The sequence below is a fragment of the Myxine glutinosa genome, chromosome 12, assembly GCF_964187855.1.
Source record: "Myxine glutinosa chromosome 12, kmMyxGlut1.1, whole genome shotgun sequence".
Lineage (NCBI taxonomy): Eukaryota > Metazoa > Chordata > Myxini > Myxiniformes > Myxinidae > Myxine > Myxine glutinosa.
This window is the reverse complement of record NC_136272.1, coordinates 58,991,794-59,135,972: the sequence shown is the minus strand read 5'-3', so window position 1 is coordinate 59,135,972 and position 144,179 is coordinate 58,991,794. Positions and strand designations below refer to the sequence as shown.

Sequence of the window (144,179 nt, the reverse complement as noted above, 5' to 3'; positions counted from 1 at the left end):
GCTACACCCCCACCATTGCCTACACTCGCTACACTCCCACCATCGCCTACACTCGCTACACCCTCACCATTGCCTACACTCGCTACACCCCCACCATCGCCTACACTCGCTACACCCTCACCATTGCCTACACTCGCTGCAATCTCACCATTGCATACACACGCTACACCCCCACCATCGCCTACACTCGCTACACTCTCACCATTGCATACACACACTGAACCCTCACCATTGCCTACACTCGCTACACCCTCACCATTGCCTACACTCGCTACACCCCCACCATCGCCTACACTCGCTACACCCTCACCATTGCCTACACTCGCTGCAATCTCACCATTGCCTACACTCGCTACACCCTCACCATTGCCTACACTCGCTACACCCCCACCATCGCCTACACTCGCTACACCCTCACCATTGCCTACACTCGCTACACCCTCACCATTGCCTACACTCGCTACACTCTCACCATCGCCTACACTCGCTACACCCCCACCATCGCCTACACTCGCTACACCCTCACCATTGCCTACACTCGCTACACTCTCACCATTGCATACACTCGCTACACCCCCACCATTGCCTACACTCGCTACACTCTCACCATTGCATACACACGCTACACCCCCACCATCGCCTACACTCTCTACACCCTCACCATTGCCTACACTCGCTGCAACCTCACCATTTCCTACACTTGCTACACCCCCACCATTGCCTACACTCGCTACACTCTCACCATTGCATACACACGCTACACCCTCACCATTGCCTACACTCGCTACACTCTCACCATTGCCTACACTCGCTACACCCTCACCATTGCCAACACTCGCTACACTCTCACCATTGCCTACATTCGCTACACCCTCACCATTGCCTACACGTGCTACACCCTCACCATTGCCTACACATGCTACACCCTCACCATTGCCTACACTTGCTACACCCTCACCATTGCCTACACTCGCTACACTCTCACCATTGCCTACACGTGCTACACCCTCACCATTGCCTACACTCGCTGCAATCTCACCATTTCCTACACTCGCTACACCCTCACCATTGCCTACACTCGCTGCAATCTCACCATTTCCTACACTCTCTACACCCTCACCATTGCCTACACTCGCTGCAATCTCACCATTTCCTACACTTGCTACACCCCCACCATTGCCTACACGTGCTACACCCCCACCATTGCCTACACTCGCTGCAATCTCACCATTGCCTACACTCGCTGCAATCTCACCATTTCCTACACTTGCTACACCCCCACCATTGCCTACATGTGCTACACCCCCACCATTGCCTACACTCGCTGCAATCTCACCATTTCCTACACTTGCTACACCCTCACCATTGCCTACACTCGCTACACCCCCACCATTGCCTACACTCGCTACACCCTCACCATTGCCTACACTCGCTGCAATCTCACCATTTCCTACACTTGGTACACCCCCACCATTGCCTACACTCGCTGCAATCTCACCATTTCCTACACTTGCTACACCCCCACCATTGCCTACACTCGCAACACTCTCACCATTTCCTACACTTGCTGCAATCGCACCATTTCCTACACTTGCTACATCCCCACCATTGCCTACACTCGCTGCAATCTCACCATTTCCTACACTTGCTATACCCCCGCCATTGCCTACACTCGCTGCACTCTCACCATTGCATACAGACGCTACACCCCCACCATCGCCTACACTCGCAACACCCTCACCATTGCCTACGCTCGCTGCAATCTCACCATTGCATACACACGCTACACCCCCACCATCGCCTACACTCGCAACACTCTCACCATTGCATACACACGCTACACCCCCACCATCGCCTACACTCGCTACACCCTCACCATTGCCTACACTCGCTACACCCCCACCATCGCCTACACTCGCTACACCCTCACCATTGCCTACACTCGCTGCAATCTCACCATTGCCGACACTTGCTACACCCCCACCATTGCCTACACTCGCTACACTCCCACCATCGCCTACACTCGCTACACCCTCACCATTGCCTACACTCGCTACACCCCCACCATCGCCTACACTCGCTACACCCTCACCATTGCCTACACTCGCTGCAATCTCACAATTGCATACACACGCTACACCCCCACCATCGCCTACACTCGCTACACTCTCACCATTGCATACACACGCTACACCCTCACCATTGCCTACACTCGCTACACCCTCACCATTGCCTACACTCGCTACACCCCCACCATCGCCTACACTCGCTGCAATCTCACCATTGCCTACACTCGCTACACCCTCACCATTGCCTACACTCGCTACACCCCCACCATCGCCTACACTCGCTACACCCTCACCATTGCCTACACCCGCTACACCCACACCATCGCCTACACTCGCTACACCCTCACCATTGCCTACACTCGCTACACTCTCACAATTGCATACACTCGCTACACCCCCACCATTGCCTACACTCGCTACACTCTCACCATTGCATACACACGCTACACCCCCACCATCGCCTACACTCGCTACACCCTCACCATTGCCGACAATCGCTGCAATCTCACCATTTCCTACACTTGCTACACCCCCACCATTGCCTACACTCGCTGCAATCTCACCATTTCCTACACTTGCTACACCCCCACCATTGCCTACACTCGCAACACTCTCACCATTGCATACACACGCTACACCCCCACCATCGCCTACACTCGCTACACCCTCACCATTGCCGACAATCGCTGCAATCTCACTATTTCCTACACTTGCTGCACCCCCACCATTGCCTACACTCGCTACACCCTCAGCATTGCATACACACGCTACACCCCCACCATCGCCTACACTTGCTACACCCCCACCATTGCCTACACTCGCTACACTCTCACCATTGCATACACACGCTACACCCCCACCATCGCCTACACTCGCTACACCCCCACCATTGCCTACACTCGCTGCAATCTCACCATTTCCTACACTCTCTACACCCTCACCATTGCCTACACTCGCTGCAATCTCACCATTTCCTACACTTGCTACACCCCCACCATTGCCTACACGTGCTACACCCCCACCATTGCCTACACTCGCTGCAATCTCACCATTGCCTACACTCGCTGCAATCTCACCATTTCCTACACTTGCTACACCCCCACCATTGCCTACATGTGCTACACCCCCACCATTGCCTACACTCGCTGCAATCTCACCATTTCCTACACTTGCTACACCCTCACCATTGCCTACACTCGCTACACCCCCACCATTGCCTACACTCGCTACACCCTCACCATTGCCTACACTCGCTGCAATCTCACCATTTCCTACACTTGGTACACCCCCACCATTGCCTACACTCGCTGCAATCTCACCATTTCCTACACTTGCTACACCCCCACCATTGCCTACACTCGCAACACTCTCACCATTTCCTACACTTGCTGCAATCGCACCATTTCCTACACTTGCTACATCCCCACCATTGCCTACACTCGCTGCAATCTCACCATTTCCTACACTTGCTATACCCCCGCCATTGCCTACACTCGCTGCACTCTCACCATTGCATACAGACGCTACACCCCCACCATCGCCTACACTCGCAACACCCTCACCATTGCCTACGCTCGCTGCAATCTCACCATTGCATACACACGCTACACCCCCACCATCGCCTACACTCGCAACACTCTCACCATTGCATACACACGCTACACCCCCACCATCGCCTACACTCGCTACACCCTCACCATTGCCTACACTCGCTACACCCCCACCATCGCCTACACTCGCTACACCCTCACCATTGCCTACACTCGCTGCAATCTCACCATTGCCGACACTTGCTACACCCCCACCATTGCCTACACTCGCTACACTCCCACCATCGCCTACACTCGCTACACCCTCACCATTGCCTACACTCGCTACACCCCCACCATCGCCTACACTCGCTACACCCTCACCATTGCCTACACTCGCTGCAATCTCACAATTGCATACACACGCTACACCCCCACCATCGCCTACACTCGCTACACTCTCACCATTGCATACACACGCTACACCCTCACCATTGCCTACACTCGCTACACCCTCACCATTGCCTACACTCGCTACACCCCCACCATCGCCTACACTCGCTGCAATCTCACCATTGCCTACACTCGCTACACCCTCACCATTGCCTACACTCGCTACACCCCCACCATCGCCTACACTCGCTACACCCTCACCATTGCCTACACCCGCTACACCCACACCATCGCCTACACTCGCTACACCCTCACCATTGCCTACACTCGCTACACTCTCACAATTGCATACACTCGCTACACCCCCACCATTGCCTACACTCGCTACACTCTCACCATTGCATACACACGCTACACCCCCACCATCGCCTACACTCGCTACACCCTCACCATTGCCGACAATCGCTGCAATCTCACCATTTCCTACACTTGCTACACCCCCACCATTGCCTACACTCGCTGCAATCTCACCATTTCCTACACTTGCTACACCCCCACCATTGCCTACACTCGCAACACTCTCACCATTGCATACACACGCTACACCCCCACCATCGCCTACACTCGCTACACCCTCACCATTGCCGACAATCGCTGCAATCTCACTATTTCCTACACTTGCTGCACCCCCACCATTGCCTACACTCGCTACACCCTCAGCATTGCATACACACGCTACACCCCCACCATCGCCTACACTTGCTACACCCCCACCATTGCCTACACTCGCTACACTCTCACCATTGCATACACACGCTACACCCCCACCATCGCCTACACTCGCTACACCCCCACCATTGCCTACACTCGCTGCAATCTCACCATTTCCTACACTTGCTACACCACCACCATTGCCTACACTCGCTACACTCTCACCATTGCATACACACGCTACACCCCCACCATCGCCTACACTCGCTACACCCCCACCATCGCCTACACTCGCTACACTCTCACCATTGCATAGACACGCTACACCCCCACCATCGCCTACACTCGCTACACTCTCACCATTGCCTACACTCGCTACACCCCCACCATCGCCTACACTCGCTACACCCTCACCATTGCCTACACTCGCTGCAATCTCACCATTGCCTACACTTGCTACACCCCCACCATTGCCTACACTCGCTACACTCCCACCATCGCCTACACTCGCTACACCCTCACCATTGCCTACACTCGCTACACCCCCACCATCGCCTACACTCGCTACACCCTCACCATTGCCTACACTCGCTGCAATCTCACCATTGCATACACACGCTACACCCCCACCATCGCCTACACTCGCTACACTCTCACCATTGCATACACACACTGAACCCTCACCATTGCCTACACTCGCTACACCCTCACCATTGCCTACACTCGCTACACCCCCACCATCGCCTACACTCGCTACACCCTCACCATTGCCTACACTCGCTGCAATCTCACCATTGCCTACACTCGCTACACCCTCACCATTGCCTACACTCGCTACACCCCCACCATCGCCTACACTCGCTACACCCTCACCATTGCCTACACTCGCTACACCCTCACCATTGCCTACACTCGCTACACTCTCACCATCGCCTACACTCGCTACACCCCCACCATCGCCTACACTCGCTACACCCTCACCATTGCCTACACTCGCTACACTCTCACCATTGCATACACTCGCTACACCCCCACCATTGCCTACACTCGCTACACTCTCACCATTGCATACACACGCTACACCCCCACCATCGCCTACACTCTCTACACCCTCACCATTGCCTACACTCGCTGCAACCTCACCATTTCCTACACTTGCTACACCCCCACCATTGCCTACACTCGCTACACTCTCACCATTGCATACACACGCTACACCCTCACCATTGCCTACACTCGCTACACTCTCACCATTGCCTACACTCGCTACACCCTCACCATTGCCTACACTCGCTACACTCTCACCATTGCCTACATTCGCTACACCCTCACCATTGCCTACACGTGCTACACCCTCACCATTGCCTACACATGCTACACCCTCACCATTGCCTACACTTGCTACACCCTCACCATTGCCTACACTCGCTACACTCTCACCATTGCCTACACGTGCTACACCCTCACCATTGCCTACACTCGCTGCAATCTCACCATTTCCTACACTCGCTACACCCTCACCATTGCCTACACTCGCTGCAATCTCACCATTTCCTACACTCTCTACACCCTCACCATTGCCTACACTCGCTGCAATCTCACCATTTCCTACACTTGCTACACCCCCACCATTGCCTACACGTGCTACACCCCCACCATTGCCTGCACTCGCTGCAATCTCACCATTGCCTACACTCGCTGCAATCTCACCATTTCCTACACTTGCTACACCCCCACCATTGCCTACATGTGCTACACCCCCACCATTGCCTACACTCGCTACAATCTCACCATTTCCTACACTTGCTACACCCTCACCATTGCCTACACTCGCTACACCCCCACCATTGCCTACACTCGCTACACCCTCACCATTGCCTACACTCGCTGCAATCTCACCATTTCCTACACTTGGTACACCCCCACCATTGCCTACACTCGCTGCAATCTCACCATTTCCTACACTTGCTACACCCCCACCATTGCCTACACTCGCAACACTCTCACCATTTCCTACACTTGCTGCAATCGCACCATTTCCTACACTTGCTACATCCCCACCATTGCCTACACTCGCTGCAATCTCACCATTTCCTACACTTGCTATACCCCCGCCATTGCCTACACTCGCTGCACTCTCACCATTGCATACAGACGCTACACCCGCACCATCGCCTACACTCGCAACACCCTCACCATTGCCTACACTCGCTGCAATCTCACCATTGCATACACACGCTACACCCCCACCATCGCCTACACTCGCTACACCCTCACCATTGCCTACACTCGCTACACCCCCACCATCGCCTACACTCGCTACACCCTCACCATTGCCTACACTCGCTGCAATCTCACCATTGCCGGCACTTGCTACACCCCCACCATTGCCTACACTCGCTACACTCCCACCATCGCCTACACTCGCTACACCCTCACCATTGCCTACACTCGCTACACCCCCACCATCGCCTACACTCGCTACACCCTCACCATTGCCTACACTCGCTGCAATCTCACAATTGCATACACACGCTACACCCCCACCATCGCCTACACTCGCTACACTCTCACCATTGCATACACACGCTACACCCTCACCATTGCCTACACTCGCTACACCCTCACCATTGCCTACACTCGCTACACCCCCACCATCGCCTACACTCGCTGCAATCTCACCATTGCCTACACTCGCTACACCCTCACCATTGCCTACACTCGCTACACCCCCACCATCGCCTACACTCGCTACACCCTCACCATTGCCTACACCCGCTACACCCCCACCATCGCCTACACTCGCTACACCCTCACCATTGCCTACACTCGCTACACTCTCACAATTGCATACACTCGCTACACCCCCACCATTGCCTACACTCGCTACACTCTCACCATTGCATACACACCCTACACCCCCACCATCGCCTACACTCGCTACACCCTCACCATTGCCTACACTCGCTACACTCTCACCATTGCATACACACGCTACACCCTCACCATTGCCTACACTCGCTACACTCTCACCATTGCCTACACTCGCTACACCCTCACCATTGCCTACACTCGCTACACTCTCACCATTGCCTACACTCGCTACACTCTCACCATTGCCTACACTCGCTACACTCTCACCATTGTATACACTCGCTACACCCCCACCATTGCCTACACTCGCTACACTCTCACCATTGCCTACACTCGCTTCACCCTCACCATTGCCTACACTCGCTGCAATGTCACCATTGCCTACACTCGCTACACCCTCACCATTGCCTACACTCGCTACACTCCCACCATCGCCTACACTCGCTACACCCTCACCATTGCCTACACTCGCTACACCCCCACCATTGCCTACACTCGCTACACCCCCACCATCGCCTACACTCGCTACACCCTCACCATTGCCTACACTCGATACACTCTCACCATTGCATACACTCGCTACACCCCCACCATTGCCCACACTCGATACACTCTCACCATTGCATACACTCGCTACACCCCCACCATTGCCTACACTCGCTACACTCTCACCATTGCCTACACTCGCTACACCCTCACCATTGCCTACACTCGCTACACCCCCACCATCGCCTACACTCGCAACACCCTCACCATTGCCTACACTCGCTACACCCCCACCATCGCCTACACTCGCTACACCCTCACCATTGCCTACACTCGATACACTCTCACCATTGCATACACTCGCTACACCTCCACCATTGCCTACACTCGCTACACTCTCACCATTGCATACACACGCTACACCCCCACAATCGCCTACACTCACTACACCCTCACCATTGCCTACACTCGCTGCAATCTCACCATTGCATACACTTGCTACACCCTCACCATTGCCTACACTCGCTACACTCTCACCATTCCCTACACTCGCTACACCCTCACCATTGCCTACACTCGCTACACCCTCACCATTGCCTACACTCGCTACACCCTCACCATTGCCTACACTTGCTACACCCTCACCATTGCCTACACTCGCTACACCCTCACCATTACCTACACTCGCTACACCCTCACCATTGCCTACACTTGCTACACCCTCACCATTGCCGACACTCGCTACAGTCTCACCATTGCCTACACTCGCTACACCCTCACCATTGCCTACACCCGCTACACTCTCACCATTGCCTACACTCACTACATTGCCTACACTCGCTACACTCTCACCATTGCCTACAGTCGCTACACCCTCACCATTGTCAATCTCCTCAGTGACCTCACTCCACAACTGTAACCAACTATTCTTTCCAAATTTCTCACATTCTTCCTCTTGCTGCAAATTATGTATCCGTTTCTTCAACCTAGTAATAATTATCCTCACAACAACAGGCTAGTTCATCACACTTCCTACAACAGTGAGTACCCTCTGCTTCCTTTATTCCTGATGTGGCCCACATTAAGCATTTTATGTACTCATCTTCCTTTCTTCTTAACTCTCTATTTTTACCCTTTTTCTCCAGCATATTCCCAAGTCCCCAACTGACAAACGCTAAACTTGAATGCGAGGCCACACCCTGCCTCTTCCATTATACTAATGCAAATACCCACTAAACTGCTACAAACACAACTGCAACCTTTATAGATACAAAACCCACAACCCCTGACACAACTGTTGGTCGACATCAATGATCTCTCCGACTCTCTGGAAAATCCTCTCTATCTCTTTGCTGATGACTCCACTCTCTGCCGCTCCATTCCTCATCCCTCAGATCGGCAGTCTGCAGCCTCCTCACTCTCTGCAGACCTGGACAAAATCACAGACTGGGCAAACAAGTGGAACATGTCTTTCAATCCTGACAAATCTCACACTCTTACTATGTCTCTCCGAAAAGACCGACTGGACAACCCTCCCATCTACTTTCTGAATAATCCTCTCCAAGAAGTTCTGTCACTCAAGCTTTTGGGTCTCACTATCTGCCATGATCTTTCCTGGGAAAACCACATTTCCAATCTGGCCTCCAAAGCCAGTCGCCGACTGGGCATCCACCGTCTAGTCAGGTTCACTATGTTAACAAATATAATTTCGTTCAAAATTTTGGTAGATTAGCAAAACTATACATTTTTGGAATCTTCAGAGCATGGAGAATCCGAAAATCAATGTTGGCATTTGCACAGACACCTGCATGGCCGCCATTTTGGATTTTGAAAATGGCCGCCATAAAATACATATTTTGCGCGATCTCGGCTTCTAGTCAACCTGAAGACTTAATTAAATATGCTAATCCTATGTTTTCTGGGTCAAGGAATCCAATAAAGGCCTCAAAATAGTGCTCAGGATTATAGAAAAGCAACAAACAAAGGTAATTGAAAACCATTGTCTTTATATTTGTGATATAACTGTATTACACAATACATGATATTGCAAGTCCTTTGAAGTTATAGGTTGTTATAGGAAGTTATAGGTAGTATCAGATTGAACTATAAGTCCTATACACAGGATCTACGAGGTCTATACCGTTCAGGAATATGCTTTTACACATCTTCATCACTGTCCTGAGTGTCATTTTCGCAAAGGTGTCTACGCAAATGTAAACATTAATTTTTGGATTCCTCATGCTCTGAATATTCCAAAAATGTATAGTTTTGCTAATCTACCAAAATTTTGAACGAAAAAACATAGTGAACCTGACTAGTCGTGCGAAGTCCTTCCTCGGCACACCTGAGCTCCTCACCACATACAACGTTTTCATCCGCAGCTCAATGGAGTAATGCTCTCCCCTCTGGGCTGGTGCTCCTGCCTCACACCGAGCTCGGCTTCACGCTGTTGGAACCAAAGCTTTCAGTATCATTGGAATCTCCCGCGATGAAGCTGATTGTGAGGGCCTTTCATTCACTCACCGCACAGGCAGGTTGGTGGTCTTTCTGTCTTCTACCGACTTCGATCCGGCCTTGCCCCCCCCCCCCCCCCAGCTCTCTCTGTGCTATGTCCCCCAAATATTCATACAGGTCGCATAAGATCTGCCTGCATCCCTCTTATGGTGAAATTGCCAAAATCAAGACTCGCTGCTCATCTTCACTCCTTTATTCCTCCCTTCTCCCGCCTCTGGAACAAACCCCCTCACTCTCTTCAATCCCACTCCACCCTCCAGGTTCTTATAAACAGCTGTTCACCACCATCTCTTATCTTCCCCCATCCAAAACCTTGATCTTTTCTACCCCCGTTAAATCACTCCAGATCCACTTCTTTGAAATACAAACTTATTTCATTTCCTGGAAGTCATTGTAGTGTTCATTTGCTTTATACCGTGTACCCCTTCCCTCCCTCTCCACCCCAACCTCCCCCCACCGACCCTCTCCCTTCCACAGATCTACCGACGTCCCTGTTCTCTGCTGTTGTTGTGCTTGTATGCTTTCCTCCCTCTCTCCCCCTGTTGTCTCCCGCTCCCTTTATTACCTCCGCCACCAAAGGTGGATGGAGGTTATGTTTTCACCTCTGTCTGTCTGTCCGTTTGTCCGCTTGTGAACAAGATTTCTCAATTAGTTGTGGACGGATTCGGACGAAATTTGGCAGAGAGGTAGCATATGTGACAAGAACGAAATTATTTAGATTTTGCTAAAGATCCGGATTCGGATCCGGCTACTATAATTTTTAAGTGATTCTTCACCATTGGGAGATTAGGACCAAAAACGATACATAGCAGGATATCTCAAAACGTTGTGGACGGATTTGGACGAAACTTGGTGGAGAGGTTGTGAGTGGGCCAAGGAAGAATCGATTCAATGTTGGTGAAGATGTGAATATGGATTCGGATATGAGGATTATTTAATTTTTTATGTAATTCTTCACCATTGAGCGAAAGGGCTAAAACCAACATATAACAGGATATCTCAAAACGTTGTGGACGGATTTGGACGAAACTTGTTGGAGAGGTTGTGTGTGTGAGAAGGAAGAATCGATTCAATGTTGGTGAAGATGTGAATATGGATTCGGATATGAGGATTATTTAATTTTTTATGTAATTCTTCACCATTGAGCGATAGGGCTAAAACCAACATATAACAGGATATCTCAAAACGTTGTGGACGGATTTGGACGAAACTTGTTGGAGAGGTTGTGTGTGTGAGAAGGAAGAATCGATTCAATGTTGGTGAAGATGTGAATATGGATTCGGATATGAGGATTATTTAATTTTTTATGTAATTCTTCACCATTGAGCGAAAGGGCTAAAACCAACATATAACAGGATATCTCAAAACGTTATGGACGGATTTGGACGAAACTTGTTGGAGAGGTTGTGTGTGTGAGAAGGAAGAATCGACTCAATTTTGGTGAAGATACGGATTCGGATCCGGCTCGTATAATTTTTAAGTGTTTCTTCACCATTGGGAGATTAGGACCAAAAACGATACATAGCAGGATATCTCAAAAAGTTGTGGACGGATTTGGACGAAACTTGGTGGACAGGTTGTGTGTGGGCCAAGGAAGAATCGATTCAATGTTGGTGAAGATGTGAATATGGATTCGGATATGAGGATTATTTAATTTTTTATGTAATTCTTCACCATTGAGCGATAGGGCTAAAACCAACATATAACAGGATATCTCAAAAAGTTATGGACGGATTTGGACGAAACTTGTTGGAGAGGTTGTGTGTGTGAGAAGGAAGAATCGATTCAATGTTGGTGAAGATGTGAATATGGATTCGGATATGAGGATTATTTAATTTTTTATGTAATTCTTCACCATTGAGCGAAAGGGCTAAAACCAACATATAACAGGATATCTCAAAACGTTATGGACGGATTTGGACGAAACTTGTTGGAGAGGTTGTGTGTGTGAGAAGGAAGAATCGATTCAATGTTGGTGAAGATGTGAATATGGATTCGGATATGAGGATTATTTAATTTTTTATGTAATTCTTCACCATTGAGCGAAAGGGCTAAAACCAACATATAACAGGATATCTCAAAACGTTATGGACGGATTTGGACGAAACTTGTTGGAGAGGTTGTGTGTGTGAGAAGGAAGAATCGACTCAATTTTGGTGAAGATACGGATTCGGATCCGGCTCGTATAATTTTTTCAGTGATTCTTCACCATTGGGAGATGGGGCCAAAACGATACAAAGCAGGATATCTCAAAAAGTTGTGGACACATGATTTTGATTAAATGTGATTCTAAATTGTGATTTTCTGGTCTACTCTAGGATACAAAACATAAACTGTTCACCTGGTGGAGGTATACTCTCTACTGAGTGCCGTTCTAGTTTACCTTGTGTTGTAAGCAATGCAGTGTTACCATGCGTTGTAAGCAAGGCATGTTTTTATTGCATGTTTTTAAGGATCCGTGCATGTTTTCGTGTGTAATCTGTTAGCTCTTACACGAGCCTTGACCCTGTATACAAAAAATATATACAACATACAATGTACACCTTACAATGTACACCATACAACGTACACTATACAACACACTGTGGCGGACACGAAAGCACTGACGTGGTGACATCACCCCGCACACCAAGTGGGGATGGGCCACGCCAGGGAGAGAGGCGTGGCCTCACGATATACACGGGGCGCGCAGCCCTGAGCAGCTTAGTGCTGCAGTTTGAGTACTTTCAATAAAGACTCTTTTATGAACCGCGTTGTCCGCTTGCTCTTTGCGTAAGCATTAGCGCGCGCAGCATCGCGCTTCAACACACCATAAAACGTACAACATACAACATAGACACTTCACAGCTTTTTAACTCAACTGGACTATGTCCAGCTGAGTTTTTGTCGACATCCAGTGTCCGTCGTCCGTCTGTCTGTCGTCTGTCTGTCTGTCTGTCTGTCGTCTGTAAACAATTCGATGTGTACGCTGTAAAAGTCACAAATATTGATCGAGTTTGATGAAACTTGTTATGCAGCATCTTTAAGACATAAACTAGTTTGGGATTGCATTTGGGCGTGGCACGCCCAAAAATGGGCGCGGCAGGGCGGCCATATTGAAAATCTATTTTTGTCATATATTTTTAGCACATATAAACGATATAGTTTGTGGTTGTATTATGCATATTCTAACCATATTGATATAGACCAGTTGAGTTCAGGTTCCCTGGAAGCTCTCTAGTTATTTTTACTGTACACAAATCCACACACAATGGTATTTTATGACAATACATACAATACAATAGTATTTTAATGACCGCACTGTAGTACAATATCCTGTATAGCTCTCCATTTCGTTTTGTTTTTGCTCACTTGTAGACGTTACCTTAACCTTTAGTTCTGATTTCGTCTCCCCATACATTTACACATCTCTTTATATCAAAAGATAAAACAAAAATCACGATAACGGTTGACAAACAGAGTCTGACTGTTTGCAGCAAAACAACCCATCAGTGAACTCGTGAAGACGGATCCTTCAGCTCGGATGACAATCACAGAATTCATGAATCACCCCTGGATAAACGTGAGCAGTACACGCAAGGAACTTTATCACAGGAGGAGTCCATTTGGCCTATCATACCTGTTCTACATCAACACCACAATCACACATCCATACCCAAGCTTCCGACCAGTCCTGTGTCCATGTACACCTCGTATACAAATGATGTTTCTGTACAACGTGCTCATAACTCATGCGTTCTGTCAGATATATTTATGATAAAACAATTATCAAAGATGTTATTTTTGTCAAAGCTTTTGTATTCTCAGTTTCTTTACATTTCTGGTAAAACGCCCATCAAAATGACGAGTTGGAACAGTTTATTTGACGGTGTATCCTTGTGAGCGTGCCAAAGGCTGAAGCCTCGGCCTAGTGGCAGGTGTGTTTATATCGTCGCTATTTTTGAGACACCACACGGATGTAAATGAACACTCGTTTTTACTCTGCAAGCTCTGCACATCATGTGCAGCAAATTTCCCCTCCCTGCTCCTTGTATTTATTGTTATTTTAAAAAACGCTTCTGTGCACCACCCTTGAGGCTCGGTTTACAAGCCACCGTCTACACTCCCAATAGAAGAGACATAATTTATCTTTTATGGAAAATGTTTTTCGAATTTGTTTTATCCTCAAAGATAGACCGTAGTTAACACACATTCATGTTAAAATATTGGCCTTTAAAACCTACACGTATGAAGGGAACAGACATCCGTACAAACACGCAAACTGACTGTGTTTTATATCTTGAGGATGGAGTTTGAGTAAATTCGCTCAATGGTTTAAGAAAATGATTCTTTAGTACGATGACGACATCCTGGTAAATGACATGTAACAAGCATGTAATGAGTGATGCCTTCGCAGCAATCGATGGTCATGCCGCAGACACCATTGTACACCAGCCGAGTACTTCAAGAGGACAAGGACCTCTGGGAAGAAGTGAAGGTAAATTATTTCTTAGGATTTATTTTTATTTCATTTGTCATTTCCTCTTCCCTCATCCATTCATGAATTGATAAATTATCCCACATCCTCCATTTTGCCCTCAGGATGAGATGACCTGTGCCTGAGCGTCACTCAGGGTCAACTACGACCAGGTGAAGATTAAAGATCTGGAAGACTCGAGCAATCCATTGCTAAACAAGCGTAGAAAGAAGCGTGAAGCATCTGCAAGTTGTGGCAGCAGTAACAGCAGCAGCAGCTAAGAGCGGTGCGTCCTGCATTGCAACCTGTTTTGACACGACATGTGGAAACGTGATTGCATGGCCTGGAATATACCGGCTGGATGGTTGCGACTTGAACTCTATCTTCAGGCACACAATTTAGTAATAATATGGAAAATGCACACAAAATATACCTTTGTAGATGTGGAGACTTCTTTCCTTCTTTTTTATTTGCCTCCAAAGTGTGGAAAGTGTTTTCTCTAGGAAAAACAGAGTGGCCTTTTCCATCAAGAGGGCATTCCACGATCCTCCATTTCAGTCTGCAATCGATAAGTGTGCAGAGCCTTGGTTGTTTTCCCTTCCTCACCTGGAAGTGGATGTGAAGACTTCATGAATTCAAAAGCCATTTCGTGCGGCTTGCAAAGCAGTTGCAAGTTGCAAGTCGTGTGGCTTGCAAAGTTGAGCGCAGTCTCGTCAGCCCTGATTTTGGGAGTGAAATTTGTGTGAAAGAGAGTTTTACGTGCCCGACCCAGATTTTACGTCTGCTCCATCCTCAAGGTGGTCCAGAGGTTTCTCTCGGGCATTCTCCCAGCGACATTGAGGCGAATCGTCTGGTGGTCCACATAGACCAATCGACTTGATATCAAGCCGGTTTTAGAGTTGCCCCCTTTGTGTTCCCATTCACAGGTTTAAGGGGCGAAACACAGTGAGACTGTATTTTGAAAACGCTGATGTTGTATTTAAATAATAAATCAGGTGAAACAATTGCGTCGTTGGCTCTCCAATGTGGATAAACTTTTTAGTAACGATGTATTAGTCACGACATACATGACATGAAATTTCAATGGATACTCGAATTGATTGTCATTCTTTTATTCGATGCCGTGAGTGTAATGGTGTGACGAAAAGCAAGGCTTCATTTTTAATGGAACAATGGTATTTATAATGATATAGGGGAGAGTGGGGTAAGTTGAGCCTAAGGGTAAGTTGAGCCACCCCATGTTTCTTAGAAAGTGAAATATTTGAAGGTGTGAGAGCGCCATCTATACTTTCATAGCAACAGTCTTTCTTCCTGAGTACACATGCAGAGGAATATGAAGCAGGGGTAAGTAAGATCTAATGAAATTTGTATTTTTTTTCCAGAATTTCCCAAACTTTGAGTTATGGTGTTTCGAGGGTGATAACAATAGAATTAATGGAAGCTTAATGAATTGTTTATGTAGTAATGTGAACATGAATGGTGTAGATTCTTTACCTGAGAGTATGAATTGTAAATTGAATCAATACGTGAAACGAGCATGTTTATATTCAAAACGGCGCCCGTGGGGTAAGATGATCAATTGGGTCGGGTCAAGTTGAGCCATGGCTCATCTTACCCCATGAACATGTGTGCAAGATAAAGTTACTGCTTTATACGCAAGTTGGAGTTGAAAACTGTAGTTCTTGTAACACCGATACTTGTGTATAGATCTAAAACCTATTCCTCAGAATGATTTATATAAATATTTTTGCATTAATCACAGGTAAATGGAAAAATGCCTTGGGACTATAAAAGGAAGACAGCACTGGTTGTTCTTCATAATTATTTGAAATACAAACCAGTTCATCAGCATATCTGACTGATAAATCTTGACGATTACATATGTATGAACATTCAGCCAAAGTTTACTGATAATTAATGTGTCTTACTAATAATCAGAACACAATACATGTATAATTATTTCAGTTCAAACTGTTAAATTTCATTAGATCAATTACATCATGTTACTTTGTAATAGACACGAGGTGCTTCTTACATGTGCGTAAATCTCACACAAGGGAAAGGAGCATTTATCAAGTTTCAATTATTGAACTGAAAAATCTGATCTGAAAAACGTGAACATTTACAGGAAACTACTTTGTCTTGTTTTGCATTGTTAAAGCTATAAGCAACAGCTTTTGCGTGATTGTTAAAAAAATGTGTATTCATTAATACTTCATGCATTCCCAGTTTCAATGGGTTTTCTCAGTGTTTTATCAATAATAAGCTTTTCCAGTGGATCTGGACTTAAACTTTTTGTCTCAAAACTTGTTTTATTGCTGTTCTGTCCTGTATTGAGCTGGTGAATTTGATAGGACACAAAATGTTTCATGCTGTTTTTTTTCTTGTGGCTCAACTTACCCACTGGCTCAAGTTACCCCGAACCCATGATCAACTTGCCCCATCATTGGGGCAAAATGAGCCATTAGACAACTTTTTTTTGAAGGCCTCTGCTAATTAATTACATGAAAATGAAATGGTAACATGTGTATGAGGGGAGAAGCAAGTATTTACACCATCATAATCACTATGGCTCTGATGCACAGCACTTTATATTTGATGTCCAGAAGGGCATTCCTGAAAAATGGCTCATCTTACCCCCACTCTCCCCTACAGAACAAGTATCTTCTGGAGAAGTCCATTTCACGCACCAACTGATGTGTGTGAAAGAGAGGAACAGAAATTAAAAACGAGATGTGCGTGTGTGTGTACTAATTCTGAGAAATAGAGGCACCAAAATACATTCCCACACCTAGACAGCAATTTCCAGAAAATCTCACTGAAAGTCCCATTGCCAGTTTAAATTTCTCATTTTTATTATTAGTCCAGTGGATTAGCTCAACATACCAAACGAATTGTTCATTTTTCGATAAAAGCACCAAAATTGGCACAAGCATAGAATATTATATACTAAACAATTTTGGATATGTAGGCACTTGAAATTTTACCTCTGTCGGGCAGGGCAGCCATTTTCCAAAATGGTGGCCATATGGCATTCGCAATATAGATATGCTGCTCTAGATGTCACTTTATGATTCTAAAAGTCGTTTTAAAGGTGTAAGTTGGTAATACTATTGCACCCGAATATAAAACAGAGGGTTACATAAAATATATATGGCCGCCATTTTTGAAAATGGCCACCATTTTACGAAAATGGTGGCGATTTATTGAAAATTTCCGTGCTAACTCAATCACATTACAAATGAATTTAATAGCGACCACAATCAACCTAATAATGTGTTACATGTCTTTGCAGAGTATGGTGGTGGTGGTGGATGGTGGATATTGTGATACAGAGGTGGCGGTTGCAGTAATAGGTGACCCGATAGCACATAATAGCGACTAAGACACTTAATTAATCATGTCAAAACGGTTCAAACTTGTGGACACATGTACATCGCCTGCATATCAACAGCCAGCTCATACAAACTGGGAACTTTGTGTTATATGCCAGGAGCAAACAATGGAGTCGCTTCGATGCCCGGCACTGTCGAAACGGTCAGACATTGGAAGAGGGTACAAGTCACTTGCTGATAACCTTGTCAAATTCATTGAACTAAGACAGTTACCAAGAACATTGCAGTTGGACAGAATAGATGGTGGTTCTGGTATTGGAGCTGCTATGGTTGCCAACGTGGCTAAGTGGCATCACACATGCATGCTCCGCTACAACAGTACAATGCTGCGAAGAGCAGAGAAAAGAACGATGCCAAGTGCAGCAGCTTCGTCGAGTGGAAGTGGTGATACTCCATGCAAACGGACTAGATCGTGGCCTGCTAGCACAGCAACAATTGCAAGCGAGCCTTCATGCTTCTTCTGTGGACATTTGGCTGGTAATGATGGCCTTCATGAGGCTTCAACATTTCAGATTGACCGCAATGTACGGGCAAGTGCAGCAGTTGTTGAGGATACTGAGCTATTGGCCAGGCACAGTATGGGTGACATGGTGGCATTGGAAGCCAAATATCATACAAAGTGTTTGCTGGCCCTATACAATCGCGCAAGAAAGGTCAAGACAGATGCACAGCAAGGGACAGATAGCGAACGTGTAATTTCCGGAATCGCCTTTGGTGAACTTGTGATGTACATTGAAGAAACTCGCCTGGAATCAGGAACTGCACCAGTCTTTACGCTTGCTGATCTGGCACATCTCGGCATGTCAAGAATGGAACAGTTGGGAGTTGCACACGACAAAAGAGTAAACACCACACGGCTGAAGCAAAGACTCTTGGCCCAGTTCCCAGACCTGCGTGCTCAGAGTAAGGGGAGAGATGTTGTGCTGGTATTTGATGAATATATCGGTGCTGCATTAGGCAAAGCCTGTGATGGGGACATTGATAGTGATGCTGTTCACCTTGCACGTGCTGCACACATTGTAGGTCAACACATGTTCGAAGTCTCAGTGCCTTTCAATGGGTCATTTGATGAAAGGTGCCAGGAGAACTCTGTGCCAAAACTTTTGCTTGCCTTAGTAAGCACGGTGCTGGAGGGCCCCAGCATCAAGGACCAAAGCCTGGTATCTTCGACACCAGCAACACTGGCTATTGCCCAGCTTCTGAAATATAACTGTGTCAAGCACAGGCGAACACGGAAAAAGGCAATAACACCTATTAGAGCCAAGGGTGTACTTACTTTTTCCACATGCGAAATTTGCATTTATGCTTATTTAAATTATACAATGGACTACAAAATGTAAATGTTTCATGATATTTGTTGTATTATATCAACTTTATCTATCAATATTGTTGAAATGAAGATCAAATAGCTTTATGTTGAAATATGTTGAAAAATCCAAAACTTTACATGGGGTGTACTTACTTTTTTACGTGACTGTAGATAGCTCGTCAGCAAGCTCAACCAATGCTTGAGTGGACTTGGCACGTCCGCCGCCTGAGGATCTCCCCCGAAGGTGGGTAGTTGCAGGAGCTTGGGCATCATCTCGATTCAGAACGATGTCAGGAGAAGATTTCGATTAAAAATGAGAGTATACAACAGTGTCTCCAATCTGAGTTGAATCGAAATCGATCTCAAACAGCATCTAAAAGGAAAACCAGCAATCGTGATGTTAGTAACACTACAGGTGCATACAGGTGATATCTATTCAAGCAAGCAAGCAGCACGCAATGCAGAACTCTTACCATGCAAATGAGGCATGGGGATGCCATAGGATTACATGTCACAAGACTGCCTTCTGCTCTGAACGGGCAGGCTCTTATAGGAGCCGCATAGTGGACAGTAGATATAATAACACCAGGGTTGTAACTTAGGTGACAATATCACCACATTCTTCTCCTTCACGACAGTTGGAGCACTAACCCTAACCCTAACAACTTGTGCTCGAGTTGAAAACAACTTTCCGCACTTGTGCTAGTGTTGCAAAACGACTTTCTGCCCTTGTGTTCGTGTTGCAAAACCACTTTTCTCACCAGTGTTAGTGTTGAAAACCACTTTCAGCTCTTGTGCTGGCATTGAAAACCACTTTCCGCACTTGTGCCAGTGTTGCAAAACCACTTTCCGCATATGTGCTAGTGTTGTAAAAACACTTTTCGCAATCATGCTCATATTGAAAACTACTTTTTGCACTTGTGTGAGTGTTGAAAACCACTTTTCGCACTTGTGTTTGTGTTGCAAACACACTTATCACACTCCTGCTTGTATTTAAAACCACTTTCCACACATGTGCTAGTGTTGAAAACCACTTTCAGCACTTGTGCTAGTGTTGTAAAAACACTTTCTGCACTCATGCTAGTGTTGCAAAATCACTTTCCGCACATGTGCTAGTGTTGTAAAAACACTTTCTGCACTCATGCTAGTGTTGAAAAACACTTTTCCCACTTGTGTTAGTGTTGCAAAATCACTTTCCGCACATGCACTAGTGTTGTAAAAACACTTTCTGCACTAATGCTAGTGTTTAAAAACACATTTTGCACATTTGTTAGTGTTGCAAAACCACTTTTCGCACTCGTGTTAGTGTTGAAAACAACTTTCCGAACTATTGCTGGCGTTGGAAAATCACTTTCCGCACTCATGCTGGTGTTGAAAAATCACTTTCCTCCCATGTGCTGGTGTTGTTAAAACACTTTCTGCACTCATGCTAGTGTTGAAAAACACTTTGCGCACATGTGTTAGCATTGAAAAACCAGTTTTCGAACTCGTGTTAGTGTTGAAAACAACTTGCCGCACTTGTGCTCGTGTTGAAAACCACTTTTAGCATTCATATTAGTGTGGAAAACCAATTTCCGCACCTGTGCTAGTGTTGGAAAACCTACCCTATGCACTTGTGCTGGAGTTGAAAACAACTTTCTGCACTTGTGCTAGTGTTGCAAAACCACTTTTCACACTCGACTTATTGTTGAAAACCACTTTCAGCTCTTGTGCTGGCGTTGAAAACCACTTTCTGCATTTGTGCCAGTGTTGCAAAACCACTTTCTGCACATGTGCTAGTGTTGTAAAAACATTTTTCGCAATCATGCTCATATTGAAAACTACTTTTTGCACTTGTGCGAGTGTTGAAAACTACTTTTCGCACATGTGCTAGTGTTGTAAAAACACTTTCTGCACTCATGCTAGTGTTGAAAAACACTTTTCCCACTTGTGTTAGTGTTGCAAAATCATTTTCCGCTCAGGTGCTAGTGTTGTAAAAACACTTTCTGCACTCATGCTCGTGTTGAAAACCACTTTTTGCACTTGTGCGAGTGATGAAAACCACTTTTTGCACTCATATTCGTATTAAAAACCACTTTTGGCACTCGTGCAAGTGTAGAAACACACTTTTCGCACTTGTGTTTGTGTTGCAAACACACTTATCACACTCCTGCTTGTGTTGAAAACCACTTTCCGCACATGTGCTAGTGTTGAAATCCACTTTCAGCACATGTGCTAGTGTTGAAAAAGACTTTCCTCACATGTGCTAGTGTTGTAAAAACACTTTCTGCACTCATGCTAGTGTTGAAAAACACTTTTCCCACTTGTGTTAGTGTTGCAAAATCATTTTCCGCTCAGGTGCTAGTGTTGTAAAAACACTTTCTGCACTCATGCTTGTGTTGAAAAACACTTTGTGCAGTGTGCCCATGTGTTAGTGTTGAAAAACCAGTTTTCGAACTCGTGTTAGTGTTGAAAACAAATTTCCGCACTTGTGCTAGTGTTGAAAACCACTTTTAGCACTCATATTAGTGTTGAAAACCACTTTCCGCACTTGTGCTAGTGTTGAAAACCACTTTTAGCACTCATATTAGTGTTGAAAACAACTTTCTGCACTTGTGCTCATGTTGCAAAACCACTTTCTGCCCTTGTGTTAGTGTTGCAAAACCACGTTGCCCACTTGTGCCAGCGTTGAAAACAACTTTCCGCACTTGTGCTGGTGTTGCAAGACCACTTTCTGCCCCTGTGTTAATGTTGGAAAACCACTGTGCGCACTTGTGCCAGCGTTGAAAACAACTTTCCGCACTTGTGCCAGTGTTACAAAAGCACTTTTCCCACCTGTGTTAGTGTTGAAAACCACTTTCAGCTCTTGTGCTGGCGTTGAAAACCACTTTCCGCACTTGTGCCAGTGTTGCAAAACCACCTTCCGCACATGTGCTCATGTTGTAAAAACAATTTCTGCACTCATGCTAGTGTTGGAAAATACTTTTCACACTTGTGTTAGTGTTGCAAAAACACTTTCCGCACATGTGCTGGTGTTGTAGAAAAACTTTCTGCACTCATCCTCATGTTGAAAATGGCTTTTTACACATGTGTTCGTGTTTCAAAACCACTTTTCTCACCCGTGTTAGTGTTGAAAACCACTTTCAGCTCTTGTGCTCGCGTTGAAAACCACTTTCCGCACTTGTGCCAGTGTTGCAAAACCACTTTCCGCATATGTGCTAGTGTTGTAAAACACTTTTTGCACTCGTGTTAGTGTTGAAAACAACTTGCCGCACTAATGCTGGCGTTGAAAACCACGTTTCGCACTCTTGCTGGTGTTGCAAAAACACTTTCTGCACTCATCCCCGTGTTGAAAAAGACTTTTTGCACATGTGTTCGTGTTGCAAAACCACTTTTCTCACCCGTGTTAGTATTGAAAACCACTTTCAGCTCTTGTGCTAGTGTTGCAAAACCACTTTCCGCACTTGTGCCAGTGTTGCAAAACCACTTTTCGCACATGTACTAGTGTTGTAAAAAGACTTTTCGCACTCATGCTCGTGTTGAAAACCACTTTTTGCACTTGTGCGAGTGATGAAAACCACTTTTTGCACTCATATTCGTATTAAAAACCACTTGGCACTCGTGCAAGTGTAGAAACACACTTTTCGCACTTGTGTTTGTGTTGCAAACACACTTATCACACTCCTGCTTGTGTTGAAAACCACTTTCCGCACATGTGCTAGTGTTGAAAACCACTTTCAGCACATGTGCTAGTGTTGAAAAAGACTTTCCTCACATGTGCTAGTGTTGTAAAACACTTTCTGCACTCAAGCTAGTGTTGAAAAACACTTTTATGCACATGTGTTAGTATTGAAAAACCAGTTTTCGAACTCGTGTTAGTGTTGAAAACAACTATCCGCACATGTGCTCGTGTTGAAAACCACTTTTAGCACTCATATTAGTGTTGAAAACCACTTTCCGCACTTGTGCTTGTGTTGAAAAATCCACCCTACGCACTTGTGCTGGAGTTGAAAACAATTTTCCGCATTTGTGCTGGTGTTGCAAAACCACTAAATGCCCTTGTGGTCATGTTGTAAAACCACGTTGCGCACTTGTGCCAGCGTTGAAAACAACTTTCCGCACTTGCGCCAGTGTTACAAAAGCACTTTTCCCACCTGTGTTAGTGTTGAAAACCACTTTCAGCTCTTGTGCTGGCGTTGAAAACCACTTTCCGCACTTGTGCCAGTGTTGCAAAACCACCTTCCGCACATGTGCTCATGTTGTAAAAACAATTTCTGCACTCATGCTAGTGTTGGAAAATACTTTTCGCACTTGTGTTAGTGTTGCAAAAACACTTTCCGCACATGTGCTGGTGTTGTAGAAAAACTTTCTGCACTCATCCTCATGTTGAAAATGGCTTTTTACACATGTGTTCGTGTTTCAAAACCACTTTTCTCACCCGTGTTAGTGTTGAAAACCACTTTCAGCTCTTGTGCTCGCGTTGAAAACCACTTTCCGCACTTGTGCCAGTGTTGCAAAACCACTTTCCGCATATGTGCTAGTGTTGTAAAACACTTTTTGCACTCGTGTTAGTGTTGAAAACAACTTGCCGCACTAATGCTGGCGTTGAAAACCACGTTTCGCACTCTTGCTGGTGTTGCAAAAACACTTTCTGCACTCATCCCCGTGTTGAAAAAGACTTTTTGCACATGTGTTCGTGTTGCAAAACCACTTTTCTCACCCGTGTTAGTATTGAAAACCACTTTCAGCTCTTGTGCTAGTGTTGCAAAACCACTTTCCGCACTTGTGCCAGTGTTGCAAAACCACTTTTCGCACATGTACTAGTGTTGTAAAAAGACTTTTCGCACTCATGCTCGTGTTGAAAACCACTTTTTGCACTTGTGCGAGTGATGAAAACCACTTTTTGCACTCATATTCGTATTAAAAACCACTTGGCACTCGTGCAAGTGTAGAAACACACTTTTCGCACTTGTGTTTGTGTTGCAAAACCACTTTTCTCACCCGTGTTAGTATTGAAAACCACTTTCAGCTCTTGTGCTAGTGTTGCAAAACCACTTTCTGCCCTTGTGTTAGTGTTGCAAAACCACGTTGCCCACTTGTGCCAGCGTTGAAAACAACTTTCCGCACTTGTGCTGGTGTTGCAAGACCACTTTCTGCCCCTGTGTTAATGTTGGAAAACCACTGTGCGCACTTGTGCCAGCGTTGAAAACAACTTTCCGCACTTGTGCCAGTGTTACAAAAGCACTTTTCCCACCTGTGTTAGTGTTGAAAACCACTTTCAGCTCTTGTGCTGGCGTTGAAAACCACTTTCCGCACTTGTGCCAGTGTTGCAAAACCACCTTCCGCACATGTGCTCATGTTGTAAAAACAATTTCTGCACTCATGCTAGTGTTGGAAAATACTTTTCACACTTGTGTTAGTGTTGCAAAAACACTTTCCGCACATGTGCTGGTGTTGTAGAAAAACTTTCTGCACTCATCCTCATGTTGAAAATGGCTTTTTACACATGTGTTCGTGTTTCAAAACCACTTTTCTCACCCGTGTTAGTGTTGAAAACCACTTTCAGCTCTTGTGCTCGCGTTGAAAACCACTTTCCGCACTTGTGCCAGTGTTGCAAAACCACTTTCCGCATATGTGCTAGTGTTGTAAAACACTTTTTGCACTCGTGTTAGTGTTGAAAACAACTTGCCGCACTAATGCTGGCGTTGAAAACCACGTTTCGCACTCTTGCTGGTGTTGCAAAAACACTTTCTGCACTCATCCCCGTGTTGAAAAAGACTTTTTGCACATGTGTTCGTGTTGCAAAACCACTTTTCTCACCCGTGTTAGTATTGAAAACCACTTTCAGCTCTTGTGCTAGTGTTGCAAAACCACTTTCCGCACTTGTGCCAGTGTTGCAAAACCACTTTTCGCACATGTACTAGTGTTGTAAAAAGACTTTTCGCACTCATGCTCGTGTTGAAAACCACTTTTTGCACTTGTGCGAGTGATGAAAACCACTTTTTGCACTCATATTCGTATTAAAAACCACTTGGCACTCGTGCAAGTGTAGAAACACACTTTTCGCACTTGTGTTTGTGTTGCAAACACACTTATCACACTCCTGCTTGTGTTGAAAACCACTTTCCGCACATGTGCTAGTGTTGAAAACCACTTTCAGCACATGTGCTAGTGTTGAAAAAGACTTTCCTCACATGTGCTAGTGTTGTAAAACACTTTCTGCACTCAAGCTAGTGTTGAAAAACACTTTTATGCACATGTGTTAGTATTGAAAAACCAGTTTTCGAACTCGTGTTAGTGTTGAAAACAACTATCCGCACATGTGCTCGTGTTGAAAACCACTTTTAGCACTCATATTAGTGTTGAAAACCACTTTCCGCACTTGTGCTTGTGTTGAAAAATCCACCCTACGCACTTGTGCTGGAGTTGAAAACAATTTTCCGCATTTGTGCTGGTGTTGCAAAACCACTAAATGCCCTTGTGGTCGTGTTGTAAAACCACGTTGCGCACTTGTGCCAGCGTTGAAAACAACTTTCCGCACTTGTGCCAGTGTTGCAAAACCACTTTTCTCACCTGTGTTAGTGTTGAAAACCACTTTCAGTTCTCGTGCTGGCGTTGGAAACCACTTTTCGCTGTCGTGCAAGTGTTGAAACACACTTTTTGCATTTGTGCTAGTATTGTAAAAACACTTTCTGCACTCATGCTGGTGTTGAAAAACACATTTCGCACATTTGTTAGTGTTGCAAAATCACTTTCCGCACTCATGCTCGTGTTTTAAAATCACTTTCCTCACATGTGATAGTGTTGTTAAAACACTTTCTGCACTCATGCTCGTGTTGAAAAACACTTTGTGCACATGTGTTAGTGTTGAAAAACCAGTTTTCGAACTTGTGTTAGTGTTGAAAACAACTTTCCGCACTTGTGCTCGAGTTGAAAACAACTTTCTGCCCTTGTGCCAGTGTTGCAAAACCACTTTCTGCACTTGTGCTAGTGTTACAAAACCACTTTTCTCACCTGTGTTAGTGTTGTAAACCACTTTCAGCTCTTGTGCTGGCGTTGAAAACAAATTTCCACACTTAATATTAACTGTGTTATATTAACATTAACTAACTAAGTATAATTAAAATTAATATTAACGAGCCATAATATTAACTGTGTTGTGACTCTTTATGTTCGAGTGAGGTTTCTCCTTTGAATTAAAAATTGACATTGTTCTTGAAGTGTGGACATTTCCACACTGGAGTTCGCTTCCACACTGGAACACAATAATAACATTTGTTGGACTCCAGATATATTGCACAGATCTCAAGTTAAAAAGATTGACACCTGTATGACTATAGATATTTGATCCAGTTGTTTCTTGATTACGTTTTGTTTTGAAAAGCGATCTCTTCAAATATTTTAACATATTATTTTTCTTTTACAGAGAATAACATTGATCGATTGACAGGAGAGTGTAACAGACAAATCAGATATTGCCCTGTTCATATTCTAATCAGATGGAGAAATGGCCAAAAATTGATCTTTTTGTGGATGTAATATGTATACGGCCCTAAATGGAGTTCTTCCATGAGCCTCAATTTCTTTATTCAGAAAAAAACAAAGTAGCACATATCCTTTTTGTAACTAGAATTGAGAAAGACACAACAACAACAACAACATGCATTTTAAGGCCATTTTCCCTGCTAGAGCGGGGGTTAACCTTGCGGTCCCCATGACAATCTTCTCCATTTTCCCCTATTTTCTGCATCTCTCCTTGTTAACCCCCTTGCCCGCAATTCTTCTTCGACCATCTTTAGCCAAGTCTTTCTCGGTCTTCCCCGTCCTCTACCTCCTTCTACATTCATTTCCATCACTCTTCTCAACCAGTCACTTTCATCCTCCCTCAACACATGACCAAACCATCTCAACCTGTTCCTCTTCACAGCATCAATCACAGGCAATATTCCCATCATCTTTCGCAATTCATCATTTGTCTTCCTCTCTCTCAACGATACTCCGCACATCCGTCGAACCATTCGCATTTCCACCCTTTCCAAATCGAACCAATTGAGAAAGACACTGACATGTAAAATCTGTATGTTCTTTAAATAGCCGATCATCTCTATGTGTAGCATGTCTGTGATGGAAACACCTGTACCTACGCATAGTTCAAGTTTTGAACAAACTACATCCAAAATTAAAATATTTTATCAGCCCAACGGAAAAAGTGCCGAAATTCACCTTCCAAACTCATTAACTGTAACATAATTGCTTTGTAAAATTAAAAGAAGATGTAACGACAAGTGTTGTGTAAAAATATCATATAACATTAATGCAGACAATACAACCGCACTCTTTAACTGGAGAAACTCACACAAAATAATGTAGAAGATATAATCTTACAATGAATATACAAATAGCAGATATGAAACATTTAAAGGGAAGGAAAATGATTTAATAGGTACTTGTAACAGTATTCATATTTGTATTGTTCCACCGATTAATTATTCATATATTGAAAAACATGTTATTACACATTTTGTACAATGTCATCAGCAACCATGAAAAACCATGACAAAGGAAAAAGAAAACATGTTTTAAAAAGTTTATAGGATGAAAAGTAACAATTTTTAGATGAAAATTAATGATTTTAGAAGTTTGACCTTGAGTTGACCTTTGACCTTAAAATAGTTGGTTTACCAATTCAGTGATGCACGGTGCAATTTCTGTTTAATTTTCAAATCAATCAGATGAAAATTGGTGATTTTAGAAGTTTGACCTTGAGTTGACCTTTGACCTTAAAATAGTTGGTTTACCAATTCAGTGATGCACGATGCAATTTCTGTTTAATTTTCAAATCAATCAGATGAAATTTGGTGATTTTAGAAGTTTGACCTTGAGTTGACCTTTGACCTTTGACTTCAAAAATAGTTGGTTTCCCAATTTAGTGACTCAATATGCAAATGCTGTTCAACCTTCAAGTCAATCGGTTGGTAATTGACAATTTAAGAAATTTGACTTCAAGATGACCGTTGACCTCAAATTCAATCGGCTTCTTCCTTATGACCAACTCTACAAATCGATGGACTTTCATGAATATCTGTTTAAAATTGTGACTGTCGGCGATTGACAGACAAACAGACAGAACAACGCACAATACCAACCAATACACTTGAAAAGTCTTTCATTTTCGCAAGTAACAAACACACACCGGTCCATGTGAATTATAGGAAGGATTCAATAACCCAACAATGGCCATTGAAGTCAAATAAAACGTGAGTAGCCTCATGCTTTCCTTCTTGGAATGCAGCCATCTATTTCCACCACCTCGGGCCACGTACCATATTTGTTGGTCTCGGATGTACTCGGCATGTGCTGAAACAGATTACCAGACAGAGTGGCAGAGACATTCCGTGCTTTATTATGATTACAAGTGTGCATGTATATGTATGTATATATATATACATATACACATATATATATATATCATACGACAATATGTAATTTGGTTTCCGTCTGTCTGTCTGTCTGCGATACATTCGGTCGTTACTTCTCCAATCTCAACCAAACTTGACAGGACTAGGGGTAACACGATGGAGGTTGTACCGACTTGATTTGCCCCCCCCCCTCCCCAAAGGGAAGGGGTCATCTACCTTGAATGAAATCCATGTTAAGGTGTATATCTGTGTAAAAATAGTTTATCGTGGCATTTCTCCAAGGCCACTTCTCATAACAAAAGTAATAACAACACAAATAATATCCCTCCCCCCCCCCCCCCCCGGTCCCCCTCCCCAATGTATTTTTCCTCCTTGAACAAACGGCGTGTTAACATTTATAAATAGCTTATCATGGCGTTTTGTGAGGCACTCCAAAAATATTATAATCCTCAAAAAAAAAAAAAGATTACCTTTTTGAACAGTCGCTGCTGCTGTTTAACACGAACCTGAAAGTGAGGAAACCCGGGGTATGTTCAGTTGCCAAGCAGCTATCTAGTGCTTGCCAAGCCAACCGTTCCTTATCAACAGTTTTGAATGGAGTGCTTGCTTGGATGATTAAACCATTTCGCGAGCTTTCAACAAGAAACTTGGAAACTGAACATACCCCTGATGTTCTTGAGGCCCGAGCCGAAGTCTACTTACTGTAATCGATATATCCCAGAGAGGATAATAGCATGACACTTCCTGCCACTCCCATACGGAGTGGGTGTACTTGGGGTCTCTTTTGGGTCCTCGTGGCCTTTTGGGTCTTCAGAGCTCTCAGGATTTTTCTGGTCCTCTGGGTCTTTTGGGTCTTCTGGGTATATCAGGATCTTTGGGGTACTTTGGGTCCTAATGGTCTTCAGGGTCTTAGAGATCTTCAGGGGTCTTGGTGGTCTTAATGGTATTGGAGGTCTTAAAGGGTCTTCAAAGATCTAAGGGGTCTCAGCAGTCTGAAGTGTGAAAAGGTACATTCCAATATAATGTAATTAATAGAGCGGCCATGACTCTTCATTCATGCAAGGATGAGGAAGCGATGATGATGAGGAAGGAGTAATGATGATCGTGAGGACGAGCTGACGAGGGGTTTTGCTGTACTGTTAAAAAAACATCACGAGAGAAGGAGTAGGAGCAGTCTTGGAGTAGGAGTAGGAAGGAGCAGTCTTGGACTTGCTGGGCCTTATGCCATCAGCACTGACAATACGATCGAGAAATTCCACTTCTTGTAACATAAATCTACATTTGTCACATTTCACACGAACACTGGCTTTAACAAGCCATTTGAGAACCGCCTCAAGGTCACACAAGTGTTCGAGCTCAGTGTGACCGGTGATGAAAACATCATCGAGAACTAGAGCAATTCTACTGCGTCGGAAATATGCCTCCGCACAGTCCCTGCTCATGACAATGTCGTCGAGCAGGAAGATAGGGTCCCCATGCACCTCGCTGATATATTTTTCTAACTTACATTTTTTGAATCCTCAAGGTGTCTAGTAAACAAATTTTCATGTTCCCAAGACGAAATATTGTCCCATGGGGTCCGTTGGCTGCCATCTTTGCGGCCATCTTGGATTTCCAATGAAAATCGATAATTGGTATAACTTTTGAACTCGACGTCATACAGAGACAAATGACACCATTTTCAGGCCAATCCTGGCCTGAGGAATCATTTGAGAGGGTTATTTTCAGGATTTAAACAAGTTTAATACAAACTCGAAAACAAAAACTCGAAACTCGTTTTAACAAAACTCAAAAAGTATGGAAAACTCCAATAGGATTTCCACACAGCATCTTGCATGGGGACCATATCTTCCTGCTAGACCTGTAAAGGTAAACACTCTACTCCAAGGCAGATTTTGGTAAATTTTAAAGCTTGTAACCCAACAACATTTGTGCTGTATGATCCAAATGCTTATTACCCTCGCCAGAGGAGAGGGTATTGCATTTGTTTGTTTTTGTTTGTTTGTACGCACAGAATAAATATGATTTTCTCTGCAACCGTTGGTCCTATTGACAGGAAATGTTCACCATAGATGCAACTCCACCTGTATAATTTTTTTAATGATAATTACGACGTCATAGGTCACGTGGTTCGGCCGCCATCTTGGAAAAATCGAAAAACTTTGCACCTGTATATCTCTGAAAGTGCTGAATAGAAAAAAATTGAGACGGCTCATTGTAAAGAACTCTCCATGGGGAATAAAATATGTTAATGATGATGTCATAGGTGCCTCCATCATGACGTCATAATTCGACAAGTACAAAACTTCATCCAATGTAGATGAAATGTTTTCAGCACCATGTCGGCATAAACTGGTGGAGAAAAAAAAAATAATGATGACGTCATCGGTCACGTGGTTTGGCCGCCATCTTGGAAAACCCGAAAAACATTGCACCTCTGTATCTCCGAAAGGGCTGAATATAAAAAATTGAGACATGGCTCATTGTAAAGAACTTCCATGGGGAATAAAATATGTTAATGATGATGTCATAGGTGCCTCGATTATGACGTCATAATTTGACAAGTACAAAACTTCATCCGATTAAGATGAAATTTCTTGAGCATAATCTATATAAATAAAACACAGTTTGTGTGTGTGTGTGTATGTGTGTGTGTGTGTGTGTGTGTGTGTGTGTGTGTTACCGATAGACTCCCAAACGGAGAGGCTCACATGTCTTGATATTTGGCATAGACATGGCCATTGAGCCTGGGAAGGACATGGCCTACCTAAAAATATTTGACGAGATCCATCTTTTTTATTCATATTTACCTCAGCGCATTTCAGCAAGGAACATGGAATCGCAGCCGGTGCCAGAGCAGCTCGCTGATTCACTCAGAGCAATCACGTGATGTTCCATCCTCGCTGCCAGACCACTGAACGGAAAATATATAGAATGACCATTGCCATTCACACCACATAGGTGGAGATGCAGCTACCGGGCGCCATCTTGGTTGGCACTCGATGCTGGGCGATGGTGATTTCCGTCACACGTTTGCACGTAATTCAGAGCGAAAAGCGATTGCGTTTTTTCACCTTTTGTGCGATCGTGTTTTGTGTCGATTTTTGTCGATTTTGTGCGATATGAATTAAACGTCTTTGAAACAGCTGTGAAACGTCTTTCCACAACCCTTCCTTAACCGATTGAAGCAGTTTATTGCCGCACAAAATGGCATTTTAACAGTTGTCTGGCTTTTAAAATCTGGGACACGTTCAAAACAAACGAGATCCGTGAAGCGAGTTGGTCGAGTCATGCTAACCAAGATGGCGACACGGCGGCTACACTTTTCATGGAGTATGAGCGTTCTATATATTTTCAATTCAGTGCGCCAGACTCGCTCACGTACTTGATTTGTGGCATAGACATGGCCATTGGGCCTTCACGGTGTAATTTGTGCGAGACTTTTGTCGGAGTGAGCTCGAGTCGAGAGGGTGAATGTACGGGTTGGGAATGTATGGGTTGGGAATGTACGGGTTGGGAATGTACGGGTCTCCCTTCCCCCGCCCGGCAACGCCGGTACTGGAGGGCGTCACAGGATCGGTGAGTCTCCAAAATCCGCTTCGTGCTGTTGTTGCGAAGATGCAGGACGATGTCGCGATTGTTGTGCTGCGCTCCTCCCATGAGAACTGCAACGTCATTGTTGACTGGCCCTCCCCTTCTTCCCCTTCCCCCTCTCCCTCCCCCTCCCCCCTCCGTCCTCCCCCCTACGCTTCCCCCTCCCCTTCCCCCTTCCCCCTCCCCCTCCCCTTCTGCCTCCCCACCACCTCCCTTTCCCCTCTCCCCTCCCCCCCGTTCCCCACCCCGGCCCTGCCCTCTCCCCTCCCCCGCCCGGCAATGCCGGGTACTTCTGCTAGTCTAGGAATAAATGAGTTTAGAAAAAAATAAGGATGACGTCATCGGTCACGTGGTTCGGCCGCCATATTTGTTTTTACACAAAAACCTTAAAAAACCACTGAAAATACATCCTGGCGAGGGTTTGCAATCTCTGATTGCTCTTTTTCTTGTTTATTAATGTAATCTCTTTTTTTCTTGTAGAGTGAAGGCCTTATTGTATAATTAGCCAGAACTGTGCCTAGGTGATGGTGATAATGAACTTAATAATCCTAGTGTAGTTATAGTGGGGTGGTGGATAATCATGCCAAAGTCACAGAAACGCAAGAGTGATAATGGTGGTGGGTCAGAAGAACTGCGGAAGCGTCTTCCTGTGAGCTGTATTTACATGTGAGTGCCATTCCACATCTAGATTTTACACCGCTGAGTCAAGTCAAGGGGTCTGCCACTGACAAGCTGGCTCAGCTACATGATATTTGTGACAGACGACTCATGGAACCTCTTGATTCACCATATCGCATGGAGGATGCCTGTAATCACATCCCAGAGAGTCTTCCTGGTGTGGATTTAGAAACAATTTGCTTTCATAGAGGCTGCTACCAAAACTTTACAAGAAACCAGGATCGCCTGAAGTGTAGTGCTATATCTACTGAAGCCGCAACATCACACTCCCATCATAAACTTCCATCATCCTCTGCCATGCAGCTGTTCCCTCCAGAATGTATCTTCTGTGGAAGGCTTCAACTGAAAGTGTCGGGAAAGACTGAGCGATGCATCAATTTCGCAGTATTCAAGGACAAGGACAGAGCCTTGAAGGAGTCTTCGTGGAAACAGATTGAGCCTCGAGCCCTAGAACTAAGGCTACATAGTCTACATGGCATGGTGCAAGGCGAGGACCTGTTTGCGAGAGAGGCCAATTTCCACAACTCCTGTCGCAAGTCCTCATCGCCTCATCGTCTTCTGTACATCCAATAATTGGAAAGAAATGGCTTCCCCAATCCAGAGTACAGAAGTGATAAGCTGAAGGCCCGACTTGAGAACCATGATATTCATGAGTTGATCGCCTTTGCCAAGGTCAATCCAGGTGACAGAGGCTGCATCACCTACAACCTGGTCTACAGTGCCAGCATCTCCGTCGCAGATGCGGTGACCTATGCATATAAGCTGGGGACCAAAGACAAGTATGAGGATGTGGCCCTGTTTCTTCGAGCTATGATCCAGCGGGCGTTCAACGAGTCGAAATCACTTCCTTGGCCTCCTACAGCTGATGATCTTCAGGTCAAGTCACCAGATGAACTCCTTCCATCGGACCTCGTGAAGTTCCTGAACTTCGTCATCTCTGGTGATGCAGACGTGGAGAAGTGTGAGAAGATGAGGTGCATCGTGGTCTCTATAGGCCAGGTATGCCATAACTCTCCGTGTTCACATATGTCTAGTTTTTTAAGCAATCGGTCTCAACTTTTTTAGTAATCGTTTTGTTTTATGCGAGTTGCTCTCATACTATAATGTGAACTATGGTGGTGGTTAATCATATTCAAAAAGGGTGTTATAACACACACAAACTTCCCAGGCCTTGTGACTAATTAATTAAGTACACAGGTATTTCTGACTTCATTTGTAGAACCCTCACTAAGCGGCGTGCACACTCCAGAAAGCTCTCCAACGAAATAGGTGATAAGGAATGGCTGGCTTGGCAAGCAATAGCAAGCTGATTGCTTATGGTTGAAAGGGCCGAGGAATTTTATAAACAGATCGCAGGTACAGTGGAGTGACACCCTATCCCATGGAAGTATGAATTAAGTTAAAGTATATTATTAATTTAAATAAAAAACTAACCCCAGAAGGAGAATAACAGCCTCACTTAAATAAATGAACTTATACACTTTTTAGTTATAAAAATCGCAAGATATGGTAAATTTTGACAGATTTCACTCCAGATTTGGACATTTATTTAGTCTACAGGATCCAATCCTCATATGCGAATCCAGATTTTGATGATATTGTCGCGTCACCTGGGATTAAGATCCCCGAGCTGATGGATAGCCGTAAAGAGCATAAATTCCGAGGCGTACTCCGAACCTTGCGGGATTGTGGCACATGCGGGAAGGCCCGAGCCTTATCTAATTGGGAAGACACACAGGGGTTAATCCGAACCCACAAACACAAAGACGGGACAGCAAAATCCACATTACAAGAAAAGTAAGATTCGACAAATAATGATTTTATGAAAATAAATGCAAATAACAATGAAAGGTGAAGTAAAAACTAAAATTCCTAATTGAGACGTCTCCACTACGACTCATATACAAACACGGGGAAAACAAAAGGAAAAGGAAAATAAATAATGCTTTGGTAACCGGCCGGCACTCAGCTTTGCGTCCCCAAATGGCTGGTAAGGTTTGCTGGTTGCTGGTCGCCTCCAAACCACTGCACGGGAAACGCAGAGTGTGCTCTTTGACGTCCAGAGGAAACACGACGTGGACCCAGTCCACCGCCGAAGGCCATCCTGTGTCTTGTAGTTCCGAATGTCCCGAACCGCTGTTTCTCACCAGCCCATTCCCACGAGCGCACACGAACCAAATACTACATGCCCGTGACCAAGCCAGAACAAGGAGGAAATGCGACTGCCGAATATCAAAGCCAGGACCAGAAGCGTGAGTAAGATGGTGCGACCGCATCTTTTTTTCCCCTTCACTCTCCAATGTTCCACGATGATGTCACACTCTGTCCAATCACCCAGCTCCACTCAATCTCACCATCTCACCTCCATCTCACCATCTCACCTCCACCAATCACAAAGGCCGGGCGTAGCCTCCTCGTTACTAGTCATCGGGGGTGAAGTCTGATCTCCGTTCGGGAGTGTTCAGATGGCGTCGAAGGCCATGAGGCAGGTTTTGACTGGCCGATCGGCAAATGTGCTGGGTGTTGGTTAGCCCTGGTGGGGTGTGAGCAAATGAGTCCATTTACAGTGCAATTGTTGTAGTTATTGTAATGGCGGCCCTTTTGATGCAATAACAACGAAGGGAAAAATCACAGGGCAATTACACACTGGGGTTTATCCTTAAGCCCTACCTAATTAGCATAGCTCCACCCCTCATATGGAGACACATAAACGCTCTTACCTGGACAGTCGGCATAACTTAATTTACATCGAGGTGGGTTCTTCTTCTTCGCGACACCCGGAGCATGCTAATTTATACGATTCTATCTCGGCCAAGGTATTTAATTCCCCCTACCGCTACAAATGTAACAATATGCTTCAATTATTTAATTATAATCGATCGTGTTTCCAAGGCAAGGCACATTTGAAGAGGCCGAAACAAAATGGCAGCTTAAGAACCCAACGAGTGGCAGTGGGCTGACCAAGATGGCAGGCCGCCATATTGGTAAGGCTTTTTAGGGTTTTTTCTTATGAGCACCTCGTTAATCATCTTCAAAAAGGGTGTTATAACACACCCAAACACCCAGTTTTTATCATTACACCCAGTTATAATACACCCAAACACCCAGTTTTTATCATTACACCCAGTTATAACAAACCCAAACACCCAGTTTTTATCATAACACCCAGTTATAACACACCAAAACATCCAGTTTTTATCATAACACCCAGTTATAACACACCCAAACACCCAGTTTTTATCATAACACCCAGTTATAACACACCAAAACAACGTTTTTATCATAAGACCCAGTTATAACACACCCAAACACCCAGTTTTTATCATAGCACCCAGTTATAACACACCCAAACACCCAGCTTTTATCATTACACCCAGTTATAATACACCCAAACACCCAGTTTTTATCATTACACCAAGTTATAACACACCCAAACACCCAGTTTTTATCATTACACCCAGTTATAACATACCCAAACACCCAGTTTTTATCATTACACACAGTTATAACACACCCAAACGCCCAGTTGGAAGTCCAGGTGTATGCATGCAAAGTTTGGGGCCGCAAGGATTCATGGTTTTGGAGTTATGGAGGACACAGACGGATGGACGGACACTGCCTTCTATTATTATAGAAGTTAAATGAAAGAATAGAAGTTCTAACAGAAATAAAACAGCGAAATATCAGATTTATCAAATATCATAAACAATCAAACCCTGAAATCATACATATAAACAATCAAACCCTGAATTCATACATATAAACAATCAAACCCTGAATTCATACATATAAACAATCAAACCCTTGAATTCATACATATAAACAATCAAACCCTGAATTCATACATATAAACAATCAAACCCCTGAATTCATACATATAAACAATCAAACCCTGAATTCATACATATAAACAATCAAACCCTTGAATTCATACATATAAACAATCAAACCCTTGAATTCATACATATAAACAATCAAACCCTGAATTCATACATATAAACAATCAAACCCTGAATTCATACATATAAACAATCAAACCCTTGAATTCATACATATAAACAATCAAACCCTGAATTCATACATATAAACAATCAAACCCTGAATTCATACATATAAACAATCAAACCTTGAATTCATACATATAAACAATCAAACCTTGAATTCATACATATAAACAATCAAACCTTGAATTCATACATATAAACAATCAAACCCTGAATTCATACATATAAACAATCAAACCCTTGAATTCATACATATAAACAATCAAACCCTGAATTCATACATATAAACAATCAAACCTTGAATTCATACATATAAACAATCAAACCCTGAATTCATACATATAAACAATCAAACCCTTGAATTCATACATATAAACAATCAAACCCTTGAATTCATACATAAAAACAATCAAACCTTGAATTCATACATATAAACAATCAAACCCTTGAATTCATACATATAAACAATCAAACGCTGAATTCATACATATAAACAATCAAACCCTGAATTCATACATATAAACAATCAAACCCTGAATTCATACATATAAACAATCAAACCTTGAATTCATACATATAAACAATCAAACCCTTGAATTCATACATATAAACAATCAAACGCTGAATTCATACATATAAACAATCAAACCCTGAATTCATACATATAAACAATCAAACCCTGAATTCATACATATAAACAATCAAACCCTGAATTCATACATATAAACAATCAAACCCTGAATTCATACATATAAACAATCAAACCCCTGAATTCATACATATAAACAATCAAACCCTGAATTCATACATATAAACAATCAAACCCTTGAATTCATACATATAAACAATCAAACCCTGAATTCATACATATAAACAATCAAACCCTTGAATTCATACATAAAAACAATCAAACCTTGAATTCATACATATAAACAATCAAACCCTTGAATTCATACATATAAACAATCAAACGCTGAATTCATACATATAAACAATCAAACCCTGAATTCATACATATAAACAATCAAACCCTGAATTCATACATATAAACAATCAAACCTTGAATTCATACATATAAACAATCAAACCCTGAATTCATACATATAAACAATCAAACCCTTGAATTCATACATATAAACAATCAAACCCTTGAATTCATACATAAAAACAATCAAACCTTGAATTCATACATATAAACAATCAAACCCTTGAATTCATACATATAAACAATCAAACCCTGAATTCATACATATAAACAATCAAACCCTGAATTCATACATATAAACAATCAAACCCTGAATTCATACATGTAAACAATCAAACCCCTGAATTCATACATATAAACAATCAAACCCTGAATTCATACATATAAACAATCAAACCCTGAATTCATACATATAAACAATCAAACCTTGAATTCATACATATAAACAATCAAACCCTGAATTCATACATATAAACAATCAAACCCCTCATACATATAAACAATCAAACCCTTGAATTCATACATATAAACAATCAAACCTTGAATTCATACATATAAACAATCAAACCCTTGAATTCATACATATAAACAATCAAACCCTTGAATTCATACATATAAACAATCAAACCCTGAATTCATACATGTAAACAATCAAACCTTGAATTCATACATATAAACAATCAAACCCTGAATTCATACATATTGTTGCGAATATGGAATTTGGCCTCCATATCCGCTTGTAAATATTCCCCTATTTTCTCCAATACTCCCCAACTTTCCCCGATCCCCCATTCCCTAGTCCCATTGCATGTAAATAACAATCAGTAGAGCCGACCTTCCCCTTATTCCCCCATTAAATGTCGTGCCCAGGTCCACCGCACCACACGTAGACAACTTTCGGACATCTTCCTAGTTATTCTTATTCTATGTCAGTTAAGGCCTCGTCTCCATTAATTATGACTCTTCGTTGCACCAGAATGTGATTATATGGCATCAGTAGTGAGTTTAGGACCTTTCCCATACCTCCTCCCATCTTCTTCCCCAAACAACAACAATAACAACAACTACAACAACAATTACAACTACAACTACAACTACAACAACAATTACAACTACAACTACGACTACAACAACAGAGGGGCGGGGAGTGTGCGTCCTCACACCGGCTCGGTTACCCGCCATGACCATACGCTCCACGGCGTTACCCCGAAGGGGCTGGCTGTCAGCTCCTCGTCAGGGGCGGAGCCAGTAACCCCCCCCCCGCACGCACCCAATGAGAAGCAACGTGCCGATTCCACGAGGCGGAGCTAACGAGCCGAGGGCGTGTCACTCCCCGCCGGATATACGCGGCCACGCGCCGGATGTGACGTGAGATGCGCCCCCAGCCTGGAGAGAGAAGTCGCCACCCCTCGAGCGCTGCAATACCTCCACCGCATCTCTTAAACTGGACCGTACGTGATCCTGCCCTGAGCCCAGGTGCACCTGGAGCGATCGCTACCCGCCTGTCCTGTCCATCAATCCCCGTGTGAGTGAGCCTTGTCCCGTTTATCTGTCGTCCGTTGGGGTTAATATAAGTGTGTTTAAGTGCCCACCTTCCTATGTTTCCCTCTTGTCCCTGTAATCTAAACCTTCCGCATTATTGTAATAACAACCTTTGAGAACCGTATCCCTGGTGTCGTGTCGTATTAATTCCAGCCGTGTGTCTTCTTTTTCCTTCATTGGTCTAGCATAGCGCGATTAGTCAACCCCGGGTGCAATCGGGGTAACTTGTACGGATACGGCGGCCATCCCGCTCGGCCCACCATACCATCAAAGTCGTATCTGTAACAATTGGTGTCGAGGAGTGGAATTCGAACCCGGGACTAAATTAGTTAGGCCCAAATTTTGGGAGGGAAAATCGATTCGGAGCGCGTTTCCCGCGCGAAATTATAACGGCGAAATTTGAATTTGTTTTACGAAAATAAAAAATAAAAACCGAATTTTGAAAGTCGCGCTATGGCGGATCAAGACAGCTGGGGTCCGGTAAAGGAGAGTGAGGTAGGGTCGATCCAGGACCAAAATGAGGGACAGGAGGAGAGCGAAGCAGTGAGGGCGGCAGGTTCGCAAAATAGCGCCGTCACGCACGAAGAAGCGGGCGCGCAAAATGGCGCCTCGCTGATCACCGCGCCAGCGACCGTGGCAGCGCCCCCGATGGATTGGGGCCTTTTTTTTATACAAATGAAGGCCCTTATGGCCCAGAATAGTGAGCGATTGGAGGGCCGGATGGATGCTCAGGGTGAGCGATTGGAGGGCCAAATGGGGGTAATGGGAAACCAAATGGGGGTAATGAGGGACGAAGCGAGGGGTACCAGTGAGAAGTTAGACAATAATTTTGAGGGGTTAGACAACGGGATAAAAGAAGTGAAAAATGGGTTAACGGGGGTAGAAAACAGAATGGCCGCTCAAGAGAATCAAATGGAAGGGATGCAAAAGGGGTTAGAGGGGGTAGAAAATAGAATGGCTGCCCAGGAGAATCAGATAGAGGGAGTGAAAAATGGGTTAGAGGGGTTAGAAAACAGTATGGAAGGCAAATTGAGGGACATGAGGGACCAAGCGGAAAGGGAAGTTAAACAAATGGAGCAGCAGATAGAGGGGGTCAGAATGGGGGTAGAAACCAAACTGGATGCTCACAGGGAGGAAATGGAGCAGATGAGGGTGGCATCTGGGCAGGAGATGCAAGTGATGGGAGAGGAGATCAGAAGAGGAGTGAGTGAGGAGGTCGGAGGAGTGCGCGAGGAGGTGAGGCACTGTAAGGAGCGCATGGAGAAAGAGGTGAGAAAGGGGACTGTAAAATTGCAAGGTGGTATAGAGGAGTTGACGCTGGGAGTAGAACAACTGACAGTGGGACAAAAGGAGTTGGGGGACCAGGTAAAGAAGAACACAGCGGTAATAGAGGGTTTAAAATCGACACAGAAGGAGATGAAAAAGGACGTAGGGGTAATTAAAAAAGAGTGCCAGACGGTACATGAGGACCTGACGAGGAAAATGGACAAGGTGGTAGAGGTAATGGAGGTTAAAGAGCGGGAGGTGCGGGAGCACATAGAAAAAAATAAAGTGGAGTTAGAGGAAGAACTTAAAGGGGCGCACGAAGAGATGAGGGAGATGAAGCAAAAATTAGAAGAAGTGGAAGAAGGGGTGAGCGAAATTAAGAAGCGACGGAGAGAGGATAAGAAAGAGATAAAGGAGGAAGTAAAAGAATTGGTCCAAAGTCTGTGTTCGGATCGTGATGATGTGCTCATTAACCGGATGAGGGATTCGCAGGTGATGGAGGAGAAGCGAAGAGAAAGAGGACCCGGTGTAAGTGGTGACCAATATGGTCGTGCGTATGATGCGCCAGGTGATTTAATAAGCTTGGGGGTCGAGATAGACCCGGATGTTCGTGAGAGGCCAAGCGTGAGGTGTATGGCTGGTCCGGAGGGTATGGAACGAGAGGTGCGAGGTGTGGGTGAGCAAGGTTGTGGTGGTATGGAATGGGTAGCGGGTTGCGGAGGTGTGACCCATGCATCGACACCAACAGGGGTAGTTGTTGGAGGGACCGGGGAGGCACGAGAGCCCCTTGGGGGTAATGTACTGTGGGGGCCCGGCCGGTTCGGCCCCGCGCTGACCCCGCAAGGGGCGACGCACGGGGTCCGGCCGGCGGGCAACGACTCGCATACGAGGTGGTCCCACAAGGTCCCACTCGCGCCGTATGACGGCAAGAGTGATCTACGCGCGTACCTGGCGCAGTTCGACTGTGTGTGTAAGGGTAACGGTTGGGGTGAGGACGAAGGTGGAGTACACCTGGTGGCCGCATTGCGCGGCGCGGCGGCGGAGGTGCTGACGGCATTACCAGCGGGTGCTCTCACCCTGCCAGCCCTCCGCGACGCCCTAATTAATCGATTTGGAATAGAACAGCAGAGCGAGCTTGTTAAAGCTCAGCTCGCGCTGCGAAAGCGCAAGCCCCAGGAAGCCATCGGGGAACTTGCCCACGACATTCGCCGCGCAGTGGGGATCGCACATGCTAGCATGGCAGCGGATTCCCGGGAAAGCCTGGCGCTGGACCATTTTATCCAGGCCCTCCCGGATATTGAGCTCCGGCAACAGCTCGCCATGTGGCGCCCGCAGACTCTGAGCCAGGCGGCTGACGCTGCGGCCCGTTGGGAAGCAGCGAGGCCCCTGGCCCGGGGGGGCGAGCGTCTCGCAATGGCGGTCCGCCAGATGGGACCCCCGATGGAGGGCGGACCCCTTAGGGGGCCCGCCCCCGACGTGGGTCCTGACCTGGCGGGCATGGTCCGGAGGCTGGTGGACCAGCGCCTGGCAGGACCTGGACCATGGCAGGCGGCCCCGGAGGTGGCCCGCGGTGGACCACGAGCGGGTAATCCAATTCGGACCTACAGGGGGGGGAATTTGGAATTCCGGAGGCAAGCACCTTACCAGGTGAGGTGCTATACCTGCAACCGCCTGGGTCACCTGGCGCGGCACTGTCGAAACGCGCGCCGGGATGATCCCCGGCAGTTGAGGTCCTCAACTCCGCCCAGGGGGGAGCGGGTTAGCCGACCCCAGACACCCCCCCGCCAGACCCCGGGAAACTAGAAGGTGTCGGGCACGTAGGGCGGTGTTCGGCAGCAGAGGATGGAGGAGAGCCCTCATTGACGCGACAGGTCATTTATTGTGGCCAAATTGGAACCGGTAGCCTGACAATTAGATGCAAAATTGCCGGCGTGGGGGTAGACGCCGTAGTGGACACAGGAGCTAGCGCCACGATCATCAGCCCTGTGGTCCTTGATTCGAGTGCAGGTGGCTGGGATAAGATCCAGCGCCTGCAAAATTATAGTTTGCAGCTTGCTACCGGGGTAACGGCCCCGATCATAGGGCGTGGTTCTGTGACCCTCAAGTTAGGGTCGGTAAGGAGGGAGATAGATGTTTGGGTGGCGGAGGTGTGCGACCCATGTTTAATAGGGTTGGACCTGTTGACTGCCAGCGGTTGTAAAATCGACTTGTGCCGGGGGATCCTGCAGGTGGGAGTAGAAGAGCTGCCGTTAGGGGGAGTGAGCACGGCCGAGAGAGCGGAGCTGGAGGCTTCCGAGGCCGTGACCATCCCCCCAAGGGCCGAGGCGATAGTGCCGGCCCGATGGGCAGCTCGCCCAACATGGCAGGAGTCCTGCGGCCTGGTCGAACCGGTGGCAGCGCAGTCCATACCGGGTTTAATCGTGGGCCGCACCCTTGTAAAAACGAACGGACCGGTAGTGGCCGTCCGAGTAATAAATATGAGTACAGAACCACGCACTATAGTAAGGGGCACGAGGGTAGCTGGCTGCACCCCCGTTGAGGAAGTCGCGACAGTGAGGGGCGAGAACGTCCAGCCGAGCCGACCCCGGGGGGAGCCTTCAATGACAAGTAGGAATTGGCCCGATCCCATTTGCGAGATGGTAAATCGTAGCAGCGTAGAGTTGGGAGGTACCCAGAGGGAGGCCTTACACAAACTGGTTGGGTCCCATTTGGACCTCTTCTCCTTGTCCACCGAGGATATTGGACGTACGGGCCTGGTGAAACATCAGATCCACACCGGTGAGGCCCGGCCTATTCGTCAGGCCGCCCGACGGCTCCCTTGGAGCAAGAGGGCGGAAGCTGACGAGCAGGTTGCAAAAATGCTCGACGCAGGTGTGATCGAGCCCTCGGGAAGTCCTTGGATGTCACCTGTTGTGCTGGTCAAAAAGAAGGATGGGACCACGCGGTTCTGCGTGGACTATCGCCAGCTAAACAACGTGACACTCAAGGACTCATATCCCCTGCCAAGGATTGATGACACCCTCGATGCCGTTGCGGGCTCAAATTGGTTCACAACTTTGGACCTCAAGAGTGGGTATTGGCAGGTGGAGATGGATAGGGCAGGGAAGGAGAAAACGGCATTTTCCACAGGTAAGGGACTGTATCAGTTTACTGTGATGCCGTTTGGTTTGTGTAACGCCCCCGCCACCTTTGAGAGATTGATGGAGCATGTACTAGGCGGCATGCCATGGCAATCATGCCTGGTGTACCTGGATGACGTCCTGGTACATGCCCAAACGTTCCCCCAGGCACTAGCTAATTTGGACCAGGTGTTCGGGTGCCTCAGACAGGCAGGGTTGAAGCTGAACCCGAGTAAGTGCACTTTGTTTGCAAGAGAGGTGGCCTATCTAGGTCACGTGATTGGCCGCGAGGGGGTAAAAACAGACCCAGACAAAATTAAAGCGGTAGAGGAGTGGCCCGCACCACGTACCATCAAAGAGGTGCGGGGATTTTTGGGACTCTGCTCCTACTACCGGCGCTTTGTGGCGAAATTTGCGGAGTTGGCCCGTCCCCTCCACCGGCTTACGGAGAAGGGGACGCGATTTAATTGGACACGGGAGTGCCACGAGGCCTTCCAAAAATTGAAGGGGTGTCTAACATCCGCACCCCTTCTAGCTTACCCCACTAGTGACGGGACATTTACCCTGGACACGGATGCGAGCCAGGAAGGATTGGGCGCAGTTTTGTCTCAGACACAGGAGGGCGTGGAGAGAGTGATTGGTTATTATAGTCGGGCCTTAAGTAGGCCCGAGAGAAATTATTGCGTCACTCGCAAAGAGTTATTGGCTATGCTGGCTGCCATGAACCATTTCCACCCGTACTTGTACGGGCGGAAATTTTTGGTTAGAACTGACCATTCCTCCTTGCAATGGCTCCTTCGGTTCAAGGAACCGGAGGGCCAAATTGCAAGGTGGTTGGAAAAGTTGCAGCAGTACGATTTTGATGTGGCCCATAGGGCCGGGAAGGCCCATGGTAATGCGGACGCACTCTCTCGGCGTCCTTGTCTGGGGGAAAACTGTAAATTTTGTGCGAGACACGAGGAGAGGGAGCAATTGGGCGATTCCGCCCCGATTCTCGTCGTCCGGGCAACCCGGGTGAGAGGGCCAATTTTGCCACTAACCGCGGACGAGGAATTTGGAGAGTTGGCTTGGAGCACGGCCCAGCAGGAGGATCCTGTTCTGGGGCCGGTGTTCCAATGGGTCAAATTGGGGCAAAGACCAAAGGGGGAAGAGGTCACCCCCCTCGGGGCACAAACAAAGGCATATTGGGCTCAGTGGCAGACCCTGGAATTGAAAGGCAACATCTTGTATCGCAAGTGGGTGGAGGTTCCCTCTGATCGAACTTCCTGGCTGGTGATAGTCCCTGACAAATTCAAGAACGTCATATTGCAACAGGTGCATGGTACCCGCTCCGGCGGCCATTTGGGCAGGACAAAGACAATATCTCGGGTCCGCCGGAGGTTCTATTGGGTGAATATGGGGCGCGACATACAGGACTGGTGTCGGAGATGCGACGCCTGTTCTGCCAAAAAGGGACCAGCACGGAGGATGAGGGCCCCCCTTCAATTACATCAGGTGGGGGCCCCCCTTGAGCGGGTGGCTATGGATATTCTAGGACCGCTGCCCCGCACCCGCCAAGGTAATAAGTATATCCTCGTTGTAATGGACTATTTCACCAAGTGGCCGGAGGCCTACGCCCTCCCCAACCAAGAAGCAGGGGTGGTAGCGCAGGCCTTCGTGGAAGGATTTGTGTGCCGGCATGGGATTCCACAGGAGTTGCACACCGACCAGGGACGAAATTTTGAGAGCAAATTGCTAAAAGATGTGTGCAGTCTCCTGTCAATTCGGAAAACCAGAACAACGCCTTTAAGACCTCAATCTGACGGGATGGTGGAAAGATTCAATCGAACTCTAATCCAACAACTGGCACTGTTCACCACCACCCGTCAGGATGACTGGGACGAACATCTCCCTTATTTGCTCATGGCCTACCGAACCAGCCAGCACGGGGCCACCGCATGCAGTCCAGCGTTGCTTATGTATGGGCGGGAGTTACGGGCTCCCGCCGACTTGCTATGCGGTCCCGTGCCAGACACAGTGGTTAACCCGCCGAGGGAGGGGTACGCACGTCACCTAGAGGAAGGCATGGAGCTAGTCCATGCCTTCGCCCGCCGCCAACTCCATCTGGCGGGGGAAAAGATGAAGCGCAGGTACGACGACCGGAGCCAGGGGAGTCAATACGCTCCGGGGATGAAGATTTGGTTCTTTAATCCCCGGAGGCGGAAGGGAAGGTGCCCAAAACTCACCTCCCCCTGGCAAGGCCCAGGAGTCGTCCTGTCGCAAATCTGTGACGTGGTCTTTAAGATCAAAATGGGGCCACGAGCCCTCCCTCGGATCGTCCACGCCGACCGGATAAGACCTTACACCGGCGAGCAGGCGCCCCCGTGGATTGCCTCGGCTTTAGATGCCGAGGCGGGACCCAGTACCTCTGAATAAGGGGGGGCTTATTAGTGCCAGAGGACTGGGGGATTGAGGAGCGATAGGCCCGGTGGGAGAGGGTGGCATCCCTGCCACCCTTCCCATGGTGGGGGGGGCAAAGGAGCTATAGTTTATGGGGTGTATGGCAGTGAAAACTAGCCCGGGTGGGTTAGGTTATATTGTAGGGATCTAGAAGAGATTGACATTAGGTAACGTTAAGTTTAGTTAGTGACTGATACCTGTAGTGGGGACGCAGGTAGATTAGTGTGGATTATAATGACGTGGGAGCGCAATAGTTTAAAGGGACGACTGGGAAGCGCAAGTTTCAGAGGGGAGAAGTTAGCTGAGATGATGCCGTGTGTGTGAGGATGGAACAGGTGTGATTGCACAGGTGTGCAACTGAACAGGTGTGATTGCACAGGTGTGCAACTGAACAGGTGTGATTGCACAGGTGTGCAACTGGACAGGTGTGAGGAACAGTGTGTGAGTAATGAGTGTTGTGGATCAGCGCGAATGCGCTTGGGGAGAGAAGGGTGCAGGTGGCACCAGGTGTGAGAGCACAGGTGTGCAAGTACAGGTGTGTGGAGAGAGTTGGAGTAAGTGGTATGGAGTGGTGTGCGTGGTGCGAAGGTGTGGATGGGGGAAGAGTGGACCCCTTTCACGAGTACCCGGGGCGGGTAGTGTAAGTGTTAGGTAGAGGGTGCAGGTAAATTGTGGTTGGATATTGGCATTTGTGGTGCGGTGGCAGAATGGTGTTGTGGATGGGTGCATTAGTGTTGTGGAAATGGCTGGGCGTGTAGCCTGTTAGTGTGTGTAGTTGGTTGGGCACTCCACCACTGTGAGGATGTCGGCCAGGTGAGGCCGCAGGTGGGCTCTGGGAGCCGGTAGTTGTGAGTGGGTGCCTGAGGATCCCGGGTGTGGATCGGGCAGCCCAGTGCCAGAGAGGGCACGGAGTGGGGAGAGCGCCAGAGGGCCTTCCCCAGGTAGATAGGTTAGGGTAAGGAGCAGGTAAGCTCGGAGGCAACTGCAGTGGTGGAGGGGTGCAGGTGGGTAGACCCACTGGGAGAGGTACACGCCACAGCCCAGAAATTGTACGAGGGCACCGGGAGATGAATCGGGGGAGTGAGACCCCAAATTGAAGAGCACCACAGTTTGGCCAATGGGAATTGGTTTTTAGAACCCATAGTGTAAGAGGGCCAATGGTTTGGCCGGAGGAAGACCCCGGGTGGTGTAAAGTTGTTAAAGTCATTTAGGAAATAGTTAGGATTGATGAACCTGTCGCACCATACGCAGCCACTTACCTGTGGTGATGATGATGACTCCACACCTGTGTTTTCTTTGTTTTGTTGCAGGAGATGAATCGCTGTGTGGATTTGTGAGACGCATCACGACGTGGATGAGACATTGGAGTGATTCCATCTCTCCCTCCCTAGGAGGGACTGATGATGAATTGGTGATGGCAAATTTTGATGTTCAGTTGGAGATGGCAAATTTTGATGAGAGTTGAAAATGGCAAATTTGATTGGTTAGGAGGGAGAGAAGACGAATTTGGTATATGGGAGGAACGGGGAAGACAGTAGGGATGTTTGTTGATTTGTAAAGTAGATGTTTATGAGTAGTGTTGTGTTGTGTGGATACAGTAAGGGGTAAGGGAGGGGCCATGTAGGTTACCTGGTGGGGGGGGGCGTACGATAGGAACGTACCTGTCTCACCTGGTTCCCATGTGCCCCCAGTGTGCATCACCTTACATTGCGTGCACTTTTGCGCCCTTACCACCTTACTCACTTGTCTGCTTCTTTTGTCTCCCACCTCCGAGGATCTGGCTTTGGGGTAGAGAGAGAGGAAAGAGAGGTGCTGGCTGCGCAGTTGTGGGCCTGCACTTTCGCTGTTTGCTGCCGGGATCGATACACCATATGGACCGCAATGTTTGTGGCCACCCACAATGGACCGCAGTTCGTTTGCGGCCAAGCACCACCCAGGGATGGACCTATGGGTCAACGTGGCACCTATGCCATACAGGTGAACCACTTTTAGTTGACACCAAGTGCACCACAAGAAGAGCAAGAGACACCTGCAGGGTTAGGGGTTGTCGCATTTATTTTTATTCCAATGAACAATGGTGACTGCACCGATTGGTGGTGGGGTGGTGCTTTTGATGCTCGGGAAGGGTGCTCTGCACGTTATTAAAGGCCGTCGGCCACAGAGCACTCGTGGGTTGGTGTATCGATGTTGGCAAGCGCGCTCTCTCTCTATGCATAACATCTGCATGTGTTCCTCCAAAAACAGGTCCTGGATCGTAGTGTAAATAGCAGCGTAGTCTTGTAAATAATGCTCCCTACCGGCTGTATGTTTAGTTTGAGGATTCTTTCCGGATTCGGTTATCCTGTGGGTGTGTTTCTGTGAGGAGAAGGGTGCAACGTCGCAGGGGGACATATTTACTCATTTGTGAATATCTGTAAAACTGTCGCACTCAGGGTAGAGTTAATAGTAGAGGGAACTACATTGCGTGCCACACTAAAGTAGGTAAAAATTTATCGGGTCGGGACGCCCCGAGGGTAGAGAAGGGTGCAATGTTGCGAATATGGAATTTGGCCTCCATATCCGCTTGTAAATATTCCCCTATTTTCTCCAATACTCCCCAACTTTCCCCGATCCCCCATTCCCTAGTCCCATTGCATGTAAATAACAATCAGTAGAGCCGACCTTCCCCTTATTCCCCCATTAAATGTCGTGCCCAGGTCCACCGCACCACACGTAGACAACTTTCGGACATCTTCCTAGTTATTCTTATTCTATGTCAGTTAAGGCCTCGTCTCCATTAATTATGACTCTTCGTTGCACCAGAATGTGATTATATGGCATCAGTAGTGAGTTTAGGACCTTTCCCATACCTCCTCCCATCTTCTTCCCCAAACAACAACAATAACAACAACTACAACAACAATTACAACTACAACTACAACTACAACAACAATTACAACTACAACTACGACTACAACAACAGAGGGGCGGGGAGTGTGCGTCCTCACACCGGCTCGGTTACCCGCCATGACCATACGCTCCACGGCGTTACCCCGAAGGGGCTGGCTGTCAGCTCCTCGTCAGGGGCGGAGCCAGTAACCCCCCCCGCACGCACCCAATGAGAAGCAACGTGCCGATTCCACGAGGCGGAGCTAACGAGCCGAGGGCGTGTCACTCCCCGCCGGATATACGCGGCCACGCGCCGGATGTGACGTGAGATGCGCCCCCAGCCTGGAGAGAGAAGTCGCCACCCCTCGAGCGCTGCAATACCTCCACCGCATCTCTTAAACTGGACCGTACGTGATCCTGCCCTGAGCCCAGGTGCACCTGGAGCGATCGCTACCCGCCTGTCCTGTCCATCAATCCCCGTGTGAGTGAGCCTTGTCCCGTTTATCTGTCGTCCGTTGGGGTTAATATAAGTGTGTTTAAGTGCCCACCTTCCTATGTTTCCCTCTTGTCCCTGTAATCTAAACCTTCCGCATTATTGTAATAACAACCTTTGAGAACCGTATCCCTGGTGTCGTGTCGTATTAATTCCAGCCGTGTGTCTTCTTTTTCCTTCATTGGTCTAGCATAGCGCGATTAGTCAACCCCGGGTGCAATCGGGGTAACTTGTACGGATACGGCGGCCATCCCGCTCGGCCCACCATACCATCAAAGTCGTATCTGTAACAATATAAACAATCAAACCCCTGAATTCATACATATAAACAATCAAACCCTTGAATTCATACATATAAACAATCAAACCCTTGAATTCATACATAAAAACAATCAAACCTTGAATTCATACATATAAACAATCAAACCCTGAATTCATACATATAAACAATCAAACCCTTGAATTCATACATATAAACAATCAAACCCTGAATTCATACATATAAACAATCAAACCCTTGAATTCATACATATAAACAATCAAACCCTTGAATTCATACATAAAAACAATCAAACCTTGAATTCATACATATAAACAATCAAACCCCTGAATTCATACATATAAACAATCAAACCCCTGAATTCATACATATAAACAATCAAACCCTGAATTCATACATATAAACAATCAAACCCCTGAATTCATACATATAAACAATCAAACCCCTGAATTCATACATATAAACAATCAAACCCCTGAATTCATACATATAAACAATCAAACCCTTGAATTCATACATATAAACAATCAAACCCCTGAATTCATACATATAAACAATCAAACCCCTGAATTCATACATATAAACAATCAAACCCTGAATTCATACATATAAACAATCAAACCCTGAATTCATACATATAAACAATCAAACCCTGAATTCATACATATAAACAATCAAACCTTGAATTCATACATATAAACAATCAAACCCCTGAATTCATACATATAAACAATCAAACCCCTGAATTCATACATAAAAACAATCAAACCCTGAATTCATACATATAAACAATCAAACCCCTGAATTCATACATATAAACAATCAAACCCTGAATTCATACATATAAACAATCAAACCTTGAATTCATACATATAAACAATCAAACCCCTGAATTCATACATATAAACAATCAAACCCTGAATTCATACATATAAACAATCAAACCCTGAATTCATACATATAAACAATCAAACCTTGAATTCATACATATAAACAATCAAACCCCTGAATTCATACATATAAACAATCAAACCCCTGAATTCATACATAAAAACAATCAAACCCTGAATTCATACATATAAACAATCAAACCCCTGAATTCATACATATAAACAATCAAACCCTGAATTCATACATATAAACAATCAAACCCTGAATTCATACATATAAACAATCAAACCTTGAATTCATACATATAAACAATCAAACCCCTGAATTCATACATATAAACAATCAAACCCCTGAATTCATACATAAAAACAATCAAACCCTGAATTCATACATATAAACAATCAAACCCCTGAATTCATACATATAAACAATCAAACCCTGAATTCATACATATAAACAATCAAACCTTGAATTCATACATATAAACAATCAAACCCTGAATTCATACATATAAACAATCAAACCCTGAATTCATACATATAAACAATCAAACCCTTGAATTCATACATAAAAACAATCAAACCTTGAATTCATACATATAAACAATCAAACCCTGAATTCATACATATAAACAATCAAACCCTGAATTCATACATATAAACAATCAAACCCTTGAATTCATACATAAAAACAATCAAACCTTGAATTCATACATAAAAACAATCAAACCTTGAATTCATACATAAAAACAATCAAACCCTGAATTCATACATATAAACAATCAAACCCTTGAATTCATACATATAAACAATCAAACCTTGAATTCATACATATAAACAATCAAACCCTTGAATTCATACATATAAACAATCAAACCCTTGAATTCATACATATAAACAATCAAACCCTTGAATTCATACATATAAACAATCAAACCTTGAATTCATACATATAAACAATCAAACCCTGAATTCATACATATAAACAATCAAACCCTTGAATTCATACATATGAACAATCAAACCCTGAATTCATACATATAAACAATCAAACCCTGAATTCATACATATAAACAATCAAACCCTGAATTCATACATATAAACAATCAAACCTTGAATTCATACATATAAACAATCAAACCCTGAATTCATACATATAAACAATCAAACCCTGAATTCATACATATAAACAATCAAACCCTTGAATTCATACATAAAAACAATCAAACCTTGAATTCATACATATGAACAATCAAACCCTGAATTCATACATAAAAACAATCAAACCTTGAATTCATACATATGAACAATCAAACCTTGAATTCATACATATAAACAATCAAACCCTTGAATTCATACATATAAACAATCAAACCCTTGAATTCATACATATAAACAATCAAACCTTGAATTCATACATATAAACAATCAAACCCTTGAATTCATACATATAAACAATCAAACCCTTGAATTCATACATATAAACAATCAAACCCTTGAATTCATACATATAAACAATCAAACCTTGAATTCATACATATAAACAATCAAACCCTGAATTCATACATATAAACAATCAAACCCTGAATTCATACATATAAACAATCAAACCCTTGAATTCATACATATGAACAATCAAACCCTGAATTCATACATATAAACAATCAAACCCTGAATTCATACATATAAACAATCAAACCCCTGAATTCATACATATAAACAATCAAACCCTGAATTCATACATATAAACAATCAAACCCTGAATTCATACATGTAAACAATCAAACCTTGAATTCATACATATAAACAATCAAACCCTGAATTCATACATATAAACAATCAAACCCCTGAATTCATACATATAAACAATCAAACCTTGAATTCATACATATAAACAATCAAACCCCTGAATTCATACATATAAACAATCAAACCCTTGAATTCATACATATGAACAATCAAACCCTGAATTCATACATATAAACAATCAAACCCTGAATTCATACATATAAACAATCAAACCCTTGAATTCATACATATAAACAATCAAACCCTGAATTCATACATATAAACAATCAAACCCTTGAATTCATACATATGAACAATCAAACCCTGAATTCATACATATAAACAATCAAACGCTGAATTCATACATATAAACAATCAAACCCTTGAATTCATACATATAAACAATCAAACCTTGAATTCATACATATAAACAATCAAACCTTGAATTCATACATATAAACAATCAAACCCCTGAATTCATACATATAAACAATCAAACGCTGAATTCATACATATAAACAATCAAACCCTTGAATTCATACATTTAAACAATCAAACCTTGAATTCATACATATAAACAATCAAACCCCTGAATTCATACATATAAACAATCAAACCCTGAATTCATACATATAAACAATCAAACCCTGAAATCATACATATAAACAATCAAACCCTGAATTCATACATATAAACAATCAAACCCTGAATTCATACATATAAACAATCAAACCCTGAATTCATACATATAAACAATCAAACCCTGAATTCATACATATAAACAATCAAACCCCTGAATTCATACATATAAACAATCAAACCTTGAATTCATACATAAAAACAATCAAACCCCTGAATTCATACATATAAACAATTAAACCCTGAATTCATACATATAAACAATCAAACCCCTGAATTCATACATATAAACAATCAAACCCCTGAATTCATACATATGAACAATCAAACCCTGAATTCATACATATAAACAATCAAACCCTGAATTCATACATATAAACAATCAAACCCTGAATTCATACATATAAACAATCAAACCCTGAATTCATACATATAAACAATCAAACCCTGAATTCATACATATAAACAATCAAACCTTGAATTCATACATATAAACAATCAAACCTTGAATTCATACATATTGTTGCGGATATGGGACTTGGCCTCAATATCCGCTTGTAAATACTCCCCTATTTCCCCAATACTCCCCAACTATCCCCAATCCCCCATTCCCTAGTCCCATTGCCTGTAAATAACACTCTGTAGAACCGACCTTCCCCTTTTTCCCCCATTAAATGTCGTGCCCAGGTCCACCGCATCTCACGTAGACAACTTTCGGACATCTTGCTAGTTATTCTTAGTCTATGTCAGTTAAGGACTCGTTTCCATTAATTCTGACTCTTCGTTGCACCAGAATGTGATTGTATGGCACCAGTAGTGAGTTTAGGACCTCCCCTTACCTCCTCCCATCTTCCCCATGAAACAACAACAACAACAACAACTACAACAACAGAGGAGAATGGGGGCGGCGCGGCGCGGGGGAGTGTGCGTCCTCACACCGGCTCGGTTAGCCGCCATTGACCATGCGCTCCGACGGGGTTACCACGAAGGGGCTCCCTGTCAGCTCCTCGTCAAGGGCGGAGCCCGGTGGCCCCCCCCGCACCCAATAAGAAGGGCGGACCGATTCCATCTGGGGCGGAGCTAACTAGCCGAGGGCGTGTCACTCCCCGCCGGATATACGCAGCCACTTACCGGACGTGACGTGAGATGCGCCCCGAGCTTGAAGAAGAGCCAGTCACCACCTTCTAGCGCTGAGAGAGACCTCCCGCATCTCTGGACCGGACCTTGTCGATTCTGTCCTTGAGCCAAGAGTGCACCTTGAGCCATCGACTGCCCGCTTTCTTTGCCATCAATCCCCGTGTGAGTCAGTTTTGTCCCGTTTATCTGTCGTCTGTCGGGGCTAGATAAGACTGTGTCTAAGTGCCTATCTTCCTATGCTGTCCCTCTTGTCGTTGTAATCTGACCTTCCGCCCTAATATAACCTCCTCCGGAGGTCTTGAGAACCGTATCCCTGGTGTCGTGTCATTTTAATCCCAGCCGTTGTGTCCTTTTCCTTCATTGATCTAGCGTAGCGCGACTCGGCCAAGGTTCGAGTATAATCGGGTAAACGTGCAGACGCGGTCATACCAAACCGCTCGGTAAACCAACATCCACAACCGCGTCTGTAACATTTGGTGTCAGGAGTGTCGGATTCGGACCTGGGACTAAATTTATTAGGCCCAAATTTTGGAACACCAATTGTACCACTAGGGTAACAATTGGTGTTGGGGAGGTAGAATTCGATCCGGAGCGCGTTTCCCGCGCTCGAAATTATAACGGCGAAATTTGATTTGTTTTACGGAAATAAAAACCCGAATTTTGAAAGTCGCGCTATGGCGGATCAAGACAGCTGGGGTCCGGTAGGGGAGAGTGAGGCAGGGTCGGTCCAGGACCAAATTGAGGGACGCGAGGAGAGCGAAGCAGCGAGGGTAGCAGACGCACAAAATAGCGTCGTTGCGCCCGACGTTGCGGGGGCGCAAAATGGCGCCTCGCTGGTCACCGCGCCCGCGACCGTGGCAGCGCCCCTGGTGGATCCGAACCTTTTTATGTTGCAAATGAGGGCCCTTATGGAACAAATGGGTGAGCAATTGGGAGACCAAATTAGAGGTCTGAAAAGCAGTATGGGACAAATGGGGAACCGGATGGAGGCTCAGAATGAGCAAATGAGGGTTGATAGTGAGCGATTAGAGGGCCAAATGGGGGTAATGAGGGACTAAGCGAGGGGTACCGGTGAGGGGTTAGACAATAATTTTAAGGGATTAGACAAGAAATTTGGGAAGTTGGACAATAATTTTGAGGAGTTAGACAAGAAAATTGGGAAGTTAGACAATAATTTTGAGGGGTTAGACAACGGGATAAAAGAGGTGAGAAATGGGTTAATGGGGGTAGAAAACAGAATGGCCGCTCAAGAGAATCAAATGGAAGGGATGCAAAATGGGTTAGAGGGGTTAGAAAACAGGATGGAAGGCAAATTGAGGGACATGAGGGACCAAGCGGAAAGGGAAGTTAACCAAATGGGGCAGAAGATAGAGGGGGTTAGAATGGGGGTAGAAACCAAACTGGATGCTCACAGGGAGGAAATGGAGCAGATGAGGGTGGCATCTGGGCAGGAGATGCAAGTGATGGGAGAGGAGATCAGAAGAGGAGTGAGTGAGGAGGTCGGAGGAGTGCGCGAGGAGGTGAGGCACTGTAAGGAGCACATGGAGAAGGAGGTGAGAAAGGGGACTGTAAAGTTACAAGGGGGCATAGAGGACCTGACGCAGGAGGTGGAACAGCTGACGGAGGGACAAAAAGGACTAACGGAGCAGGTTCAAAGGAACACTGCGGTATTAGGAGGTTTAAAAGCGACACAGAAAGAACTAAAAGACGACTTGATAGCGACGAAGAGGGAATGTCAGATGGTACGTGAGGGACTGACAACGAGGTTGGACGAGGTGATAGAGGTAATGGAGACGAAGGACCAGCAGGTGAGGACGCACCTGGAAACGGTCAAGGTAGCCTTGGAGGACGAGCTTGAGGAGACGTACCGGGGAATAAAAGAGGTGAAGCAGAAATTAGAAGAAGTGGAAGAAGGGGTGAGCGAAATTAAGAAGCGACGGAGAGGGGATAAGAAAGAGATAAAAGAGGAGATAAAAGAATTGGTCCAAAGTCTGTGTTTGGATCGTGATGATGTGCTCATTAACCGGATGAGGGATTCGCAGGTGATGGAGGAGAAGCGAAGAGGAAGAGGACCCGGTGTAAGTGGTGACCAATATGGTCGTGCGTATGATGCGCCAGGTGATTTAAGAAGCTTGGGGGTCGAGATGGACCCGGGTGTTCGTGAGAGGCCGTTGGTGAAGTGTGCGACAGGTCTGGTGTGCGAAAGAGGAGGTGTGGGAGAAAGTCAGACTCTGGGGTGTGTGAGGAAAAAGTGCGTGCCAAGGAGTGAGGGTGCTGGCGAGAGTGAGTCGGTCGTAGCGCGGGTGTGAGGGAGCACATGGAAGCGCGGTGTGGTGAGTGTTACAGAGGGTGTGACGGGAGAGTGTGCGCAGGAGTGTGCGCGAGAAAGGTGTGTGACGGACAGGTGCATGGGGAAAGAGTGCGCTGTCAAAGGCAAGGAAGAATGCACGCCTGTGGTGAGTGTTACAGAGGGTGTGACGGGAGAGTGTGCGTGAGAAAGGTGTGTAACGGACAGGTGCATGAGGAAAGAGTGCGCTGTCGGGAGTAAGGGTGAGAGCGCTGTCAAGAATGGAGGTGAGAGTAGTGAGAGTGACAAGGAGAGTGAGTTGGTTGTGACAGGTGAGCGAGGATGTACACCTGGGATGGAAGGATGCACACCTGGAATGGTAGAGCATGAGTGGGAATGCACGCTGGAGTTGGTGGTGAGGCACGTGGTTGGGTGTGCGAATGAGAGCACACCTGTGATTGTCACAGAGGAGGGGGCGCGAAGAGGTGTGTTGGTGAGGTGTGCGACCAACGAATGTGTGCCAAAGTGTTTGGTGGTCAGGTGTGTGACCAAGGCTGTGAGTGGAATGGGTGTACCTGGGTGTGTAAGGAAAGGTACGAGGAGCATGGGCACGGCTGGATGTGTGAGCAAGGAACGGGCTGCGGGGTGTAAGCGTCCAGGTGAGGCATCGACGGTAACCGGTTTAGAGGTTAGAGCGACGTTTAGCCGAATCGGGCCCTCGGTGCGTGCTGGGCCTCGCTTTGAACGGCTGCGTCCGTGCTCCACTAGGCGGAGCGGGCAGCCCGATAGAAAGGATCGTCATGGCGACCACTTTTTGTTGAGGCAGTCCGGCAGGTCGAGATCGGGACATTGGATGGCTCCACGCCGAGATGGTGCGTGGGATCTCGGCCCGGGTAAGCCCCCGTCCCTGCACCGAGTGCCGGACGCATCCAGCCGCTGGCACAGAACAACCCGCATTCATGGCTTGGCTTTACGAAGCCGGGCTTTGGACAGGAATTGGCGCACCGAGAGGCATTAGTGAGTAGACTGGGTGATGAGGTTAGTGTTTTGGACCCAAAATTAGAGAAAAACAAAATTTGATGATTGGCAAGGGATTGGCAGTAGTGATTGGCAGATGATGGGTAGTGATTGGCAAATTTTTGATTTGTGGAAATTTGATGTGCAAAATTGGTAGTGAGCGATGGGCCCGGTGGGTAAGGCTGGCATCCCTGCCGCCCTTCCCACAAGTGGGGCAAAGGAGCAATAGCTTATGGGGTGTATGGCAGTGAAAACTAGCCCGGGTGGGTTAGGTTATATTGTAGGGATCTAGCGAAGATGACATTAGGTGACGTTAAGTTTAGTTAGTGACTGATACCTGTAGTGGGGACGCAGGTAGATTAGTATGGATGATAATGACGAGGGAGCGCAATAGTTTAAAGGGACGACTGGGAAGCGCAAGTTTCAGAGGGGAGTAGTTAGCTGAGATGATGCTGTGTGTGTGAGAATTGAACAGGTGTGATTGCACAGGTGTGCAACTGGACAGGTGTGTGGAGTAGTGTGTGAGTAGTGAGTGTGTGGATCAGCGCGAATGCGCTTGGGGAGAGAAGGGTGCAGGCGGCACCAAGAATGAGAGCACAGGTGTGCAAGTACAGGTGTGTGGAGAGAGTTGGAGTAAGTGGTACGGAGTGGTGTGCCTGGTGCGAAGGTGTGAATGGGGGAAGAGTGGACCCCCATCACGGATACCCGGGGCGGGTAGTGTAAGTGTTAGGTAGAGGGTACAGGTAAATTGTGGTTGGATATTGGCATCTGTGGTGCGGGTGACAGAATGGTACTGTGGATGGGTGCATTAGTGTTGTGGAAATGGCTGGGCGTGTAGCCTGTTAGTGTGTGTAGTTGGTTGGGCACTCCACCACTGTGAGGATGTCGGCCAAGTGAGGCCGCAGGTGGGCTCTGGGAGCCGGTAGTTGTGAGTGGGTGCCTGAGGATCCCGGGTGTGGATCGGGCAGCCCAGTGCCAGAGAGGGCACCGAGTGGGGAGAGCGCCAGAGGGCCTTCCCCAGGTAGTTAGGTTAGGGTAAGGAGCAGGTAAGCTCGGAGGCAACTGCAGTGGTGGAGGTGTGCAGGTGGGTAGACCCGCTGGGAGAGGTACACGCCACAGCCCAGAAATTGTGCGAGGGCACCGGGAGATGAATCGGGGGAGTGAGACCCCAAAATGGAAAAGCACCACAGTTTGGCCAATGGGAATTGGTTTTTAGAACCCATAGTGTAAGAGGGCCAATGGTTTGGCCGGAGAAAGACCCCGGGTAGTGTAAAGTTGTTAAAGTCATTTAGGAAATAGTTAGGATTGATGAACCTGTCGCACCATACGCAGCCACTTACCTGTGGTGATGATGATGACTCCACACCTGTGTTTTCTTTGTTCTGTTGCAGGAAATGAGAATTGTGTGGATTTGTGAGACGCATCACGACGTGGATGAGACATTGGGGTGATTCCATCTCTCCCTCCCTAGGAGGGACTGATGATGAATTGGTGATAGCAAATTATGATGTTGAGTTGGAGATGGCAAATTTTGATGGGAGTTGAAAATGGCAAATTTGATTGGTTAGGAGGGAGAGAAGACGAATTTGGTATATGGGAGGAACGGGGAAGACAGTAGGGATGTTTGTTGATTTGTAAAGTAGATGTTTATGGGTAGTGTTGTGTTTTGTGGATACAGTAAGGGGTAAGGGAGGGGCCATGTAGGTTACCTGGTGGGGCGGGGCGTACGGTAGGAACGTACCTGTCTCACCTGGTTCCCATGTGCCCCCCAGTGTGCATCATCTTATATTGCGTGCACTTTTGCGCCCTTACCACCTTACTCACTTGTCTGCTTCTTTTGTCTCCCACCTCCGAGGATCTGGCTTTGGGGCAGAGAGAGAGGAGAGAGAGGTGCTGGCTACGCAGTTGTGGGCCTGCACTTTCGCTGCTTGCTGCCTGGATCGATACACCATATGGACCGCAATTTTGGTGGCCACCCACAATGGACCGCAGTTCTTTTGCGGCCAAGCACCACCCATTGATGGACCTATGGGTCAACGTGGCACCTATGCCATACAAGGTGAACCACTTATAGTTGGCCACCTGACGGCCACAATACAGAAATGGACGCGGTTGGCGCCTTTCTTTATTTTTTTGAAAGAGGCAAGAACACCAAGTGCACCACACGAAGGCAAGACCAGCGGCAGAACATCGGCCGGCTGCGACACCACCGGTGATTTATAAACACTTTATTGGTGCACCGGATGGTGCTGACTGTGTGATGGGGTGGTGCTTTTGGTGCTGGGAAGGGGTGCTCTGCACGTTATTAAAGGCCGTAAGGCCACAGAGCACTCGTGGGTTGGTGTATCGATGCTGGCATGCGTGCTCTCTCTATGCATAACATCTGCATGTGTTCCTCCAAAAACAGGTCCTGGATCGTAGTGTAAATATCAGCGTAGTCTTGTAAATAATGCTCCCTACCGGCTGTATGTTTAGTTTGAGAATTCTTTCCGCGATTCGGTTATCCTGTGGGTGTGTTTCTGTGAGGAGAAGGGTGCAACGTCGCAGGGGGACATATTTACTCGTTTGTGAATATCTGTAAAACTGTCGCACTCAGGGTAGAGTTAATAGTAGAGGGAACTACATCTGAGTGCCACACTAAAATAGGTAAAAATTTATCGGGTCGGGACGCCCCGAGGGTAGAGAAGGGTGCAATGTTGCGGATATGAGACTTGGCCTCAATATCCGCTTGTAAATACTCCCCTATTTCCCCAATACTCCCCAACTATCCCCAATCCTCCATTCCCTAGTCCCATTGCCTGTAAATAACACTCTGTAGAACCGACCTTCCCCTTTTTCCCCCATTAAATGTCGTGCCCAGGTCCACCGCATCTCACGTAGACAACTTTCGGACATCTTGCTAGTTATTCTTAGTCTATGTCAGTTAAGGACTCGTTTCCATTAATTCTGACTCTTCGTTGCACCAGAATGTGATTGTATGGCACCAGTAGTGAGTTTAGGACCTCCCCTTACCTCCTCCCATCTTCCCCATGAAACAACAACAACGACAACTACAACAACAGAGGAGAATGGGGGCGGTGCGGCGCGGGGGAGTGTGCGTCCTCACACCGGCTCGGTTAGCCGCCATTGACCATGCGCTCCGACGGGGTTACCACGAAGGGGCTCCCTGTCAGCTCCTCGTCAAAGGCGGAGCCCGGTGGCCCCCCCGCACCCAATAAGAAGGGCGGACCGATTCCATCTGGGGCGGAGCTAACTAGCCGAGGGCGTGTCACTCCCCGCCGGATATACGCAGCCACTTACCGGACGTGACGTGAGATGCGCCCCGAGCTTGAAGAAGAGCCAGTCACCACCTTCTAGCGCTGAGAGAGACCTCCCGCATCTCTGGACCAGACCTTGTCGATTCTGTCCTTGAGCCAAGAGTGCACCTTGAGCCATCGACTGCCCGCTTTCCTTGCCATCAATCCCCGTGTGAGTCAGTTTTGTCCCGTTTATCTGTCGTCTGTCGGGGCTAGATAAGACTGTGTCTAAGTGCCTATCTTCCTATGCTGTCCCTCTTGTCGTTGTAATCTGACCTTCCGCCCTAATATAACCTCCTCCGGAGGTCTTGAGAACCGTATCCCTGGTGTCGTGTCATTTTAATCCCAGCCGTTGTGTCCTTTTCCTTCATTGATCTAGCGTAGCGCGACTCGGCCAAGGTTCGAGTATAATCGGGTAAACGTGCAGACGCGGTCATACCAAACCGCTCGGTAAACCAACATCCACAACCGCGTCTGTAACAATATAAACAATCAAACCCTGAATTCATACATATAAACAATCAAACCCTGAATTCATACATATAAACAATCAAACCCTGAATTCATACAAAAACAAAACAATCAAATTGAAATTGAATCAAACAATCAAATATGCTGAATTCATACATATAAACAATCAAACCTTGAATTCATACATATAAACAATCAAACCTTGAATTCATACATATAAACAATCAAACCCTGAATTCATACATATAAACAATCAAACGCTGAATTCATACATATAAACAATCAAACCTTGAATTCATACATATGGACAATCAAACGCTGAATTCATAATTCATACATATAAACAATCAAACCCTTGAATTCATACATATAAACAATCAAACGCTGAATTCATACATATAAACAATCAAACCTTGAATTCATACATATGGACAATCAAACGCTGAATTCATACATATAAACAATCAAACCCCTGAATTCATACATATAAACAATCAAACACTGAATTCATACATATAAACAATCAAACCCTTGAATTCATACATATAAACAATCAAACGCTGAATTCATACATATAAACAATCAAACCTTGAATTCATACATATAAACAATCAAACGCTGAATTCATACATATAAACAATCAAACCTTGAATTCATACATATAAACAATCAAACGCTGAATTCATACATATAAACAATCAAACCCTTGAATTCATACATATAAACAATCAAACGCTGAATTCATACATATAAACAATCAAACGCTGAATTCATACATATAAACAATCAAACCTTGAATTCATACATATAAACAATCAAACGCTGAATTCATACATATAAACAATCAAACCTTGAATTCATACATATAAACAATCAAACGCTGAATTCATACATATAAACAATCAAACCCTTGAATTCATACATATAAACAATCAAACGCTGAATTCATACATATAAACAATCAAACGCTGAATTCATACATATAAACAATCAAACGCTGAATTCATACATATAAACAATCAAACCTTGAATTCATACATATAAACAATCAAACCTTGAATTCATACATATAAACAATCAAACCCTGAATTCATACATCTAAACAATCAAACCCTGAATTCATACATGTAGACAATCAAACCCTGAATTCATACATATAAACAATCAAACCCTTGAATTCATACATATAAACAATCAAACCCTTGAATTCATACATATAAACAATCAAACCCTGAATTCATACATATAAACAATCAAACCCTGAATTCATACATGTAGACAATCAAACCCTGAATTCATACATATAAACAATCAAACCCTTGAATTCATACATATAAACAATCAAACCATTGAATTCATACATATAAACAATCAAACCCTGAATTCATACATCTAAACAATCAAACCCTGAATTCATACATGTAGACAATCAAACCCTGAATTCATACATATAAACAATCAAACCCTTGAATTCATACATATAAACAATCAAACCCTGAATTCATACATGTAGACAATCAAACCCTGAATTCATACATATAAACAATCAAACCTTGAATTCATACATATAAACAATCAAACCTTGAATTCATACATATAAACAATCAAACCCTGAATTCATACATGTAAACAATCAAACCCTGAATTCATACATATAAACAATCAAACCTTGAATTCATACATATAAACAATCAAACCTTGAATTCATACATATAAACAATCAAACCCTGAATTCATACATGTAAACAATCAAACCCTGAATTCATACATGTAAACAATCAAACCTTGAATTCATACATATAAACAATCAAACCTTGAATTCATACATATAAACAATCAAACCCTGAATTCATACATATAAACAATCAAACCTTGAATTCATACATATAAACAATCAAACCTTGAATTCATACATGTAAACAATCAAACCTTGAATTCATACATATAAACAATCAAACCTTGAATTCATACATGTAAACAATCAAACCCTGAATTCATACATGTAAACAATCAAACCTTGAATTCATACATATAAACAATCAAACCTTGAATTCATACATATAAACAATCAAACCCTGAATTCATACATATAAACAATCAAACCCTGAATTCATACATGTAAACAATCAAACCTTGAATTCATACATATAAACAATCAAACCTTGAATTCATACATATAAACAATCAAACCCTGAATTCATACATGTAAACAATCAAACCTTGAATTCATACATATAAACAATCAAACCTTGAATTCATACATATAAACAATCAAACCCTGAATTCATACATGTAAACAATCAAACCCTGAATTCATACATATAAACAATCAAACCTTGAATTCATACATATAAACAATCAAACCCTGAATTCATACATATAAACAATCAAACCCTGAATTCATACATATAAACAATCAAACCCTGAATTCATACATATAAACAATCAAACCTTGAATTCATACATATAAACAATCAAACCTTGAATTCATACATATAAACAATCAAACCCTGAATTCATACATATAAACAATCAAACCTTGAATTCATACATATAAACAATCAAACCTTGAATTCATACATATAAACAATCAAACCTTGAATTCATACATATAAACAATCAAACCTTGAATTCATACATATAAACAATCAAACCCTGAATTCATACATATAAACAATCAAACCCTGAATTCATACATATAAACAATCAAACCTTGAATTCATACATATAAACAATCAAACCCTGAATTCATACATATAAACAATCAAACCCTTGAATTCATACATATAAACAATCAAACCTTGAATTCATACATATAAACAATCAAACCCTTGAATTCATACATATGGACAATCAAATGCTGAATTCATACATATAAACAATCAAACCTTGAATTCATACATATAAACAATCAAACCCTGAATTCATACATATAAACAATCAAACCTTGAATTCATACATATAAACAATCAAATGCTGAATTCATACATATAAACAATCAAACCTTGAATTCATACATATAAACAATCAAACCCTGAATTCATACATATAAACAATCAAATGCTGAATTCATACATATAAACAATCAAACCTTGAATTCATACATGTAAACAATCAAACCTTGAATTCATACATATAAACAATCAAACCCTGAATTCATACATGTAAACAATCAAACCTTGAATTCATACATATAAACAATCAAACCTTGAATTCATACATATAAACAATCAAACCTTGAATTCATACATATAAACAATCAAACGCTGAATTCATACATATAAACAATCAAACCCTGAATTCATACATATAAACAATCAAACCTTGAATTCATACATATAAACAATCAAACCCTGAATTCATACATGTAAACAATCAAACCTTGAATTCATACATATAAACAATCAAACCTTGAATTCATACATATAAACAATCAAATGCTGAATTCATACATATAAACAATCAAACCTTGAATTCATACATATAAACAATCAAACCCTGAATTCATACATATAAACAATCAAATGCTGAATTCATACATATAAACAATCAAACCTTGAATTCATACATATAAACAATCAAACCCTGAATTCATACATATAAACAATCAAACCTTGAATTCATACATATAAACAATCAAACCCTGAATTCATACATGTAGACAATCAAACCCTGAATTCATACATATAAACAATCAAACCTTGAATTCATACATATAAACAATCAAACCTTGAATTCATACATATAAACAATCAAACCCTGAATTCATACATATAAACAATCAAACCCTGAATTCATACATATAAACAATCAAACCCTGAATTCATACATATAAACAATCAAACCTTGAATTCATACATATAAACAATCAAACCCTGAATTCATACATGTAGACAATCAAACCCTGAATTCATACATATAAACAATCAAACCTTGAATTCATACATATAAACAATCAAACCCCTGAATTCATACATATAAACAATCAAACCCTGAATTCATACATGTAAACAATCAAACCCTGAATTCATACATGTAAACAATCAAACCCTGAATTCATACATATAAACAATCAAACCCTGAATTCATACATATAAACAATCAAACCCTGAATTCATACATATAAACAATCAAACCCCTGAATTCATACATATAAACAATCAAACCCTGAATTCATACATGTAAACAATCAAACCCTGAATTCATACATATAAACAATCAAACCCTGAATTCATACATGTAAACAATCAAACCTTGAATTCATACATATAAACAATCAAACCTTGAATTCATACATAAAAACAATCAAACCCTGAATTCATACATGTAAACAATCAAACCCTGAATTCATACATGTAAACAATCAAACCCTGAATTCATACATGTAAACAATCAAACCCTGAATTCATACATGTAAACAATCAAACCCTGAATTCATACATGTAAACAATCAAACCCTGAATTCATACATGTAAACAATCAAACCCTGAATTCATACATGTAAACAATCAAACCCTGAATTCATACATGTAAACAATCAAACCCTGAATTCATACATGTAAACAATCAAACCCTGAATTCATACATGTAAACAATCAAACCCTGAATTCATACATGTAAACAATCAAACCCTGAATTCATACATAAAAACAATCAAACCCTGAATTCATACATGTAAACAATCAAACCCTGAATTCATACATATAAACAATCAAACCCTGAATTCATACATGTAAACAATCAAACCCTGAATTCATACATGTAAACAATCAAACCCTGAATTCATACATATAAACAATCAAACCCTGAATTCATACATATAAACAATCAAACCCTGAATTCATACATATAAACAATCAAACCCCTGAATTCATACATATAAACAATCAAACCCTGAATTCATACATGTAAACAATCAAACCCTGAATTCATACATATAAACAATCAAACCCTGAATTCATACATATAAACAATCAAACCCTGAATTCATACATATAAACAATCAAACCCTGAATTCATACATATAAACAATCAAACCCTGAATTCATACATATAAACAATCAAACCTTGAATTCATACATATAAACAATCAAACCCCTGAATTCATACATATAAACAATGAAACCCTGAATTCATACATATAAACAATCAAACCCCTGAATTCATACATGTAAACAATCAAACCCTGAATTCATACATATAAACAATCAAACCCTGAATTCATACATATAAACAATCAAACCCCTGAATTCATACATGTAGACAATCAAACCCTGAATTCATACATATAAACAATCAAACCCTGAATTCATACATATAAACAATCAAACCCTGAATTCATACATATAAACAATCAAACCCTGAATTCATACATATAAACAATCAAACCCTGAATTCATACATATAAACAATCAAACCCTGAATTCATACATATAAACAATCAAACCCTGAATTCATACATGTAGACAATCAAACCCTGAATTCATACATATAAACAATCAAACCCTGAATTCATACATATAAACAATCAAACCCTGAATTCATACATGTAGACAATCAAACCTTGAATTCATACATATAAACAATCAAACCCTGAATTCATACATATAAACAATCAAACCCTGAATTCATACATATAAACAATCAAACCCTGAATTCATACATGTAAACAATCAAACCCTGAATTCATACATAAAAACAATCAAACCCTGAATTCATACATGTAAACAATCAAACCCTGAATTCATACATATAAACAATCAAACCCTGAATTCATACATGTAAACAATCAAACCCTGAATTCATACATGTAAACAATCAAACCCTGAATTCATACATATAAACAATCAAACCCTGAATTCATACATATAAACAATCAAACCCTGAATTCATACATATAAACAATCAAACCCCTGAATTCATACATATAAACAATCAAACCCTGAATTCATACATGTAAACAATCAAACCCTGAATTCATACATATAAACAATCAAACCCTGAATTCATACATATAAACAATCAAACCCTGAATTCATACATATAAACAATCAAACCCTGAATTCATACATATAAACAATCAAACCCTGAATTCATACATATAAACAATCAAACCTTGAATTCATACATATAAACAATCAAACCCCTGAATTCATACATATAAACAATGAAACCCTGAATTCATACATATAAACAATCAAACCCTGAATTCATACATATAAACAATCAAACCCTGAATTCATACATATAAACAATCAAACCTTGAATTCATACATATAAACAATCAAACCCTGAATTCATACATATAAACAATCAAACCCTGAATTCATACATATAAACAATCAAACCCTGAATTCATACATATAAACAATCAAACCCTGAATTCATACATATAAACAATCAAACCCTGAATTCATACATATAAACAATCAAACCCTGAATTCATACATATAAACAATCAAACCCTGAATTCATACATGTAGACAATCAAACCCTGAATTCATACATATAAACAATCAAACCCCTGAATTCATACATATAAACAATCAAACCCTGAATTCATACATATAAACAATCAAACCCCTGAATTCATACATATAAACAATCAAACCCCTGAATTCATACATATAAACAATCAAACCCTTGAATTCATACATATAAACAATCAAACCTTGAATTCATACATATAAACAATCAAACCCTGAATTCATACATATAAACAATCAAACCCTGAATTCATACATGTAGACAATCAAACCCTGAATTCATACATATAAACAATCAAACCCTGAATTCATACATATAAACAATCAAACCTTGAATTCATACATATAAACAATCAAACCCTTGAATTCATACATATAAACAATCAAACCCTTGAATTCATACATATAAACAATCAAACCCTGAATTCATACATATAAACAATCAAACCCTGAATTCATACATGTAAACAATCAAACCCTGAATTCATACATGTAGACAATCAAACCCTGAATTCATACATGTAAACAATCAAACCCTGAATTCATACATATAAACAATCAAACCCTGAATTCATACATGTAAACAATCAAACCCTGAATTCATACATGTAAACAATCAAACCCCTGAATTCATACATATAAACAATCAAACCCTGAATTCATACATGTAAACAATCAAACCCTGAATTCATACATGTAAACAATCAAACCCCTGAATTCATACATATAAACAATCAAACCCTGAATTCATACATGTAAACAATCAAACCCTGAATTCATACATGTAGACAATCAAACCCTGAATTCATACATGTAAACAATCAAACCCTGAATTCATACATATAAACAATCAAACCCTGAATTCATACATGTAAACAATCAAACCCTGAATTCATACATGTAAACAATCAAACCCTGAATTCATACATATAAACAATCAAACCCTGAATTCATACATGTAAACAATCAAACCCTGAATTCATACATGTAAACAATCAAACCCTGAATTCATACATGTAAACAATCAAACCCTGAATTCATACATGTAGACAATCAAACCTTGAATTCAGAGTGCATGGGATACCAATTGTTCGATGTTCGTACCTTTTCAAAATGACTCTTCATGGGCCCTAAAGTCCCAACAAAGACCCAGCTGTCTCGGAATTTCAGCGAATCAACGGCACTGCTTCCCAATTTCTTAAAATAATCCTTGATCTCTGTCGTCATCCTGAAATATGACAAAATGTAATCACAAGGAGGTAAAACCAAGTTGAGGGCATTAGAAAAATTACAAAATCGAAATTACAAAAATTACAAAATCCAAATTACAAAAACATTACACCAGGTTTGTTATCGTGTGTTATCATGTGCTTTTGAAGAGTTTGTTGAATCGAAATGTTTGTGAAAATATTAAATTGTTAAAATGGGTTAATGACACAGACCTGTAGTTTGAGGTTATCTCACTTATCCACATGGGTTAACGACACAGAGCTGGGGTTCGAGGTTATCTCACGGATCCTCATGGGTTAACGACACAGAGCTGTGGTTTGAGGTTATCTCACTTATCCACATGGGTTAACGACACAGAGCTGGGGTTCGAGGTTATCTCACGGATCCTCATGGGTTAACGACACAGAGCTGTGGTTTGAGGTTATCTCACTTATCCACATGGGTTAACGACACAGAGCGGGGGTTCGAGGTTATCTCACGGATCCTCATGGGTTAACGACACAGAGCTGGGGTTCGAGGTTATCTCACGGATCCTCATGGGTTAACGACACATAGCTGTGGTTTGAGGTTATCTCACTGATCCTCATGATACAAGGATTGACCAGAACATTTCACCTCCCATCAGACAGAAGAGTGTAAAGTGAATTCTGACACAAGAAAGGTTTAAACACTGATCCACTCCACTAAAGACAGGTGAACTTCTTAGCATTAAAGGTAAAGTGAGGTAATATTCAATTGTTGCAGAACTTTAATCATTTTTATGCCTCCGCCGACGACGAAGTTTCAGGTTGCCCATCCGTCCGTCCGTGATAGGTTTTCGCGATAACTTGAGAATGGCTAACGGGATCTTAATCAAACTTGGTGCAAGTATGTATAATGAGGTAAGGATTAAGTGATTAGATTTTGGGGCAACGAGGTCAAAGGCCAAAGGTCATGTTAGGTAAAAATACTGTTACCGCAACAACTTGTGAACCAGTCATGGGATTCTGACAAAATTTGGTAAAATTATGTAGAATGATGTAAAGATGAACTGTTTACATTTTGCGGTTAAGAGGTCAAAGATCAAAGGTCAAAGTCTGTAATAGGTCTACTTGAGAACGGCTGAAGTGATATAATTCAAACTTGGTACAGGTATGTATAATATTGTAAGGATTAAGTGATTAGATTTTGGGTCATAGGTCAAAGGTCAAAGTCTATAATATGTCTGTAACTTGAGAATGGCTGAAGTGATGCAATTCACTTAGTAAAGGTATGTATAATGATGTAAAGATTAACTTATTCGATTTTGGGGTCAAGGGTCTCTCCCACAAAGGTCAAAGGTCTACTCCCTCCTACAGATCTCTCGATGTCCCTGCTCTCAGATGTTGTGTTTGTGTTCCTCCACCTCTCGCCCCATCTTGTCTACCGCTCCCCATGTTATATGTTTTATGTGTCGGTTTGTCTTTCTGTGTGATTAATGTTAGCTCTTTCACGAGCCTCGATCTTGTATCAAAAAAAAAAAAAAAGGTCAAAGGTCAAATCTGTAATAGGTATATAACTTGAGAATGGCTGAAGTGATCTAATTCAAACTTGGTGCAGGTATGTATCATAATGTAAAGATTAAAGGATTATAATTTGGGGTCAAAGGTCAGAGGTCATGTCAGGTAAAAATGTGCTAAGTTGGGCACAGATGAATGGATTAAAATCAAACTTGATACAAGTGTTATAATGCCATAATATTGTGGGCGGAGGCATATCAGTCGACGTCGTGACGTTGAAGAGTGCCGTTCTAGTTATTACTAAATTGACTTCAGAAATAGGAAATATGTCAAACATCATCAGACTTCTTGGTATTTTTAAAGTCCGTTTCCTCTGAAATGAAAACTTTCATTGAGAATACAAGTCTTTCTTTCATTTAGAATACCGGTACAAGTCTTTCTTTCATTTAGAATACCGGTACAAGTCTTTCTTTCATTTAGAATACCGGTACAAGTCTTTCTTTCATTTAGAATACCGGTACAAGTCTTTCTTTCATTTAGAATACCGGTACAAGTCTTTCTTTCATTTAGAATACCGGTACAAGTCTTTCTGTCATTTAAAATACCGGTACAAGTCTTTCTTTCATTTAGAATACCGGTACAAGTCTTTCTTTCATTTAGAATACCGGTACAAGTCTTTCTTTCATTTAGAATACCAGTACAAGTCTTTCTTTCATTTAGAATACCGGTACAAGTCTTTCTTTCATTTAGAATACCGGTACAAGTCTTTCTTTCATTTAGAATACCGGTACAAGTCTTTCTGTCATTTAAAATACCGGTACAAGTTTTTCTTTCATTTAGAATACCGGTACAAGTCTTTCTTTCATTTAGAATACAAGTCTTTCTTTCATTTAGAATACTGGTACAACTCTTTCTTTCATTTAGAATACCGGTACAAGTCTTTCTTTCATTTAGAATACCAGTACAAGTCTTTCTTTCATTTAGAATACCGGTACAAGTCTTTCTTTCATTTAGAATACCGGTACAAGTCTTTCTTTCATTTAGAATACCAGTGCAAGTCTTTCTTTCATTTAGAATACCGGTGCAAGTCTTTCTTTCATTTAGAATACCGGTGCAAGTCTTTCTTTCATTTAGAATACCGGTACAAGTCTTTCTTTCATTTAGAATACCGGTGCAAGTCTTTCTTTCATTTAGAATACCGGTGCAAGTCTTTCTTTCATTTAGAATACCGGTACAAGTCTTTCATTTAGAATACAAGTCTTTCTTTCATTTAAAATACCAGTACAAGTCTTTCTTTCATTTAGAATACCGGTACAAGTCTTTCTTTCATTTAGAATACCGGTACAAGTCTTTCTTTCATTTAGAATACCGGTACAAGTCTTTCTTTCATTTAGAATACCGGTGCAAGTCTTTCTTTCATTTAGAATACCAGTACAAGTCTTTCTTTCATTTAGAATACCGGTACAAGTCTTTCTTTCATTTAGAATACCGGTGCAAGTCTTTCTTTCATTTAGAATACCGGTACAAGTCTTTCTTTCATTTAGAATACCGGTACAAGTCTTTCTTTCATTTAGAATACCGGTACAAGTCTTTCTTTCATTTAGAATACCGGTACAAGTCTTTCTTTCATTTAGAATACCGGTACAAGTCTTTCTTTCATTTAGAATACCGGTACAAGTCTTTCTTTCATTTAGAATACCGGTGCAAGTCTTTCTTTCATTTAGAATACCGGTGCAAGTCTTTCTTTCATTTAGAATACCGGTGCAAGTCTTTCTTTCATTTAGAATACCGGTGCAAGTCTTTCTTTCATTTAGAATACTGGTACAAGTCTTTCTTTCATTTAGAATACCGGTACAAGTCTTTCTTTCATTTAGAATACCGGTGCAAGTCTTTCTTTCATTTAGAATACCGGTACAAGTCTTTCATTTAGAATACAAGTCTTTCTTTCATTTAGAATACCAGTACAAGTCTTTCTTTCATTTAGAATACCGGTACAAGTCTTTCTTTCATTTAGAATACCGGTACAAGTCTTTCTTTCATTTAGAATACCGGTGCAAGTCTTTCTTTCATTTAGAATACCAGTACAAGTCTTTCTTTCATTTAGAATACCGGTACAAGTCTTTCTTTCATTTAGAATACCGGTGCAAGTCTTTCTTTCATTTAGAATACCGGTGCAAGTCTTTCTTTCATTTAGAATACCGGTGCAAGTCTTTCTTTCATTTAGAATACCGGTACAAGTCTTTCTTTCATTTAGAATACCGGTACAAGTCTTTCTTTCATTTAGAATACCGGTACAAGTCTTTCTTTCATTTAGAATACCGGTACAAGTCTTTCTTTCATTTAGAATACCGGTACAAGTCTTTCTTTCATTTAGAATACCGGTACAAGTCTTTCTTTCATTTAGAATACCGGTACAAGTCTTTCTTTCATTTAGAATACCGGTACAAGTCTTTCTTTCATTTACAATACCGGTACAACTCTTACTTCCATTTACAATCTTTAAGCAAACCATCTCTTCAGATAATCAGATAAGATCTTCATAAGATGTAGTCCGGGAGCCAAAGGCCTGAATTTTGGTGAACCGGGTTTTGTCGGATAATTTTTTTTTCTTTGCCGTTTCTTGTAGCCTGTGGGTATCTCATTAAGATTTAGGAGGGTGCCCGGTGAGATCCCTTGGGCAACTCAAGATATTAACCCCTTTATGTCCGATACACCCAAATCCTGACAAACGGGAGTTCCCTTCGTTTCTTCACAAAGTATGTTTATCAAAGGCTCTAACATGCTTGTTTTTATGATTATTCATGCAGTAGGGCATGTGCAAACCATTTTAAAATAACAGTTTAAGCAACAGTTTTGATCATTAACCCTTTTCTGATCGATTTATGGTAGGGCGCATGGGTGGTGTAAGGCGTACACAAACAAAACAATGAGAATTTGATGGTTTGCCATTGTCACTCAGGCTAATGAGATAATTCAGTTAGTTAGGAGTACAATAGGTGGCAGCCTAGCCTAGCCTAGTTAGGAGTACAATAGGTGGCAGCCTAGCTTAGCCACAATCCGAAAGATTATGCCTTACTACTTCGCAGCCGGCCATGTACACTATGCCAGATATGGACTCTACTGCCTTCGTTCCATGGAGAAGCTTCCCCCTCATGTCCAAAGGCTTTTTCTCCAGGGGCAACATGTGACACGACACATTCACGGAATATGGAACGGCTTGTGGAGCGACCAATTTATAGAATCAACATTCATGCGATACGGTCATAGCGCAGGGGGAATCATCGGAATAACCCTGAAGTCAGAAGCCTTGAAGATCTCGGCATTGAGCCGCCACATCTGCTGTAAGATTGATTCAGATATGAGGAAAATGGAAGAGGAGGAGACGAATACCACCACAGTTCAACTGTATCACAAGGAGGAGGCCAAGGCAAGGATAGAAGCAGACGCCAAGGACAGGGCTGGACTTCGAAAGAAACTCGACACATGCCTTCATCCATTGGATCCCAAAGCACATCCAGCGGGGAGTGCTGTCAACATTATCAGCGGGAAGCTAGCTCCACCATCTGCCAATGTCGACTATGCCGTGAACATTGGAGAGGCAATGTTCGAAGATTTTGAGAAGACCTGGCCTGAGGGATTTTACAATACCATCCCCAAGAAAGTGGTGACTATGGCAGCAACAAGCAAATCTGTCCAAAGTTGGTGACTCCAAAGTCTATGATCTGAATGCCATCTACTCAAGGGTCATCGCATTGTTATCTAGTGACCGCGATATTGACGTGAAGGATGTCCTTTCCTATGAGCTTGCACCTGTCCCAACCGCAATGTTCACGAAGGATGGAATGCGGATTTGTAAAGCCAAGTCCACACTCAAGAGGTTGCTCCAGGTTGAAGTCTCCAGGAGGAATGCCGGTGATGCACACGTCACTGTCATAGAAGGATCAGCCCTTAGTTGGACCATCCATTAGCCAGCAGATGGCACAGTAGCCAATTTCATTGCGAATGTCAAGAAGCGATAACTTCATACCTGACAGACAGTGACGTTTACCTCATCTTTGACAGGTACCATGAGTACAGCATAAAGTCCGTCACGAGGGATGGCAGGGAGACGGGGGTTAGCAGGAAACATCATCTGCTACGGACAATGAAGCTTCTAGCCCAGAAGGTTGTCTTGTCATCTGTTGAAAACAAGAAACAGCTTATCCGAATATTATGTGATGAACTGACTCAGGACAGGCTTTTCCATCTACGGAGCATGGAGAAACACAAGTTCGTTGTGACAGGGGAGGACCCTTGTCCCATCGAAATCAAGAAGGAAGAGAGAAGGAGCCGGTACGATCTAGAGACTCACCATGAAGAAGCCGATATCATCATTGTCCAACAAGTCTTTGAGTGTGCTGGAGAAGCCCATCAAGTCTCTGTGGTTTGTGATGACACGGATGTGTTCGTATTGCTACTTCATCATTACCAATTGGCAAGACTGGAAGTGCCACTGGCCATGGAATCCCCAAGCAAGGAAAGGGCAATAGTGGACATCAAGTCAACACTGGCCAAGCATCAAGGAATTGTAAAGAACCTTTTACCTGCCCATGCCATATCAGGATGTGACACTGTAGCATGTTACTTTGGCATTGGAAAAGGCTCTGTAATCAAAGCCCTGAAAGCTGGATATGAATTATCGGCCATAGGCAATGTGGACGCACCGCTCCAACAAGTCATTAATCAAGCCACTGGCTTCATCTCAGCCTGTTTCGGCATAGAAGACAGCAAGGACATGGCACACACAAGGCTGCTTGTATGGGGGAAAAAGAATGGAAAAGGTCATACGTCTGCACCAAACCTGGCTGCTCTTCTGCCAACGAGAGAAGCATTTATTGAAAATGTGAAGAGGGCCCACTTTCAGGCAATTTTGTGGTGAACCCTCAATGTAAATCCTCCACCAGATCTGAACCCAGAAGAATTTGGATGGAAGAAAGATACAATCAACAGGTAACTGAGCCCAACCAATCTACCAGAAAATGCCAAACTTGCCCCAGACTACATTTTGGAAATGATCAGATGCGGCTGCAAAAGTGAACCCCTTTGTAACTCCAAGAGATGCAGTTGTCAGGTTAAAGGCTTAGCTTGCACAATCTTTTGTGCATGTTTCAGGATAGGATGCTCAAGACCCAAGTAGCCTGAACTAGGCCATTATCAGAATGCCAGTGTTTCTAATTGTACCATGTATTGTAGGACATGAAACAGCACAATACAATCTGTCAGTAGGTTTCAGAACTTGTCCTTGCTCGTTTCAAATTTTGGACTGGGACACGTTTTGAGCCACCCTGTAGTACATAAACATGATTTGATACATGTTTATTGTGGGTTGGTAGATAAGGGTTAAGAAGGGTTCAAAATTCCTCGTATTCACTGTGACATTATTCTGTAGATTTCTCTCTTCATTTACTCTGGTCTACAAAATGTCGATTTCTAAAGCGTGTAATCAGAATTGTGGAAATTCACTGATTTGGAACAGCTAGAAAAGGGTGAATTGTTTCAAATTTGAATCATATTTGATTGTACATTAAGTACTGTGTGAATAAATATCAGAGATAGCAAATTTGATGCATTTGATGTGAGTATTCACCATGAAATTATGGGAAGTTCCCATTTTTGCATGATTTGGGCGCATAGGTCATGAAGGGGTTAATATCTTGAGTTGCCCAAGGGATCTCACCGGGCACCCTCCTGAATCTTATTGAGCTACCCCCAGGCTACAAGAAACACAACAACAACAACAAGAACATGCATTTTAAGGCCATTTTCCCTGCTAGAGCGGGGGTTAGCCTTGGGGTCCCCATGACAATCTTCAAGAATCTTCAGGCTACAAGAAACAGCAGAGAAAAAAACTTTATCCGACAAAACCAGGTTCGACCCCACCGGACTAATAAGATCAGATTAGATCTTCAGATAAGATAAGATAATTCAGATAAGATCTTCAGATAAGATAATCTTCAGTTTTGGACTCGAGAGGCAACATTGTCAATGTGGGTGATGTTCGATTAAACATTGTTGAATTTTATGCAAAACTTTTTGAAGAGCAGTCTGTTTGTAATGACAACAACAAACAACAACAACAACAGGCATTTTAAGGCCATTTTCCCTGCAAGAGCGGGGGTTAGCCTTGCGGTCCCCATGACAATGTTCTCCATTTTGCCCTATTTTCTGCATCTCCCCTTGTTAACCCCCTTGCCCGCATTTCTTCTTCGACCATCTTTAGCCAAGTCTTTCTCGGTCTTCCCCACCCTCTACTTCCTTCTACATTCATTTCCATCACTCTTCTCAACCAGTCACTTTCATCCTTCCTCAACACATGACCAAACCATCTCAACCTGTTTCTCTTCACAGCATCAATCACAGGCTCTATTCCCATCATCTTTTGCAATTCATCATTTGTCTTCCTCTCTCTCAACGATACTCCACACATCCACCGAACCATTCGCATTTCCACCCTTTCCAGCCTTCGTTGCTGCTCTACGTTCATTACCCATGTCTCACTCCCATAAATCATAACACTTCTCACACATACAGCAAACACCTTTCCCTTCAGATTCAACGACACTCCCCTCCTCGTCAGCACGCCACTCAGTTCCCGAAACTTCTTCCATGCACATCTCACTCGAGCAAACGTTGCCGAGTCTGATCCACCTTCTCCATTCAGCATGTCTCCAAGGTAACAAAATGTTTTCACACCTTCCAGCTTCACGCCATCTCCAAGATCCAACTCAACATTTCCACCATCTGCAGCTCCCTCTGTGCACACCTTACACTTGAATGTAGCTGCCACACTGGTTAATAACCCTCTCAAACCACTACATTTTTGATGAACCCACTCATTGTACATTCAATGAACATTGTACATTGAATGGAATTCACTCCGACACCCTTCCTGCACACAGCACACGGCCACTTCCCATTTCTTTCCACCTCACCACATGCTTTACCACTTGCCATCACCTTCGTTTTTCCGATATTCACCTTCAGACCTTTTGTCTCCATACATTCCTTCCACTTGTTCATCTTCTCCTTCAGTCCATCCATACTTTCTGCAATCAACACCAGATCATTTGCAGACAACAACTCCCACGGTAGACCCTCCTTTACGTTGTGAGCCAGCACCTCCATCACAGCTACAAATAGTAGTGGACTTAGTACCGACCCTTGATGCACTCCCACCTTCACCTCAAACTCACCACTGTTCCCGTCCTTCGTCCTTACCGCTGTGCGCGCTCTTTTGTACATTGCCATCACTACTCTGATCAACCATTCCTCCACTCCTAACTTCCTCAATGCCCAAGTCACTACTTCACGTGGAACCCTATCGAATGCTTTCTCCAGATCAACAAACCCAAGAAACAACTTCTTCCTCTTCTCCATGTACTTCTCCTGCAACTGCCTCACAATGAAAAGCGCATCTGTCGTTCCTCTTCCTGGCATCAATCCAAACTGCATTTCGTCAATCTTCACTTTCTTCCTTATCCTCCTCTCCAACACCCTTTCCAATACCTTCATTCCATGCTCCAATAACTTTATCGCTCGATACGAGCCACAGTCCAGAGGGTCACCTTTCCCCTTGTATAGAGGGACGGGGGTACTCAGTTCCCAAATCACTGGAATGCGGCCTTCTTTCACCCCCAGATTGCAGATCTCTGTCATTCTCTTCACACCCCAATTTCCCGCTGCCTTCAACATATCTCCCACAACTCCCGTCAGCCCTCCCGCTTTTCTACTCTTCATTGCTTTTATCGCTTCCTCAACTTCCTTCTCGGTTATCTTCTCTGCCGGTCCTAAAACTGGGTTCCTCTCTATGTTGCCATCCCATTCATTCTCTGCATTCAACAGTATTTCCAAATATCTCTTCCATCTTCCTTTAATTCCATCTGGGTCCACAACGATTTGTCCCACTTCATCCTTCAAGCAACTCACCCCCATCACATCACACCTCTCTTTCGCTATCTGCTTTGCAATCCTGAATACCGCTCTCTGACCCTCTTCCGAATCCAAGCGCTCTCCGATCATTCCTACATGCCTCCAGTGCCTTTGCTACCTCTTTTTTTGCAGCCTTCTTGGCTGCCTTATAACTTTCATGCTCTGCCTTTTCTGCCCCCATACCCTTCGCCTTCTGCCACTCCTTGAACTTCTTCCTCTTCTCGTCAATCTTCTTTCCAACTTCATCATCCCACCACCATGTTTCCGAGTGCCTCGGTGGTCCTTTTGTCCATCCACATACCTCACCAACGGCTCCCAACAGAATATCTTTCATTGACATCCAACCACTTTCAAGCTCAACCACATCATCCTCCACCATACTCAGCCTCTCTTTTAATGCCTCCCTCGCCGTCACTTCTTTCAACCTCCAAACCTTCATTCTCGGTTGGTACTTCACCCGCCGAGCTCTCCTCGCACCTTTCACCCTTATGTCGCAGACAACCAAGTTGTGCTGTGAAACAGCCTCCTCCCCCGGGATCACCTTTGTGTCCCAGAGGTGCCCCCTATCTCGCCTACGCACCAGCAGGTAGTCAACGGTTGTCGTCGACCCACCTGACGTGTATGTAACAAGCTTATTATCCTCTTTCTGGAACTGAGTATTAGAAATCAACAAATAAGCTCCATCAGCAAACTCCAAAATCCTTTCACCTTCTCCATTTCTCACACCATATCCGTAACCCCCATGAACTCCCTCAAAACAGTCCATACTCCTTCCCACATGTCCATTTAGGTCTCCTCCTACCACAACAACTTCCTCATCTTTCACGTTTTCCATCAGCTTCTCTATTGCACACCAGAACATGTCCTTCTCTTCATCGCTCCGACCAACAATATCCCGAGATGATGTTCACCAAGAGCTTTCCAATCATCATTTTCACCATCATCAACCTTTCACTCACTCTAGTCACACTCACCACACTGTCTACAAACTCCTCAGAAAACAGGACACCAACAACATTCACGCCCTCCGGGCACCCTTGCCACACAAACTTGTATTTCTGTCCCTGCCTACCCTTCACCATTCTCACACCACTTCCCTTCCATCTCGTCTCCTGCACACAACATATGTCCACTCTTCTTCTGACTAATACTTCCACCACTTCTCCTGATCTCCCTGTCATTGTCCCTACATTCCATGTCCCAAATCTCAGAAACCGATCTCCACGTCGGGCATCAGACGTTTCGTCGTCATAAATGGAATGATTTCCACCCTTGCTTCGATCGGGTTCCCCACCTTGAGTTTTGACGTTTGTAATGTTTGTTTGTACGTCTGTTTGTAATGACACAATGATGGATTTAACCTCTCACTTCTGCTCCCTTACAAAGGCTCAACGGTTGGAGCTAAACGCACCAATCATCCTCCCTGAGCTAACCTGTGCTCTTGCTGCCATGGATTCTGGGAAAGCTCCAGGTATCGACGGTCTACCTCCAGAATTCTTCCTGACCTTTTGGGACCTTTTAGGCCCCGAGTTGCTGAATGTTTTGGACGCTTCTATACAGACTGGTAAAATGCCGCTGAGTCTTAGAAGAGCTGGCGTGAGCTTGCTCCCGAAAACTGGAAAACTGTCACTGGATCCACGACTTATGGCGAACTCGCGACAGATCTCCCTGCTGTGCACGGACTACAAGCTTTTTTCAAAAGTACTGGCCAACTGGTTAAAAAAAGTTATTGGTGATCTAATATTACCAGAACAGAGTTACTGAGTTCCTGGAAGATACATCCATGATATTTCTTTAACGTGTACGCAGCACCCAGCTGCTGCTTGCATCATTTATGGGGATGTGGCAATACCTGGCATACAGTTCCCAATCCCACTGATGAAGGTTTCTTACTTGGTATATGGATCATCGTAGCTTGTAACCAGGACAAACATCCCTTGCTCAATCAATTTTAGGAAATTGTACAATTTCTTCTCCTCTGCAAAGCACAATTTGTTTTTGATATAAAACTGTTTATATTGTCTGTAAATACCACATGCTGCTGAGGTAAAATAATTGTTTATTCGATGACTATTATTATCAATATACAATCATTGTTATTATTATTATTATTATTATCATTATACAATCATTGTTATTATTATTATTATCATCATCATTATACAGTCATTGTTATTATTATTATCATTATACAGTTATTGTTTACAATTACAAGCTAATGTCCATCTCTATGTTCATACAATTTGTCAGGAATAGGAATGCTCCAGATTCTGTGCAAAATACTTGTACTCAGGCGTGTCGAGAGGCAGCCATCCCAGAGTAGTTTGATTTGATTTGTAATTAGGGCTCTGTTTCGAGCAACAAAATATTTTCAGTTTTTGTCCTCAAATCGGTTTGTAAGAGGCAGAGCAATCTATTATTTTTGTGCTATTTATTTTCGTGAATACAACAATTATTAAGAACATAAAATAAAGTTTATTTCCTGTAATATGAACATAATATAACATTTATTTCCTGTACTAAGAACATAAAATAAAGATTATTTCCTGTATTATGAACATAATATAACATTTATTTCCTGTACTAAGAACATAAAAGAAAGTTTATTTTCCTGTATTATGAACATAAAACAAAGTTTATTTTCCTGTATTATGAACATAAAAGAAAGTTTATTTTCCTGTATTATGAACATAAAAGAAAGTTTATTTTCCTGTGCTAAGAACAAAAAATAAAGTTTATTTTCTTGTATTATGAACATCAAATAAAGTTTATTTTCCTGTATTATGAACATAATATAACATTTATTTCCTGTATTATGAACATAAAACAAAGTTTATTTTCTTGTATTATGAACATCAACTAAAGTTTATTTTCCTGTATTATGAACATAAAACAAAGTTTATTTTCCTGTATTATGAACATAAAAGAAAGTTTATTTTCCTGTGCTAAGAACAAAAAATAAAGTTTATTTTCTTGTATTATGAACATCAAATAATGTTTATTTTCTTGTATTATGAAGATCAAATAAAGTTTATTTTCCTGTGCTAAGAACATAAAATAAAGTTTATTTTCTTGTATTATGAACATAAAATAAAGTTTATTTTCTTGTATTATGAACATAAAATAAAGTTTATTTTCTTGTATTATGAACATCAAATAATGTTTATTTTCTTGTATTATGAACATCAAATAAAGTTTATTTTCCTGTATTATGAACATCAAATAAAGTATATTTTCCTGTATTATGAACATAAAAGAAAGTTTATTTTCCTGTACTAAGAACATACAATAAAGTTTATTTTCTTGTATTATGAACATCAAATAAAGTTTATTTTCTTGTATTATGAACATCAAAGAAAGTTTATTTTCTTGTATTATGAACATCAAATAAAATTTATTTTCTTGTATTATGAACATCAAAGAAAGTTTATTTTCTTGTATTATGAACATCAAATAAAGTTTATTTTCTTGTATTATGAACATCAAAGAAAGTTTATTTTCTTGTATTATGAAGATCAAATAAAGTTTATTTTCTTGTATTATGAAGATCAAATAAAGTTTATTTTCTTGTATTATGAACATCAAATAAAGTTTATTTTCTTGTATTATGAACATCAAATAAAGTTTATTTTCCTGAACAAAGAACATAAAATAAAGTTTATTTTCTTGTATTATGAACATCAAATAAAGTTTATTTTCCTGTATTATGAGCATAAAATAAAGTTTATTTTCCTGTATTATGAACATAAAAGAAAGTTTATTTTCCTGTACTAAGAACATACAATAAAGTTTATTTTCTTGTATTAGGAACATCAAATAATGTTTATTTTCTTGTATGATGAACATCAAATAATGTTTATTTTCTTGTATGATGAACATCAAATAAAGTTTATTTTCCTGTATTATGAGCATAAAAGAAAGTTTATTTTCCTGAACAAAAAACATACAATAAAGTTTATTTTCTTGTATTATGAACATCAAATAAAGTTTATTTTCTTGTATTATGAACATCAAAGAAAGTTTATTTTCCTGTATTATGAAGATCAAATAAAGTTTATTTTCCTGAACAAAGAACATAAAATAAAGTTTATTTTCTTGTATGATGAACATCAAATAAAGTTTATTTTCTTGTATGATGAACATCAAATAAAGTTTATTTTCTTGTATGATGAACATCAAATAAAGTTTATTTTCTTGTATTATGAACATCAAATAAAGTTTATTTTCTTGTATTATGAACATCAAAGAAAGTTTATTTTCCTGTATTATGAAGATCAAATAAAGTTTATTTTCCTGAACAAAGAACATAAAATAAAGTTTATTTTCTTGTATGATGAACATCAAATAAAGTTTATTTTCTTGTATGATGAACATCAAATAAAGTTTATTTTCTTGTATGATGAACATCAAATAAAGTTTATTTTCTTGTATTATGAACATCAAATAAAGTTTATTTTCCTGAACAAAGAACATACAATAAAGTTTATTTTCTTGTATTATGAACATCAAATAAAGTTTATTTTCTTGTATTATGAACATCAAAGAAAGTTTATTTTCCTGTATTATGAAGATCAAATAAAGTTTATTTTCCTGAACAAAGAACATAAAATAAAGTTTATTTTCCTTTACTAAGAACATAAAATAAAGTTTATTTTCTTGTATTATGAACATCAAATAAAGTTTATTTTCTTGTATTATGAACATCAAATAAAGTTTATTTTCTTGTATTATGAGCATCAAATAATGTTTATTTTCTTGTATTATGAACATAAAATAAAGTTTATTTTCTTGTATTATGAACATCAAATAAAGTTTATTTTCTTGTATTATGAGCATCAAATAATGTTTATTTTCTTGTATTATGAACATCAAATAAAGTTTATTTTCTTGTATTATGAACATCAAATAAAGTTTATTTTCTTGTATTATGAGCATCAAATAATGTTTATTTTCTTGTATTATGAGCATAAAATAAAGTTTATTTTCCTGTATTATGAGCATAAAAGAAAGTTTATTTTCCTGTACGAAGAACATAAAATAAAGTTTATTTTCTTGTATTATGAACATCAAATAAAGTTTATTTTCTTGTATTATGAACATCAAATAAAGTTTATTTTCCTGTATTATGAGCATAAAATAAAGTTTATTTTCCTGTATTATGAACATAAAAGAAAGTTTATTTTCCTGTACTAAGAACATAAAATAAAGTTTATTTTCTTGTATTATGAACATCAAATAAAGTTTATTTTCCTGTATTATGAGCATAAAATAAAGTTTATTTTCCTGTATTATGAACATAAAAGAAAGTTTATTTTCCTGAACAAAGAACATAAAATAAAGTTTATTTTCTTGTATTATGAACATCAAATAAAGTTTATTTTCCTTTACTAAGAACATAAAATAAAGTTTATTTTCTTGTATTATGAACATCAAATAAAGTTTATTTTCCTTTACTAAGAACATAAAATAAAGTTTATTTTCTTGTATTATGAACATCAAATAAAGTTTATTTTCTTGTATTATGAACATCAAATAATGTTTATTTTCCTGTACTAAGAACATAAAATAAAGTTTATTTTCTTGTATTATGAACATCAAATAAAGTTTATTTTCTTGTATTATGAACATCAAATAAAGTTTATTTTCCTGTATTATGAGCATAAAATAAAGTTTATTTTCCTTTACTAAGAACATAAAATAAAGTTTATTTTCTTGTATTATGAACATCAAATAAAGTTTATTTTCTTGTATTATGAACATCAAATAAAGTTAATTTTCTTGTATGATGAACATCAAATAAAGTTTATTTTCCTGTATTATGAACATAAAATAAAGTTTATTTTCCTGTATTATGAACATCAAATAAAGTTTATTTTCCTGTATTATGAACATAAAATAAAGTTTATTTTCCTGTATTATGAACATCAAATAAAGTTTATTTTCCTGTACTAAGAACATAAAATAAAGTTTATTTTCTTGTATTATGAACATCAAATAAAGTTTATTTTCTTGTATTATGAACATCAAATAAAGTTAATTTTCTTGTATGATGAACATCAAATAAAGTTTATTTTCCTGTATTATGAACATAAAATAAAGTTTATTTTCCTGTATTATGAACATCAAATAAAGTTTATTTTCCTGTATTATGAACATAAAATAAAGTTTATTTTCCTGTATTATGAACATCAAATAAAGTTTATTTTCCTGTACTAAGAACATAAAATAAAGTTTATTTTCTTGTATGATGAACATCAAATAAAGTTTATTTTCCTGTATTATGAGCATAAAATAAAGTTTATTTTCCTGTATTATGAACATAAAAGAAAGTTTATTTTCCTGTACTAAGAACATAAAATAAAGTTTATTTTCTTGTATTAGGAACATCAAATAATGTTTATTTTCTTGTATGATGAACATCAAATAATGTTTATTTTCTTGTATGATGAACATCAAATAAAGTTGATTTTCTTGTATGATGAACATCAAATAAAGTTTATTTTCTTGTATTATGAGCATAAAATAAAGTTTATTTTCTTGTATTATGAGCATAAAAGAAAGTTTATTTTCCTGTACTAAGAACATAAAATAAAGTTTATTTTCTTGTATTAGGAACATCAAATAAAGTTTATTTTCTTGTATGATGAACATCAAATAATGTTTATTTTCTTGTATGATGAACATCAAATAAAGTTTATTTTCCTGTATTATGAGCATAAAATAAAGTTTATTTTCTTGTATTATGAGCATAAAATAAAGTTTATTTTCTTGTATTATGAACATAAAGGAAAGTTTGTTTTCCTGTACTAAGAACATCAAATAAAGTTTATTTTCCTGTATTATGAGCATAAAATAAAGTTTATTTTCCTGTATTATGAACATAAAAGAAAGTTTATTTTCCTGTACTAAGAACATAAAATAAAGTTTATTTTCTTGTATGATGAACATCAAATAAAGTTTATTTTCTTGTATGATGAACATCAAATAAAGTTTATTTTCTTGTATGATGAACATCAAATAAAGTTTATTTTCCTGTATTATGAGCATAAAATAAAGTTTATTTTCCTGTATTATGAACATAAAAGAAAGTTTGTTTTCTTGTATTATGAACATCAAATAAAGTTTATTTTCCTGTATTATGAGCATAAAATAAAGTTTATTTTCCTGTATTATGAACATAAAAGAAAGTTTATTTTCCTGTACTAAGAACATAAAATAAAGTTTATTTTCTTGTATTATGAACATCAAATAAAGTTTATTTTCTTGTATGATGAACATCAAATAAAGTTTATTTTCTTGTATTATGAACATCAAATAAAGTTTATTTTCTTGTATTATGAACATCAAATAATGTTTATTTTCTTGTATTATGAACATCAAATAATGTTTATTTTCTTGTATTATGAACATCAAATAAAGTTTATTTTCTTGTATTATGAGCATCAAATAATGTTTATTTTCTTGTATTATGAACATAAAATAAAGTTTATTTTCTTGTATTATGAACATCAAATAAAGTTTATTTTCTTGTATTATGAGCATCAAATAATGTTTATTTTCTTGTATTATGAACATCAAATAAAGTTTATTTTCTTGTATTATGAACATCAAATAAAGTTTATTTTCTTGTATTATGAGCATCAAATAATGTTTATTTTCTTGTATTATGAGCATAAAATAAAGTTTATTTTCCTGTATTATGAGCATAAAAGAAAGTTTATTTTCCTGTACGAAGAACATAAAATAAAGTTTATTTTCTTGTATTAGGAACATCAAATAATGTTTATTTTCTTGTATTATGAACATCAAATAATGTTTATTTTCCTGTATTATGAAGATCAAATAAAGTTTATTTTCCTGTATTAAGAACATAAAATAAAGTATATTTTCCTGTATTATGAACATAAAATAAAGTTTATTTTCTTGCATTATGAACATCAAATAAAGTTTATTTTCTTGTATTATGAACATGAAATAAAGTTTATTTTCTTGTATTATGAACATCAAATAAAGTTTATTTTCCTGTATTATGAACATAAAATAAAGTTTATTTTCCTGTATTATGAGCATAAAAGAAAGTTTATTTTCCTGTACGAAGAACATAAAATAAAGTTTATTTTCTTGTATTATGAACATCAAATAAAGTTTATTTTCTTGTATTATGAACATCAAATAAAGTTTATTTTCTTGTATTATGAACATCAAATAAAGAGTATTTTCTTGAATTATGAACATAAAAGAAAGTTTATTTTCCTGTGTTATGAACATAAAAGAAAGTTTATTTTCTGTATTAAGAACAAAAAATAAAGTATATTTTCCTGTACTAAGAACAGTTTAGTTTCCTGTACTAAGAACATAAAATAAAGTTTATTTTCTTGTATTAAGAACATAAAATAATGTATATTTTCCTTAGTTATTAAGATCATAAAAGTTACCGTTGATAACAATGATGATAAACTTGATTCAATAATGTGATGGCGATGTTGATGATAACTACGGTAAAGATTGGTAGATGGAGGTGAGGGTGATGGTGATGTTGGTAGTTTGAGGGGTTATTGCGTTGATAGCCCTTGTTAATTAGGAGAATAAATGTGGAAAATAGTTTGCAAACCCGTGATTATTCGGCCGCATTGACCGCAATCTGCAACGCTTGTGCAAACCTTGGAAGGGGGCGGGGGAGGGAGATCGAGTAGTTGTGGGAGAGGGGAGTGGGTTGGAGGTTTGAGGGCTTGGAATGAGGTGATTGAAGCTTTTGGGTTAGGGGGGAGTATGAAACTTGGGGTTGGGTCTCGTACTACCAACCATGATATTTCTTGGGCAAACCACGTTTTTAATTTGTCTTCCAAAGCCAGTCACTGAGTGGGCATCCTCCATCATACAAAGTCAATCCTCAGCATCCCTGAACTTCTGTCTAACTACAAGGCCTTCTCCGCAGCTTGATGAAATGCTGCTCCCCCTTTGGGATGGCACTCTTGCCTCACACCATGCTCAGATTGACACCGTGGGAACCAAGGTCTTCAAAATTATTGGAATATCCCACGATAAAGCTGAGTCTATGGGCTTTCCCATCACAGACAAGTCAGTGGTCTCTGTCTTCTACCACTCTGCTCCTTTCGAGTCTTCCATTATCTGCTCTTTTTGGGTTCTGCCCCATCCCAAGGTTTCTGCAGGGCACACGTAGTCCACCATCAACGTTCTTCTGTCGAAACTCTCCAAATACAGAAATTTTTCGTCATGTTCGCCAACCGTGTAACCAACTTCCACATCTTTTTTAACCCTATTCTTCACTTCAGCTCTTCAAGACAGCAGTTCACCACCATATCAGATCATGCCCCTATCCAAAACCATGATCTTTTATTTTCTACCCCTGTTAACCCCCATCCCACCCCAAGCCCACCTCCTTCCGAATTTCCAGTTTTCCCACATAAGAGTTTGTTTCGGTATGCAAATTGTCCACCCCAGTTCTAGCTCTTTAAAGAGCTTTGATGTTGCATGTAAAAAGTCCTTTGTTTACCCTGATGTACTGCACTGTGCATAATAATGTGTAGTTACCTGACTGGCCTCCGAACATTAAAAAAGCTCCCGTTTTTAGGGTCTTTCCTTCAAAACCTGGAAAAGATTCGACAAAATGCATAATTAAAAGACCAAATTTTGATACACTGAATATAACTTTCATTAACTATATCCTTTGCTGATACAACTTATACGCAATGCAACCGTGTTACTGTTGCCATGTTTCATGCCAAGTGACATCATCACGCCATAAAACAACACAATAATGCAAGAAACAGGTGATGCGGTAGGAAAACAGTAAGAAATATAAATAGAATTTAGAATATATATATATATATATATATATATATATATATATATATATATATATATATATATATATATATATATATATATATATATATATATATATATGACTCCATGGTAAGATCTCCAACCTTTAATTGAACAAACAATGACTCAACGTTTCGATTAACAACATGTGAAGCCACACGCCTCCGTTAATCTTCCTCAAGAGTGATCAAATCATCTCAACATCCCCTTATATGCAAAGTGGGCGGGGTATATGCAAAGTGGGGTGGGCACAGCTGGACAGCCAATGAAACCGTATCACACCGCTCTCGTGAACGGAGACGTTACTGACCAAATTCAAAAATCAACCGCATATTAACGGCTTAAAATAATCCTGTAAGCAATGCTGGATTATAACTCAAGTGTTTAGAAAATCAGGAACAATCATTACATTTAATTAAAAGTTAAACTTGTAAACAATTAAATTGTAAATTAGATTAAAATTGTAAATATATTAAAGCAAAAATTTTGAAGATAAAATAAAATTGCCATAATATCAAGATCATCACATGTGGCCCTATGCGGTAAAGGGGAATGCGGGAAGGCGAGGGTTATAGGGGGGGGGATAAAATGGGTGGGGGGGAACCAGAGGGGGGTGGAAGCGAAGGGGGGGGGTTGGGAGAGGGGTGGTTTGGAGGGGGAGGGTAGGGGTAGGGGGAGGGGGAGGGGGCAAATTGTCCGAATAAAAACTTTGTGTGACATATTATGTGGACTCGTTGTTCAAATTACGGAATGCCTGCTTCGTTTACACAAGAGTGGGTCAAACGCTACTGGTAAGTCAACTACCTCTTGTGTGATCGACGTAACAGTTTCTTCTGTGTGCCAAGCCTCCAAAACACGTCTTCTGTTTCTGTTGGGTGTGGAACCCAAAATATTAACCCTATCCCATAAAGGTGTGTGGCCTTCCTTAAGGCCGTGTTTGGCAATAGCATATCTGCTGGGATAATTACATTCAAATGATTTTTGGTGTTCAGCAATACGTTGACCTACGGTCCTCCCAGTTTCACCCACATACTCAGCTCCACAACCACAGGGCACTACGTATACTACCCCTGACCTATCTTTCCTCGGAAGCTTGTCCTTGACCCTCATAAGGGCTTGGCGAAGGGTGAAAACCGGTGTGAAACTCACCCTCACTCCTGGCGATTTCAAAATTCTGCGGACCCTCTGTGAAACCCCCGGTACAAAAGGGAGAACACACAAACACTTTGGTTGTTCTCTCGGTCTCAGCCTGTTGTGTGGGGAAGCCCTTATCGTTTTCCTGTTGGGTAGCAAGCTGTCAGGATAACCATTTGCCCTTAACACATTTTGAAGATGGTCCACCTCACTCATCTTGTCTTCAAAGGTAGATGGTAAATCACGTGCTCTTTTTGAGAGGGTGTGCACCACCGATCTTTTGTGTTCCATTGGATGGCAAGAATTGAAATCAAGGTAGCGATCAGTGTGTGTTGGTTTTCTGTACACCGTTACCTTTAAGGCTCCTTTGGGATCCCTTGCTACGAGTGTATCCAGGAAGGGAAGGGCTCAATTTTTCTCCTCTTCAATGGTGAAATTAATGGAGGAAAAAGTTTTATTTATGGTCTCATGTATGATGCCCACCTCATCAGAGTGACAGATGACAAATGTGTCATCCACGTACCAGAACCAAACACGTGGTTGCACTAACAGGGCTGGAATGGTGCGTTCCTCCAAATCCTCCATCACCATGTTGGCAATCACAGCCGATACCGGGGAACCCATAGCGGTGCCATCAACCTGCTTGTAATATACCTCATTAAATACAAAGTAGGTGGAAGAGAGGCAGGTAGAAAGCATGTCACAGACGTCCATCGGGCTGAAAGCTCCCGCAGTCTCTTTCCATCGATCATCTTCCATCAAACGCTGGTTTGCCACCTCAATCGCCAGCGCTATGGGCACGTTGGTAAATAAAGACACAACATCAAACGAAACCATGGTCTTGTGTGCTTCGATGGTGAGCTGCTTCACTCTTTCAGCAAATGCTGTGCTATTGTGCCCGGTTCGCTCTGTTGTCCCCACCAAATGCTTCAAAATGTTTGCCAAAAACTTGGATAGAGCATATGACGGACCATTAATACAGGAAACGATTACCCGTAGCGGAAATCCCTCTTTGTGCACTTTTGGTAGCCCGTAGGCCCTGGGAGCCACGCCCTTACTGCTGTACAGACGTTTGTACGCCGCTTATATCTTTGCTTATAATTATTGGCGAAAGCCATGGGCAGGACATTGCCAAGAAATGCCGTCATTACACCAACCTTGTGGAGCGGACCGAAGTAACGAAGGCACATCTTCGGTTTAACCATCTCTGTTTGGAACAGAACATTCTTCCGAAGCCTCTGTGTTTCAGACCTCCCATGCCGGGTTTTAAAGCTAAGCAGATCATGCAGGCAACAGGACGGAGGTTTCTTCGTTTGCGCATTTCAAACTGCCACCATCGCCTCGCTAAATGGTATGACCATGTGCAACAGTTGGCTCGTACTATTGCGCCAAGGCTACCTGGCGAGTTATGGGATCGAGTACAACGGAGAGCTCACACTTTCGCGGAGCACACTCGGACATTGGTGGGGAAACGACATCAACGAAAGTTCACAGCATTGGTTGATGAAACCACACCGCATGACTCCCGTCGTTGACGTGAACATTCTTCGGAACCGGTGGGTGGTTAACCGGTCGAGTACGCAGCTCTCGGAGGCACAAACCAGCTTATTGCAGAAGGGCCTTAATTTTGCCATCACTTCCTGATTTGTTCCGAAAGACACCATTGTATCACGGGTGGAATCTGCGATGATGAATCTTGATAACGCCACCAAGAACGAAATCAGATCATGTGTGGCTGCTGTTTTACTTCGCCCTCCGCAATTTTCACGCAACAATTTCAATTTGGACCCGAAAGAACAACAAGCTTTACGAGAGTTACGCAACATGGATGATGTGGTGTTCTTACCAGCGGACAAAGGACGGGCAACGGTGCTCATCGATCGTCTTGTATACACCAACAAAATGCAGGATATTGTTACAGACGTGGCTTGGATGTTATTTACCGAGCGGTTTTGGTATGACCACGCCTGCACAAGTTACCCGATTATACCCGAACGTTGACTAGTCGCGCTACGCTAGGTCAATAAAGGAAAAGGACACACGGCTGGGATTCAAATGACACGACACCCAGGGTTCAGTTCTCAAGCCCTCCGGAGGAGGTTATATTGTGACGGAAGGTTAGATTACAACTACCAGAGGGACAGCATAGTAAGGTGGGCACTTAAACACAATCTTATATTATTCCCAACAGACGACAGATAAACGGGACAAAGCTGACTCACACGGGGATTGATGGCAAGGAGAGGCAGAATCGATGGTCTCCAGGTGCACCTGGGCTCGAGGCAGAATCGACTCGGTCCGGTCCAGAGATGCGGGAAGGTCACAGCGCTCGGAGATGGTGACTTGTCTGCTCAAGCTGGGGGCGCATCTGACGTCACGTCCGCTACGTGGCCGCGTATATCCGGCGGGGAGTGACACGCCCTCGGCTCGTTAGCTCCGCCTCGTGGAATCGGCATGTTGCTTCTCATTGGGTGCGTGCGGGGGGTTTACCAGGCTCCGCCCTTGACGAGGAGCTGACAGCCAGCCCCTTTGTGGTAACCCCGTGGAGCGCATGGTCTGGAGCGCATTGTCAATGGCGGCTAACCGAGCCGGTGTCAGGACGCACACTCCCCCCCGCGCAGCGCCGTGCCCCTCTGTTGTTGTTGTTGTTGTTTGGGGAAGAAGATGGGAGGAGGTATGGGAAAGGTCCTAAACTCACTACTGGTGCCATATAATCACATTCTGGTGCAACGAAGAGTCAGAATTAATGGAAAGGAGTCCTTAACTGACATAGACTAAGAATAACTAGCAAGATGTCCGAAAGTTGTCTACGTGAGATGCGGTGGACCTGGGCACGACATTTAATGGGGGAAAAAGGGGAAGGTCGGCTCTACTGATTGTTGTTTACAGACAATGGGACTAGGGAATGGGGGATTGGGGATAGTTGGGGAGTATTGGGGAAATAGGGGAATATTTACAAGCGGATATGGAGGCCAAATTCCATATTCGCAACATTGCACCCTTCTCTACCCTCGGGGCGTCCCAACCCGATAAATTTTTACCTACTTTAGTGTGGCACGCAATGTAGTTCCCTCTACTATTAACTCTACCCTGAGTGCGACAGTTTTACAGATATTCACAAATGAGTAAATATGTCCCCCTGCGACGTTGCACCCTTCTCCTCACAGAAACACACCCACAGGATAACCGAATCCGGAAAGAATCCTCAAACTAAACATACAGCCGGTAGGGAGCATTATTTACACAAGACTACGCTGATATTTACACTACGATCCAGGACCTGTTTTTGGAGGAACACATGCAGATGTTATGCATAGAGAGAGCACGCATGCTAGCATCGATACACCAACCCACGAGTGCTCTGTGGCCTACGGCCTTTAATAATGTGCAGAGCACCCCTTCCAAGCATCAAGCACCACCCCATCACACAGTGAGCACCATCCGGTGCACCAATAAAGTGTTTACAAATCACCGGTGGTGTCGCAGCCGGCCGATGTTCTGCCGCTGGTCTTGCCTTCATGTGGTGCACTTGGCCTTCTTACTGCTTTTAAACAAAATAAAGAAAGGCACCAACCGCGTACATTTCTTTATTGTGGCCGTCAGGGGGCCAACTATAAGTGGTTCACCTGTATGGCATAGGTGCCACGTTGACCCATAGGTCCATCCACGGGTGGTGCTTGGCCGCAAAAGAGCTGCGGTCCATTGTGGGTGGCCACAAACATTGCGGTCCATATGGTGTATCGATCCAAGCAGCAAACAGCGAAAGTGCAGGCCCACAACTGCGAAGCCAGCACCTCTCTCTCCTCTCTCTCTACCCCAAAGCCAGATCCTCGGAGGTGGGAGACAAAAGAAGCAGACAAGTGAGTAAGGTGGTAAGGGCGCAAAAGTGCACGCAATGCAAGGTAATGCACACTGGGGGCACATGGGAACCAGGTGAGACAGGTACGTTCCTACCGTACGCCCCCCCCCCCCCCCCACCAGGTAACCTACATGGCCCCTCCCTTACCCCTTACTGTATCCACAAAACACAACACTACCCATAAACATCTACTTTACAAATCCACAAACGTCCCTACTGTCTTCCCCGTTCCTCCCATAAACCAAATTCGTCTTCTCTCCCTCCTAACCAATCAAATTTGCCATTTTCAACTCAACATCATAATTTGCCATCTCCAACTCAACATCATAATTTGCCATTACCAATTCATCATCAGTCCCTCCTAGGGAGGGAGAGATGGAATCACCCCAATGTCTCATCCACGTCGTGATGCGTCTCACAATCCACACAGCAATTTCATTTCCTGCAACAAAACAAAGAAAACACAGGTGTGGAGTCATCATCATCACCACAGGTAAGTGGCTGCGTATGGTGCGACAGGTTCATCAATCCTAACTATTTCCTAAATGACTTCAACAACTTTACACTACCCGGGGTCTTTCTCCGGCCAAACCATTGGCCCTCTTACACTATGGGTTCTAAAAACCAATTCCCATTGGCCAGACTGTGGTGCTCTTCAATTTGGGGTCTCACTCCCCCGATTCATCTCCCGGTGCCCTCGCACAATTTCTGGGCTGTGGCGTGTACCTCTCCCAGTGGGTCTACCCACCTGCACACCTCCACCACTGCAGTTGCCTCCGAGCTTACCTGCTCCTTACCCTAACCTAACTACCTGGGGAAGGCCCTCTGGCGCTCTCCCCACTCGGTGCCCTCTCTGGCACTGGGCTGCCCGATCCACACCCGGGATCCTCAGGCACCCACTCACAACTACCGGCTCCCAGAGCCCACCTGCGGCCTCACCTGGCCGACATCCTCACAGTGGTGGAGTGCCCAACCAACTACACACACTAACAGGCTACACGCCCAGCCATTTCCACGACACTAATGCACCCATCCACAACACCATTCTGCAACCGCACCACAAATGCCATTATCCAACCACAATTTACCTGTACCCTCTACAGGGTGCCTTCCCACACACGCTCTACCATCCCAGGTGTGCTTCCTTCCATCCCAGGTGTACATCCACTTACACTACCCGCCCCGGGTATCCGTGATGGGGGTCCACTCTTCCCCCATTCACACCTTCGCACCATGCACACCACTCCGTACCACTTACTCCAACTCTCTCCACACACCTGTACTTGCACACCTGTGCTCTCACACCTGGTGCCACCTGCACCCTTCTCTCCCCAAGCGCATTCGCGCTGATCCACAACACTCACTACTCATCCACTGCTCCACACACCTGTCCAGTTCTCACACAGCATCATCTGAACTACCTGTTACCCTGCTAACTTAGTGCTCCCCGTCTTCCCTTTAAACTAAGCACATACCACGTCATTATCATCCACACTAAACTACCTGCGTCCCCACTACAGGTATCAGTCACTAACTAAACTTAACGTCACCTAATGTCAATCTCTTCTAGATCCCTACAATATAACCTAACCCACCCGGGCTAGTTTTCACTGCCATACACCCCATAATCTAGTGCTCCTTTGCCCCCACATGGGAAGGGTGGCAGGGATGCCATCCCACCACATCGGGGGTCTCTCACTACCAATTTTGCTCGTCCAAATCCACAATTCAAAAATTTTCCATTTACTGCCAATTCTATTCACTTTTCTAAATTTCGTTTCAAATCACTACCATCACTATCACCATCACCCGTCTACTTATTAGGTCCTCTCGGTGCGCCAATTCACATCTACAGCCCGGCTTCGTACAGCCGAGCAATGAACGCGGGTTCTTTTGTGCCAGCGGCTGGATACGTCCCGCATTCGGGGCAGGGACGGAGGCTTACCCGGGCCGAGATCCCATGCACCACCTCGGCGTGGAGCCATCCAATGTCCCGATCTCGACCTGCCGGCACGTCTCAATAGAAAGTGGTCGCCATGACGACCCTTCCTATCGGGCTGCCCGCTCCGCCTAGTGGAGCCCGGACGCGGCCGCTCCACGCGAGGCCCAGCGTGGATCGCGCACGGCGGTCCTTTCGAACCCGCCGTGGCTCGGATCTCCGCTGGTTCTCGCGGCACGCGAAGCCCGGCACGCACCGAGGGCCCGATCCGGCTAAAAGTCGACCTAACCTTTAACCCGGTTACCGTCGACGCTTCACCTGCAGGCTTACATGCATACGCTACCTCTTTCTTGCTCATACATGCAGCCGTTCCCATTCTCCTCGTACCTTTTCTTTCACACCTCGGTACACTCACTCCGCTCACCGACTTGGTCACACACCTGACCACCGAACACTTTGGCACACATTCGTCGCCCGCACACCTCACCAATACACCTCTTCGCGCCCCTTTCTCGGTCACCTCCTCTGTGACAATCACAGGTGTGCTCTCATTCGCACACCCATCCACGTGCTTCACTACCAACTCAAATGTGCCTTCCCACACACGCTCTACCATCCCAGGTGTGCTTCCTTCCATCCCAGGTGTACATCCTCGCTCACCTGTCACAACCAACTCACGCTCCGTTTCACTCTCACTACTCTCACCTCCATTCTTGACAGCGCACTCACCCTTACTCTTGACAGCGCACTCTTTCCTCATGCCCCTGTCCGTCACACACCTTCCTCGCGCACACTCTTGTGCACACTCTCCCGTCACACCCTCTGTAACACTCACCACACCGCGCTTCCACGTGCTCCCTCGCACACGCGCTACGACCGACTCACTCTCGCCAGCACACTCACTCCTTGGCACGCACTTTTTCCTCACACACCCCAGAGTCGGACTTCCTCGCACACCTCCTTTTTCGCACACCAGACCTGTCGCACACTTCACCAACGGCCTCTCACGAACACCCGGGTCCATCTCGACCCCCAAGCTTATTAAATCACCTGGCGCATCATACGCACGACCATATTGGTCACCACTTACACCGGGTCCTCTTCCTCTTCGCTTCTCCTCCATCACCTGCGAATCCCTCATCCGGTTAATGAGCACATCATCACGATCCAAACACAGACTTTGGACCAATTCTTTTATCTCCTCTTTTATTTCTTTCTTATCCCCTCTCCGTCGCTTCTTAATTTCGCTCATCCCTTCTTCCACTTCTTCTAGTTTCTGCTTCACCTCTTTTATTCCCCGGTACGTCTCCTCAAGCTCATCCTCTAAGGCTACCTTGACCGTTTCCAGGTGCGTCCTCACCTGCCGGTCCTTCGTCTCCATTACCTCTACCACCTCGTCCAACCTCGCTGTCAGTCCCTCACGTACCATCTGACATTCCCTCTTTGTCGCTATTAAGTCGTTTTTTATGTCGTTTTGTGTCGCTTTTAAACCTCCTAATACCGCAGTGTTCCTTTGAACCTGCTCCACTAACTCCGTTTGTCCCACCGTCAGCTGCTCCACCTCCTGCGTCAGGTCCTCTATGCCCCCTTGTAACTTTACAGTCCCCTTTCTCACCTCCTTCTCCATGTGCTCCCTACAGTGCCTCACCTCCTCGCGCACTCCTCCGACCTCCTCACTCACTCCTCCTCTGATCTCCTCTCCCATCACTTGCATCTCCTGCCCAGATGCCACCCTCATCTGCTCCATTTCCTCCCTGTGAGCATCCAGTTTGGTTTCTACCCCCATTCTGACCCCCTCTATCTGCTGCTCCATTTGTTTAACTTCCCTTTCCGCTTGGTCCCTCATGTCCCTCAATTTGCCTTCCATGGTGTTTTCTAACCCCTCTAACCCTTTTTGCATCCCTTCCATTTGATTCTCTTGAGCGGCCATTCTGTTTTCTACCCCCATTAACCCCTCCTGTATTTCCCCTAATCTATCGTCTAATTTCCCAAATTTCATGTCTAATCCCTTAAAATTATTGTCTAATCCTTCTATTCTACTCCCTAACCCTCCGATGGGCCCCCATCCTTTGTTCTAACCGTTGGCTATTGGCCCCCATGTCCTCCCTCAATTTCTCGCTATTGGACCCCATGTCCTCCCTCAATTTCTCGCTATTGGACCCCATCTTTTGTTCTAACCGTTCGCTATTGGCCCCCATCTTTTGTTCTAACCGTTCGCTATTCTGGGCCATAAGGGCCTTCATTTGTATGAAAAACAAGTTCAAATCCACCGGCGGCGCTGCCACGGTCGCGGGCGCAGTGATCAGCGAGGCGCCATTTTGCGCTCCCGCAATGTCGGGCACAACGACGCTATTTTGTGCGTCTGCTACCCTCGCTGCTTCGCTCGCCTCCTGTCCCTCATGTCCCTCAATTTGGTCCTGGACCGACCCTGCCTCACTCTCCCCTACCGGACCCCAGCTGTCTTGGTCTGCCATAGCGCGACTTTCAAAATTCGGGTTTTTATACAACAAAACAAATTTCGGCCGTTATAATTTCGCGCGGGAAACGCGCTCCGAATCGATTCTAAATGTTACAAATTTGGGCCTAATAAATTTAGTCCCGGGTTCGAATTCCACTCCTCGACACCAATTGTTACAGACGTGGCTTGGATGTTATTTACCGAGCGGTTTTGGTATGACCACGCCTGCACAAGTTACCCGATTATACCCGAACGTTGACTAGTCGCGCTACGCTAGGTCAATAAAGGAAAAGGACACATGGCTGGGTTTCAAATGACACGACACCCAGGGTTCAGTTCTCAAGCCCTCCGGAGGAGGTTATATTGTGACGGAAGGTTAGATTACAACTACCAGAGGGACAGCATAGTAAGGTGGGCACTTAAACACAATCTTATATTATTCCCAACAGACGACAGATAAACGGGACAAAGCTGACTCACACGGGGATTGATGGCAAGGAGAGGCAGAATCGATGGTCTCCAGGTGCACCTGGGCTCGAGGCAGAATCGACTCGGTCCGGTCCAGAGATGCGGGAAGGTCACAGCGCTCGGAGATGGTGACTTGTCTGCTCAAGCTGGGGGCGCATCTGACGTCACGTCCGCTACGTGGCCGCGTATATCCGGCGGGGAGTGACACGCCCTCGGCTCGTTAGCTCCGCCTCGTGGAATCGGCACGTTGCTTCTCATTGGGTGCGTGCGGGGGGTTTACCAGGCTCCGCCCTTGACGAGGAGCTGACAGCCAGCCCCTTTGTGGTAACCCCGTGGAGCGCATGGTCTGGAGCGCATTGTCAATGGCGGCTAACCGAGCCGGTGTCAGGACGCACACTCCCCCCCGCGCAGCGCCGTGCCCCTCTGTTGTTGTTGTTGTTGTTTGGGGAAGAAGATGGGAGGAGGTATGGGAAAGGTCCTAAACTCACTACTGGTGCCATATAATCACATTCTGGTGCAACGAAGAGTCAGAATTAATGGAAAGGAGTCCTTAACTGACATAGACTAAGAATAACTAGCAAGATGTCCGAAAGTTGTCTACGTGAGATGCGGTGGACCTGGGCACGACATTTAATGGGGGAAAAAGGGGAAGGTCGGCTCTACTGATTGTTGTTTACAGACAATGGGACTAGGGAATGGGGGATTGGGGATAGTTGGGGAGTATTGGGGAAATAGGGGAATATTTACAAGCGGATATGGAGGCCAAATTCCATATTCGCAACAATATGTTGGCGGACCAAAGTACTTATGAATGTTTAACCGCAGATCCAACGAAGAAGGAGGAACAAAGGTTAAACTCAATGCTTGCCAGATTAAAAGCGACTGGGAGACTATCAGCTGCGGCATACAAACGTCTGTACAGCAGTAAGGGCGTGGCTCCCAGGGCCTACGGGCTACCGAAAGTGCACAAAGAGGGATTTCCGCTATGGTTAATCGTTTCCTGTATTAATGGTCCGTCATATGCTCTATCCAAGTTTTTGGCAAACATTTTGAAGCATTTGGTGGGGACAACAGAGCGAACCGTGCACAATAGCACAGCATTTGCTGAAAGAGTGAAGCAGCTCACCAACGAAGCACACTAGACCATGGTTTCGTTTGATGTTGTGTCTTTATTTACCAACGTGCCCATAGCGCTGGCGATTGAGGTGGCAAACCGGCGTTTGATGGAAGATGATCGATGGAAAGAGACTGCGGGAGCTTTAAGCCCGATGGACGTCTGTGACATGCTTTCTACCTGCCTCTCTTCCACCTACTTTGTATTGAAAAGGATGTGGATGCGCACACACCTGGAACAAGGCATGTTCTTGAAGCTTAGGTGTAAATTTTGGTTGGAAAGGGGAATGAGTTCTGGGGAAATGATTATTGGATGTTGTTGAATCTGTTTGTTTAAGAGCATTGGGATGCTGGCCAATGCCAAAAGGTTCGGGAGGAAGTGTGAAGAAGGTTGTGGAAAGTGGAAAGATGATAAAGGAAAGTCGAATCAGATGGATTACTTTGTAGGATTTGCTGATAAGGTAGGGGAAAGGGTTGTAAAAAGTTGATGGTAAAGGCAGGGAGTAAGGGAAAGTGGTTATGGAATGTTGTTTTAGTGATAAGAAAGTGATAAAGGTGGTTAGCTTGCACTGGGGAGAGTGTGACAACGAATGGAAAGTTGTGAATTTTATTTAACAAAATTGTGTTAGATTGCTACACGCAGATTGACCCCAATCGAAGAGGTGGTTGGGGGCTGGTGCAGATTGGATCACGGCTCTGCAGACCAGGTGAACAGAACTCCACCAGGTACGTTGGGATCACATCAATTGAATTATTGCTCATAAGGGGAGGTGATAGGGCAAAATGAAGAAGATTGTCATGGGGACCGCAAGGCTAACCCCCGCTCTTGCAGGGAAATGGCCTTGGGATGCTAGTTGTTGTTGTTGTTGGGTGACTCTAGGCTCTAGAACCTAGGACAAAGTGCAAAAGGAGGGTAGAGTTGGTGATTGCGGACAGAGTGTAGCCAGAAAACTTGGAGATAATTTCGTAATTTTCAGATAATTTTCCAGTGGTTTATACTGGTGCGAAATTCGCTTGACTGGAAAAAGGCAAAAAGAAGTATGTCCAGGTATTGATAGGATAACAGTGAAGTTTTGAAGGGGAGAATACCGATTATTTCCATTGACCGATTATGGTTGGGGGGGGGGGGGGGGGAATGGTTGGTAAATCATGTATTATTAAATGCAGGGAAGATGATTAAAGGAAGGTATTTTCGGAAATTGGTGAAAGTAAATATAGCATTTGAATTTCCAGACATGACGCAGGGAATGCGGCTATGAATAGCCAACCATCTGAGAGATGAGGTAACTAAATGCCAATTGGCGGGGTGGGGGGCTAGGAATTTGATCATGGTGTGTGTAAGAAAGTATTTTCCAGGATGGACGACGAAGAAACCACCGACGAAGACCATGATCTTGACGGCCGAGGCCGTCGACCTGAACGAGCCCCTGGGTGATGCTGATGTGACCGGCGCTTCTCAATACTGTTGATTTATTTGTTAATTGTGATGATTTTGTTGTAAATCCCCTGCGGGAATTGGCTAATGCTTCTTATGTATTATAAGCACACAGCTGCACATCTCCGCTTGATCCGACTATGGATCTGATTGCGACGCTGGGTCTGGCTGCCAAAGGACCTGACACTGATACTCTGGATCCCGTCACTGAGTACGTGTCCATGGACGACTTTGACACAAAAGTAAGTTTCTCTCTTTACTTTGAATTGTAATGCTCTGTACTCTGACCAGGAACACGTGACACAAGATATTGATGACATTATGTATTCCTCAGATCAGCATGGACGTCGATTAACTTCGAAGATCTGCAAGGACTGGGTCTGTGCGAGGACGGGGAGCCCTTCAATTGGGGGGAATTTCAGCTGCACCTCTGCTGCACCAAGGGTGGGTTGGGAAACCCTCCAGGCTCACATCCCCGGCCGGACCAGGCGCCTTCGTTATGGATCTGAAACGTTAATGGACCTTCATGTTCTGGACCTTCATGTTCCAAAGCATGCACAATCATGACACACCTTTCAAGCATGCATGCGTGGCGCTTTGTGTGCGTGGCATGCCCTTGGAAGGATACACATATAACACTCAATAGAGCCCGATGTGGCCACATACAACACTATTCTCTTTTGCTTGCAAATAAAGCCCGATGTGGCCTTGTCTCTGTGATACGTACGAGGTGTGTTCAAAAAGTATGCGACCTTAATTTGTCGTGCGTAAACAAATGAAGCTAGGGAGGCGTTGATTAGTGCACGCATGTAGGCGATCCTAATGCGCCAGCGTGAATTTTTTCCCACCTGCAGAAGCTGTCATTCGACGGCAGACCGCCGATGAGTGAGGAAGTGTAAGTGAGCGCCGTCGGATTTTCGTTTTTGACAAAATGACGGAAAAACTTGAACAACGCTACTGCATCAAATTTTGTGTAAAGCTTGGCGATTCCCAAGTGGAAACGATCCGCAAGATTCAACAGGCCCTCGGGGACGAAGCAATGTGCACCACACAGATAAAGGAGTGGTACAACCGCTTCAAAGATGGCCGCACATCAGTGGAGAGTGAAGCACGTTCGGGTAGGCCCTCAACATCCCGAAATGAGATCGTCATTGACCAATTGAGGACCCTGGTGATGCAGGATCGTCAAATCACGATCAGAGAACTTGCAGACGGGGTGGGCGTCAGCACTGGATCCGTTCATTCCATTATGAAGGAGGATTTGGGCTTCCGGATAATCTCAGCGAAGTTCGTACCAAAGCTGCTAACGATTGAGCAGAAGCAACTCCGTTTGGAGATCGCACAGGACATGCTGGAGACTGTGAACAGCGATCCCAGGTTCCTCAACACAGTGATCACTGGTGATGAGTCCTGGGTTTATGGGTACGACCCAGAAACCAAGTTGCAGTCATCACAATGGAAGCATCCAACATCCCTGAGGCCAGAAAAAGCAAGGCAGGTCCGCAGCAATGTCAAAGTCATGCTGACCGTCTTCTTCGACTCCAGTGGCGTGGTTCATCACGAGTACGCACCACATGGCACAACCATCACCAAGGAGTATTACCAAGAGGTTCTGCATCGCCTTCGTGATGCTGTGCGACGCAAGCGGCCGGACCTGTGGGCAGCGGGCAATTGGCAGCTCCATCACGATAACGCACCCGCCCATTCTTCACATTTGATACAGAGTTTCTTGGCCAAACACAACACACCTGTGCTTCGTCAGGCTCCCTACTCTCCCGACATGGCTCCGTGTGACTTCTGGCTTTTCTCCAAGCTGAAAATGCCCCTGAAAGGGACCAGATTTCAGTCCAGAGAAGACATCATGCGGAATGTGAAGGACCAGCTGCGCACCATCCCAAAAGAGGCGTTCCAGCGCTGCTTCCGAAGGTGGCAGAACCGTTGGGAGAAGTGTGTGGCAGCCCAAGGGGACTACTTTGAAGGAGATTAGTGAAAGTTTGTTGTATCTGGATACGAGTATTTTTTATGAACAAAGGTCGGATACTTTTTGAACACACCTCATAGTCTCGTTAGAGACAAGATGGGGGAATGTCGAGATCATGCATTTAGTTATGCCTTTTCTAAATTATTGTTTGCATTTAATTAGTGTTTGCTCTATAAAATAGGATTAAGCTTCCTATGATCCCTCTTGCTTCGAACTATGCTTTACTACCAAACTGGTGGCAAGGAATGTAGCAAGATTGTGAAACTGCTTGCTCTGTCGTGAAAACACGTCCTTCTGTCCTTGACCGAAAGCCGGCATGAGAAGATAAGTTTTGAGAATGTCTCTGTGCTCTTTCTCCCACATCTTTCCCTTGGCTCATGCCAAATAAGATAGGACAAAGGTAGGGGCTTTGAGGCCTGCTCTGTCTCTTAGTTCCACCATGATGAAGCTTGACAAAGTTAGCGGAGATCCTTATCACACTCTGCAAGTACAGACTTGACATTTAATATGGAATTTTTTTTGTGGGGGTGAACTTACTTTTCAAGATGTCTTAGAACCAAAAGTTCATTGGAATTATGTTGAAATTATTCTAGATTTTGTTAATGTGACCTTTAAAAGAAACAAAAACCACATTTGACATTTCGAAACAAATAAATTGATCCTTGAAAGTGATGTAAACTGATATCGAACTCAATTCATGGACAGTACTGTGTTAAACTTATGTACGTTTTCCAGAAGTATCTCTTTATTTTGCACATTAGCCAAATTTTTTTTAAACAAAAACCAAGTTAAATTATGACTGGGATTACGGACAGTAAAATTATAGTTCAGTACTTCGTGTAACCCCCACTAGCATTCAGGAGAGCACGTACACATTGAGGCATGCTGTTCACGAGATTTGCCAAGGTTTGGACAGGAATCGCTTGCCATGAAGTGACAGCCTGCTGCAATTCACACACAGAGGTCGGCTGCTGGTCCAAGTGTTTGATTTGACGCGTTAATTCTGCCCACAAGTTCTCTATCGGATTCATATCCGGAGACATGGCAGGCCACTCCATATGTTCTACACCACGGTCAGCAAGAAAGTGTTGGATCATGCGAGCACGATGAGGCCATGCATTGTCATCTTGGAAGAAAAAGTTTCCTCGAAAGGCTGCACGAGCAAATGGAAGCAATGTTTCTTCCAGAATGGCCCTGTACTTGAACTGGTTCAGGTTTCCATTCAGAACAACCATGTCAGGTTTGCCCCCTGCATGAAAAGCAGCCCAAACGGTCACCCCACCACCTCCAGCTTGGACTCTTGGCACTATACAATCTTTGTTGTAGGCTTCATGCACTTGTCTGTGCACTCGGACGCGGCCATCTTGACGATAGACCAGAAATCTAGACTCGTCACTGAAGATCACGTGATTCCAGTGTCCTGGCTTCCATTGACGGTGCTCTCTGGTCCACTGCAATCGGCGCTGGCGGTGTTGTCTGGTCAGGCGTGGCTTTCTCAGGGGACGCCTGGCACGATAGCCTGCTTGAACCAGTCGTTGGTTGACTAGCCTTCTGGATACAGGCACATTTGTCAGTTGCTGCCACTCAGCCCTAAGCCGATTAGCTGACTTGGTGCGGCCATTGCGGACTAACCGGTGCAGCTGGCGATCATCCCTCCTTGTGGTTCTGCGGGGACGTCCTGGCCTCGGTATTGGAGTAGGGACACCCCTCTGAGCATTTCGTTTCAGAATCTTTGACACCTGACCTTGAGTGATGCCATACTGCCGAGCAATAGCACGCTGTTTCATGCCATAATTTCATAAAGCCACCACTCCATGACAAACAGCACTGTCGAGTTGACGGACCATCTCCAGAGGATGCGGCAATAACTTTTGGAGACGTGCAGCAGTTGTTTTCCACTAATACAGAACGCAACAACCCTTGTATACCAGACTGTGAAGCCAATCATCAAATGCACCTGTCCGTACATTTTGCCACGCCACCTGTGATATAATCCTGTTGTTGACTTCTTGCTGCGACAGACAATCAGTGACATGGTTCTTTTAACAAATAAATCACCAAAGTGTAAAAGAAACTCACCAGATTGATATACTGAGTTAAGAAAGTAAACCCAAGTCAAGAAAAAAAAAAAATTCCATATTAAATGCCAAGTCTGTATATAAGGAAGAACTTTCTGTAGGGAACCCAGGAGTGTCTGGGACCATGCTGTTCAATTGAATTGTATGCCCCTTACGCCCTCCACAGCGCTGTGTAAATTGGTTTTTCAATAAATGCTTGTTACTCCCTGAACTCAAGTTGTGGAACCTGGTTCTACGCCCAAGATAAGCACATATATATAATGTGCACATATATATAAGGATATAATATATTGTGGGCTTTCACTAAAAAATGCTCGCAAATAATAATGGCGGGGTAGCAGAAAAGGAGGTGGGGTTGAGAGGTTGGGGTATTAAATCAAGCCTCTCAAAATATCAGCACCACACACCACGTCGGCCCAGAGCCTGGCGCGAAGACCAAGGACATCAGCACGTCATCCAAAAACAGCTCCGGTTGGTGCGAACCACTCGGTCAATGGCGCGAACCAGGTCCCGACACGCCCTTGCTCGCTTGGCCCCGATGAAGGCCTCGCTGGGTGTTCTTCAAACAGGGGCAAAATCACCCAAGCCGCGCTGGATTTCGGCAGTGGAAGCCTTACTCGCTCGGCCCTGATGAAGGCCTCGCTGGGTGTTCTCCAAACAGGGGCAGAATCGCCCAAGCTGCGCTGGATTTTTTTTTTTTTTTTTTTTGTATACTGAATCGAGGCTCGTGAAAGAGCTAACATTTATTTCACAAACAAATCAACCAGACAAACAAAACACACAAAAAGAGGGAGCGGAAGACAAGATGGGGGAGAGAAGGGGAAGCACACAAACCACAACATTTGAGAGCAGGGAGAAGTGTGGGAGGGAGAGGGCTTGGGGGCAGGAGGCGTGGGAAGGTGGGGGGGGGGGGGGGGTGGAGAGGTATAAAACACAAGGGGACCGAAATTAGCGGGGGTAGAAAAGATCAAGGTTTTGGATGGGGGAGGATAAGAGATGGTGGTGAACAGCTGTTTTAAAGACCTGGAGGGTGGAGTGGGATTGAAGAGAGTGAGGGAGTTTGTTCCAGAGGCGGGAGAAAAGAGGAATGAAGGAGTGAAGGTGAGCAGAAAGTCTTGATTTTGGCAGTTTAACCATAAGAGGGTTGCAGGCAGATCTTGTGCGACCTGTAGGAATATTTGGGGGACAGAGCCCAGAGAGAGCTGGGGGGGGGGCAAGGCCAGAGAGGAGTCGGTAGAAGACGGAAAGACTACCAACCTGCCTGCGGTGAGTGAGTGAAAGGCCCTTGGAGTTAGCTTCATCGCGGGAGATTCCAATGATTCTGAACGCTTTGGTTTCAACAGCGTGAAGACGAGCTAGGTGTGAGGCAGGAGCACCAGACTAGAGTGGAGAGCAGTATTCCATAGAGCTGCAGATGAAAGCCTTGTATGTGGTGAGGAGCTCAGGTGTGCCAAGGAAGGACTTCGCACGACGGAGGATGCCCAGTCGGCGACTGGCTTTGGAGGCCAGATTTGAAATGTGGTTTTCCCAGGAAAGATCATGACAAATAGTGAGACCCAAAAGCTTGAGTGACAGAACTTCTTGGAGAGGCTTATTCAGAAAGTGGATGGGAGGGTTTTCCAGTCGGTCGTTTCGGAGAGACATCGTAAGAGTGTGAGATTTATCAGGATTGAAAGACATGTTCCATTTGTTTGCCCAGTCTGTGATTTTGTCCAGGTCTGCAGAGAGTGAGGAGGCTGCAGACTGCCGATCTGAGGGATGAGGAATGGAGCGACAGAGAGTAGAGTCGTCAGCAAAGAGATAGAGAGGATTTTCAAGAGAGTCAGAGAGATCATTGATGAAGACCAGAAAAAGCACAGGGCCCAGAACACTAACTTGGGGAACTCCAGCCTGAACAGGAAGAGGAGATGAGAGAAACCCATTCAGGGCCACACGTTGACTACGACCAGAGAGGAAGTCCGCCAGCCATGCGTGGAGATTTCCATGGATACCAAAGGAGGAGAGTTTGGGGAGCAGAGCGGGGTGCCAGACCGTATCGAAGGCACGTGAGATGTCAAGGGAGACAGCTCTAATTTCCTGTTTGGCATTGAGGACCTCCATCCATTGTTGAGAAAGCAGAAGCAGCATGTCCAGAGTAGAGTGACCAGGTCTGAAACCAAATTGATGATCAGAGATCAAGCCATTGGAGAAGAGGAAAGATTTCATATCTGAAGCAATGATGGATTCCATGACTTTGCTGATAATTGGGAGAAGGCTGATTGGTCTGTAGTTGCTAGGATCTGTTTTTGCACCTTTTTTGTGCAAAGCGGTGATGTTAGCTGATTTCCAAGCAGATGGCAGATGACCTTGAGCAAAAGAGAGGGTGAAGAGAACAGAAAGAGGGAGTGAAAGAGCGGAAGAACATGATTTTAGGACCCGTGGGCTGATGCCGTCAGGACCAGTTGCAGAATCAGAGTCGAGGGTTGACAGAAACTTTTCCACCTTGTCAGGAGGAAAGGACACAGAGTCCAGGAGCAGCTGGGTACGACTGGGTACGGTGGGTACAGAGAGGGATGGGTTGGGACACAAGATTTAGAGGCAAACACAGAGTTGAGGCATTCAGCTTTTTCACGTACGGAGTCAGCCGTTAAGCCATTTGAGGTGAGGGAGGGGATGGAGGGGGAACAAACACCAGAAACAGATTTGACCAGACGCCACCAGGATTTGGAAGAGGGAGACAGATAAGAGAGTTCGGTCTTGAGAACGGTGAGATATTGTTTCCTGGCTCTCCTGAGGGTGGACACACACTTGTTTCGGGCTTTGTGAAAGGAAATGAGATTTCCTTCCGTTGGATTTGCTTTCCAGGAGACGAAAGCAAGTTGTTTCAGGGCAACAGCCTCACCACAAGATTCCGTGTACCATGGATGGGAGGAAGGGTATGACAACTGAAGACGAGATGGGATAAATCTGTGCATGAGAGAGAGCAATTTACTTTGAAAGAATTCCCAGGATGAGTTGATGTCAGAGGCGGTCGAGATGGGAGACCAGTCCAGATGATTGATGGCTGCTTGAAGACCGTGCCAGTTGGCCTGAGTGAAATGCCAGCCTCGTCGACCCTGAGGAGGCTCTCTGAGAATGGTCAGAGAGATGTCCACTTTGACAAGCACATGATCAGATGAGCCGATTGGAGCAGAAGAAGAGCAGCAGACATTTTCAGGGAAGTTAGTCATAACCAAATCCAGAAGAGAAGATGCTCCGTTGACTGAGATCCGGGTCGGGAAATTGACAGATTGTGTCAGTCCCAGTGAGTCGCAGAAGTCCTTTGCTGAAGAGCCATGGCTGGTGAGAGAGGTACCCACACCCAGCCAACTGGCATGGTGACAATTGAAATCACCACATATGAGGAAGAGAGAGTTGGGATGGGTAGATAGAAGTTGGTCCATATTATCAGACAGCGAGATGTAGATGGAGTCATCACTATTTGGTGGATGGTACAACACACATATGAACAAAAGGTGGGAGCGAAGGGGAAGCCGTAGCCAAAGGTATTCCTGGGGGTGAGGTGGAGAGAGGGCATTGGTGGGCGAGTGAGGAAGAGAGTTTTTTTATAAAGATAGCAACCCCACCTCCAGTACGAGGCTCAGGTCTATCATACCGGAGGAGGGAGTAACCTGGGAGAGATACCAAGGCATCAGAGACATCATGAAGGAGGAAAGTTTCTGTTAAGCAGATCACATCTGGTTTGTCAGAAGCAACCTGTATGGAGAGATCAGTCAAGTTTGAGCGAAGGCCCAGGATGTTTGAGGTCCATACCGTTAATGAAGAGGAAGGGGGAGCCTCGGGTACAGAACAGGGGGGGGGGGGGGGAGGGGTAGGGTAAGATGTGGAAGAGGAGGAAGAGGTAGGGAGAGCTGTTGAAGGTGTGTCAGAGATTTCAGAGATTTCAGAATAGCTTGGAGAAAGGGAAGAATGGGGCGGACAAAAGGTTTGATGGAGATTGGGTGAGGCACAGTGAGGTGTTATTTGAGGAGGGGGAAGAGCGAGGCAGAAGGTTGGGGGAGATGAAGGTGAAAGTTGGAAGGGGGAAGAAGCAGGGAGGATGCTTTGAGGAGGAGGGGTGAGAGGGGAGTCTAGGAGGGGAGGAGCGAGGGAGAGTCTCGGAGGGGAGGGGTGTGGGGGGAGTTTAGGAGGGGAGGGGTGAGATTGGATTTTGAAAAGTGTACGATTCATGGGAAACGAACATTTTTTGCAAAATGAGTTTGAGACCTTCGAGTCAAAAATACGTGTGAGGACACTGGAGGAGGGGTGGAGTTCTGGATAGTTTAGGGAATGTAGAAAGGAGGAACTGTAAGAGATGGTATTATATATATTTTTTGGAATGAATAGATTTGGTGAGCAAGACGAAAGCATCCTTTTGTAGGAAAAGAAGAAAAAGGTGTTATAATATATGAGAGAAAATAGTTGTTCAGGGGAGAGATTATACATTTCTAACCACATGATCGCGAACAACGTGAACGAAGAACGAACGAACAAATAAACGAATAAGCCCTGAGAAGGAAATATTTTTGTGGGTTTTTTTTTTTGAGAGATATTAAACAAGGAGGTATGGGGTGAACGACTGGGACGAAACAGACAACGAAAATAATTGCAGCGCATTCGACGAATCGCTGAGAGAAAAACAAAGCCACAAGGTCGGAGACGGTACGGTAACCTAAGCCTACGAGTACTAGGCCTCAGAATACTCGATACGCATTCACCGACGATTGTGTATACATGTACGAAAAATTAGCACCGAAAATTTTCCAAAAGATACGCTATAGGTACATACGCTATAGGTACATTTCGGCGGCGGAAAGCAGCCACGAAGCGACGATATTCGGTCGGGCTCTTTATTCTGGGCTCCAAAGACGAGTTTTCTTGCTTAGATTCGGCGGCTTCTCTTCCGTTCCGTTTGAGTTGGATGTTCCAGCATTTTGTATACCTACAGCAATATTCACCAGCTGAACATCTTTATATAAGCAGAGTATGGTGATTTTGTAATGAAAGTCGTGTATCTGTCACCAATAGACAGAGCATCATTCGTTATATGAGAGAAATATTGCAGATTGGTGGTCATATTGGATTATGCAAATTAGACATATTTCCCATGTTGGGATTGCTTGGGACTTTTAGTATGTTGTTCTGGGAACCTTGTAGAAATGCATTGTGGTGAAATAATTTCTGTTGCAATTTGTTCCAAGTGAAACCTTATTTTGCCTGGACTAAGTGTACTGACTGATTTCAAACATGCCTCAACATTTGGCGCCTCCACAGCAATGTGCGAGAATTCATTCTCCACTCTGAGAAACGTATTTTCGGACCACAGACACGCAATGCTCCACAAAAGAAAGGCCCAGTTGGTTCAGCTAGCGTTTGAGAGGGACTTAACCCAAAAATGCACAACTGAGAGGAAGGACACCATTCTTTGGAGGTTCAGCACCAACACTCGCCACCTGCAACTCTTCTGAAGGTAAGCCATGCGTTTCATTCACTTTATGATGCCAGCCTTGGCTTTCATGATTATTACGCAAAATGTTGAATGATTTTTGGGTCTGTCTGCATTTATTCGGCAAGAGTGGAGAAAAATAGTCTATTTCAAATGATGCTCCAATGACGCGCATAGTGCAGTGAGTGAAAGAGTGAAAGAGAGAAAGAGTGAGAGACAGAGACGTGGCTTGCATGTAGGCTATATTTTGGGCAGTGTGGGTGCACAGTGCAGTGTGTGTTTGTGTGTGTGTTTGTGTGTGTGTGTGTTTGTGTGTGTGTGTGTGTGTGTGTGCGTGCGTGTGTGTGTGTGTGCGTGTGTGTGTGTGTGTGTGTAAGAGAGACTTTGCAGCATGTTTTGTTAAATTGTAACTGGGTTGGTGTGTTGACTGTTGACGGCAAACTCTTATTAATCAAGCATTCACATCATAGATTGAGTTCTCGAACGGTAGTTTGTGCCCCCCCCTACCCCCCCCCGCGGTTACCTAATGCCCTCCCCCCCCCCCCCCCCCCCGATTAGATTTGCTCTGACGCAGAGTCTTATTGCTGCCCCAATGGGCATCTACACGTACTGGCATGAGCCCTCTTCCCCCCTCCCGTGGCGACTCGATGTACATATTACAGCATACATCAACTGGCCTGTGACCCTTCTTCTCATCCTGTGCATATGTAATAAATCGACGGCCCTGAACATGGGCAAGATAATCGTTTTTTCCTGATACATTAAACAACCTGCAACCCATGCCTACAGAACACAGATTTTTTTGGAACGATTGCTACATTTTCCATCCAATCATGGAATTTTCTTTTAAAATTCTCTATGGGTAGGCACTCCTATGTTAAAAGTTTCGTGTCATTCGCTCAAGCAGTTGCGGAGAAAACAAATTTTAAAATGAATAAAGGTGAAAAGGTGAGGGCAGAAGAAAAAAAAGTGAGGGCCTCAGGCAAGGTTACACAACATGGTCAAGGATAGTTGACATTGTGGACCCCTATTACTAGAGTCAAAAAAATACGCGGGGGGGGGGGGGGGGGGAGAAAGGGGTAGAAAGAGAGAGAAAGAGAGAGGGGGTGAGAGAGAGAGGCAGAAAGGGAGAGCGAGAGACAAAGGGACATTAAACATGCATCCAAATTCGACAAACAGATTCCAAAATCCATGTGTCTTACATCCATCCAAAGTAATTTGACACCGAATGTGCATTTGAAAACTAAATCAATGAAGAAACAAATACATACCATCTATTACTGCGATGTTTATGCCATATCTCGTATTCCTAATGCCATCACTCATGACACTGGAAATGCAACACACACGTGACACATGTGGGTACATGCAATGCAATTAAAATGGCAAAAATGTGAACGGGAAAGGAAAACATGAGGATTCGGTGCAAACTCACATTTCATTATCAAAGCAAATGCTAGGACCAATGACATTTCCTACGCCAGACTGTATCTTGAATGAAAAATGCTCAGGTGGGCAGGCCTCAGGGTGTCCACATTTGGAATGACCTGCAGGGCATATCAGTAGCTTTTAATGTCTTGTGACAGGATGGTGTTTTCTATAACAGCTGCTTGGAAATACATATACACAGTCGTGACTAAAAATATTGGCACCCCTTGCACTTTTTTCAAATAACTCACTCATTTTCTCTAAAAACTCAGTTGAAATTGACAAAAGTATTTGGTCTCCACAATTCTTTATTTCACTGTTAATGTCGCAGAACCTTTGTTCTTGATTCAGAACTTAATATATCCTTTTAAATCAGAAAATAAAAAGAAATGGCACAATTATTGTCACATGAGACTTAATATTTGGTAGCACAGACTTTGGACAAAATAACTAGTGAGGCGCTTCCCACAGCCATTAATGAGCTTCCCACACCTCTCTCCTGGCAGTTTGTCCCACTCTTCTTGTGCAAACTGCTCCAGTTCTCCCAGATTTGAAGGGTGCCTTCTCCCAACTGCTATTTTCAGATCTCCCCGCAGATGTTCAATGGGATTTAGATCTGGTGTTTTTTTCGTTGAAGGCTTCATTTTGTTTTCTGTAAACATAGAGATGATGTGCTTGACAAAAAGGTCTAATTTGGTCTCATCTGTCCAGAGGACATTCTCACAGAAGGATTTTGGCTTGTTCAAGTGTGGGGTCCTCCTGGGTCTCCTACCACAGAACCCCCTTTCATTGAGTTGGTGACAGATGGTGAGAGTTGAAACTGTCGTACCTTGTGTCTGAAGATCAGCTTGAATCTGTTTAGCAGTTGATTGAGGTGATTCTGTCATTCTAACAATCCTTCGCTGCAATCTTCTATCAAATTTTCTCTTGTGACCATGTCCAGGGAGGTTGGCTACAGTGCCATGGGCCTTAAACCTCCTGATAACATCATATATATATATATATATATATGTATATTGTACATATAAATATATAAATATATATATAGTTGCGGATCTCGAGCCCGTCGACGTACAAAGGGGGGTTAAACCCTTTTCCCCCTCGGGCCTTCGAGTCCACGAGGCCGCTGCCCACTTTACACGCGTGGGGCGGATTGCGGAGCAATTCCAGCCGCCAACCCCGTAGCGAGCGTGCGGAAGGGTCTCTGGTTAAATACCCAAGTACCTTCTATACACACGCCGCCAGGAAGACGGGGGCTGAACCTCACACGGGTCACGCTGGTTTGATACGCCCGAGCGGTTTGTGTGTCACGTGACTCGTGCCGTTAATTCTTACTGACCCGATCGAACGGTTTTATTTCGTACAATGCGAGGCCAATGGTGGAAAAGATGTGAACGGCCAAATGGAAGCAAAGAACACAGGTTTATTTATAAATGTACAATGATCAAAGCAAAGAAGAGACACAGGGTAGAAACTTAACGTCCTTAACTTGAATATCCCAGACAAGGGCCCTCTCACTCACGCGGGGAAAGGAAGGAAGAGAAGAGAATGCGCTCAAGCGCGGTCGTTGGTGCCGTTCGCCCTGGTCAGCTTGTTGGGCGTGTCCCTGGATATGTTCGCGGCATGGGACGTCGACCTCGGTCGTGCACGCACGGGAATCCGCCCAGCGTGTCCCGATGTTAACGAGGCAAATGCGCACGTGCAGGGAGCCCAGGCAGGGAGATCGTTGGAGTATGTGGCCCCGGGAGAGATCATCCTGCGAAAGAGCTTAAAACAGGGGCAGAGAGCAGGGCAGAATGCAGACTGCAGGGAGAGCGATGAGAGCTTCTTTCGTTCGGGGGCAGGGAGAGTTCGTGCTTCGACCTCAAAAGCTCAGAGACAGAGAGAGTCGCTTCAGAATCCCGGGACAGAGAGCTAGTTCGGGGATCCGGGGCAGGGTTTTATATCCCCCACCAGAGTCCCACCAGAATGTTCCAAGCACCTCCCCTGGCCACCGTTGCTGGCCACTCCCGTTTAGCTCCCATTGGCTGCTTGCCGCTTACTGGCCACTCCCCTTTAGCTCCTCCCTCGGGCCTCCGACTTGTTCCAGGCCCGAGCACATGGCATTCCAGCCCAATGAGGCCTACACTTACGTGCCTGCATCAACGCATACTAACACAGGAAAAGAGACTATATTTAACATTGAATAAGAAATAACTGAACTAAGCGAGGCTACATGTTGTGGTGCAACTAACTAAGAGGGGGTTTGCCTTTATTTCTCAAAACCCCTTTCCCATTTCTCAAAACTCCCGAAGCCCGTTCCCGTTACAAAGGGGGGATTAAACCCCTTTTTCCTGATGGGTCTTTCCCCCCTGGGTCCGCGAGACCGAATCGCGACTTCCGGGCAAACGTGAAAAAGGGTTTCGGGACAAATTCGCACGTACCTTTGGTACCCACGCTGCCACGAAAGCGGGGATCGAGCCTCGCACGAGCCACGCATAATCGAGTACGCCCGAGCGGAATGCGTATCACGTGACTCATGCTGTTACTTTTATTGGAACCCGATTCGAGCGGTTTTATTCGTATCATGCGAAGCCAATGGATGGAAGGGGACAGGACGGTCAAATCAGAGGAAGATCACGATTTATTATTATTTACAATGATCCAGAAGGAAAGGAAAGGGACACAGAGCAGAGCTTAATCAGTTTAACCTATCCCCAGACAAATGGGCCCACTTACACACACGGGGAGATGGAGGAAGAGAAGTTCGTGCGCCAAGCGCGCTTCGCCGTCAGTCGCCCCGGGGCAGCTCGCCCGGCGTGGCTCTCCGATGTTCACGGCACGTATCCAGGCAAAGGCAGGCAGGAGGAAATCCTCGCGGCACGTATGCAGGCAAAGGCAGGCAGGAGGAAATCCTCGCGTCTGTGGCTGGCGTGGGTCGTCCTTTCGAGCGAGCGATTAATACAGCGCAGAGCACTGGGAACGGGGGAAAGTTCATGTACAATAGGCAATTCAATTCCTTGTTCTGCAGCTCCCCTGGCGTTCTCCTCTGCCTTCTGTGTTCTGCGTTCTGACTCACGCGCGTCCTGCTGCTGTTCTCGTGCGATCTCTCGTGCCGTCCGTTCTCGTTAATGGGCTCGGAGCAGGACCTTATATCGCACCTCCCCAATCTTACCCGAATGTTCCAAGCCCCACCTCCTGCTGCAGTGGTAAGCCACTCCCCTCGAGCCCTGATTGGCGGCTCGTTGCTTACCGGCCACTCCCCCTGCAGCTCATTCCTTCGGCCGTGGTAGACTGGCCCAGGCCTGCCGCGTGGCATCCCAGCGCCAAACCAAAAGCACCAAAGAACACCTAAGCTCACTGGCCTACTCCCCACAAAACTAAACACAGGAAAGGACTATGCTTACATTTACTAAGAAATAACTGAACTATCGTGAGGCTTCATGTTGTGGTGTAACTAGCTAAGAGGGGAAATTAACCTTTATTTCAAAACCGCAACACTACACCCCTTTCTCGTCAGACTCGTCCCGAGTCGAAACCACCAATGGAGCGACCGGTAGAGTCGGACATGCAAAATTAACCTTACTTTTAAATGTGGCACATACAGACTTGGCATTTAATATGGAACATTTTTTTTTTCTTGAATTTGGTTTACTTTCTGAACTCAGTATATCAATCTGGTGAGTTTCTTTTACCCTTCGGTGATGTCTTTGTTGAAAGAACCATGTCACTGATTGTCTTTCGCAGCAAGAAGTCAATAACAGGATTATATCACAGGTGGCGTAACAAAATGTAAGGACAGGTACATTTGACGATTGGCTTCACAATTGGGTATATAAGGGTTGTTGCATTCTGTATTAGTGGACAACAACTGCTGCACGTCTACAAAAGTTATTGCCGCTTCCTCTGGAGATGGTCCGTCAACTTGACAATGCTGTTTGTCATAGACTGGTGGCTTTACGAAATTCTGGCATGAAACAGCGTGCTATTGCTCGGCAGTATGGCATCACTCAAGGTCAGGTGTCAAAGATCCTGAAACGAAATGCTCAGAGGGGTGTCCCTACTCCAATACCGAGGCCAGGATGTCCATGCAGAACCACAAGGAGAGATGATCGCCAGCTGCACCGGTTAGTCTGCAATGGCCGTACCAAGTCAGCTAATCGGCTTCGGGCTGAGTGGCAGCAACTGACAAATGTGCCTGTATCCAGAAGGCTCGTCAACCAACGACTGGTTCAAGCAGGCTATCGTGTCAGGCGTCCCCTGAGAAAGCCACGCCTGACCAGACAACACAGCCAGCCGCCGATTGCAGTGGGCCAGAGAGCACCGTCAATGGCAGCCAGGACACTGGAATCACGTGACCTTCAGTGACGTGTCTAGATTTCTGGTCTATCGTCAAGATGGCCGCGTCCGAGTGCACAGACAAGTGCATGAAGCCCACAACGAAGATTGTATAGTGCCAAGAGTCCAAGCTGGAGGTGGTGGGGTGACCGTTTTGGCTGCTTTTCATGCAGGGGGCAAAATTGACCTGGTTGTTCTGAATGGAAACCTGAACCAGTTCAAGTACAGGGTCATTCTGGAAGAAACATTGCTTCCATTTGCTCGGGCAGCCTTTGGAGGAAACTTTGTCTTCCAAGATGACAATGCACGGCCTCATCATGCTCGCATGATCCAACACTTTCTTGCTGACCGTGGTGTAGAGCATATGGAGTGGCCTGCCATGTCCCCAGATATGAATCCGATAGAGAACTTGTGGGCAGATTTAACGCATCAAATCGACAACTTGGACCAGCAGCCGACCTCTGTGCGTGAATTGCAGCAGACTATTGTCACTGCATGGCAAGCGATTCCTGTCCAAACCTTGGCAAATCTCGTGAACAGCATGCCTCGACGTGTACGTGCTCTCCTGGATGCTCGTGGGGGTTACACGAAGTACTGAACTGTAATTTTACTGTCCGTAATCCCAGTCATAATTTAGCTTTTGTTTTTGTTGAAAAATTTTTTGGCTAATGTGCAAAATAAAGAGATACTTCTGGAAAACGTACAGAAGTTTAACACAGTACTGTCTGTGAATTGAGTTCGATATCAGTTTACATCACTTTCAAGGATCAATTTATTTGCTTCGAAATGTCAAATGTGTTTTTTGTTTCTTTTAAAGGTCACATTAACAAAATGTAGAATAATTTCAACATCATTCCAATGAACGTTTGGTTCTAAGTCATCTTGAAAAGTAAGTTCACCCCCACAAAAAAAAAATTCCATATTAAATGCCAAGTCTGTAGTGTGGTTCCCCCTAGCATTTACTCTGACCCGTGTGTGCGACAGTTTTAGCACTAGATATGTCCCTCCTATGGCGTTGAGCAGCTACCTAACAGTTTCATGCCCACAACTACCCGTGTATTTCCGGAATTTTCAAACTAAACACATAGCTGGTGGGCAGCATTCTTATATTTACAAGCACGTATATTTACAATTCTATGACCCAGGACCTGTTCTTTTTGGAAGAGAAGATTGGAGGGGAGAGAAAACACAGCAAAAACACACTTGTAAATCGTGGCACTTGCTGCTTGCTTCTTGCATCTTGCTTCTTGCTTCTTCCGTGTGCGTCTATCAAACCGGCTGGCCCCCAGACCGGCATACAGGCCATTTGAAACTTCAAGGCCATCTAGACTTGCACATCTTCTTATGCCTAGCACACTCATAAAATGCACAAAAATGCTTTTTTTGTTTTTTCATTGGCCAGCAGGGCCGTTCTCACATGGTCCAACTGCGTGGCCTTAATGCCACTCAAACAAGTGGTCCGAAGGTGCAAGATGATTTGCAGCCAGATGCTGCACAGCAGAGGTGCAAGGCCACAAGGTTTGTGGTCCATGAGTATGATGAGGTGCAGCAAAAGGTTTGTGGCAGCAAGGTGCTGTACAGGTCGGCTGAACTGATGAAACAAGGAAAGGGCAGCAAGGTGAAGAAGGGATGCCACAGGTCGATGGTGCTGCACAGTTCGGCCTCCAAAATGGTCCTGGGGTGGGGGGAGAGACAAGGCACAACAAGCAAGCGGGAAAGACGGAATGGCACATAGAAAACAAGGTGGTACGGCGCGAGGGACGTGGAAGAGCGAGCAGAGCAGGCTCGTCCCTAACCGTCCGTACCCCCCCACCATTGGCTACACCACCCTAACCCCCCTTGTATTTACAATCCGTCTCTACATCTTGTCTCCCATATCCCCCTCTATACCAAATTCGTCTCCCAATCCCTCCCAAGAAGGAAGGGATGGAACAAACACAATGTCCCATTACGTCGTGACACGTCTCACTACTCAAACAGCTTACAGAGCCCTGGTGTGGAGTTTCGTCCTCCTCGGTGACTGGCTGTGGATGGTGCGAAGGGATTTCTCTTTCTAAATACTCCACTGACATTTACTCATTTAAACTACCCGAGGTCGTACCCTGCCAATCGGCCTCTTTAAACTATGTGGTTCTAAGAACCCGAATTCTCATTGCCCACCCTGTGGTGCTCTCTGAATTTGGGTCTCACTCCCGCAAAATTTCACTCTGTGCCCTCGCACAATTTCGGGGCTGGGTCGTGTGGCCCTACCAGCAGGTCTACCTACCTGCGCACCTCCGCCACTGAGGCCGCCACCCGAGCTTACCTGCTCCTGCGACTACCTAACTGGGGAAGGACCTCTTCTGGCTGCTTACCCCCTCTGTGCCCACTTTGGCATTGGGCAACCCGGGTCCTCTCCTGGGATCCTTGGACCCCACTCAAAACTCACAACAACTACCCTAACCGGCTTCCAGAGCCTACCTGCGGCCTCACCTGGCCGACAAACTACCAGTGGCGGAGTGCCCCAATAACCACACGCACCAATTAAGCCACACGCACAGCCATGTCACTGGCTCATGCACCCTCCAAAACCCTACCTTTCTACTACCCGCACCACAGGTGTCAATAACCATACAAATTTACCTATGCCCTCTACCTGGCTTTACACTACCCACCCCGGGCTTCCGCGAATGGGTTCCACTCTCCCCCCCATTCAGTCCTTCGCACCATGCACTCCACACCACTCATTCCACACCAAGCATTCCACACCACTTATCTTGCACACCAATTACTTCCACTCACCACTACTTTCACACACCAAATATCTGGCACACCTTTTGTGCTCACACACCTCAAACACAATTCCACTTTTTCTCACCCACAACTCCTCTAACACACAGCATCATTTGTCTAACTGATTTCCCCTAAAACTCATGCTTCCCTCGTCGTCCCTTTACACTATGCACTCCCTTTTTCTTTATCATCCATCTAAGCTAACTACGCCCCCCCTATAGGTCAGGTGTCACTACTTAATTCTTGTCCCTAAGGTCTTCTAAATCCCTAACATTATCCCAGCCCTCCCTCGGCTAGCTTCGGTGCCCCATGGAGGCAACCATTGCTGGCACCCCAGTAGTAGGAAAATGTTGTTCCTGGACCACCCCTATTTCTCCATTCACTGACATGTAAATTTTCCTCTCACCCTCATTTTTCTTCATTTCCCCTTAACACCTCTATTCCTACCCCCCTTGGCCTTATGGACCTTTTACTCTTACTATCAATGTTGTTCATTAGACCACTCAAACAACGATCCAACAAATATTTGTTTATGCGTAGGAAATAATTTAATTCTCTTACCACTCCCATCACCATCTAATATATTAACAAAGAAGATGCTTGAGTTTGGTTCTTTATCAAGATATTTTAACTGAGCTAAGATAAAATGATAAACCTCCGTCAATGTTCTTGTTTGAGCGCCTCCAGTGCCACACACCATTTTGGTAGGCTCTGCCCACTTTTTGTTAAGCTCCGCCCACTTTTTGCTAAGCTCCGCTCACTTTTGGGGCAGCCCCCCAGTTTTTGTTAAACCCCATCCACTTTTGTTAAACCCCGCCCACTTTTGCTAAACCCCACCCACTTTGTTAAGTCCCACCCACTTTATAAACTCTCCAGCATTGTATCATTTTCAGTTAAGACATTACATCATTTCCAGTTAAGACATGCCCAGGTTTGCCCAGGGAATTTCTACAGGAAATGACACACCCAGCCCTTCTGAAAAAAGGCACCGACCACACAGGCTTTTTAAAACACGCTTTCTGCTTCTCTGGAGAATGGACTACTGTGCCGAAATGGAATGGGATAACTTTGCTATTCCTTGGAGTCCTACTACCTGTGTAGAGCTCAACCTTCAGATTGATGAACTGGATAATCGATTGTAGTACCCGTTTATTCACTCTGCCGACACAGGCCCGATTAAATGCAGTGCCATCCGAGCTGGGGCGTAGGGATACAATGCGGTCACGGTGTAGGGATACAACCGTGAATATTTGCACTGCACACATGACATCCTCCCCTTTAAGTCCAAAATTACCAAGAGCAATATGTGCTAGATTTCAAGAATTGACATTTCAAAAGCAATATTTCCAAAACATGTGAAAATATGTGCGCAAACGATTATGAGAATAATGAAAATACGTGAAAATAGAACATGTGTCACCGTGAAAAAAAACATCTTCAAAGATTCAACCGGTCGGGTGCTTTTCTCTCACGCATTGAGCGTCGCGGTGTACCAGTGGATACAGAGTCCGAGGTGATCCCTTTGGGTCGTGGTGTACCAGTGGATACAGAGTCCGAGGTGATTCCTTTGGGTCGCGGTGTACCGGTGGATACAGAGTCCGAGGTGATTCCTTTGGTCTCCATGAAGGGTGTAGCGTTCACAGAGGTTTTCGGGGCATCCGAGCGGGCTGGAGCGGCCACGACGATCTCCGGCAGTGGTGGGTCGAACTGTTGTCCTGACTGTGACGATGCTGCAGGCTCTGTCGACTCACAGTGACGGTAGGTTATGTGGTCCTGATGTCGACGAATTTCGCGGCCGTCCTGCAGGCGAATCACACAGGACAGTGGACCTGGCTTCTCGATGATGTCCACCGGTAGCCACGTCGCACCTGCACCAAAATTTCGGGCAAACACTGGATCTCCAATGTTGATACATCGACTGTTGGACGTCTTATCGTGCACCAACTTTTGATTAAGCTGGCTCTGATAAACATTTGATGATATGTCTGGTTTGAGATTGTCAAGTGTCGATCTCACGTGTCGTTTCATCAATAACTCAGACGGAGCTGCACCGGTTGTTGATTGTGGCGTGATGCGGTATTTGAACAGGAGACGAGACAGCTTTGTTTCCAGGGTTCCCTCCTGAAGTTTCTGCAATCCGGATTTGATGATTCCCACGGATCGTTCAGCCAAGCCATTTGAAGCCTGGTGATGTGGGCTGACAAACATATGTTTGATGCCGTTCCGACGTGTGAACTCGGCAAACTCGGACCTGGAAAAACATGAACCGTTATCACTCACGATCATCCTGGGCAGACCATGAGTGGCGAAACAGCGTCTGAGTCTTTCGATGACAATGGCCGACGTAGAACCATGCGTCACATAGGCATCAATCCATTTTGTGTGCGCGTCCGTAATTATTAGAATCATGCTGCCATTAATAGGCCCGGCATAATCGAGATGTAGGCGATGCCACGGTTCGCTGGACCATTCCCAAGGATGCAGTGGCGCTTTCGCAGGTGTATTCCGGGTGCTCTGGCAGGGGTAACAATGTTGAATATGATGTTCGATATCAGCATTAAGATTCGGCCACCACACATAGTTTCTAGTGAGTGACTTCATCTTCACAATCCCGGGGTGACAGTCATGGATTTCATCCATGACCCTGGAACGCAGATTTTTCGGGATCACGACACGACATCTCCAGAGTAGGCAACCATTTTCCACGCCGAGTTCGTTTTTACGTGCTTTAAAAGCCGCAAAATCTGGGTCACCCTCAGGTTGCAAATGCCATCCATGCTGTACAGCCTGGACAGTTCTGGACAGAACGGGGTCTCGTCGCGTATGAGTGCGGATCTGGCCGGAATCGACAGCACAATCTTCCAGATGATCCATCAGTGCGATAATGGATCCTGGTGTAGGCGAATCATCAACGGATTCTGGAAGGGGTAACCGACTCATGGCATCTGCATTTGTGATAGACGAACCAGGCTTATAACATATGGTGTAGTCATAAGCAGCGAGAAACAGGGACCAGCGGATGATCCTGGGCGGTAGTGTGTCAGATGTCGCCTTAGTTGGACCAAACAGACTGATCAGCGGCTTGTGATCAGTGCGAATCGTGAAATGATGTCCAAGAAGGCACTGGCGAAATTTGCTGACGCCGAAAACGATTCCCAATCCTTCCTTGTCAAGTTGGGAATAGTACTTCTCTGCCGGGGACAACGTTCTGGATGCAAATGCAACTGGTCTTTCCGTACCATCAGGCATCACGTGTGATAATACACTACCCACTCCATACCGACAGGCATCGCATGTCAGCACAAGATCCTTCTCTGGATCAAAATGAACGAGAACATTGGACGATTTGAGCAAATCCTTAGAGGTCTGGAATGCTGATTGTTCAGTAGACCCCCAGCTCCAGGAGACTCCTTTCCTCAAAAGCCGATAAAGGGGGCCCAAAACGTCGGTCACATTCGGGATGTAACGACCATAGAACTGAAGCAAACCGAGGTATGACTTCAATTCGGTCATGTCTCGTGGAGCAGGAGCATCCTTGATAGCTCGGACTTTCGCATCTGTCGGGTGTAGACCCTCGGCATCAATCGTATGACCCAGGTACGTGACTGATGGCACCATAAACTTGCACTTGTCTCGACGCAAACGTAGGCCGGAGTCCGAAATCTTCTTCAGAACTCTATCCAGGTTTTGTAGATGTTCCGCGTCTGTACGACCAGTAACCAGAATATTATCCTGGTAACAAATGACGTTGCGTTCGGCGGCAAACAAACTGTCCATGACCCGCTGATAAATTCCAGGTGCAGATTTCACTCCAAAACTGAGTCGGTGGTACCTGTACAACCCACGATGTGTGTTGATGGCAAGATACTGTTTTGAATTCTCGTCCAAGCGGAGCTGTAGATAGGCAGATTTGAGACGAGTTTCGTAAAAGTCTTGCCTCCTGTGAGACGAGCATAGAGGTCTTCGATCCTCGGGATTGGATATTTATCCAATGAAGAACACTTGTTCACGGTCATTTTATAATCTCCACATATGCGGATGGACTGGTCCGATTTTATGACCGGAACGATGGGCGCCGCCCATTCGGCATACTGGATTTGCTCGATGATGCCCAGATTTTCAAGATGATCCAGTTCCTTGTCAATCCGCTCCCGCAGGGCGAAAGGGACTGGGCGAGCTCTGCAAAATATAGGATTGGCATCCCGGTCAACACTGAGTGTAGCCGTATGTCCTTTCAAGGTTCCAAGCTCATCCTTGAAGACATCCGGGTACGTATCCAGCACATTTTTGAGTGTGTATGCTGCAGTAGGAGAAACGTTGGCTGCCCAGAGTTGATGAATGCTTTTCCACTTCAGCCGAATTATGCTCAACCAGTTCCTGCCGAGTAAGGAAGGGCCCTTTCCAGGAATGACGATCAGGGGTAGGTGAAACTCACGGTTATCGTAGCCCACCGTGACGTCACATGTACCGCAGGGAACAATCTTCTCACCTATATAGGTGGAGAGACCATAGGTAGTAGGTTTCAGATGGGGTCGGTCAGCATCACTCCACAGGTTTGTGAAAACAGCATGGCTGATGAGCGAGACGGCCGCACCAGTGTCGACCTCCATTTGCAATGGTCGATTGTTGACGACAACAGTGGCAAGAAGAGGGTCCCGCCTATGGTGAGAATCAATATGAAGCAGGTTATACGATTCTGAGTTGTCGGAAACAGAGCTCACCTGGTCAAGCTCAGGTTCCTCCGAAACGATAAACTGATGAATCTTGTCAGCAGCTTTTCCTTTTCCCGATTTGCGAGTGATGCAAGCTGGAGCAATATGGCCAGTTTTTGAACAGAAATGGCAGGTGGCGTCTTTGAACCGACACGTCTCCGGAGGGTGCTTTCCGTTGCATCGAAAACATTTGTTGTGTGTTTGAGACTGCACTGGCTTCTGACGAGGAGCCTTGTTCCAACGTTTTGGCTGAACATGATCCAATCGATTCACAGCAGGGCTGGTACCAGACGAGTGAGTGGCACCGATGCTTGTAGGGTTGCGTTCAGCACTTTCCATGGAAATTGCGGTGTCTCTGGCATTTTGGAACATCAGTCTTCTCTCAGCAAGCAGGCGTCTACGAGTGCGGTCATCGGACATGCCAACCACCAGCAAATCACGGAGCATGTCGTCAATCGTGTCCCCAAACTCACACAGATGTGACAGTTTTTTGAGGTGTGCAATGAAGTCTGCGATCGACTGACCTTGCTGCTGTCTGCACATGTAAAAATTAAACCAACACAGGATGACTGAAGGAGATGGATTACAATGTTCCTTCAAAGCGGCCTTGAGCTCTGCATAAGTGAGCTCTTGGATTGTCCGAGGCCGAATCAGGTTTTTAACGAGTGTGAACGTCTCACCTCCGCAAACGGACAGGAAGACGGCCTTCATCCGGGCTTTGGTCGTGATGCCGTTCGCCTCGAAGTAGAAAGACAACCGCTCGGAATACGTGTCAAAATCCCCTTCATGAGGGTCGAATTCATCGATATGGCCGAAAGAAGTCATGGTCTAGATGTTTATCCTCGTCGCCATGTAAGGTATCTCGACAAACTACAATCGATTGTAGTACCCGTTTATTCACTCTGCCGACACAGGCCCGATTAAATGCAGTGCCATCCGAGCTGGGGCGTAGGGATACAATGCGGTCACGGTGTAGGGATACAACGGTGAATATTTGCACTTCATACATGACAAATACCCTCTGGTGGAGAACACGCAATGCCATGCTCGCGTGATAATTGCTCAAACGCTGCATGTCGCTGCGAATGAGCAGCCGCCATGTTTGGACACACGAGGCTCGACCTCGTCCTCCCAGCTCGGGAAGAGGAAGTTAGTAATGCACTCCGACTTTCCCAGCTTAGGGAAAGGGAGCGTTAAAAAAAGAAAAACTAAGGAAATATAAGCGAGAAAAAAAGGTTTGAAGTGAAGAAAATAAGTCGGGGGAAAAAACAACAGGGAACCACCAAAAACGACGATTACCTTAACCTGCACGGTAAGTGTGCTCTATGGCTCTTTCTCTCGTCTCAACATAGAAGGGGAAACACAGGGAAGCTTTACAAATAGAAACAAGGACACGAAGGAGCGAAATGGGGGGGGGGGGGGGGAGTAGGACAAACAGCCAAGACAGAGCACTCACGACACTAAGCGAGCAGACGCCATGACACCGCACTCAAGGGGGAGAGACAGAGAGAGAGAGAGAGACAGAGAGACAGAGAGACAGAGAGAGAGAGAGAGAGAGAGAGAGAGAGAAAGAGAGAGAAAGAGAGAGAAAGAGAGAGAAAGAGAGTAAATAATTGGTGAAAGGAAGGAAAGAATGCAAGCTCGCATACCTGTGTGCACATGATCAGGCAACGGTGCAACATTGTCCTCTTCTTTAGAATGTCTTGGCATGATGTTTAAGGATCGATATTTCAGCAGAAAGATGATTCCCATGGTCAGCACACAACAGAAAAATGCAAAGCGTATCAAAACTGTGGAAACATAAATAAATACACATTTTCGGGAAATTTATTTGAATCTACCGGTCATGAAGCATTGTCATACATTGTTCCATTGTGTTACACATATTGCTATAGACAGCTACCTCAACCTTTGTTGAAAATTTGATAAGAGCTCAAATGCTAAAACGGTTACGGCCTGGGCAGACACACTGAAGCTCTAATGGTAAATAAATAAACATATAAGCTATTATAAAAACTGGCCATCTCATGCTGGCACGCAGCAGATGGCTCAATGAGGCTAACCCGATACTTACTGTGGCTTTTATTTGCCCTTTGGCATTTTGACCCAATTATTACCCTCACCAAGGGAGAGGATATTGCATTTGGGTCTGTTTGTTACTTGGCAATTTTTCATTTTTTGACAAGTAGGTTGATCACTCCTGTGTGTGTGTGTGTGTGTGTGTGTGTGTGTGTGTGTGTGTGTGTGTGTGCGTGCGTGCGTGTGTGTGTGTGTGTGTGTGTGTGTGTGTTTGTGTGCGTTTGTGTGTGTTTGTCTGTCCGCTGACTTGCCTACAGGTCTGAATTTTAAATTGATCTTCACGAAACTTCACCAAATGATAGTGTAGGTGGTCCGACAGAATCCTATTTATTTTTGAGGTCAAAAGGTCAACATAGGCCAAAGGTCACCCACTTTTTTCAAATTTCTAAGATCCTCAATTTTCATCCGAATGACTTGAAATTTGAATAGGATTTACATATCGGCAAACTGAATTCAACCACCAACTATTTATGAGATCAGCTTAGGCCAAAAGGCCAACATAGGCCCAAGATCAACAACCTTATCAAATTTCTAAAATCCTCAATTTTCATCCGATTGACTTGAAATTTGAATATAATTTGCATATCAGTTTACTGAATTCAACCACCAACTATTTTTGAGGTCAACATGGGCCAAAAGGTCAACATAGACCAAAGATCAACAACCGAAATCACTACATGCTCTAAATTCGAATTCATTCCACCCCGCCTCTATCTTTCCTAAACGGATCTCTAACTTGAAAATCACAACAAACCCAATTTGTTAGAAATGTTCGTCTTTCATTAATAATAATAATAATAATAATAATAATAATAATAATAAAGGAGTCTTATATAGCCCCATCAAGCAGAGTAAACTACCCGCATGGCGGTTTACATTATCATGCGAACGCACACACACCGCACACACACACACACACACACAAACATACACACACACAGACACACCTTCACTCTTGCCCGATTCCTCTCCCGCCCCATTCAAAACCCACAGATGTGTACTCCCCCTCCTCCTCCCCTCCCCCCCCCCCCCCGCACATGTACACAGACATACTCCCGATCTCTGTCCCACCTCAAACCAAAGAGAAAACAGGACTTAGACTTTGAAAGACGTGTGAAACAGATAGGTTTTGAGGGAGGTTTTAAAGGCAGGAAGAGAGTCAACATGTCGAACAGAGGAAGGCAAGTCATTCCAGAGCAGAGGTGCAGCAAAGGAAAAGGCTTTCTCGCCAAATGACTTGGTGCTGGTGCACGGCGGCTCTAAGGTCATAGAGTCGTTGCTTGAACGAAGCCGTCACCGAGGTTCATAGAGAGTGAGCAAATCGGAGAGATAGTGAGGTCCCGTTCCACACAATGATTTATAACATAGTGTTGTAGCGGCTACCGCTGGGTTTACACAATCGCCTTGCACCTACCAAGGACGCGGAGCGATCACCATGCCGGGCTCGTCCAGGACGCCCGGGCAGGCCCGCGCTCAACTTGCCAGGCCTCGGCCGGGACGCCCGGGCATGCCCGCCCTCGACTTGCCAGGCCGCGGCCAGGACGCCCGGCCACGCCCCCTCTCGCCTTTCCCGGGCAAACGCTCCGAGATAATGTGTGTATATATATTGCTGCCCGATAAACGGGCTTTTCAGAGTACCCGAGTTGTTTTGTTTCAATAAAGAAACTCGGACGAATTCCAGCTTTTTGTCGCGTCCATTCTTCCGATTACGTGGGAGCACAGCTCCTACAGTGTGCACATTTTGTACTGCACACGAGCAGAGACAGGTAGCCAGTGTAAAGATTGAAGGAGCGGAGTAACATGGTCAGACTTCTTCGCCTTACAGACAAGACGAGCGGCAGAGTTTTGAACCTTTTGTAACTTATCCAAGAGAAACTGAGGGCAGCCAGCATACAAAGAATTACAATAGTCTAGCCTTGAGAGGACAAGGGCACAGACCAGAGTTAGAGCAGCTTGAGGAGTAAGAAAGTGGCGAATGGATGCGATCTTTCGCAGCTGAATGTATGCTGATTTGCAAGTTTGAAGTACTTGCTTGGAAAATGTCATGTTACAGTTGAAAACCACACCAAGGTTCTTGGCCGACGAAACAAAGTTTACATCGGTTTCACCAACATGAATAGTGGTAGGAAGTGAACATTGTAGAGGACATCTGTGCGATCTTACAATCATAGACTCTGTTTTAGCATCGTTCAGCTGAAGTTTGTTTTGGCTCATCCACGCCTTCACGTCGGCAATACAGCCTTCTAGCACTTAAACAGTGGGCACGATTTGTTGAATCGTGCTTCCTTTGTATAGCTGATTGTCGTCTGCAAAGGCGTGGTGATCAACTGAATGTCTGGCAACAAGCTCAAATAGAGGCTGAGTGTACAAAAGAAAGAGGATAGATCATCCTGAAGAAAGATCATCCACTTTCTAAACTCCCCCCTTGCCCCTCCCCTCCTAAACTCCCCCCTAACCCCTCCCCTTCAAAACTCCCCCCCAAACCCTCCCCTTCAAATCTCCCCCCCTACCATCGCTGTCCAATTCTCCCCCCTCCCACCCCCTTCTCAAAGCTGCCTCCTCCCGACTTAATCTCCCTTCTATCTCATACCTCCACCTCCCCCAACCTTATACTTTCCTCTGCCCCACCCCCCCTCAAACAACCCCTCACTGTGCCTCATCCCATCACCATCAAACCTTTCGTCCTCATCCCTCCCTTTCTTGTAACTCTTCTGTAATCTCTGACACACTATTAACTGATCTTCCTACCTCCCCCGCCCATCCTTCATCTGACCCTACCCCTCCCCTCCCCTGTCCTGCACCCGATGCTCCCCCCCCTCTCCTCATTAACGATATGGACCTCAAACATCCGAGGTCTTCGCTCAAACCTGATTGATCTCTCCATTCAGGTTGCTTCTGACAATCCAGACTTGATCTGCTTAACAGAAACTTTCCTCCTTCAAGATGTCTCTGATTCCTTAATATCTCTTCCTGGTTACTCCCTCCTCCGGTATGATAGACCTGAGCCTCGTCCTGGTGGTGGGGTTGCTATCTTTATCAAAAACTCTCTTCCTCACTCTCCTTGCACTGCCCTCTCTCCACCCCACCCCCAAGAGTACCTCTGGCTACGGCTTCCTCTCCGCACCCACCTTTTGTTCATATGTGTTCTGTACCGTCCTCCAAACAGTGATGACTCCATTTACATGTCCCTGTCTGACAACATGGACCCACTTCTATCAACTCATCGCAACTCTCTCTTCCTCATATGTGGCGACTTCAACTGTCATCATGCCAGCTGGCTGGGTGTGGGTTCCTCTCTCACCAGCCATGGCACCTCAGCAAAGGACTTCTGTGACTCATTGGGACTGACACAATCTGTCAATTTCCCGACCCGGATCTCACTCAATGGAGTATCTTCTCTTCTAGACTTGGTTATGACAAACTTCCCTGCAAATGTCTGCTGCTCTTCTTCTGCTCCAATCGGTTCTTCTGATAATGTGCTTGTTAAAGTGGACATCTCTGGCCATTCTCAGAGAGCCTCCTCAACGTCGCCGAGTCTGGCATTTCACTCAGGCCGACTGGCACGGGCTGCAAGCAGCCATCAATCATCTGGACTGGTCTCCCATCTCTACTGCCTCTGACATCAATTCTTCCTGGGAATTCTTCCAAAGCAAACTGATCTCTCTCATGCACAGATTTATCCCATCTCATCTTCAGTTATCTTACCCTTCCTCCCGTCCATGGTACACTGAATCCTGTGGTGAGGCAGTTGCCCTGAAACAACATGCCTTTGCCTCTTGGAAGGCTATTCCAACTGAAGGTAATCTCAGTTCCTTCCACCAAGCTCGGTACAAGTGTGTGTCTACCCTCAGGAGTGCGAGAAAGCACTATCTCTCCACACTCAAGAATGAACTCTCAAACCTGTCTCCTTCCTCCAAATCCTGGTGGCATCTGGTCAAATCCGTTTCTGGTGTTTGTTCCCCCTCCATCCCCTCCCTTACCTCAAATGGCTACACAGTTGACACCACATGTGACAAAGCCGAATGCCTCAGCTCTGTGTTTGCCTCAAAATCTTGTGTCCCAAACCCATCTCTCTCTGTTCCCACCTTTCCCAGTCGAACCCAACTGCTCGTGGACTCTTTTTCCTTCTCTCCTGACAAGGTGGAGACGTTTTTGTCAAACCTCGACTCTGATTCTGCAACTGGACCAGACGGCATCAGCCCACGGGTCCTAAAATCCTGCTCTGCGGCTCTATCTCACCCTCTCTCTGTTCTTTTCACCCTCTCTTTTGCTCAAGGTCATCTGCCAGCATCTTGGAAATCAGCAAACATTACCGCTTTACACAAAAAAGGTGCAAAAATAGATCCTTGCAACTACAGACCATTCAGCCTGCTCCCAATTATCAGCAAAGTCATGAAATCCATCATAGCTTCGGATATCAAATCCTTCCTCTTCTCCAATGGCTTGATCTCCGATCATCAATTTGGGATTCAGACCAGGTCATTATACTCTGGACATGTTGCTTCTGCTGTCTCAACAATGGATGGAGGTCCTCAATTCCAAACAGGAAATCAAAGCTGTCTCCCTCGACATATCACGTGCCTTCGATACGGTCTGGCAACCAGCTCTGCTCACCAAACTCTCCTCCTATGGTGTCCATGGAAATCTCCACGCTTGGCTTGCGGACTTCCTCTCTGGTTGTAGTCAACGTGTGGCCCTGAATGGATTTCTCTCATCGCCCCTTCCTGTGCTGGCTGGAGTTCCCCAAGGTAGTGTTCTGGGCCCTGTGCTTTTTCTGGTCTTCATCAATTATCTCTCCGACTCTCTGGAAAATCCTCTCTATCTCTTTGCTGATGACTCCACTCTCTGCCGCTCCATTCCTCATCCCTCGGATCGGCACCCTCCAGCCTCCTCACTCTCTGCAGTCCTGGACAAAATCACAGACTGGTCAAACAAGTGGAACATGTCTTTCAATCCTGACAAATCTCACACTCTTACTATGTCTCTCCAAAACGACCGACTGGAAAACCCTCCCATCTACTTTCTCAACAATCCTCTCCAAGAAGTTCTGTCGCTCAAGCTTTTGGGTCTCACTATCTGCCATGATCTTTCTTGGGAAAACCACATTGCCAAACTGGCCTCCAAAGCCAGTCGCCGACTGGGCATCCTCCGTCGTGCGAAGTCCTTCCTTGGCACACCTGAGCTCCTCACCATATACAAGGCTTTCATCCGCAGCTCAATGAAATACTGTTCCCCCCTCTGGGCCGGTGCTCCTGCCTCACACCTAGCTCGGCTTCACACTGTTGAAGCCAAAGCTTTCAGAATCATTGGAATCTCCTGCGATGAAGCTAACTCCGAAGGCCTTTCTCTCACTCACCGCAGGCAGGTTGGTGGTCTTTCTGTCTTCTACCGACTCCTCTCCGGCCTTGCTCCCCCAGCTCTCTCTGTGCTCTGTCCCCCAAATATTCCTACAGGTCGCACAAGATCTGCCATCAACCCTCTTATGGTTAAACTGCGAAAATCTAGGCTCTCTGCTCACCTTCACTCTTTCATACCCCTTTTTCCCCCCTCTGGAACAAACTCCCCCACTCCCTTCAATCCCACTCGTCCCTCCAGGTCTTTAAAACAGCTGTTCACCACCATCTCTTATCTTCCCCCATCCAAAACCTTGATCGTTTCTACCCTCGCCAATTCACCCCAGATACACTTTTTCGAAATTCCAACTTATTTCCTGGAAGTCCTTGCAGTGTCCATATGTTTTATACCTCTCCAACCTCCCCCCAAGCCCTCTCCCTCCCACAGTTCTCTCGATGTCCCTGCTCTCAAATGTTGTGTTTGTGTCCTTCCCCCTCTCTCCCCATCTTGTCTACCGCTCCCCTTATTTTGTGTTTTATGTGTCGGTTGACTTTTGTGTGATTAATGTTAGCTCTTTCACGAGCCTCGAACTTGTATCCCCCCCCCAAAAAAAAAAAAAAAAAACCTTTTCAAATTTCTAAAATCCAAAATTTTCATCCAATTGACTTGAAATTTGAATAAAATTTGCATATCAGTTTACTGAATTCAACCACCAACTATTTTTGAGGTCACCATAAGCCAAAAGGTCAACATAGGCCGAATTTCTAATATTGTCAATTTTCATCCAATTAACTTGAAGTTTGAAGATGATTTGCATATCAGGTCACTGAATTCAACCATTAATTATTTTTGAGGTCAAAAGGATGCTCTATGAGTACCATTCTACTTTGTTCTGATTTGCCAAGTGTCGCTCTTTGAGTGATTTTTCATACTGTCTGTCTGTCTGTCTGTCTGCCTGCACAAAACGAGTATGCTTTTCGTTGCAACCATTGGTCTGATTGACACTAAATTTTTACCCTAGGAGCGCCTCCCACTGTGTAATTTTATAATGATAATTATGATGTCATCGGACACGTGGTAGGGTGCCATCTTGAATAAACCAAAAAACTTTGCACCTCCATATCACCAAAACTACTCCATGGAGAAAATTGAAACATGGTTCATTGTCAAGTATTCCCCATATGGAACAACATCAATTCATGATGATGTCATTAGTGTCTACATTATGACGTCATAATTAGACAAGTAGAATGCTTGATCCGATCAGTTTGAATTTTCTTGAGTGTGATCTACACAAACATTGTTTGGGAGAATTAAATTGATGATGTCATCATCCATGTCGTTCAGCAGCCATATTGGATTGAACATATATCTTCGTCGTCAATAAACCACCCAAAAACAGCAGCTCATAAACACCACACAAAATACACCACACTTGGTGAGGGTCTGCAATCTTTTATTGTTCTTTCTTGTTTAATAAGGATTTGTTGGGATTTGTCGACAAAAGCTCAAATAGTAAAAATGTTATGCCCTAGACACGTGCACATGCGCATGCATGCACGCACACGCACGCACACACACACACACACACACGCACGCACGCACGCACACACACACACACACACACACACACACACACACACACACACACACACACACACACAATGAGACAGAGGGGGAGGAGACACAGAACCACCAGAATGGGGGAGGTGGTCCAGACATAACTTCCAGTCGTGGACCAAGTGGAAACATCGGCACAGTTGGAGGGGATGATAATGAGAATGACGGATGATAACAGGCAGAAGGACGGATGGGAAAAGAGAGGTGAAGAAGAGAATGAGGTTGAGGATTACAGTATGTTGAGCAGTGAAGACTGAAAGAAGAGATGGCAAATAAAATAGTGGACATGAGAGTGACACCATTCAGGGAAAGACCACAACTATACAAGATCGAACAACTGACGAACAAAAATTGTGGTTGGGAGAACCAACAAAGCACTCAAGAGATTTGTACCAAAATCATCTCCATTAAAGTCGTGAGCAGAAAAGGTAACATGGATAATAAACATTGTAAAGAAAGCTTGGTAATTATTTACTTTTTCACGGAAACATGTTGTGATTTTCATTTTCTAATCAGACTTTATAAGATGAACTTCCAGCATTTTTCCAACTTTTAGTGCAAGTTTCCATTTGGAAAGACGTTGTTTTCACGTTATTAGATGATCATAGTTATTTCAAAGAGTAAAGATCGAGTTACCGAAAACTTTTTGCCTTGGTGCTGGGCAAAAAGTGCTGCTTATCTATCTTATCTAGTGCTGCTTATCTAGTGCTGCTTATCTATATCTAAAAAGTGCTGCTTATCTATAAATATGGTGCTGCTTATCTATTTGATCGAACAAGTAAAGGACCCGATGGACGGAATAATTCCCACACTTTGATAATGTGGTTCCTCCACCCTGAACCGCCAGGACTTCTAATGGGTTCTAAAGGGTAATTATAAAGGGTACTAAAGGGTAATTGTAAGGGGGTCTAAAAGGTAATTGTAATAGGTTCTAAAGGGTAATTATAAAGGGTTCTAAAGGGTAATTGTAAGGGGGTCTAAAAGGTAATTGTAATAGGTTCTAAAGGGTAATTATAAAGGGTTCTAAAGGGTAATTGTAATGGGTTCTCAAAGGTTATTGTAATGGGTTCTAAAGGGTAATTGTAATGGGTTTCAAAAAGTAATTATAGAGGGTTCTAAAGGGTAATTGCAATGGGTTCTAAAGGGTAATTGTTATGGGTTATAAAGGGTAATTGTAATCTACTATCGAAGAGAGATGTCTGTCTGTGTGTGTCAGTCTGTCTGTGTCGCCATTTTTATCATAGATGGCTGAACGGATCTTCGTCGAACTTTCAGAGGTTCATCAGTGCGTGCCTGGGAGTGTTTTAAGCCCCAAAAAAATGTAAAAATCGTTTTTTTGCAGTTAAAAAATAATAACGCTCGATCGTGCCTAAGCTTTAAAAAATCAATGACAGTTATATACAAGTACACATTCGCATAAATAAATGTGCTTTAGACTTTGTTTAGACTTCCCCCTCTCCTCCTCTCCCCCCTCCCCTCTCCCCCCTCCCACTCTTCCCCCCCCCTCCTCACCCTTCTCTCCCCCCTCCCTATCTACCCTCCCCTCCCCCCTTCACCTGGCAACGCCGGGTACTTCTGCTAGTGGGTTATAAAGGGTAATTGCAATGGGTTCTAAAGGGTAATTGTAATGGGTTCTAAAGGATAATCGTAATGGGTTCAAAAGGGTCATTGTAATGGGTTCTAAAGGATCATTGTAATGGTAATTGTAACCGCCTGACCAATGCCTGAGTCTCTTTTTTTTTTTTTTCCTCGGACCTGGTCACCCTGGTACCACACAACAAATACAAATGCATTGCGCACACAAGAGTGACTCAGCACGTTCCGTGCGCCTCACCACAGGTCGTTTCAGAGGGGTAGGCATATTTGACTATGTCTGCATTCTCAGGGAGTGAGGGATGGCGGGAATGGTTGGTGGGGGTTAGTGGTGGTGATGGTGGATTGGGGATCATGGGGGAAGTGGTGGAATGGTGGAGTGGGGATGGTGATGGGGGGATGGTGGGGGAGAGTGGCCAAAATTGGGTCTTCAGGGCCTTTAATGTGTGTCCGTTTGTTTTTTTGTGAATAATGTTAGCTCTTTCACGAGCCTCGATCTTGTCTACAAAAAAAAAAAAAAAGGTCTTTTGGATCTTCGGAGTGTTTTGGGTCTTCAGGGTATTTTGGGTATTCTGGGTCTTTAAAGGTATTTTCGGTATTTGTGGTATTTTGACTCTTCAGGGTCAATAAAGGTATTTTCGGTATTTTGGGCCTTTGGGGTATTTTGGGTTTTTAAGGGTCTTCGGGGTCTTCAGTGTCTTTGAGGGTCTTTTGGGTCTTCAGGGTCTTCACGGTGTTTAGGGGCTTGTGGGTGTCAAGGGTATTTTGGTTCCTCTGTGTCTTTAAGGGTAGTAGTAGGAAAATGTGGGACCTGAAGCACCAACCAAGTATTCACTGACGCTCATTCTCATTCAGTACGTTTGTTCGCTGTTAGTCAGCGCATTCAAGACACCCGATTCCCCTACTACTTGTGGTGGAAGGGAACATTGGGGGAAGGGGAATTAGGGACGGGAAGGAGATGGAGAAATGGGGGAAGAGGGAATTGGGGAGGGCGACTGCATTTGAATACACTCATGAAGTGGACCAATGAATATTTGTTTATGTTTTATTTTTGGGAATAATGTAATTTTCTTATAACACTCATAACGAATACACTGTGCACACATTAATACGAATACACTGTACACACATTAATACACTGTACACACATTAATACAAATACACAATACACACATTAATACGAATACACTGCACACACATTAATACGAATACACTGCACACACATTAATACGAATACACTATACTGTGGTGCTGTGCACACACGACTCGATTGCCAGAGAGGTAGGCCACAACGCGTTGGTACAAACAAAGAGTCTTTATTAAGAGCTCGCACTTCAGCACTGGGCGGGCTCGAGCTTAGAGCCCGCATATATGTCCCGAGGTCACGCCTTGTCCGATCGGTCGAAAGGCGGGGCATGCGCTTTCGTTCCCCGCCTGGACGCTCGCGCCACCCACTGGTGCGCGGAATTATTGTCCCTTGTGCCCGCCACATGCGCCCCCCCCAGAATTCCCGCGCACCTGAAGGGTGAGTTTGCGGGGAAGCCGGATGACCCGGCCGAAACGCCCCCTGGTGATGGGTGCAGGGCTGGGGGGTAGCGGGATGGCGGGGCTGGGGGGTCCGACCGCCGGGGGGGGGCGGCCTCGACACGGAGGCAGAGCTGCTTGTGGGGGGTGGTCCAGATCGAGGTGAGCCGGCTTGAGGCGGTCCACGGAGATGCGATCCGGGGCACCGCCAATGTCGATGGTGAAATATTTGTCCCCGGTCTCCAGCACGTGGAAGGGCCCGTCGTACGGGGGCCGTAGTGGTGCCCGGTGGGCGTTGTGCCGGACGAAGACATACTCCGCCGTGCGAAGCTCCGGGGCGACGTGGGAAGACGGGCAACCGTGGTGTGCCGTCGGCACCGGGGCGAACCTCCGGGCGGTCTCCTGAAGGGCGGAGCGCTGTTGCACCGCAGACCAAAGAGCCGTGGAGTCGGGGATAAATTCGCCCGGTACCCGCAGTGGTTGCCCGAAAACCAGCTCCGCCGAGGACGCGCGCAGGTCGTCCTTGGGCGCCGTCCTGAGGCCCAGCAGGACCCAGGGGAGCCTGTCGGCCCAGCTGCCATCGCGGAGGCTGGCCCGGAGCGCGGCCTTCATCGAGCGATGAAAGCGCTCGCACAGGCCATTGGCCTGGGGGTGGTAGGCCATGGTGCGGTGTAGTTTCACGCCGAGCCCTTGCACCACCGCGGCTCAGAGCTCCGAGGTGAACTGGGGGCCGCGGTCGGACGAGATGTCCGAGGGGGCACCGAGCCGGGCAACCCAAGTGGCGATGAAGGCTTGCGCCACATCAGCCGCAGACGTCGCCGCCAATGGGACGGCCTCCGGCCACCATGTGGTGCGGTCCACCATGGTGAGGAGATGGGTGAACCCCGGCGAGGGGGGCAGAGGTCCCACCAGGTCGACGTGCACGTGGTCGAACTGACGCTCGGGCACTGCAAACGGGGCCAAACGCGGCCTGGGTGTGGCGGTGGACCTTTGCGCGCTGGCACGCGAGGCACGTCCTGGCCCAGTCGCGGACGTCCTTCCTGAGGCCATGCCAGACGAACTTCACCGCGGTGAGCTTCTGGGAGGCCTTCGTGCCCGGGTGGGACAGGCCGTGGATGGCGTCGAACACTGGGCGCTGCCAGCCAGCGGGCACGATGGGGCGAGGCCGGCCGAGGGAGACGTCGCACAGGAGGGCCGCGCTTGTGACGTTGAACGGCACCTCGGTGACGCGGAGGCCTGTGATGGCGGTCCGCAAGGCCTGGACGCCGGGGTCGGCGGTCTGGTTCTCCGCCATCCGGGCATAGTCGATCCCGAGGTGGACCGCGTGCGCGACGGACCGGGAAAGGCAATCCGCGACCGGGTTGTCTTTACCCGCCACGTGACGAATGTCCGTCGTATACTCGGACACGGCAGAGAGGTGACGCTGCTGCCGTGCCGACCATGGCTCGGCGACCTTGGCCATCGCGAACACAAGGGGCTTGTGGTCGACGAAAGCCATGAACGGGCGGCCCTCCAGCAGATGGCGGAAGTGTCGGACCACCAGGTGGAGCCCGAGCAGCTCGCGGTCGAAGGTGCTGTAGCAGCGTTCGTGCGGGCGAAGCCGCCGGCTAAAAACGCCAGCGGTTGCCAAGCACCACGCACCCACTGCTCGTGCACCGCCCCCACCGCGTAGTCCGACGCGTCGGTGGTGAGGGCGATCGGCGCATCGGGTGCCGGGTGCGCCAGCATGGTGGCGTTGGCCAGGGCCAGCTTTGTGCCTGCAAACGCCGTGGCCATCGGCTCTGACCAGGCGATATCACCTTTGCCCGGCTTGCCCCGGAGGGCCTCGTGCAAGGGGCGGAGGAGCTGGGCGACGTGGGGCACGAAGCGGTGGTAAAAATTTACCATGCCCAGGAACTCCTGGAGCCCCTTGATCGTGCGGGGTCACGGGAAATCCCTGACCACCTCCACCTTGGCCTGTAAAGGGACGGCCCTGTGCCTGGTGATGCGGTGCCCCACGAAGTCGATGGCGGCGACGCCGAAACGGCACTTTGCGGGGTTGATGATTAGGCCATGCTGGCCCAGGCGTTCGAAAAGCATGCGGAGGTGGAGCAGGTGCTCCTCCCGGGACACGCTCGCGACTAGGATGTCGTCCAGGTAGACAAAGCGGAAAGGTAAGTCGCGCAAGACGCTGTCCATAAGCCGTTGGAATGCCTGGGCTGCATTCTTCAACCCGAAAGGGATTCGCAGGAACTCGAAGAGGCCAAAAGGGGTGATGACGGCCGTCTTCGGGACATCGCCCGGTTGTACGGGGACCTGGTGGTAGCCCCGGATGAGGTCCACCTTGGAAAACACGGTCGTGTTTGCCAACTGGGCGGAAAAGTCCTGGATATGCGGGACCGGGTAGCGGTCGGGGGTGGTGGCATCATTGAGCCGGCGGTAGTCCCCACACAGCCGCCATCCCCCGCTGGGCTTCGGCACAACGTGCAGAGGAGAAGCCCAAGCGCTGTTGGAGCGCCGTACGATGCCCAGCCGCTCCAGCGTGGCGAACTCCGCTTTCGCCACGGCAAGCTTCAGGGGTTCGAGTTGGCGTGCCCGGGCGTAGACCGGCGGCCTGACCATGGGTATATGGTGCTCCACCCCATGTTTAACGGCCACCGCTGAGAAGGTGGGCCGTGTGAGGACCGGGAAACTTGCTAGGAGGCGGGTAAAGTCATCCGCTGCCGGAAGCGTGCAAACTAAACTCGCCGGGACGGAACCTTCCAGCAAGCCGCTTGGCATGCCGCTCGGTGAGCCGCTCGGTGAGCCGCTCAGTGAGCCGCTCAACGAGCCACTCAGCGAACAAGCGAGCGAGCTGAAGGTTTCGGCCTGGACGAGACATCTGCGCTTCACGTCGACCATTAGCCCATGCGCACATAGGAAGTCCGCGCCCAGCAGGGCCATTGGCACGCTGGCGGTCACGAACGACCATTGAAAGCGCTGCCCTCCGAACCGCAGTGAGAGGCAATGCTTCCCGAATGTGCGGATGGGTGTACCGTTGGCGGCAAGCAAAGCGGGGCCCTGGCCGGTGGCTTGCTTGTCGGACGTGGAGGCGGGGAGGATGCTTACCTGCGCTCCTGTGTCGCAAAGAAAACGGCGCCCAGACAAGGTGTCCATGATGAACAGGAGGCTGCCGGAATGGCCGACGCTCATGGCCGCAAGTGAGCGCCGGTCGTTTCCCGACCTGTCAAAAGAACACGGCGGGCGGCACGTTTTAGCCTTGCGGCCGAACCTGGCATGGTAGTAGCACCAGGTTTGCGGTGGTGGCCCCCGCGGCGGTCGTGTCGGCGGCGGTGGTGGTGGCGGCGGCGGTAGTGGGCGCGGCGTAGCAGCGGCCACGAGGGAAGCAGGGGGCGCTGGAGCCTCCGCACCAGGAGCCACTACGGCAGCGCCGTACACCGACCGCATGTCGCAGGCCGCGAAATACTTGTCGGCCTCTCCAGCCAGGGCGCAGGGTTTCGTTAGTTTGGAACCGGCCAGCGTGAGGCGCACCTGTGCAGGTAGCTGGCGGAGGAAAAGTGCGCGGAACAAGAAATCCGGGCGCTGGTCTCCAAGCAGCGACAGCATGAAATCCATCCAGACGGCTGGTCGTGTGTCGCCGAGGGCGGGAAGGTCCAGGAGGCGGTCGGCCCGTTCGATCTCCGTGAGCCCGAACGTGGCGAGGAGGAGACATTTGAGTGCCTCGTACTTGTTGTCGCCCGCCGGGCGCCAAAGGATGGACACGACTCGGGTGGCAGTGCCGGGCCCGAGGGCGGCGACCACGTGGTAGTACCGGGTCTCGTCCGCCGTGATGCCTCGGAGCTGAAATTGAGCTTCGGCCTGCACGAACCAAACGTCGGCTTGCGCTTCCCAAAACTCGGGGAGTTTGATGGCGACGGCGTTGGTAGCCATGGCGCGTTCGGGGGTCAGCAACGGCTGAACCAATCAGGGTCACCAGTGTGGTGCTGTGCACACACGACTCGATTGCCAGAGAGGTAGGCCACAACGCGTTGGTACAAACAAAGAGTCTTTATGAAGAGCTCGCACTTCAGCACTGGGCGGGCTCGAGCTTAGAGCCCGCATATATGTCCCGAGGCCACGCCTTGTCCCCGGGCATGGCCGATCGGTCGAAAGGCGGGGCATGCATTTTTGTTCCCCGCCTGGACGCTCGCGCCACCCACTGGTGCGCGGAATTATTGCCCCTTGTGCCCACCACATTAATACCAATACACAATACACACATTAATACTAATACACTGTACACACATTAATACACAATACACACATTAATACCAATACACTGTAAACACATTAATACGAATACACAATACACACATTAATACTAATACACAATACACACATTCATACACAATACACACATTAATACTAATACACTGTACACACATTCATACACAATACACACATTAATACCAATACACCGAAAACACATTAATACCAATACACAATACACACATTAATACGAATACACTGTACACACATTAATACGAATACACACTACACACATTAATACCAATACACAATACACACATTAATACCAATACACTATACACACATTAATACCAATACACAATACACACATTAATACCAATACACAATACACACATTAATACCAATACACTATACACTATACACACATTAATACCAATACACTATACACACATTAATACCAATACACAATACACACATTAATACCAATACACAATACACACATTAATACCAATACACAACACACACATTAATACCAATACACAATACACTATACACACATTAATACCAATACACTATACACTATACACACATTAATACCAATACACTATACACAATACACACATTAATACCAATACACTATACACTATACACACATTAATACCAATACACTATACACACATTAATACCAATACACTATACACACATTAATACCAATACACTATACACACATTACTACTAATACACTATACACTATACACACATTAATACCAATACACAATACACACATTAATACCAATACACAGTACACACATTAATACCAATACACTATACACAATACACACATTAATACCAATACACTATACACTATACACACATTAATACCAATACACAATACACACATTAATACCAATAGACAATACACACATTAATACCAATACACTGTACACACATTAATACCAATACACTATACACAATACACACATTAATACCAATACACTATACACTATACACACATTAATACCAATATACAATACACACATTAATACCAATACACAATACACACATTAATACCAATACACAATACACACATTAATACCAATACACAATACACACATTAATACCAATACACTATACACTATACACACATTAATACCAATACACAATACACACATTAATACCAATACACAATACACACATTAATACCAATACACAATACACACATTAATACCAATACACAATACACACATTAATACCAATACACAATACACACATTAATACCAATACACTGTACACACATTAATACCAATACACTATACACAATACACACATTAATACTAATACACAATACACAATACACACATTAATACCAATACACTGTATTCACATTAATACTGATACACTGTAAATACTAACTAATCATCATCATAATGTTAATACATCATCGTAACTCACCGATTGCGTGCATGGTGCTTTTCTGCTCCCTCGATCAACGGCAAGGAAATCACTCTTTACTCCAATTGTGACCGTCTTGGTAAAGTTCTAACCAGTCTGAGCACATTCCAGAAACAGGTTGTTCAAAATATCTCGAAACGATTTGTTTTAATTCTGGTGAGTTTGTGCACCTTGTACATTATGTGCTTTGTTATATATCCAGATATTTATCATTGCAATCTGAACCCCATACAGCTCATTCTGTTTGGATCCGAGGTTCAAATTACAAATAAAATATAATACATTACTGGATACACGTTTACATTTCTTTGTCCTTCATACCATTTATGTACAAACTTTTTCACGAGTCTGAGATCATTGTAAACCAAGGATGCCAATCCTCATCAAGGATACTTCTCACAACGGCATCTTTAAAATGGGATGTGATGTGTTAAGATTTTATATTGAAACTAGGAAGAATACCCATCCCAAGTGACAGGAAAAGCAAGAAAAAGTATTCCCCTCGTCTCTCCACTTCCTCTCACTCCTCCCCCACCCCCTCATTCTCTCATCCTCTCTCCTCCCTCCCCACTCTCTGTCGCTCCTACTCACCCCTCTCTCTACCATCTCTCATTCCCCCTCTCTCCCTGCCATCTCCCCCTCTACTCCCTCCCTCCCATAACTCGCTCTCTTTCTCCCATCTCTCCATCCAATCTCTCATTCCATCCTTTCCCTTCCATCTCTCCCTCTCTTCCATCTCTCCCTCCCTTCCATCTATTCCTCCCTTCCATCTCTCCCTCCCTTCCATCTCTCCCTCCCTCCCATCTCTTCCTCCCTGCCATTCTCTCTCCTTGCCATTTCTCTCTCCCTCCCATCTCTCCCTCCCTCCCCTCTCCTTCCCACCTCTCCGCTCTCCTTCTCCCTCCCATCTCTCCCCCACTTCTATATTCCCCACCCCCCTCACTATTTGTCCGTGTCTATCCTTTTTAAACGGCTTCAATTTTCTTTTCAGTTTTTTTTTTGCTTTCACTATTCAGTTGTGACTTTTATTTGATACTTCATGTACCATACCAGTACTCGTTCCTGACGGGTGCACACAACTCAACAAAACACAGGGGATTACACACACAAAGTTATGGATTACGTCCAATGAATTATTTGCAATAAGGGAATGGGAAACGGGAATGGGTCGAAATGGGATTATATACATGAACGGGTCAAAATGTCAGGTGGGATTTATTTGGTGAGCTTCAGGCATAAATGTGAAATGCACAAATGTACGGTGTATGGTCGTTCTTAATGAGGACTACAATTTTGGTCATTTTCCTCCTCGATTGTGACTATCACTTTGGTCGTTTTCCTCCTCGATTGTGACTAACACTTTGGTCGTTTTCCTCCTCGATTGTGACTATCACTTTGATCTTAGTGGGGAGGCTTGCATGCTCCTGTGACTCGGAGAGCTATACTGATGGGAGCTTTGCTCAGGTCTTACCTGTTTGTTGGCAGATCCAGAACTATTTGACACTAAATCTCCCCAGTCCAACATTAACCGATGAGGTCTCCACCTGCGGTGGACATACAGCAAACGACTTGATAACAGACGGCCAAGATGGGAAAAGGAAATGACTGCCAACGATCATTGAGAATCCTCACATACTGGGTGGTAGGTGCGAGATCCTGTTTCCAGACATGTGTTTACAGTTTCCCCACCTACGATAATTGGCGGTCAAGATTCCAGAGCCAAGGGAGGATGTCATCATCATCATCCTCATTTGGAGAAAATGCCCTTAACCCCTCATTTCAGGGTATTAAAAAATTGGCTGAAAGGAACACCATGGGCCCAGTGCATGGACCTTGGTTGGATTATCTCTGGCCAGATGTGCATGAGCGGGGTGGAAGGTAAAGCTCACACCTCGATTAACCGCATCATCCTTTGATCCCTTATACATCCCGGACCAAAATACAAATGTGAAAATCACATCTATGTGAAAGAGATTCTCTCTATACTTTGCCAGAACCATACGACCATAAATGACATCTACAGAGAAACACCACAGGATAACTTTGAGGCTATGTCTGTTGACCACTGACGCTTCATCCACATTATGATACGAGGTGCCCACACCATCACAGACAGGAACCTCGAGTTCCCCTTACCCTTCAAGAAAGGGCAGATTAATCTACCGAACAACTACTCTCAGGTCCAATGTAGACTCAACAGCCTTCTAAAACTCCTGCCAAGAAAACCAAAAATGATGTCAGACTACATCGCATTCTTG

At 44.6% G+C, this 144,179-nt stretch overlaps 1 protein-coding gene and 1 long non-coding RNA gene across 2 annotated transcripts; one reads left to right on the top strand and one right to left on the bottom strand.

The window, feature by feature from the left end:
• Positions 1-14,032: 14,032 nt before the first annotated feature.
• Positions 14,033-16,003, top strand: LOC144888431 (uncharacterized). Its single transcript, XR_013621006.1, has 3 exons — positions 14,033-14,138; positions 14,973-15,053; positions 15,158-16,003. It is a non-coding gene; the product is annotated as an uncharacterized LOC144888431 (long non-coding RNA).
• Positions 16,004-27,285: 11,282 nt separating this feature from the next.
• LOC137437433 (protein FAM3D) lies at positions 27,286-142,441 on the bottom strand. The gene is made up of 9 exons (XM_068131749.2): positions 142,243-142,441; positions 141,922-142,017; positions 125,742-125,882; positions 112,299-112,410; positions 112,135-112,193; positions 88,641-88,697; positions 80,982-81,066; positions 69,517-69,640; positions 27,286-29,072 (listed from the first exon to the last, which is right to left on the bottom strand). Exons 2-9 carry the CDS (start codon positions 141,932-141,934, stop codon positions 28,983-28,985), a joined length of 681 nt encoding a protein of 226 aa, XP_067987850.2. The 5' UTR covers positions 141,935-142,017; positions 142,243-142,441; the 3' UTR covers positions 27,286-28,982.
• Between the last annotated feature and the right edge of the window lie 1,738 nt (positions 142,442-144,179).

What these genes read in the sequence shown, in the direction of transcription:
- LOC137437433 (XM_068131749.2), bottom strand. An exon ending in AAACATCGCAGTAATAGATG is followed by an intron (nt 88,698 to 112,134) that starts GTATGTATTTGT and finishes AATCTTTTCCAG; the next exon opens with GTTTTGAAGGAAAGACCCTA. An exon ending in TGAAGAGTCATTTTGAAAAG is followed by an intron (nt 29,073 to 69,516) that starts GTACGAACATCG and finishes AATCTGTTTCAG; the next exon opens with CACATGCCGAGTACATCCGA.